At 37.5% G+C, this 144,179-nt stretch overlaps 1 protein-coding gene, 1 long non-coding RNA gene and 1 pseudogene across 2 annotated transcripts in view; all 3 read right to left on the bottom strand.

Moving 5' to 3' along the window:
- The window catches only part of LOC117195428 (uncharacterized), a 5,635-nt gene extending 613 nt beyond the window's left edge, over window positions 1-5,022 (bottom strand). Inside the window, exons 1-3 of the long non-coding RNA XR_007478138.1 lie at window positions 4,788-5,022; window positions 3,854-3,929; window positions 2,750-2,880 (exon numbers count right to left, since the gene is read on the bottom strand). This is a non-coding gene — a long non-coding RNA (uncharacterized LOC117195428). The remainder of the gene's footprint in view (window positions 1-2,749; window positions 2,881-3,853; window positions 3,930-4,787) is intronic.
- A 12,635-nt stretch (window positions 5,023-17,657) lies between these two features.
- Window positions 17,658-18,453, bottom strand: LOC117195427 (mitochondrial import receptor subunit TOM20 homolog; annotated as a pseudogene).
- Window positions 18,454-34,426: 15,973 nt separating this feature from the next.
- On the bottom strand, window positions 34,427-116,059 carry MFSD14B (major facilitator superfamily domain containing 14B). Its single transcript, XM_004276824.4, has 12 exons — window positions 115,683-116,059; window positions 84,091-84,186; window positions 68,599-68,661; window positions 54,610-54,737; window positions 52,511-52,625; window positions 46,889-47,107; window positions 45,146-45,259; window positions 41,924-41,995; window positions 40,385-40,497; window positions 38,794-38,891; window positions 36,897-37,039; window positions 34,427-36,180 (listed from the first exon to the last, which is right to left on the bottom strand). Exons 1-12 carry the CDS (start codon window positions 115,788-115,790, stop codon window positions 35,929-35,931), a joined length of 1,521 nt encoding a protein of 506 aa, XP_004276872.1. The 5' UTR covers window positions 115,791-116,059; the 3' UTR covers window positions 34,427-35,928.
- Window positions 116,060-144,179: the final 28,120 nt, after the last annotated feature.

The raw sequence follows: 144,179 nt of genomic DNA, 5'->3' as shown, positions 1-144,179 counted from the left end.
AAATGATATAAACAGTTCTACCTACACTTATGTTCTATCTTACATTTCAAGGGCCATAAAGCGGCTGTGATTTAAGGAGAGTAGTAGAATAGAGTCAGAAGAACTTGGATTCGAATTAGGAAATAGAGGCAATTTCAGGCATTGTTGAGAACTGGTATTCTTGAGGTGGGAGAAAGTAGACTATCAATAGAAGACAGAAAAGGATAAGTGAAAATTCTCTAGTTCTGAATTTAAATGGAAAGTAGCAGCAGGAACCTATGACATATTTTAAAAATATTAAAAACAAACATACATATTTCCTAGCTCTGACCACTGAAAAAGTCTAGAAACAATTGATGTCATGTCAAAAGGACTCAGGAGTCACCGAGAAGCTCCAACTGGCCAAAGACAGGGCCTCAGTTAGAATAATAACTGTAACGGAGTCCACGGTGATAGGAATAAATAAAATTTTACAAAACTGCTCACCACTGGAGGATATTTGTGAATCAACTCATTATTCTGAAAACTGTTAAATAAAAGAAGAGAATCATGCCTCTACAACTGGGCAACCAAACAGTTGATGAGGGGAATCTTCTCCTCGTACAAATATACCCAGCTAATAAGTGAAAAAAAGAACAACAGAATTCACCATTCTTTGAAGCCTCAACTGAATTAATGGATGTAGCTATGAATCATCAGTGACTGCTAATACCACAGAAAGACACAATTATATATGTCTCCATGGAAGAACACATCATCACCTATGAAACTGTCTCGCCAAAACAAAACATGCAAGCTTCATTCGGATCAACTACCAATTTACAGGAAATAAAAGGACTGAAGACTATGTTACCAACACATGGAATGTAATCATCGACATCTAGATGGGAAAAATTACCTGGTTTCTTTAAAAACAAAATTCAAGGAGGAAAAAAAAAGTGAGAGAGACATGGAGGGAGAACCTATAGATTAAACAAGACTTCAGAGACCTAACAATCCACGGCAAAGTGTGGACCTTATTGGGATCTAATTCAAAATTCTTATAAACAATTTTTTATGACATTTAGGAGACAACTGCAAATTTGAGCACTCCCTGGGTATTTAATATTAAAAAATGATATTAAGGAATAAAAGTCCTATATTTTAAATACACGTACCAAAAACGTACAGGTGTAATTACATGCTGTCTCGGAGCTGCTTCAAGATAATATGGAATGGGGTGAAACAGGTGGGGGTACAGATAAAACATGACAGCCATCAGTTGGTAAATAAGAAAGCTGGATGAGTTCATGGGTATACAAGGAACATTCACAGTATTTTTATACTTTTGTATATGCTTAAAATTTGTGATAATTGTTTAAAAACAAGACGACACTGTAGAAAACACTTTGGCACTTTCTCAAAGGTTAAGTGTAGAGCTACCGTATGATCCAACAACTCTGCTACTACCTACGCTGCTACTATTCTACGCTGCACATCTAACAGAACTGAAAGCAGGGATTTGCACAAATATCTGTACACCAATGATCATAGCAGCATGATTCACAATACCTACAAGGCGGAAAACAACCAAGTGTCAATCAACCGTTGAATAACAAACTATGGTCTATATACACACAATGCGATTTTCTAAGCCAAAAAAGAAACGGCATTTCATTACGTGCTATAACATGGATAAACCTTGAAAACATGATGTCTAGTGCAATAAGCCAGACACAGAAGGACAAATACTGCAGATTCCACTTACACGAGGTACCTAGAATAGGCCAATTCACAGAGACAGAAAGTAGAATAGAGGTTACCAAGGGTTGGTGGGAGGGAAAATGGGGTTGTTACTGTTTGATGGTTACAGAGTTTTTGTCGAGGATGATGACAAAGTTTTGGTTATAGACAGCGGTGATGGTTACACAACACTGTAACTGTACTTAATGCCACTGAACTGCATATTTATAAATGGTTAAAATAAATATGATTTCTCTATATTTTACCACAATAAAAGAAAGGAATAACAGAGCTGAAATTTCAATTCTTCCTTTTCCGAGAGTCAGTTTCATCGTCTGTAAAATTAGTAATTGTAGTTGTCTATCCTCTGAGCTTAGTGCAGGGTAAGCACTCAGTAGGAGATAGCAGTACTACTTCCACTTCAAGAGCAAAGGATTGCTGTGAAGATTAACTAAGTCAATGGATATGAAAGAACTTTCTAAATGGCAAACTGCTCTATAAATACTAAAAGACATTAGGTGTTACTGTCTCCCAAGGCCATGGAACAGGTCAGAAGAAGGATAATTCTTTTGCACTGGAATGTCCTACGTGGGCCAAGAGAATCTATGGGTTTCTGTACTATATCAGAAGGCATGTGGAAAAGGAAGCATAAAACTTAGAGAACAATTGTCTTTTACAGTGATGCTTAAACACGCTCAGGCAACTGCTTAAAATAAGTGCTAAAGACATAATGGACATACCTTTCTTTCTTTTTAGGATACTACTGTAACTACTAAAAGTTTACTTCATTTTCAAAATATAGAACATGGAAGCTTATAGAATTTCTTAAGCATATCTAGAGCCTACTGCCAAATACTATAGTTCAATTCATATCTTTAATCTCATTTTGAAACAGCAATTACAAACGTGTATTTAAGGAAACCACTAGCTTCCCTTTTTGAACCCACGAGAGAAGGATTCACCTTAGCATAAGATGATAACTACTGAACTACTATGAATTATTACAGTATCAGAAAGAAGGTCATTTTCAATTACGGCTTCCATTTACCTCTGGCTTGTAATAGCGGCGAGTATTTGTTAAGTCAATAATCAGCCCAAGTTCTTCATTCTGTCCTTGGATTTTGTTAAGAGATCCAAGGGGGAGAAACGTTCTTCTGGAGCAAGATTCTTTTCAAAACTCTGTCAGAAAGAATAAAATAAGGAAGAACATATGTTTAAAATCCTGTACTACATTATCCATTTATTCAAACCCTGTGATGCTAACATATGAGATTCAAAGTAAAGTTTCCTCCTCTGGAGTTTACAAGCGATATTACAATCCTTTCTTCCAGAGAGATTAGACGGAAGAAAATAAGCTCACTTCTATATAGTTATTTCTGTGTTTGTTTATTTCATGTTGGTCTCCTAACCTGACTCTGAACTCCCAGAAGGCAGGGACCACATCCATTTTGCCTACCACTGTATTGCCAGCTCCAAGCAGAGTGCCTGAAAATAGACACAGAAATAAATACTTCTTGAATATCTACCTATATGAAGGATGGCTAAATATTCTTTTATGTATTTGGTTTATTTATGTACTCTGTTCGATTGATCTGTTTGGTTATTCAAGTGCCAGCAACACAATTTTCTTTTTAAATTAGTAGACTAGTTTTAGAGCAGTTTGAGTTTCACAGCAAAACTGAGCAATATGTACACAGTTCCCAGTTATACTCTCTCTCCTTCATCCCACACAGCCTTCCCCATTATCAACATGCCATACCAGTGTGCTTCATTTGTTAGAATTCATGAACCAACACTGGCACATCATTATCAATCAAAGTCCATAGTTTACTGCATTCATGGTACAAGTAACTGACTATTTATTTCTAGTATAGTCATCCCCAAACATTTACATACTGAGATACATATTACTTTCTTATAAATTACTTTATTCTTTATTTATAGTTAGCGCATTCCATTGTTGTATTTTTTAAATTTTATTAAGTACAAAAGTAGGTTGTATTTATCTATGAATTCCATTTCTGGATAGTAAAAGAGGTATTAAAAAGTATTTGCTATAAAAAGGGAAAATGGAGTACGATGGGGTTGAGAGCCAGGGCTCTATATGGAGAATTCAGATTTCTGAAAGAATACGGTATTAACTTTTGCTTACCTTTTTTTAAGGAACTTTGAAAGCAATGAAACGAGTCCCAGGCATCCGCTGTTCAACTGGGAGATAGTCTTTCCACCTGTTAATATATTTTTTGTTAGGCAAATTTTATGTTAGGCTGTCTCCCTGCATAGGATGAATGCGCCTTGAAAATGGAAATCATATCCCTCTAGGGTAGGTCCCTCTTCTTTCTGCTTTGCATTTTGCTGCTCTACTTATTCAACCCCACCTAGTAATAACCTATACTTCCCTTGTTCCTGTTTTCCCATCTTGAAAACAGATAAAAGGCAACAAAACAATGCAAAGGTCTCAACAAATAAGGGATATCTAAAACCAGAGATGGCCAGAACTTCTGTATCCCTGATAAAACCTAGCCCGCTGTTGACTACTAAGGTATCATTAATACATGCGTGTTGACTGAAATAGTTTAAACTCAATTCTTCCACTTCACAATTTACTTTTAGTCCTTAAAGAAAACCTGATAATAAAATTCCTTAATGCTAGGAAACACAGTGAAGAATAATATCTGAACTGACTTTCGTAAGATTAGTTCGAAAATTCGGCGGTACCGGTGAGTTTTTTCACTCAAACTTAGTTCCAGTAACAATTACTCACATTTTCTGTGCCTAAACAACACAGCTTGAGGAACTGAAGGGGATTCCATTCTGGTAATTAAGGAGGGTCCCCAACACTGACAGTCCCATCTTAAAAAGCAGTCCCTCTGCATTTTACCCGAGGAGCAATGGCCAGAGCCTCCGTTTTAAAACGATGGGGAGAAATCAGAACATCACACACTGTCCCTTTCAGCTACTGTGAACTGAGCCTCGAGACGACCAATACCCCCTAGCACAGCGCGGACGGGCCAGCGCGCGGAGGCAACAGTCACAGGAGACAGCACAAGATACGAAGCCCAAGCCCAGGGGCCAAGCCGTATTACCTTTCCGAGATGTGCTTTCCGCCCTTCCTCCTGGCCGACGAACGTCCGTCCGGAAAAGCCGCGACGCTGACCCCAGCGCCCACGGGCATGATGCCACTGGCTCATGCGACCCCCAAGATGCCGCCCACCCAATGCCAAGAGTGCAAAAGTCGCCAACCCGGCGCCCCCGGTGCCAGCACAGGGCCCCGAACCACAAGCGCCCAGTCACAAACCCATGCAGCTCGCGGGCCTCCTTCTACTGCGCATGCGCCACCGCGCGTCGAGATGACGTCATTACGCCGGCCGACTGAGACGCTTCCTTAGTAAAGAGGAGTCTGACGCCTGCAATTCCCTCCCTTGCCGTAAGATGGTAGCAGAGGTCCATTAGTTCGTGTGTTTACCCTTCAGAATTCCAATCATGGGACATGGAAATTTGTCCCACTCTCCCAGTATCTTGTGTGGTTCTTTCAGATATTTCCCAAGTGTTTACATTCACACTTGTTGTATCTTGTATGTAAGTATTTCTACGTAGTGGAGCTCCTGTATTTTATACAAGAGCAGCATAATATACATAGTCTACAATCTGTCTTGGATAGTGATCTTCCCAGTCAATTTTTGCATACATACATTCCATTCTCTTTAATAGCTGCGTCACATTACATAATTTACATGGCCAGTCCAATATTGATGGACTTTTAGTTGTTTTCAGTTTGGGGGTATTTTGTTTCTGTCCTCTGTTACAGATAGGCTGCAATGTGAACCTCTTTATACATGTGTATAGCTATATATAAATTTCTAGAACTAGAATTTCTGGAAAGAAAGAGATGCAAACTTAAAATATTGATTTTCAATCAATCTAATCTTCCTAATCAACCTTCAAAAATATTCTATCAACTTATACTCCACTCACAGTGAAACATTTATTGGGTTTCTATTATGTGCCTGGTATCATGCTGGAGGTTGACAGTATGTATTTACATTTTAGACAATACCAAAAAATGCCTGAGAGAGATAAGAGTGGAGCTCAAGTATAACACTTACTCACAGTATCAGGCATAGGGATCTGTACCTGTTAGAAAAAATGAATCCTGCCACAAGTGGAACAGCAAAGAACAGCATGTCCTACAGTAGGTCTGAAGGTATAATAGCATACTAAATTCCATTGTTATTTATAATAACAAATATTTTTTGTTAGTTTTACTTTTCAGTTTCTAATTTCTGAAAGTATCTTACATACATTGGTAGTAATCTTCACAACCAGGTTTAAAGGGAGGGTGCTAGGAAGAAATTCAATCATTGTTTCTAGTTTTAGATTTTATCTATAAGGAAGAGCTATTATTCACCAATTTGATCTCTGTAGTTACTCTCTAATACAGTTATTAATTAATAGGTATAAAAGCTTAATAATTCCCTTAACATTTCTTGGGAATAATTTTAGATTCATAGAAAAGTTGCATAGATAGTACAGAGTATTCCCTTTACCCAGTTACCCCTAGTGTTAACATCTTTCATAACTATGGTACATTTTTCAAAACTATGAAATTAACATTGTTGCAATATTGTTAAGTAAAGTATAGATTTTATTCAGATTTCACACTTTTCCCACTAATGTCCTTTTTCTGTTCCAGGATCCTATCCAGTACACCACGTTGTATTTAGTCATCATATTTCTTTAATCTCCTCTGATCTGTAACAGTTTTCCAGTCTTTCCTTTTTTTCTCATGATCTTTAGACTCCACTTTAAAGAGTACTAATGAAGTATTTTGTAGAATGTCCCTAAATTTGGATTTGTATGGTACTTTATTATAATTATACTTAAGTTATGGGCTTTGGGGAAGAATTCCACAGAATTATAGTCCCCTTTTAATCACATATGAGAAATACATGATAACAACATGACATTGCTGGTGATGTTAACCTTGATCATTTTGTTAAGCTTTCTCCAACCAAGTTTCTCCACTGTAAAGTTGCTATTTTCCTCTTTCCATACTCTCTGGAAGTGAGTTACTAAGTCTAGCCTACACATAAGGGGAAGGGAATTAAATTCCGTCTCCTAGAGGAAGGAATATCCACCCATTATTTGGAATTCTTTTTTAAGGAAAATGTGTCCCTTCTCACACATTGAGCTCTAACCATCTTATTGTGACATATGTACAATTAGGCTTAGGGCTAGCCTTAGGCTTAGAGTTAGGTTTGTGGTTGAAGTTAAAGCTATGATTGTGGTTAAGATTAGATCTGAGGCTAAAGCTAAGGCTAGGATTAATGCCAATGTTAGAGTCAAGGTTAATATTAGGGTTATTGCTAGGGCTAGGACAAGGGATAGACCTAGGGTTAGCTGAACCTCAAGTTTTGAGGTTCAAGATCTGGATCTAAGAGTAGGTCCCTTTTCAAATTCTAGTTCCAATGTCCAGGTCAGGTCTAAATCCATATCCAAGATCCTGCGTCCAAAGAAAAGTTCTAAGTTAAGTTTAGAATCCTGGTGTAGGTCCAAAATGATATGATCATAGAATTTTTCTTCTATAGCCAGCTGATGTGACGGTTTCATGAATTTATTTTTGCATGTTGAAACAACATTACGTGTATGGTATAAATCCCATTTGGTCACGTGTATATTTTTAAAATACATTGTTGTATTTGATATGCTATTATTTTTTTGATATGCTATTATTTTGTTGAGAAATATTGCATCTATGTTCATAAAAGATATTAGTGTTTAGTTTTCCTTTCTTGTAATGTCTTAGTCTGGTTTTGGTATTGGGGTAATGCTGGCCTCATAGAATGAGTTAGGAAGTATTCCCTTTGCTTCTATCTTCTGAAAAGGATTGTAGAGAATTGGTACAATTTCTTCTTTAAATGTTTGTTAGAATACACCAGTTAAGTCTGGTGGTTTTTTTGGAATGTTATTATTTATTCAATTTCTTTAATAGATATAGGCCTAATCAGATTGTTTATTTCTTCTTGTGTGAGATTTGGAAGGCTGTGTCTTTCAAGGAATTGGTACATAGTTGTTCATAATGTTCTTTTAATGTCCTTGGGATCTGTAGTAATGTCCCCTTTTTCATTCCTGATATTAGTAATTCGTATCTTCTCTCTCTCTTTTTTTCCCTTAGCCTGGCTAGAGGTTTATTGATTTTATTGATCTTTCCAAAGAACCAGCTTTTGGTTTCATTGATTTTCTCTACTGGGACTTGTTTTTTTAATTTCATTGACTTCTGTTCTGTTCATTATTTCTTTTCTTGTCTTTACTTTAGATTTCATTTGCTCTTCTTTTTCTATTTCCTAAACTGATAAGTTATTGATTTTAGAGCTTTCTTTTTTTCTAGTTCTTTAATTTTGTACTTATATGATAGATGTTCACTAAACTTGGAATAATCACTTCATGATGTATAAAAATCAAATCATTATGCTGTATACCTTAAATTTATACATTGTTGTATGTCAATATATCTCAATAAAAGAAGAAAAAAATGAATAAAATAAAAATTGCTTTCTACATATTTTTTCTTTTCTGTTCTATGCATTCAATGCTATAAATTTCCTTTTAAGCACGACTTTCACTGCATTCCACACATTTTGATGAGCTCTGTTTTCATTTTTATTTAGTTCCAATTATTTAAATTTTTTTTCTTTAGATTTCTTCCTTGACTCGTGTATTTAGAACTGTGTTGTTTAATCTCCATGTATTTGGTGATTTTCCAGTTATATTTCTATTATTTACTTCTAGTTTAATCCATTGTGTTCTGAGAGCAGACACTGTATGATTTCTATTCTTTTAAATTTTTTAAGGTGTACTTTATGGCCCAGAATGTGGTTATATTGGTGAATGTTCCACATGAATTTGAGAAGAGTGTGAATTCTGCTGTTGAAGTAGTTTACAAGTGTCAACTAGTTGATTCATGGTACTGTTGAGTTCAGCAATGTCCTTACTGATTTTCTGCCTGCTGGATCAGTCCATTTCTGTAAGAGGACTGTTGAAGTCTCCAACTATGATAGTAGATTCATCTATTTCTCCTTGCAGTTCTATCAATTTCTGCCTCATGTACTTTAAGGCTCTGTTGTTAGGTACATACACATTAAAAGTTGCATGTCTTCTTGGAGAATGGATCCCTTTATCATTACGAAATGATTTTTTAAAATTCCTGTTAACTTTCCTTGCTCTGAGATTCATATAGCTATTCCTGCTTTCTTTTGATTACTCTTTCTTTTGTTATCATTTTCTCCATCTATTTACTTTTAATCTACATGTGTCTTTACATTTAAAGTAGGTTTCTTTAAATAGACACCATATAGTTAGGTCTTATTTTTTGATTCACTCTGACAATCTCTGTATTTTAATTGGTGCATTTAGACCATTGACATTTAAAGTGATTATTGATATAGTCAGATTAATATATACCATATTTGTTACTGTTTTTTGTCACCCTCATTCTTTGTATTTTTGTCTTACACTATTCTTCTTCCATTCACAGTTTATTTCATATGATTCTATTTTCTCTCTTTAGTACGTGAGTTACACTTTTTAAAGAATTGCTTTTTTGCTTGTTTGTTTACTGGTTGCCCTGGAATTTGCAGTATACATTTACAATTAATCAAGGTCCACTTTCAAATAACACTACACCACTTCACATGTACCTTGTAATAAAAGCAATAATCCTAATTCTTCCTTCATGTCCCTTTTGTCATTGCTGCCATTCGTTTCATTTATATATAAGCATATATACATGAGCATTATGTATGTTTATACATTACATAAGATATATAATCATACATAATCAAATACATTGTGTTGATATTATTATTTTGAACAAACTTTTGTCTATCAGATCAATTAAGAATAAGAAAAATGAAAAACTTAATTTTACCTTCACATTTCTTCTTCAACACTTTCTGTTTTGTGTAGATCTGAGCTTCTGACTTAATTTCATTATCTCTAGAGAACTTCTTTTAATATTTCTTGCAAGGTAGGTCTACTGGCAACAAATTTTCTCAATTTTTGTTTGTCTGAGAAAGTCTTTATTTCTCCTTCACTTTTGAAGGATAACTTCAGAGTACAGAATTCTGGGTTGGTTCAACACTGTAAATATTTCACTCCACTCCCTTCTTTCATGATATGTAATTCTTATCTTTGCTCTTCTATAGGGGTGTGTTTTATTTCCTCTGGCTTCTTCAGGATTTTTTCTTTATCTCTGATTTTCTAGTTTGAAGATATGTCTGGGTGTAATGATTTCAGAATTTATCCTGGTGTTCTCTGAACTTCCTGGATCTGTAATTTTGTGCCTGACATTAATTTGGGGAAATACTTAGTCATTATTTTTTCAAATATTTCTTCTTCTTCCTTCCTTCCTCCCTACCTCCCTCCTTCTTTCTTTCTTTCTTTCTTTCCTTCTTTCTTTCTTTCTTTCCTTCTTTCTTTCTTTCTTTCTTTCTTTCTTTCTTTCTTTCTTTCTTTCTTTCTTTCTTTCTTTCTTTCTTTCTTTCTTTCTTTCTTTCTTTCTTTCTTTCTCTTCCTTCCTTTCTTTCTTTCTTTTTTTCTTTCTTCTTTCTTCTCCTTCTAGTATTTCCACCACATGTATGTTGCAACTTCTTTTTTTGTCCCATTTTCCTTGGATATTTTTTCTCCCCCCTTCAGTCTTTATTCTCTTCGATTTTTGTTTTATATGTTTCTGATTGAGATATTCTCAAGCTCAGAGATTCTTTTCCAGCCATGTCCAGTCTACTAATAAGCCTATCAAAGGCATTCTTTGTTGCTGTTACAGTGTTTTTGGTCTTTTATCATTTCTTTCTAGTTCTTCCATCTCTTTGCTTACATTACCCATCTGTTCTTGCATGTTGTCTACTTTATGCACTACAGTCCTTGCCATATTAATCATATTGATTTTAAATTCTTGGTTTGATAGTTCCAACATCTTGCCATGTCTGGTTTAATGCTTGCTCTTTCTGTTCAAATTTTAATTTTTGCCTTTTAATATGCCCTTTAATATTTTTTCTTGATAGCTGGATGTGAAATGGTGGGTAAAAGGAACTGTTGTAAATAGGCCTTTAGTAATGTAGTTGTAAGGTGTAGGGGGAAGTTCTATAGTCTTATGATGAGGTCTCAGTCTTTTTCTGAGCCTATGCTTCTGCTATGAAGTTCACAAGTGTTTCTCAGGTCTTTTTCTCCTCCTTAGCTAGGACAGGATAAATAGAGTGAGTTGGAATAGGGTTATTTCCCTTCCCCCTGGATCAGTCAGGCTGTTAATACCCCAGAAGGTTAGGCTATGGTTAACTAGTTTATTCTAAGGGCAGGTCTTGTTAAGAAGAGAATGTTCTGGTGTATTTTGAAATGGTTCCTCCTCCACCCCTCCCCCCACTCTCTGGGCTAGAAACATAAGATTTCCCCCCAGTATTTACCATGAGAACCTGGTCAAGCTCCTGGTGGTAAATCTCATGAAACTGTGGGGACCCTCCTAAGACTGGGTCTTCCTGCAGTTTTTAACTCTCAAAGTTGTTCACACTGAGCCTCCAGCAATTCATCAATTATGATTCAGTGTTTCCTACCCCAGCACTGGTTCCTAAGGTAGTTTCTGTTCATGAGTCTCTGCTCCCATAAGCTGTGACTTCATATATTCATCTGTCTGTGTCTCCAATCTTGAGGGCAGCAATTTGTTCTCCCATCTCTTATGGACACAAGAATAGCTTTTGAGTTTTCAGTCTCCAGCTTTTTACTTGTTATTAGGATGGAGCTCCTTATATGCAGAACTAGAAACTGGAATTTTTGTTTGTTCCCTTTACTTATGACTAGTGCTTCTGATATAGAGTTTAACAATTCACTAATTGAAGAACATTTAGATTGATTCCAGGTTTGGCTCTTACAAATAAAACTGCTATGAACATTCATGTACAGGGGTTTGTGTGAACATAAGTTCTCATTTCTCTGGGATAAATGTCCCAGAGTGCAGTTGCTGCGTCATATGGTAATTGCATGTTCAATTTTATAAGAAAGTGTCAACTGTTTTCCAGAGTGACTGTAATCTTTAATATGTATGTGTGTGTGTGTGTGTGTGTGTTTACTGTGAAATGATCAGCTACTTAACATCCATCACCACGCAGTAATTTTTTTCTTGTGATGAGAACTTTTAAGACTTACTCTCAGCAACTTTCAAATAGACAACAAAGTATTATTAACAATAGTCACCATGCTGTACATTGCATCCCCATGATTTATTTATTTTATAACTGGTGTTTGTACCTTTGACCACCCTCACCCAGTTTTGCCACCCCCACCTCTGAAAACCACCAATCTTTCTCTCTGTTCTCTTATTTATGAGTTTGATTTTTCTTTTTTAGCTTTTTAGATTCCACATATAAGTGAGATCATACAGTATTTGTTTTTCTGTCTGATTTATTGACTTAGCATAAATGTGCTTCAGTCATGTTGTTACAAATGGCAAGATTACCTTTTTTAATGGCTGAATAACATTCTTTTGTGTGTGTGTGTGTGTGTGTGTGTGTGTGTGTATACACACATATATCTGGCTGTTCAGTTTTCCCACTTATTGAAGAATGGTCCATTTCCAATTGTATATTCTTGGCTCCTTTGTTGTAAATTAATTGTGTGAGTTTATTTCTGGGCTCTTTATTCTGTTCCATTGTTCTGTGTGTCTGTTTTAATGCCAATATCATACTATTTTGATTATAATATCTTTGTATATAGTTTGAAATCAGGGAATGTGATGCCCTAGCTTTGTCCTTTCTCAAGATTGCTTTGGCTGCTCAGGGTCTTCTGTGGTTCCATACAAATTTTAAGATTGTTCTATTATTGTGGAAAATGCCATTGGAACATTGATCAGGATTGCATTGAATCTATAGGTTGCTTTGTGTAGTATGGACATTTTGGCAATATTAATTCTTCCAATCCATGAACATGGAATATCTTTCCATATATTTGTGTCTTTTTCAGTTTCTTTCATCAATGGCTTATAGTTTTCAGTGTACAGGTCTTTCACCTCTTTGGTTAAATTTATTCCTAGATATTTTATTCTTTTTGATGCAATTGTAAATGGGATTGTTTCTTTAATTTATCTTTCTGATAGTTTGTTATTGATGTACAGAAATGCAACTGATTTTTGTACAATTATCCCTTGGTATCCTCAGGCATCTGGTTCCAGGACCCCTGTAAATACCCAAATCCACGGATGCTGAAGTCCCTTATATAAAATGGCACAGTATTTGCATATAACCTACACACTTTCTCCTATATACTTTAAATAATTTCTAGATTACTTATAATACTTAATACAATGTAAATGTTATGTAAATAGTTGCTGGCATGCAGCACATTTGCATTTTGCTTTTTGAAAATTTCTGGAATTTTTTAATGAACGGTTTCAGTCTGCAGTTGGTTGAGTCCACAGATGCAGAACCCAAGGATATGGACAGAGGGTCAACTGTTCAATGATTTTGTGTTCTGGAACTTTACTGAATTTGTTTATTAGTTCCAATAGTTTTTTGTGGAATCTTTAGGGTTTTCTATATGTAATATCATGTCATCTGCAAATAGTGACAGTTTTACTTCTTTCTTTCTGATTAGGATGCCTTCCCCCCACCACCACAATTGCTCTGGCTAGGACTTTCAATGTTATTTTGAATAAAACTGGTGAGAGTGGGCATCCTTGTCTTATTCCTGATCTTAGAGAAAAAGCTCTAAGCTTTTCACCACTGAGTATGATGTAAGCTGTAGGTTTGTTATATATGGGCTTTATCATGTTGAGGTACATTCCCTCTATACCAAGTGTGTTGAGAGATTTTATCATAAATCGATGTTGAAAAATTTCAAATGCTTTTTCTGCATCTATTGAGATAATCATATCATTTTTTATTCTTCATTTTGTTAATGTGATGAATCACACTGATTGACTGGCAGATGTTGAACCATGCTGCATCCTTGGAATAAATCCCACTTGATGATCATATATGATCCTTTTAATGTATTGCTAAATTCAGTTTGCTAATATTTTGTTGAGGATTTTTGCATCTATGTTCATCAACAGGGCTATTGGCTTGTAATTTTGTTTTCTTGTGGCATTCTTTTCTGGTTTTGGTAACAGGGTAATGTTGGTCTTGTAAAATGTGTATGGAAATGTTCCCTCCTCTTCTATTTTTTTGGAAGAGTTTGAGAAGGATTGGTATTCTTTAAATGTTTTGTAGAATTCACCAGCGAAGTCATCTTGTCCTGGGTTTTTGTTTGTTGTGTAATCTCTATATTTGGAGTGTTTAATACATTCACACTTCATGTAACTGATATGGTGGAAGTTATGTTTTCCACTTTGCTATTTATTTTCTATATGCCTCATGTCTCTTTTATTCTTCTTTCTTTACTATTTTTCAAAATAAAATTCTATACTGTACCATTTTAATTCAAGTGTTGATTTTTAAACAATTTTTGTTATTTTCTTAGTGGCTGGTTGCTCTGTGGATTACAATATGCATCTTAATTTATACCACAATCCACTTCATGTTAATTCTAACTTAATTTCAATAAAATGTAGAAACTTTATTCCATCCTAACTTCATTTCTGTCCTCCTCCTTTGTGCTATTGTCAGTATATTACATTCATATATGTTATAAGCCAAATGGTAGTGTTACAGTTATTGTTTTATATCCCATAGATTTTAGCTCTTAAATATTTCCTGAATCCATTCACACCTCTGTATCCATTCACATCTCCACTACTACCATTTCTTTCTCTCAACTGGTCTCACCACATCTATTCTCATTCCAGCCAGGTGGATCTAATTAAAATGCAAATCTGGTTAAAGTGTTCCCATCTTAAAACCTTCTCATTACCACCCATGGTGGTTTTCAAACCCAGTTGCAAATTTTTTGATACATCTCTCATGACCCCTCCCTTGAATCTAGGTGGGCTTGTAACTACTTCAAACAATATATATGGCAGAAGTAATGCCTTGTGTTTTAAAGGCTAGGTCTTAAAAGGCCATTGGCCTTTTTCCTGGGAACACTCTTTCTTAAGTCTTGAGCAGCCATATAAGCTGACTATGCTGGAAAAGACATTGGTAGTCACCCTGGCTGACAGTCTCACATGACATTATTAGTTTCAAATATCTGAAGCAGAAGACATTAAAGTATACTGAAGATAGAGTTTTAAAATACTTTAAAAATTCTATTCCAGGGCTTCCCTGGTGGCGCAGTGGTTAAGAATCCGCCTGCCAATGCAGGGGACAGGGGTTCGATCCCTGGTCTGGGAAGATCCCCCATGCCACGGAGCAACTAATCCCGTGCGCCACAACTACTGAGCCTGTGCTCTAGAGCCTGCGAGCCACAACTACTGAAGCCCGCGTGCCTAGAGCCTGTGCTCCACAACAAGAGAAGCCACCGCAATGAGAAGCCCGTGCACTGCAATGAGATGTGGCCCCACTCTCCGCAACCAGAGAAAAGCCCGCGCGCAGCAACGAAGACCCAACGCAGCCAAAAAAAAAAAAATTCTATTCCAATGGATGAGCAAAACTAAGACCTTAGGTCAGAAAGATCAATCAAAACATTAAAATAGTCCTTTCTATAAGAGAAAAACACCTCTTAGAGAAGATCAAGTGTCTTTGCCTGAGGCCTCTGGAAAAATCTATTAAAGAGCAAGTGGATATCACTCTATTCAGCCTTGCTCTACTGAACAAATATCTTTTTTGACATTTATTTTTCCCAGCTTTATTGACATATAATTGACATATAACATTGTATAAGTTTAACATATAACATTGTATAATTGACATATAACATTGTATAACATGATGACTTGATATATATAAATATTGTGGTATTATTACCATGCTAAAGTCAGTTAACACATCCATCACCTCACATAGTTAATTTATGTGCGTGGTGAGAACTTTTAAGATCTACTCTCTTAGCAACTTTCAATCACACAATAAAGTATTGTTAAGTATAATCACCATGCTATAAATTAGATCCCCAGAATTTATTCATCTTATAATGGAAAGTTTGCACCCTCTTACTATCTTCACATATTCCATCTCCCTTCCCCAAACCCCTCCAATCCTGGTAACCACAATCTGCTTTTTAGTTTTTTGGGGGTTTTTTAGATTTTTTTTTTTTTTTAGATTCCACATATAAATGCTGTCATACAGTATTTGTCTTTCTGTGTGACTTACTTCACTAAGCATAATGCCCTCAAGGTCCATCCATATTGTCTTTTTAAAAATATTTATTTATTTATTTTTGGCTGTGTTAGGTCTTTGTTGCTGCGCGTGGGCTTTCTCTAGTTGCGGCTAGCAGGGGCTACTCTTTATTGTGGTGCACAGGTTATTCATTGTGGTGGCTTCTCTTGTTGTGGAGCATGGGCTCTAGGTGTAGGGGATTCAGTAGTTGTTGCTTACTGGTTCTAGAGGGCAGGCTCAGTAGTTGTGGTGCAAGGGCTTAGTTGCTCCATGGCATGTGGTATCTTCCTGGCCCAGGGCTTGAACCCATGTCCCCTGTATTGGCAGGTGGATTCTTAACCACTGTGCCACCAGGGAAGCCCCATGTTGTCTTAAATGGTAGAATTTCCTTCTTTTTTATGGCTGAATTGTACAATTCTATTGTACATATATACCACAACTTCTTTATCCATTTATCTGTTGACAGACACTTAGGTTAGTGCTGCAATGAACATGAGGATGCAGCTATCTCTTCAAGATAGTGATCTCATTTCCTTCAGATATATACCTCAAAGGGAGATTGCTGGATCATATGGTAGCTCTATTTTTTATTTATTTATTTTTTTTGCAGTATGCGGGCCTGTCACTGCCGCGGCCTCTCCCGTTGCAGAGCACAGGCTCCGGATGCGCAGGCTCAGCGGCCACGGCTCACGGGCCCAGCCGCTCCGCGGCATGCGGGATCCTCCCGGACCCAGGGCACGAACCCGCGTCCCCTGCATCGGCAGGCGGACTCCCAACAACTGCACCACCAGGGAAGCCCTATTTTTAATTTTTAAAGGAAGCTTCATGTGGTTTTCCATAGTGGCTGTACCAATTTACATTCCCAGCAACAGTGTACAAGAGTTCTCTTTTCTCCACATCCTTGTCAACATTTGTAATCTCTTGTCTTTTTGATTATAGACATTCTAACAGGTGTGGGGTGATATCTCATGGTTTTTTTGTTTTGTTTTGTTTTTAACTTGAAGGTTAAGTTTCAGATTAATTTAAAGAAGTAGTGATAGAACCATAATTTCAGTGAAAATCAACACAATTTATATCTTAAAAAAACAGTTCAGAAATACCAAGTCAGGCAAGCATGTAAAATTCAGAATATTAAAAAATGCAAGTGTGGTTGCCCAAACAGATATATCCCTCAGAAGAAGGTGGATTTGAAGATGCTGAACAGAACCAAAGAAATTAGAAGCTGAAAGGGAGGCTTCTCTGAATAAGCAGACCAATTCTCTCATTTTATAAATGAGGTAAGTGGGCAGACATTAACTGCTGAAGCTCATTCATCTAGATTAGGGATGCACATAGATCTAATTTCCAGTGCTATTTGCAACTACATATATCTAAATGAGTTAGATAGTTATTAAGGAGATAACTATCCAGAACACATTAAGCCCACTGATTTAACCAAAACATGTCAAGATTAATATACATAGTGGAGGGTGAAATTGTTACTACAGTACAGCAGCACATCTCACATGTATAAAAGATTAAACGGGGCTTCCCTGGTGGCGCAGTGGTTGAGAGTCTGCCTGCCGATGCAGGGGACGTGGGTTAGTGCCCCGGTCCGAGAGGAAAAAGATTAAACGGAAAGAATCAAAGATTTTAATGTTCACCTTTGATAAACACAATCAAGTTTCCATCCAGTTTTCTGATGTAAAGCAAAATGTACTTGCTTAAAAAAAATGTGCATTCTTCAGCTTTCTTCTACACTTTTTTGGCCATCTTTCAAAACTGAGCACTGAGTATTTGTAATGTAAACAATGTGATATGTATATTTTAATTGCATGTTTTAGGAATAAACAAAATCTAAATTTCAGTAACACACAGTGTATTTATAAAATGAAAATCTCTCTCAAAATATGCTTTTTACTGGGAAAAATAAATAAAACAGACAAATGGCTCTACACAAAGTAAAAATTAACTTTGGTAGATTTCAGTGTAGGACAGTCAAAAACAAGCATATTTGCCCTTATGTCCCCCACCCCACCCCCAGAGCTGCTCATCTTCTGAGTTAAGATTTTTAAAATATTTTAAATTGAGATAATTATGTTGACATTTTTTCTCATTCCACATCACCTTCAGTCAAGCTCTGAGCATTTATAATTAATTCTCTAATTGTTGGAAGCTTAGTCAAAAGCATCTGGAACACTGGTTGTTGAATTGTTAGCCCTAACACTTGCAATAACTGCTATGACTGTCCACACACAGCAACTGCATTTGTCAGGTGGTCTATACCCTTCTCATATTCACCCTGGGCTAGTAACTCTTCACCAAGCCATAGTTATTGGAAAAAGAAATTCTGAATAGCTTCAGCATCTTTAAGGTCAGGTAACTTGGAAAGCCAACTCTCTCTTTGTCAAGCTTTTGTTTCTTTCTTCATTCTCACAGCCTGTTCTTGAATTTGGGGTCACTCTGTCTCGAGGTCAAAGTAAATGTAGTACCTGATGAAAAGTGTTCCACCCAAGATGGTGCTGTTCTGGCCCACCATCTTCTCTCCACGGAGGAGTGGGGTGGGTGGCAGTGGGGCCCCAAAAAAGCAATTGGCCCAGAACCTTCAGCAGATAGCTCCCCTCAGATCTGCTGCCCACTGTGAGGGACATGGAGAAAAACCTTATCGTGGTTTTGATTTGCATTTCCCTGATGATTAGTGATGTCAACCACATTTTCATGTACTTTCTGGCCAAGATATCTGTGTGTCTTCTTTGGAAAAAATGTCTATTCAGATCCTCTGCCCGTTTTTAAATCAGATTTAGGTTTTTTTAGTTTGATGTAGACCCACTTGTTGATTTTTGCTTTTGTTGTCATACCCAAAACATTCATTCCCAAGACTAATAACAAGGAGCTTTCCCATTTCCTTCTAGGGGTTTTATGGTTTCATGTTTTGTATTTAAATCTTTAATGTAATATTTTATGAGTGGTGTAAGGGAAGGGTCTGGTTTCATTCTTTTGCGTGTGAATATCCAGTTTTCCCAACACCATTTATTGAAGAGACTATCATTTCCCCATTGTATATTCCTGGCTCCTTTATTTCTGGGCTCTTGAATCTGTTCCATTGGTCTATGTGTCATCTTTTATGCTAATATCATACTGCTTTTTTTAAATTACAATAGCTTTGTAGTATAGTTTGAAATCAGTAATTATAGTGCCTCCAGCTTTGTTCTTTCTCAAGATTACTTTGGCTATTTGTTCTTTCTCAAGATTACTTTGGCTACATACAAATTTTAGGATTGTTTGTCCTACCATTGTGAAAAATGGCTTAGAATTTTGATGGAGATTGCATCAAATTTGTAGATTGCTTTAGGTAGTATGGAGATATTAACAATATTAATTCTTCTGATCCATGAGTATGGGATAGCTTTCCATTTGTTTTTGTTTTCTTCAGTTTCTTTCATCTAAGTCTTATAGTTTTCATTGTGCAGATGTCAATTCATTTGTAAAATTTGTTCCTAACTACTTTATTGTTTTTGATGCTATTGTGAATGGGACTTTTTTTCAGATAGTATGTTGCTATTGTATAGAAATACAACTAAATTTATGCATTGATTTTATATCCTGCAACTTTACTGAATTTGTTGTTAGTTTTTTTTGGGGGGTGGAGTCTTTGGGGTTTTCTATATTAAGATCATGTCATTTGCAAAGACAGTTTTACTTCTTCCTTTCCAATATGGATGTCTGTTCTTTTTTTGTCTTTTCTGATTGCTCTAGCTAGGACTTTCAGTACAGTGTTCAATAGGAGTGGTGAGAGTGGGCACACTTGTGCTCTTTCTGACCTTAGAAGAAAAGCTGTCAACCTTTTATCATTGGATAACGTTTGCTGTGGGTTTGGGCTTGTCATATATGGCTTTTGCTGTCTTGAGGTTCATTCTTCCTATACCCAATTTTTTGAGCTTTTAAAAAAAATTTTATGAAAAGATGTTGAATTTTCTCAAGCTCTTTTTCTGTGCCTATTGAAATGATCATATGACTTTATCTTTTATTCTATTTATATATCACATTGATTTGTATATGTTGAAACATCCTTTCGTCACAGGGATAAATCCCACTTGATCATGGTGAATGATCCTTTTAATGTGCTGCTGAATTTGGTTTGCTGGTATCTTGTTGAAATTTTTTGCATCTATATTTATCAGGGATATTGACCTCTAGTTTTCTTTTCTAGTAGTATCCTTATTTGGCTTTGGTATCAGGATGTTGGCCTTGTAAAATAAGGAAGTGTTGGAAGTGTTCTCTCCTCTTTGATATTTTGGTAGAGTTTGTGAAGCATTGGTGTTAATTCTTTAAGTGTTTGATAAAATTCACCAGTTATCTGGTCCTGGGCTTTTCTTCATTGGTAGAGTTTTGATTTCTGATTCAATATCCTTCTAGTACTTGGCCTATTCAGACTTTCTATTTCTTTCTGATTCAGTCTTGGTAAGTTGTATATTTCTAAGAATATTTCCGTTTTTTTCTAGGTTGCCCGGTTTGTTGACAAATAATTTTTCAGAGTAGACTCTTATGATTTTTTGTATTTCTGTGGTATCAGTTGTAATGTCTCCTTTTTCATTTATATCTGATTTGGGTCTCCTCTCTTTTTTCCTTGGTTAGTCTAGCTAGGCGTTTGTCAGTTTTGTTTATCTTTTCAAAGAAAAAACTATGGTTAATATTTTCTATTGTTTTTCTGTTCTCTATTTCATTTACTTATACTCTAATCTTTATTATTTCCTCTCTTCTGCTAACCTTGAGCTTAATTTCTTATTTTTTTTTCCAGTTCTTTGAGATGTTTTGTTGTTTTCTTGAGATTTTTTTCTCCCCTTGATGTGTATGTTTATAGCTATAAACTTTCCTCTAGAAGCGCTTTTGCTGTAACCCATAAGTTTTGGTAGTGTTTCCATTTTATTTATCTCAAGATGTTTTTTGATTTCTCTTTTGATTTCTTCTTTAATCCACTGGCTGTTCAGGAGCGTGTTGGAACAAATATATTTCAGCTTTGTTTGCTCCAACACTTTCACAGAACTTCTGTGAAGATTAAGTGAAATAATGACTAAATGTACAAAATGCCAAATGGGAACTTTTGTAATCATCATCATCACTCACTATACCCATCAAAATTAAACTAAGCTTGGGTCAGTTCAATGACAGGTATTTCAGAAGATATTGGAACAGTCAGGAGTGATGCACAGAGACAGAACATCTGGAAGTTTTGTTGTTGTTGTTTCCTATTAGGGTCCCTGTCCTAGTCATCCTGTGTCCGTATTCTTTACAGCAATGCGTAATACATACTGAACCCTCAATAACAGTGTCAAATGAGTAAACAACTGAATGAGTTCCCTGGGAAGGATTGAATCACTCTAGCATTCTGGGTAGTTTCTTGGGAGCCCACTTACTTTGATGAGAGTTAAGTAGTCTGGGGCTTCCCTGGTGGCGCAGTGGTTGAGAGTCCGCCTGCCGATGCAGGAGACATGGGTTCATGCCCCGGTCCGGAAAGATCCCACATGCCGCGGAGCAGCTAGTCCCGTGAGCCATGGCAGCTGAGCCTGCGTGTACGGAGCCTGTGCTCCGCAACGGGAGGGGCCACAACAGTGACAGTCCCGCGTAACGCAAAAAAAAAAAAAAAAAAGAGTTAAGGAGTCTGGTGGAGATTTATGTTTGCAGGGCTATTCAGTTGGTTTTGCAACCTGTTGGCCTCCGTGGAATGATTATGAAAGTGTTTGTCTTTCTGGGATTGGGGAATTGACTTTTTTCTCCTCCAAAGATTATATATATATATATATATATATATATATATATATATATATATATATATTTCCCCCCTGGGGTCCCCATACTTCCTAGGCAATGCAATGGGTTGAAGTCAGTTTCTCCCTAGTCCCCTGCTTTAGTATGGGAATAATCTAATTTTTCCTTGAATAGCTGTTGTTGTTCACTTTCTGCCACAAAATTATGAGAGCTTCTCAGTGCTACACCAAGAATAAGGGTCATAACACTCATTGAGAACACTGGACCCACATCCAACTGAAAGATGAAGTATATTCATTCATTCAGTATTCAAGGAAATGGCATCTGAGAACCTAATTGAAACTAATTTTAAAAAAAATTATAATAAATTAGCTGAATTTTGGTCACTTGAAAACTCTGAGGGAAAGAATATTTCTTTTCTTAACTGCAGGAAAGTAGATTCTAAATCTATTTAGACAAAAGGTTTTTTTATTCTTATATAATTACAAAGCAATAGGCATACAACAGAAAATCCACAAGAAATTTTGGTATGTAATTATCTTTGCTGATATCCTAAACTCACAGTTTTGAAACCAGCAATTGGCCAGACTTAGAACTCCCCTAAGTAGACTTTTCACAGCTTGCCACACTGGTAGAAAATCCAGATGAGAAAATGGAAGATTCAAGTACTCTTACATGACAGAAGAGGACAATGGTTTCTTCTAGAATCACTATGGTCAGAAAAAAAAATAGATGAGCATACTTTATATGTTATTACCACTCTTCCTTTTAATACTCTTTTTATGTACTATATACATTTAATATGAAATCATGACTGGTGCCAAACACAGGTAAGAACAATGAAAATTTAGAAGTACAACTTTGTAGTGTCTTGATATTACTGCTCAAGAATTTTGGTATGCAGATATTTAAAAATGTCCATTTTCACAAAATTCCATTTATTTATTTATTTATTTATTTATTTTAGTAAAGGTTCTAACAGAACCTAGCAATGCTCTGCATTGGGCCTAACCTTGAAAATCACTGTCTAGCTTCTGTCATCTAGTGGTCAGTGTACTTTAGAACACAATGACTCTAATGATCATTATGCTCTTTCTAAGACAAGTAATAGCTTCAAAAAAGAAAATGGTCATGACTGTTAAAGCAACTTTAAATGTATAACCCATAAACAAAACCAAAATAGCTAATATACCAAAGTACTTTAATACATCTAATGCATGTTAATATTTTGTAATACGTTTATCTTTACACATTCACATTCTTGAGCATTCTAAATGACTCAATTTAGTGAAGTTAATCTCACGCAGAGTTGAAAAGAAACAATTCATACTTAAGTACGAAGGGTCTAATAACCTTCACATCACTCATCCCGGTCCCCCAAATATCATGGGGTTTTTCATAACATTTTTTTCAAGTTATGTTCCTTTAATGTAAGCCTTTTTATTCTTCTTACCCCAAATGACCAAAATATAAAATCAAGTTATTGGAACTAAAATGGTAACAATCAGTATTAGATATCCATGTATTTCAGTATTCCAAAGACCTAAATGTGCAATGATTCCCAGCTGGCACATGAGGCCATGTGAGAGTCATTGCAGAGAAGGTCATAGCTCAGGCCACAGCAGTGGAGCTGCACTGCTAATCGGAGGAATTGTGAGATAGATTTCTGGGCCCAACATCAAGGAAGATCAGGCAAACACATAAAAATTAAAAATAAAAAGAAAGGAGGAAAAAGAAGCTTTCAAACACAAGCAAGCCAGAAAGAGACAAGGAGATCTAGTCAAGAGGCTCACTCCCTCTGCCTTAAAGAACTGAGAAAGAAAAAAAAAGCATAAAAAGAATAAAATCCAAACTCCATAGTTTTGTATGAGAAACAATATAGGGTATTGTCTCTCAGAGCCAGAATACAAGGATTTAGGTAGGACTCAAGGGAGGAAGTGGGTTGGCTCCTCTTACCATCACACGTACCAACATTAACCCATCTTTGCAACTCTGAGAGCTGCCAGGGGGAGATAAGTGGATAATGCTGCCACAAGGTGACACAACTATGATTCCATTGCACTGGTGAAAGTGGGGTGTTAAAGTCCCCTACTATGAATGTGTTACTGTTGATTTCCCCTTTTATGGCTGTTAGTATTTGCCTTATATATTGAGGTGCTCCTGTGTTGGGTGCATAAATATTTACAATTGTTATAGCTTCTTCTTTGATCAATCCCTTGATCATTATGTAGTGTCCTTCTTTGTCTTTTGTAATAGTCTTTATTTTAAAGTCTATTTTGTCTGACCTGAGAATTGCAACGCCAGGTTTCTTTTGGTTTCCATTTGCATGGAATATTTTTTCCATCCCCTCACTTTCAGTCTGTATCTGTCTCTAGTTCTGAAGTGGGTCTCTTGTAGACAGCATATATATGGGTCTTGTTTTTGTATCCATTCAGCCACTCTGTCTTTTGGTGGGAGCATTTAATCCATTTACTTTTAAGGTAATTATCGATATGTATGTTCCTATTCCCATTTTCTTAATTGTTTTGGGTTTGTTATTGTAGGTCTTTTCCTTCTCTTGTGTTTCTTGCCTAGAGAAGTTCCTTTAGCATTTGTTGTAAAGCTGGTTTGGTGGTGCTGGACTCTCTCAGCTTTTGCTTGTCTGTAAAGGTTTTAATTTCTCCATCAAATCTGAATGATATCCTTGCTGGGTAGAGTAATCTTGGTTGTAGGTTTTTCTCCTTCATCACTTTAAATATGTCCTGCCAGTCCCTTCTGGCTTGCAGAGTTTCTGCTGAAAGATCAGCTGTTAACCTGATGGGGATTCCCTTGTCTGTTGTTTGTTATTTTTCCCTTGCTGCTTTTAATATGTTTTCTTTGTATTTAATTTTTGATAGTTTGTTTAATATGTGTCTTGGCGTATTTCTCCTTGTACTTATCCTGTATGGGACTCTCTGTGCTTCCTGAACTTCATTAACTATTTCCTTTCCCATATTAGGGAAGTTTTCAACTATAATCTCTTCAAATATTTTCTCAGTCCCTTTCTTTTTCTCTTCTTCTTCTGGAACCCCTATAATTCGAATGTTGGTGCGTTTAATGTTGTCCCAGAGGTCTCTGAGACTATCCTCAGTTCTTTTCATTCTTTTTTCTTTATTCTGCTCTGCAGTAGTTACTTCCACTATTTTATCTTCCAGGTCACTTATCCATTCTTCTGCCTCAGTTATTCTGCTATTGATCCCATCTAGAGTATTTTAAATTTCATTTATTGTGTTGTTCATCGTTGCTTGTTTCCTCTTTAGTTCTTCTAGGTCCTTGTTAAATGTTTCTTGCATTTTCTCTATTCTATTTCCAAGATTTTGGATCATCTTTACTATCATTATTCGGAATTCTTTTTCAGGTAGACTGCCTATTTCCTCTTCATTTTTTAAGTCTGGTCCGTCTTTATCTTGCTCCTTCATCTGCTGTGTGTTTTTCTGTCTTCTCATTTTGCTTATCTTACTGTGTTTGGAGTCTCCTTTTTGCACGCTGCAGGTTCGTAGTTCCAATTGTTTTTGGTGTCTGTCCCCAGTGGCTAAAGTTGGTTCAGTGTGTTGTGTAGGCTTCCTGTTGGAGGGGACTAGTGCCTGTGTTCTGGTGGATGAGGCTGGATCTTGTCTTTCTGGTGGGCAGGTCCACGTCTGGTGGTGTGTTTTGGGGTGTCTGTGGACTTATTATGATTTTAGACAGCCTCTCTGCTAATGGGTGGGGTTTTGTTCCTGTCTTCCTAGTTGTTTGGCGTAGGGTGTCCAGCACTATAGCTTGCTGGTCGTTGAGTGAAGCTGGGTGTGTTGGTGTTGAGATGGAGAGCTCTGGGAGATTTTTGCCATCTGATATTACGTGGAGCTGGGAGGTCTCTTGTGGACCAGTGTCCTTAAGTTGGCTCTCACACCTCAGAGGCACAGCACTAACTCCTGCCTGCAGCACCAAGAGCCTTTCATCCACACGACTCAGAATAAAAGGGAGAGAAATTAGAAAGGAAGAAAGAAAGAGAATAAAATAAAGTAAGGTAAAATAAAGTTATTAATATGGAAAAATAATTATTAAGAAAAAAATTTTAAGTAATAAAAACAAAAACAATGGACGGATAGAACCCTAGGACAAATGGTGAAAGCAAAGCTATACAGACAAAATCTCACACAGAAGCATACACATACTCACAAAAAGAGGAAAAGGGGAAAAAAATCATAAACCTTGCTCTCAAAGTCCACCTCCTCAATTTGGGATGATTTGTTGTCTATTCAGGTATTCCACAGATGCAGGGTACATCAAGTTGATTGTGGAGATTTAATCTGCTGCTCCTGAGGCTGCTGGGAGAGATTTCCCTTTCTTTTCTTTGTTCGCACAGCTCCTGGGACTCAGCTTTGGATTTGGCCCTGCCTCTGCATGTAGGTCACCAGAGGGCGTCTGTTCTTCGCTCAGACAGGACGGGGTTAAAGGAGCCACTGATTAGGGGGCTCTGGCTCACTCAGGCTTGGGGGAGGGAGGGGTACAGAGTGCGGGGCGAGCCTGCCGTGGCAGAGGCCAGCATGACGTTGCACCAGCCTGAGGTGCGCCGTGCGTTCTCCCAGGGAAGTTGTTCCTGGATCCCGGGACCCTAGCAGTGGTGGGCTGCACAGGATCCCTGGAAGGGAGGTGTGGAGAGTGACTTGTGCTGCAAGTGGCACAGCAGCCTTAGCGTCTCATGCCCGTCTCTGGGGTCCGTTAGCCGCGGTTCGCACGGGTCTCTGGAGCTCCTTTAAGCAGCGCTCTTAATCCCCTCTCCTTGCACACCAGGAAACAAAGAGGGAAGTAAAAGTCTCTTGCCTCTTCGGCAGGTCCAGACTTTTTCCCGGACTCCCTCCCGGCTAGCCGTGGTGCACTAACCCCTTCAGGCTCTGTTCATGCCGCCATTCCTCTCCTGCACTCGGACCTACGCCTGAGCCTCAGCTCCCAGTCCTGCCTGCCCCGGGGGATGAGCAGAGAAGCCTTTCGGGCTGGTGAGTGCTGGTCGGCACCGATCCTCTGTGCGGAAATCTCTCCATTTTGCCCTCTGCACCCCTGTTGCTGCGCTCTCCTCCGCGGCTCTGAAGCTCCCCCCCTCTCCGCCACCTGCAGTCTACACGCTTGAAGGGGCTTCCTAGTGTGTGGAAACATTTCCTCCTTCACGGCTCCCTCCCACTGGTGCAGGTCCCGTCCCTATTCTTTCATCTGTTTATTCTTTTTTCTTTTGCCCTACCCAGGTACATGGGGAGTTTCTTGCCTTTGGGGAGGTCTGAGGTCTTCTGCCAGCGTTCAGTACGTGTTCTGTAGGAGTTGTTCCACGTGTAGTTGTATTTCTGATGTATCTGTGGGGAGGAAGGTGATCTCCGCGTCTTACCCTTCCGCCATCTTCCCCCTCTCCCCTCTATTGCACTGGAAGATGAGACTGCCACTTGGCTTCCTCATGTCACTGAGGCAGGAGACAAATGGGTTGTACTGACAATGGGGAAAGGAGAGCTATGTCTGGAACCCAGGGGATTCTCTGAGGTGTCTCATAGTACTCCATGCTTAGTAGAAAGGTTAGTACAAAATTACAGCTACCAAGAAAAATGGCACGACTGCTGAGGGTACAGATCCTTCCGTGATGAAGATCTTGGTCACCGGTCAGGTAGAAAACCCCAACGAGATGAAGTGCTAGTGAAGGCCAAAGAAATATGGAATGGGTAAAAGCAGAAGTTATAAATACTAGCTAAGGCCATGTGACCAGTCACAGAAAAGAGGACAGAGCAGCTAAATATATCATCTCCTTCCTTTTGCTGGTATGTGTTTATATATAGAGAGTAAGCATTTTCTTTTCTTTCCTCCTTATTTTATACAAGTTTTATTGGAGGTTAATTATACCTTTTTGTAAGAGAATTTTCAAATGGTACTATGATTGATTTGGGGGGAGTAATCTACATAGTCCAGTGACAGATAACTGACTGCTAAGACTTTGTGTCTCTGATTTTGTGGAGAGGGTGGGTGCATCAATTGCAAATAAGATAGTTACACGCCATTAAATAGAAAAATGGAGTTGGTTGGTGGCCACATGGGAGCTCACACAGGTGTAGCAGGTATGTTGATGGTGCCAGTGGTTCAATTATTGTCTCTCAGTTCCAACTTGTCCTTTAGCTGGCATACCCATTCTGCTTTTGCCAGCTGGCTGTTAGCTCTGCCAATAAAGGATGCTAGAAGGAAACTGCAAACTGAAGAGGAAGAGTGAGTGACTGACTACTCCTTCTTATGTTCTCATTTCTCACACCCACATTCCAACAATTTCTTTACCCTGACAGTGGTGGTTCCTTCCCATAGCAGCAGCTAAACCCAGTTTGCAGTTTTCCCAACACAAGCTGAACCCCAGGTACACTGTGCCAGCTCCATACACCACCCCCACAGACCTTACCTCCAGGCCTAGAAACACCACCATTGACCATTTGGCAATCCCTGTTCAGAAATCTGAGATCAAACCACACAGGGACCCTTCCCTAAGATTCTATGTTTTAATAATTCAAACTTGTACTCTTTGTTCCCTCAGCCTGGGGAAACTACAGTTGTTACCCTCATGATACTTGAAACAGCAGTTCTCAAACTGTGGTGCCAGGATCAGCAACATCAGCATCTCCTGGGAACTGGTTAGAAATGCAGATTCCCATGCACCACCCAACCTACTGAGTCAGTGGCTCAGATGGTGTGAGCAGGAATCTGTTTAGCACTCCAGCTGACCCTGATGCATGCTGAAATTTGGGAATCACTTCCCACTGCCTCAGAGTTCTCATTTCACTCTTTTGGTTGCCTAGTTAACAGTATAGTTAACTATTCGTTATATTAAACTCTCTGTTTAAATAACTGGTGTGTGATACCCTAATACCGTAGCATTCTAACAAATGTTTAAAGTAGTTATCAACACTAATCCTTCTTAAACTCTTCCAAAAAATAGAAGAAAAGGGAACATTTCCCAACTCATTTATATGAGGCCACCATTACCAAAGCCAGCCAGAGACGTCACAAGACCTATATTTCTTATGAATATAGATGCAAAAATCCTTAAAAAGAAAAAAATTTCATTGAATCCAGCAACATATTAAAGGGTTTGTGTAACATGACCAAGTGGGAATTATCCCAGTAATGCAAGGGTAGATCAACATGTGAAAATCAACCAATGCAATACACTACAAAATAGAATGAGGGAAACCACCCCCACAATCATCTCAATGCAGAAAAAGCATGTGACAGAATCCAACATCGTTTTATTATAAAACAAACAACAAAAACAACACTCAACAAACTAGGAATAGAGGGGAACTTCCCACAACATGGGAAGAAATGGACAAATTCTTAGAAAAGCACAACTTCCCGAGACTGAACCAGGAAGAGATAGAAAATATAAACAGACGAATCATAAGCAGTGAAATTGAAACTGTGATTAAAAATCTTCCAACAAACAAAAGCCCAGGACCAGATGGCTTCACAGGCAAATTCTATCAAACATTTAGAGAAGAGCTAACACCTATCCTTCTCAAATTCATCCAAAATATAGCAGTGGGAGGAACACTCCCAAACTCATTCGACAAGGCCACCATCACCCTGATACCAAAACCAGACAAAGATGTCACAAAGAAAGAAAACTACAGGCCAGTATCACTGATGAACACAGATGCAAAATTCCTCAACAAAATACTAGCAAACAGAATCTAGCAGCACATTTAAAGGACCATACACCATGATTCAGTGGGGTTTATCCTAAGAATGCAAGGATTCTTCAATATACGCAAATTAATCAATGTGATAAACCATTTTAACAAATTGAGACAGAAAAACCATACGATCATCTCAATAGATGCAGAAAAAACTTTCAACAAAATTCAACACCTATTTATGATAAAAACCCTCCAGAAAGTAGGCATAGAGGGAACTTACCTCAACATAATAAAGGCCATACATTACAAACCAACAGCCAACATCGTTCTCAATGGTGCGATATTGAAACCATTTCCTCTAAGATCAGGAACAAGACAAGGTTGTCCACTCTCACCACTCTAATTCAAAATAGTTTTGGAAGTTTTAGCCACAGCAATCAGAAGAAAAAGAAATAAAAGGAATACAAATCAGAAAAGGAGAAGTAAAGTTGTGGTTGTTTGCAGATGACATGATACCATACATAGAGAGTCCTAAAGATGCTACCAGAAATCTACTAGAGGTAATCAATGAATTTGGTAAAGTAGCAGGATACAAAATTAATGCACAGAAATCTCCTGCATTCCTATACACTAATGATGGAAAATCTGAAAGAGAAATTAAGGAAACACTCCCATTTACCAATGCAACAAAAAGAATAAAATACCTAGGAATAAACCTACCTAAAGAGACAAAAGACCTGTATGCAGAAAACTATATGACACTGATGAAAGAAATTAAAGATGATACAAATAGATGGAGAGATATACCACGTTTCTTGGATCGGAAGAATCAACATTGTGAAAATGACTCTACTACCCAAAGCAATCCACAGATTGAATGCAACCCCTATCAAACTACCAATGGTATTTTTCATAGAACTAGAAGAAAAAAGTTCACAATTTGTATGGAAACACAAAAGACCCCGAATAGTCAAAGCAGTAATGAGGGAAAAAAATGGAACTGGAGGAATCAGACTCCCTGACTTCAGACTATACTACAAAGCTACAGTAATCAAGACAATGTGGTACTGGCACAAAAACAGAAATATAGATCAATGGAACAGGATAGAAAGCCCAGAGAGAAACCCACGTACCTCTGTTCAACTAATCTATGACAAAGGAGGCAAGGATATACAGTGGAGAAAATAAAGTCTCTTCAATAAGTGGTGCTGGGAAAACTGGCCAGGTATATGTAAAAGAATGAAATTAGAACACTCCCTAACACCATATACAAAAATAAACTCAAAATGGATTAGAGACCTAAGTGTAAGACCAGACACTATAAACCTCTTAGAGGAAAACATAAGAAGAACATTCTGACATAATCACAGCAAGATCTTGTTTGATCCACTTTCTAGAGTAATGGAAATAAAATAAAAAATAAACAAATGGGACCTAATGAAACTTGAAATCTTTTGCAAAGCAAAGGAAACTACAAACAAGACGAAAAGACAATCCTCAGACTGGGAGAAAATATTTACTAACGAATCAACTGACAAAGGATTAATCTCCAAAATTTTCAAGCAGCTCATACAGCTCAATATCAAAAAAAACAAACAACACAATCCAAAAATGGGCAGACCTAAATACACATTTCTCCGAAGAAGACATACAGATGGCCAAGAAGCACATGAAAAGCTGCTCAATATCATTAATCATTAGAGAAATGCAAATCAAAACTACAATGAGGTATCACCTCCTCACACTTAGTTAGAATGGGCATCATCAGAAAATCTACAAACAACGAATGCTGGAGAGGGTGTGGAGAAAAGGGAACCCTCCTGCACTGTTGGTGGGAATGTAAATTGATACAGCCACTATGGAGAACAGTATGGAGGTTCCTTGAAAAACAAAAAATAGAATTACTATATGAGCCAGCAATCCCACTACTGGGCATAAACCCAGAGAAAACCATAATTCAAAAAGACATATGCACCCCAATATTCATTGTAGCACTATTTACAATAGCCAGGTCATGGCAGTGACCTAAGTTTCCATCGACAGACGATGTGGCACATATATACAATGGAATATTACTCGGCTATAAAAAGAAACGAAATTGAGTGAGGTGGATGGACCTAGTCTGTCATACAGAGTGAAGTAAGTCAGAAAGAGAAAAACAAATACCGTATGCTAACAGATATATATGGAATCTAAAAAAAAAAAAGTTCTTAAGAACCTAGGGGCAGGACAGGAATAAAGACGCAGACGTAGAGAATGGACTTGAGGACACAGGGAGGGGTAAGGGTAAGTTGGGACGAAGTGAGAGAGTGGCATGGACTTATATATACTACCAAATGTAAAATAGCTAGTGGGAAGCAGCTACATAGCACAGGGAGATCAGCTCGGTGCTCTGTGTCCACCTAAAGGGGTGGGATAGGGAGGGTGGGATAAGGAGGGTGGGAGGGAGGGAGACGCAAGAGGGAGGAGATATGGGGATATATGTATATGTATAGCTGATTCACTTTGTTATAAAGCAGAAACTAACACACCATTGTAAAGCAATTATACTCCAATAAAGATGTTTTTTTTAAAAAAAGACAACCACAAATGGTACAGGGCACTGGATAACTACATGAAAAAGGATAAATTAGGACTTCTATCTCACACCATATACAAAAAATTTACCCAAATGGATTAAAGACCTAAATGTAAGAGATACAACTATATAACACTTAGAAGGGAAAAATAGTTGTAAACCTTCATGACCTTGGATTAGTCAATGGTTTCTCAAATATGCCACCAAAAGCAAAACTGACAAAAGAAAAAAATAAATAAACTGGACTTTACCAAATCTGTGCATGAGAGGACACTATCAAGAAAGTAAAAAGAAAAACCACAGAATGAGAGAAAGTATTTATAAACAGTATATCTGATAAGAGTCTACATCCAGAATATATAAAGATCACTTACAAGCCAACAACAAAAGATAATCCATTTTAAAAATGGGCAAAGGATTTGAATACACATTTCTGCAAAGAGAATATTCAAATGGCCAGCAAGCACACAAAAAGATTTTGGAGTTAGATAGTACAGATGGCTAAACGATATTATGACTATACTAAAAAACACTGAATTGTACTTTTAAAGTGGTTAAAATGGTAACTTTTAAGATGTGTGAAAAAAGAAAACAAATGGATAAATTCATTACTTTGGATTTGATAACAGATTCTTAGATATGACACCATACAAAACACCAAAAAGAAAAAAAGCTGATAAATTGGACCTAATTAACACAAACTTTTGTGCATCAAAGGACACCATAAAGAAACAGAAAAGCCAACCCACAGAATGGGAGAAAATATTTGCAAATCATACATCTGGTAAGAGTCTGGTGTCCAGAATATATAAAGAACTCTTACAACTCAACGAGAACAAACATCTTGATTCAAAAATAGGCAAAGGACTTGAATAGACATTTCTCCAAAGAAAAGATATAAATGGCAAATAAGCACAAAAAGATGCTCAACATCATCATCATAAGGGAAATGCAAATCAAAACCACAGTGAGATACCACTCTAAACTCACTAGGATGTCTATAAACAACAACAAAACAGAAAATAATAAATGTTGGCAAGGATACAGAGAAATTGAAGCCCTCTTACATTACTGATGGGAATGTAAAATGTGCAGCTCTATGTCAGTTGCTCAGATGGCTAATCATAGTTACTACATGACCTAGCAACTCTACTCCCTGACATACACCTAGGAGGACATGTTCACACAAAAACTTAGACAAGAATGTTTATAGCAGCATTATTCATAATAACCTAAAAGTGAAAACAATCCAAATGCCAACTGACATTTGATTGATACATTATCAATTAACTAAATAAAGAAAATGTGGTATATGCCACACAATGGAATATTCAGCCTTAAAAAGGAATAAAAATTGACACATGCTACAACATAGATGAACCTTGAAAACATGCTATGTGAAAGAAGCCAGACACAAAAGGTCACATACTGTATGATTCCATTTATATGAAATGTCCAAAATAGGCAAATCTATAGACATAAAGTATATTACTGGTTTCCAGGGGATGGGGATAGGGGGAATTGGTAGTGATTGCTAATGGGTATGGGGTTTCTCTTTTGGGATGATGGAAATGTTCTGGAATTAGATAGTGCTAATAGCTGTACAACCTTGTGAATAAACTAAAAACCACTGAATTGTACACTTTGGAATGGTTAAAATGGTTAATTTTATCTCAATTTTAAAAATCTACCTAATTTTAAAAAATGACATTTGTTATACTGGGTAAAGAAACTACAATTAAAAAAAAGAAACGAAACTACAATTTTGATAAGCAGTGGTAAAGAACAAAGACTCCATGAGAGCATCTTTTAAAAATTGTGGCAAAATATACCTAACATAAAATGGATCATTTAAACCATTTTTAAGTAGTTCAGTGGCATTAAGTACATTTACATTGTTGTGCAACCATCCTCACCATCCATCTCCAGAACTTTACCTGCAAAACTGAAACTCTACCCATTAAATAATAACTTCTCACTTCCCTTTCCCCTTAGTCCTGCAACCACTATTCTACTTTCTGTATGAATTTGACTAGATATTTCATATAAATTGAACCATATAGTATTTGTCATCTTGTGACTGCCTTATTTCACTTAGCATAATATCTTCAAGGTTCATCCACATTGTAGTGTATGTCAGAATTTCGTTCCTTTTAAAGGCCAAATAATATTCCATTTATGTATAATATATACCATATTTTCTTTATCCATTCATCCAACAATGGACACTTGGGTTGCTTCCACCTTTTGGTTGCTGTGAATGATGCTGCTAATAAATATGGGTGTACAAGTATGTTTGTATCCCTGCTTTTTAAAAAAAAAAAAAAAGTTGTGATCTCTTTTTGAAGATCACAACTTTTTGAAGGGAGATTTTGAAATGAAACTTATTTTGAAAATACACACATCTTCTTCATTAGCTTAAGGACTAAAAACTTATTTCAGTTGAAAGTCACCCAAAGGAGAACGCAAAGATCAATGGTACTGTTCGCTGTAAAGAAACACAAAAGACATAAAAGTATCCATTGCAAATTTATTATGCATTAGGAAGCTTAACTTAAAAACCAACAGCATAGTAAAAAGATATGTTATCTTTGTTCGCAGCAGAACAGGTTTCAAAATATATTTTCTTTTAAATGTATTCAGTCAGTACACAATCCTTTATAAAAGTTGTATATATTTTTTTCTGTCAATACCTTCATTACATTTATAAATACAAGATTTACATAGCACCCCATCAAAAAAAATTAAAACTCCTTATGAATATCTACATATATTTCATACCTATAAAACTTTCAAAGGAGTGCTGTGTTAAAGATGGGCCCTAGTTAATGGTCCACCTACTGGTGCAGGAAAACACATATAATCTAAAGTTTTCTTTGTCCATAAAACATCTCGAAAAATTAGCAAGACACTTATTTTGAAACTGAGCTTCTTAAACCATCATATTTTAGAAAGGAATTTACTGTGCATATTCCCATGGGATTCAAGTGGCAGATACATAGATGAAAATAAAGACTGACTGAAAACAAATGCCTACATAGAGCAGTTAAGGCAGGGGTGTGATGAATGAAAAACACTGAAAAGTAAGACACAGGAGATGTAGGTGGGAGCAAATATAGTAAGAATGCATTACATGAGTCTAAACTTGGATATAAACTCCACTGGTATCCAGTTACTAACTCTCATTCTCACCTAGGAATGTTTACATTGTTGAAAACTTTCTTACAAGCACCCTCCAATTTCTATGTTGCCAGAATGGCTGATGTATGTTTTTCTTCTGTAAAATCACCTTGGATCTAACCAAAACATTAGGCCCAGGAATCTGAATTGCTAGTTCTTCATGATTTAAATTTATTTAAAAAATTTCCTTCATCTGGTAAAGGTTATCACTAATCAATATTATTACTGTCCAGATGTGTATATGCTGAATTTCATTCTAGCCAAGAATAGGAAGTAGAGATAAGGAAAGGAGAGTAAGACTAGTTATTTGCTTGACCTTTGAACAAAGGCAATAGATCCCCGATACTGAGCAGCCACTCATAAACACCTATGGGCTAAACGGGCACAGTTCAGAGAAACAGGAGGGAAGAAAATATGGGATTCTTTATCTCAAATTTTGCCAGAGAAGGCAGTTGTACTATAATCCTGCACCTTCTACTGAAAAGGACATGGTCACTCTTACTCTGGAGTTATTAAAGGAAAGTCATCCTTTCTACCAGAGATGACTTTTTCTGAGTTTCAAAGTGTGGACTCCAGATAACTTTGAGAGTTGCATATTATTTGCAGAAAAGTATTTCAAACCTTAACTTGTTCTAACATATAAACAGAAAGAAAGAGAATGGTAGAAAAGGAACAGGAGGAGGAAGGGGCGGGAGACGAGGGATGGAGGTGGTTACTTCTCAAACTCAGCCCTGAAGCATGCCACTAGTTTCCCCTCCAGCACCATGAAGTCTCCAGTGTGGTGTGGCTCCTCCATGGCTCTCAGAGATGGAGTCTACAGAATTCTAGTTTCTGCAGTTTATAGTTCAGTGCACTGATTCCCAGGCTCCTCGAAGGAAGAGAGCTCCCAGATGCTGCTGTCCTGCAGTAGTGGCTCAATGTCTTCATCACTGCCTCGTTCTATTGTGTTGGTCAGGCTGCCGCTGATGCTGTTGTTATGTTTTTTAATTCCACTGCCTTTACTGTATTCAGGGATGAATAAGGCAACCAGAAAAGACATAAGAACTATACATGCCCCAAATAAAAACGGTGGGCCTGGGATGACAGCTCCCTGATGGGTGTGGGAAACAAATGAAGAATCTGGTTAGTCTTTCCAATCAAAATTAGTCCTGGACGACCCCAAAAAAGCACACCACTGAGAAGTGAGTTATTTTCTCATAAGCAAATGTTCATTAAGTGTCATAGCAAATTCTAACAGAGCCTGGTGTCTGGAATATGATGGAGGGCAACTAATCACTGCTTTGTGCACCACTTTCCAACAGCTTAACCAAACTTTCCAACAGCTTAACCAAACATGTAAACAACAGTTATTTATCTCTAATCCTGCCCTGTGACCTGAGATCATTAACTATGTACATGAACAGTAATTCCAATTTTGTATAGAAATCTATATTAAATATAGCTTGGAAGGAGGGAAGTAATAGAAAATAAATAGTAGAAAAAGCACTCTAGCTCAAATTCTAGCTGGAATTTTAGGTCATTTCATCTTTTATTTGGCCTGAGCTTCACCAGAGGACAGCATTCTGATCAGAGTAATTATATAGGTGAAAACAGAATCTGAACAAAGTTAAGACAAATCTTTTATATAAGATATTAAATCACTGAAATGATCCCTCCCTAGTCCCAGGAAGCAATGAACATAGCACTTACTACTGTCAAATACAATAGTATTATAAAAATAAGAACACTTTCCAAATTTAAGGTCAGAAGATTTTGCTATAATCAGACACAACTGCTATTGTAAACCTAGACTTATTACCAAATTACCTGCAGGGCAGCATTGTTAGAATTCAATTCCAGTTCCAACTCAGTCAGTTCCACGTGGAACATGTAGAATATGAAGCCATACAGGGCTGGCCCCAGGCCATTACACAGTCCTCTTATTCCAGTTATGATACCTTGGGCAACTCCTAAGTCAGAAAAAAGAGAAGGGAGCCAGTCTTCTCAGATAAGCATCTCAAGACTGGAGACTTAACAGTACTTTCTTACTAATATGAAATACTGCTTCTGCTGGACTGAGTAGTCTGGGCTGTGGAAAGGATATTTTAGGGACTTTACCCATCATATTTTCATTCATTGCACAAATGTTTCCTTGGTTTTCTATGTCCTTTTAATGTTGTCCTCACTCAATGTCCTAAGATCTATAGGGTATGAAATGACAGTGATGTTTCTAAAATCCTTTTGAGGCTGAATTCCCTAACAGCAGATCTTCCTATAATCAGGGAATAATAAAAAAGTTTTAATATTCTCCATTTATAGGCAATTTACACTTTTCTGTGGCTTGAGATTTTCCTTTTCTACTCACTTAATGGCACTTTTACAATAAAAATCTGCCCTTTGCCTCTTGTATCCCTGCCCATGTGTGAGTCCACAGAGGTCCTGATGCTGTGTGCTCCCAGCACCTTCAGACAGATTCTGTTCCTCACAGTGACCTCCATATTCCAGGTCCATCTCCCTGTACACCTCTACTGAAAAATCCAAGTGCTAATTTCTAGATATCTCTGGTATCTAATGTGGCAGGTCAAAAATTAGCTTGAATCATGAGATGAATATTTCTGTAAATCAAAAATGGTCAAATATAATTCACCCTAATACAGTGTGTTCTAATAAGTTTATATGCTGACATTTAGAAACATCTGTATTAATACATGTAAGCATAAAAAAAGCCAAAGAAAATTCATGCCCTGAGAGATAGGATAGTGTCTCTTAGATGCCAAGGCAATGCCCATCCTTCACAGATAGCTCATGCCTTTACTTTAAGCACAACACCTCCCCAAGGATGCAGTCAGCTAAGTTAACATAACCAGGGTAACACACAGAATTTGTGGTCTCCAAATGATACTGCTATGTTTAAAATAGATAACCAACAAGGACCTACTGTTAAAAAAAAAAAAAACATTAAAAAAAAGTAGATATGAATAAGATGGCTAATTTCTGATGCGGAAAAATAGTTCCAATGAATAAACTAGCTTTTCCAATCTAGTTTTTAATTGAAACTTTAGAAATATCTCTAAGGCATTAAAATTTTTTTCTTCTAAAATTCACTACTTCCTGACTACAGTCAGGTAAGCCATTAAGTGATGGTGAAAGAAAAGGACTAATTTTGGCAGTAGGAACTGCTTGATAGGGAAGCCAGAGGCACAAGAAGGATGAAGAGTCTAGACAGAGTGCTACTCTACACAGTCATCTTAATTTTGTCTCTCACTCTGCATCCAATTATCAAGAACTACTCAGATTTATTTTTCTTTGTCCACTCAAAGAATCATTTCCTAAATTGAGTAATGGACTTTTGAGTGATTCCAAATTAAAGAAATTTCAGTGATTAAATAAAGAACTCATTGTTTTACTAACTAGTCTGTTAAAATATGATTAAAGTCTAGTAAATTCTAACAGTGACAAATAAAAGAGGAGTCAAAACTGAAAAGAGAAAATGGATAACTATCTTAGTATTCTGACCTGCTGAGTCCAGATTTCAAAAATATGATCAAAGATCAAAGTAGGAAGGAAAACAGAATTTTCCTATTTGCCAAAGTAAATAGGTATGATTGTTGAGCAGGGACCACATGGCTGTAACCTCCTGCTTTGTTGATGTGAAGAGAGATTCAGAGTTGCTCATGCTTATGGCAGGTACGTCTCCGTTGAAGGAGGAAAACAGTGACCTCACCTTGCTGATCTGACTCTGCATTCCGAGAGACGAGGGCACTGACTGCTGGAAATGTGATGCTGGACATGGCGGCCACGGTCCCTGCTGCCCACATCATCCTGCAATGACAGGACAGGCTGCGGTCAGGGAGCAGGCCAGCCCCAATGAGCTTGCTGTTCAGAGTACAATCAATGGCAAAAGCACTAAATGCTTTCTGTTTTCTTGTGTTAAGTTGCATTTATTTTTTTCCTCTTTAAAAATGGATTTTTTTTTTTAACCTAGAAGGTTATGCATCTGTTTATACTGATCACTTCACGGGCTGGGAAAGTTTCATTTCTTTATTTTACCTCTGTCGAATCTGTTCTTCTTCCTAGTTTCCCTATTACCGTATTTAGATGCAAGCTCAATGAAATGCAGAAGGGTTTCTTGTTCCTATAAATACCACATTTTCACTACCAATTTTCCACTTTTTTCTTTGTACTTCTCAAAGGCTCACCTCCATACTGTCTTTGAGCTGCTCAGTTTTCTACCCCTCAATAAAGTGTTGTGTGTCACCTACAGAAAAAGTTGGTGGCACATAACACTTCAGAGACCTGAAGTTCAGGATGACATCCTGCAGACTTCCAAGTGTGCTTCCTTTAGACCTTTGTTTTTTTCTCAATGAAAGGGACCTACATGTGTGTCAGTATTAGGCGTTGAGTGTGAGCAAAGTGAGGCCCCAACTGGGCTTAAAACCTGCTTGGCCAGACTCTCTTGGGGATGACATGCACGTCCTTACTTAAAAGGAAAAACCCTTAAGTTGACAGAATCTTTCTAAGGTAGCATGAGTTTGACTGAATCAGCTACTGAACCGAAGTTCATGGGATGAAATTAAGATTTCCAAGAACAAAAAGAATCAACCACTGACCACCTAAAGCATTTCGAGTTCTTCTAAATTGTGTCATCCATTTATGACTGCAAAATGGGGACCAATTCAAATATCTAAAACGGAGATATGGACTCTAGTATTTGGTAGCCAGGCATATAGGGAAACTTGCCACACAACAAAATAGCACTCAAAATTCTTTTTATTTCTTCTTATTCCACAGGGCTTAATTTGACCTTCCTTCCTCTTAATGGGAATCTAATACATTAGGAGTAATAACTGATCAGGATATACAAGATTCTGGAGGAGATCTCAGTGTTCATCTAACTCATATGCTTTGTATTATAAAGGTTATGTCACTGTCCAAAGTCACTCAGCTAATGATAGTAATAAATCCCACCATAATCAGTCATTTTTCCTTGTCTTCTTGTTTTGTTTTTGCCTATAATGTGTTGTCTCCAAAAACTGACAAATGTGTTTAAAAATTAGGCATAAAACTTTTTTTTGGAGGGTCGGAGGAAGTAACAACTCACTGAAAGCCTGCTGAGGTGAAGGCAATCTATCCAAATAATCCTAAATTACCAGCTCTACCCTTTCCCAAATTAAGTCTAAACAGTTTTTGAAATGTTGAATACACTATGCCAGTAAAATAACTCCTGCTTCCTTCACATCACACTCAACTAATTCGAGCTCCTCTAAAAGATACATCTGTCTATTAGTTCATAAGAATCTATGGGAGAGGCTTACCATGCCTGAGATCCAAAACCGTACCAGGCTAACTGGAACATCTGAAAACCCAAACCAAGGAGAACGGTGTTCTTATTCCCCAATGACCTCATCAAGATGGTAAGAAAGACCGTCTGCAAAGCAAAGGGGATAATCCTGAGTAATCATATGAATACAAGCACAAGATCTGATGCAAGTTCTGTGGGGAAGCCCATTAATGGTGACCAAGAATCTCAAAATAGCAGACCACCTGACCTAAGACCTTGGAGGCCATGCAGTACTGATGTAGCTCAAAAGGGGTGAAACTTCGGGGCCTTCCCAGACTAACCTGGGCTCAGGGCCTTCGGCCTCCTCCCCAGAAACCTGTTTATCTGGTGCTTATCACTTCCCAAAAGGTCATCACAGCTGTTCAACAGTTACTGTGATTGAGAAGAAAATGCCTCTGTCTCTTTGGAGAAATGCCAATAATTTAACTACCAGTGAATAGCAAACCCCTGATGAACATTTACAGAGTATGTGGGATTTTGGTGGGGGTTAACAGTTTCACAAAGTTGGACTGATACAAATGTGATTTTAACAAATATATACTCTACTAAAAACTTAGGTGATATAGCCTGAAAAGGCATAGGATAAAAGGTGAATCTGGGCTAACTGACTAACCAGAGTTAATATAAAAAACAAGCCAAAACCATAAGCAACTTGAAAGTTTAACATAATTTACATTTGCTGATACAGTTAAAAAAAATAAAAGGCCCTTGGTTTGATGCATTCCTATAAGCCTTGTCAATTCTAATATTTGGGCAAAGCAGTTTTGCAGGCTTCTCATTTCTCTTTGAAAGAGTTATCACAGAAGAATGCTCCACCTGGCCTACCATGCTTTAAAGCAGCATATAACGGTTCCAGGAAAATAGCCTCATAATAGTCCCATATGATATAGTGAATGCACCTAAGCATATCAATGAATTAATTTAAAGCACATATGCCCTGCCTTTTGTGGTCCTATAGTAGATGGGGAAACGTTTAATAAATACTCTTTACTCATTACATATATCCTAACATACTGACTTACCACCATTTCTTCAGTCCTGGGGATAGCAAGGATTGTAATAGTTACAAAATTTCATTTCTGCTTTTCACCTTCATTACTTTTCAATATTAAAATAACATTGAAACATTTTTCTGGTTAATTTTGCAATACTGGAGTTAGATTGTGGCTGGTCGTTGTAAAAGCAAATTTTTATTTGCTGAATTGATCCATTAGAGGTAACAACACATGCTCTACAAAGTATTGAAAAGTTGTGTTAAATTCCTCCTAAATCATAACCTTAAGATTCTATTAAAAATGGAATAACTCTATGGTCTGTATCCATTGTCAGTTTACTGGGTTTGATATTGTACCACAGGACACAAGATGTTACCATGGCAGAGGAGGAGGGGAACTGAGGTAGTGATGCAGGAGATCTCCATGAATATTTCTTTGCAGCTTCCTATGAATCTACAGTTACTTCAGATTAAAAACACTAAAAAAAAAAAAAAAAGGATGGGTAAAATAACACTCACCTGAGCCACAATAGAAAGAATTCCTACCATAGCTATGAATGCTGCAATTTTAACAGATCCAAAACCTATGACCTGTGGAAATGAAAACACTTTGTAATACAGATATTATAAAAATAAGGAATGTTATGTTCCATTAAAGCCATAAAATAAAATAGTTGAGGAAAGTTCATAAAACCTTGACAATGGCAAATTAGGCAGTGCTCAAAGTTGAACCTATTTAACCAATAATTTATATCTAAATCTGTCATAAGAAATCATTATAAGTGGCACAACTTAATTTAACAAATATTAAATATTAAGATAATATTTTCTATTGTAGGCCTACCTATTTTTTTCATATCCATCCCCATCTGCAACCCACCAAGAGACAAACATAACATTATCAAGCGTTGGAGAGAACATGAAGAAAATGATTCGATTTTTGATGCTGCCAACACAGAGTATGCTCACTGGCAAAGTCAGTGGCTCTCAACTTTGGCTGCACATTAAAATCATGTGGGCAACAGAGAAGGGGAGAAGAGAAGAAGGGAGAGAGGAGAAATGAGATGCTGGAATCCACTTGAGACCAATTAAATCAGACTCTCTGGGCCCAGACACAGGTATGTTTTAAAAAGCTTCCATGGTGATTCTAATTCTAATAGGCAGCCAAAGTTAGCTGGTAATGATTTCTAAGCCTCTTAATCTTAACAGCAGCTCCGAAATGCCTACTAAAACTTTTAAGTTTTAAATATCAAGTTTTTATTTGCCCTATCTATTGAAACTTTATAAAATTCCAAAAAAAGCTTTAAAAATTATTGTATACAATCTTCACATTTCATAAATGACCGTGTTGCTTCAAGTTACACAACTAGCTAATAAAAAGAGTTAGAGTTAGAACCTCTGGTTCCCAAACCAGTGCTGCTGACATTAATAATATCCTATTACTCTCTAATCAAATGCAATTTTTAAAAATTGGAATCTATTTCTCAGTCTAATTTGTAAATATATATATATTTTTAATTGAAGTATTGTTGATTTAAAATGCATCAGTTTCTGCTGTACAGCAAAGTGACTCAGTTATGCATAATATACATTCTCTTTTATATTCTTTTCCATTACGGTTTATCCCAGGACACTGAATATATAGTTTTTTGTGCTATACAGTAGGACCCTGTTGTCCATCCATTCTATATGTAATAGTTTGCATCTACTAACCCCAAACTCCCAGTCCATCTCTCCCCACACCCCCCGTAAGTATACTTTTTAAAACAGCTTTATTGAGACAGAATTAAAATACCATACAATTCACCCATTACAAGTGTACAATTCAATGGTTTTAGTTTTATATTCACAGAGTTGGGAAATTATCACCATGATCAATTTTAAAAGCTCTCATCACTCCTCAAAGAAACATCGTACCCCATTAGGATTCCCATTCCCCCAGCCTACTCTACCACCTAGCCAGTAATCTACTTTCTATCTCTATGGATTTATTTATTCTGAGCATTTCATACAAATGGAATCATACTATATATGGTCTGGCTTCTTTCACTTATAATGTTTTCAAAGTTCACCCATGTTGTAGCGTGTATCAGTGCTTCATTGCTTTTTACTGCCAAATAATAACATTCCATTGTATAGATATTTCACATTTGTTGATCCATTTCATCAGTTAATAGGCATATGGGTTGTTTCTACTTTTTGGCTACTATGAATAATAATTTGTGTAAGAGTTTTTGTATAGGTATGTGTTTTCAATTCTCTTGGCTATATACCTAGAAATAGATTTGCTGGGAACTCTATGTTGAACACTTTGAAAAGGAGACATGTTTTTTCACTTTCTTCCTTGGACTTTCCCATTTTTCCTACATTATTTTCTATATTAAATGCAAATTTAATATATGCATATATAATTTTCTACATTAACCACACTATCTCACCACTCTTCCGTCCGAATCTCCAGCATCCACCCACCATAATGAGCAAAAGCAAAAATAAAACTGCTTGAAAAAAGTTTTACTTAAACGTGCCACCATATAAAATATTATAGTCTCATACTCTCAGGAAAACTATGAGAACAGAGAATTTAACAAATTTTATTTAAAAATATCTCTAAAAATAGAGGAATTTATCTTAGGAGGAGGCTTGCTCTGACAAAGTGAAGTAAACCATTAGCAGGAGGACTTCTAGTGAAATCAGTAAAAGACCAAGACAGGATTGCAATGGAAGGCAACTCAGGTCTTAGCAATCCCAGAGACCTAAAACAACAGTTGGAAAAGGGAACTTTTTTTTTTTAATTGCTGTAAGTCAATTGCCTTTTGGGGAGGACAAAGTGTAATTTTTTTGTGTGCGGTACGCGGGCCTCTCACTGTTGTGGCCTGTCCCGTTGCGGAGCACAGGCTCCGAACACGCAGGCTCAGCGGCCATGGCTCACGGGCCCAGCCGCTCCGCGGCATGTGGGATCTTCCCAGACCGGGGCAGGAACCCGCGTACCCTGCATCGGCAGGCGGACTCTCAACCAGTGCGCCACCAGGGAAGCCCAAAGTGTAAATTTTTTTTTTTTTTTTTTTTTTTTTTTTTTGCGGTACGCGGGCCTCTCACTGTTGTGGCCTCTCCCGTTGCGGAGCACAGGCTCAGGACGCGCAGGCTCAGCAGCCATGGCTCACGGGCCCAGCTGCTCCGCAGCATGTGGGATCTTCCCGGACTGGGGCACGAACCCGTGTCCCCTGCATCGGCAGGCGGACTCTCAACCACTGCGCCACCAGGGAAGCCCCAAAGTGTAAATTTTTAAAGAGAAAAATCAGAAGGGAGAAAAGATTATTTTGGTTATTGTTTGTGAGCCACCTTGAAGTCTACAGTGGTGTTGAGCTATGGCCTACTACAGATGGCTAAGCAAGCTGGCTGTGATCAGACCCAGGGGTCAGGGCACTTCTGAAATAAACTTTACCTCTCTGTGAAATTTAATGGGTATTATTAAAGATTTAATAAATTCTGTTTCTACTAATTCTCTTTCTGTATAACTCTCAAAGAAATTTTTTCCACAGTAAACATTTTATTGTGTTTTTAAAATTATTGCACTAAAGGTCTCCTGACTACTAATTATATGTCAGCACCTACATTTATAACTAGAAGCAAGTTAACACATTTTTTTTCTCTACAGTGTTTTCCCACAAAACACCTCTAGCCAGATCCCAATCTCTGGTTTTCCTCATGTTCAAAAGCTACTAGGCACTCACTACTCACCTGCCTGAGATAGAGGAAAAAACTTGAATACTGTCCAGCCTCAGGAAGGTATGAAAGAAAAACGGTGATGCAGATTAGTAAGACAGTAGAATCTTTTCCAACTTTCTTCAGTGACTAGGAATAAGCAGAAACAGAAACATATTAAAAGCAAATAGATACTGATGTCACTGATATTCTGGGATATTGGCTGCACTGTTTTGATCTATTAAGGTGGATAACAAAAGATGAATGGATTATAAAAGGAATTGAGCCTTAACATTAAATCTATCACCATCTCTTTAAGGAGGTTACAAGTCCTAATTTCAGAGGTATGTTTCAAATATTACAGCTTTCTCTCTTTGTTAACAATACTGGTTCACATCCTGAAACAGACCCTGAACGTCCTATGAACAGACCCTGAAAAAACATTGCTCCAGAACCTTTTAAGAAAATCTCCTCTCTCTCTTTCATTCATAATACAACTCCTTTAAAGCCATAAACAGTACAGTGTTTTCATTACACATAAACTGACTCTATTTTTTTAAATGTTAGCATTAAATTTGCCTTTAAAATTGGTAGACAAAAAAGTATGCTCCAGCCATGGGGTCAGTGACGACAAGATTCTCTGACCAGTAACAACTTTTTGAATGTTACAACCTTGTCCAAAATCCTATACTCCTCTCTACACAGGATGTTTGAGTAGACCAAAAGGTGCACCAAAAGTTGTCTACAGAGTGTAGAATTCTGCAGTGCATTCTAGGTGATCATAACTGTAACCTTCACATAATTAAAAGCAAAAGTAGCTAATGTCTATTGGGACCCTGCTATATACCAGACACTAGACTGGTTAATTTATATACATTCACTGCAATCCTCGTAACAGCCCTGAAAAGTAAGCCACAATAGTTCCACTTCACAGAGGAATTTCTCTGTGTAGCTTGACAAGGTGGGAGGTCTGACTGGCTCCACTCCTGGTTTCCTTTTCTCCACACCTACTTCTTGATATCTGACATTACAGCACAAACAGAATGAGCAGGGTCCCCAGGTCATATAATGAGGGAGCTTTTTAGAAAAGAATTTCTCATGAGTTAGTTTTTTTATATGTATTTTTCCTAAAAGGTAAACTTAAGGGAAAAATGCAAATATCAAATCTCTGGTTATATTTTTCCGCACATATTTTCTTCAAGAACAATTTCAAACCAGAGAAGGTGGGGAGAGAAGATTCTTCTTCTCAGTACTTTTTCTAGTTGTTAATGGGATTCCCCCATGACAAAAGAGAAAACAAAGACTCTACTCAATCTGCAAAAGACAAGTTCAAAGCCTCTGTTCAACGTGGGTGTATGTTAACAACTTAGATAATAACTACTTTAGTCGGTCCAAATGTATTTAACCTTTTTGAATTTAAGTGAATCGAAACAACCTCTTCAAATGGCCACTTTCATTTATTTTGTTAAAAGAAGGATGAAAACAACTATGCAAAAAGAAAAAACCTTCCTTCCCAAGTCTTCATCAGGGATAAACTGGACATTTCTTGTCTCTTCCCACAGGATAACCACGTTTGACTTAAGAAGTAGCAATTCTATATATTCCTTGGTATACAGTCTACCTCATTCCCTTACTTGCAAATACATTTTTTCTATTTTTACTGGAAAAAAAAAAATAGATCAACAACTGCTAGGATGCTTGAGGCTGCAGGAATGTTCTTTTATTTGCATGGCTTAGAAAGATATTTAGGAAAGTAAATGTTTTCATGTTTTTATTTACCGCAAAAGGGTCTGCTTGTTTCCAAGAAATCTGAGCTCCCCAGGAAAGAGGTCTCATTTTCTCTGGCAAAGATTCTGGAACAGCCAATAAGATGAAGCAGATGTCCAGAAGAGCCACCACTGTGGCCACCAGCACAACAAGGCTGTCTCCATAACTGGCGGACAGGTATGCTCCAATGGCTGGGCTGCTGACCAGACTGGCTGCAAATGTGGCTGAGACCTATGGAAAAAGCACACTCTCACCCAGGGTCCCATCTGCTGCAGGTGCACAGCTATACTCCTGTTCTCATCCAGGTTCCCACAGGTACATACCTAAAGTCATCCATCCCTGGCTTTAAAAAGACAAAAGGATTGTGCTGCACACAACTTTTAAGAATGAAAAAGAATGAAAGTAATTTTGTTTTAAGGACTTGTTCATAAGCTATTAACTAATTGGAGTTATTCTAGAAAGCTACAAGAATACAAAATAATGATTTGTTAGAAATAAAAATTGTAAAACCTTCCCCATAAATAAAATATACATGTTTTAATCTTCTTTATTTGGGGAATGGGGATGTAGAGAGAAAGGTATGAAAAAAATTTCTGCAGGGTTGATGATAAAATCTACAAATTACTCAGAGACTAGGCTTGATTTCATCTTCCAAAAACATGTACTGTTTCACCATTTCATTAGCACTGAGAGGGGGAAAATCTCTGGTAATCTTAGAAAAAGCTATAACAACAACAAAAAATCCGAAAAGATTTGTTGAGGGAGATGTCAAAGCTTTTTAAATGGAGAAATCCCCAGGCTAGGGACTTTTGTCATGCTGTCATCCCCGACCTCCCCCTAATACCAGAGACCACTGACTCAACTGATCACCCTTGCAACTTGAATCCATGTGAAGCTTCTTCACACTGCTTTCCTACAAGCACGTAGAAAGCTCCCTTTATTCTGAAATGTAATCTGAATGTTCAGAAGCTTAAATGGGCAGTCTCCAAATTATAACCAGACTGAGTGTCAAAAGCACATTTATAATAAGTTGGTTATTTAAACTTCTAATGGATTTTAACAGAAACTACAGAAATCATTATCTATGATTGAAATTATGACTCCTGGGTAGCCAATAACATTTTTTCTTCATCCATCACCCCCCAACTGAATGTGATAATACAACGTATTGGAAATTAGTATTATACTAAAAATATTATAAAAGCCAAAAGTAAAAAAATTTCTGGAGAAAAAAAGGGAGTATAGAGAATTCTAATTTGGGGAACAGGAATTCCCTGGTTCAATATTTATTGAGCATCTACTATGTGCCAGATAAATAAGAAGACAGAGCTCCTGCCCTTCAGGGTTTTTCATTTTATTTAAGAAGATCAAGGCAATCATGTAACTTTATATTATAAATTGCAATGACATGCAAACAGCTATGGGAGCACTCCTGCAGCATCCTCACGTGCTACGGAAGCACTGCTGCAGGGTCCTCAGGTGCTAATACTAACAACATCATACCTGCACAAAATGGGTCATTCATTCATTTATTCATAACAGTTTTCCACTACTTAATCCTTATCAAATTACTGTATGTAAATTGAGAAGATATTCTACAACTCAATGTACAAATAAAGAAACAATATATGTCTTAAGTTCACATAGATGAGCAAGAACTGGAAGCCATTTTCCAATTTCTCAAATTAATCTTTCTCACTAAAATGCACAGACTTAGACCTAAATTTCAGCTAAAACTGCTTCTATAATTCCACAGCATTCCAAGTGTAAAGAATCTAAAGATCATGGAGTATACAGAAGAAAACACTCAATCATTTATTTCGTTATTTGTCAAAGACATTTCTAATTCTACTATCATAATTCTATTCTAGCCAATTGGACATTTTCTAAGATAAAGACTGTTCAATAACTCAAGATTTGGTCATTAAGAACAATGGAATTGGGCTTCCCTTGTGGTGCAGTGGTTGAGAGTCCACCTGCCGATGCAGGGGACATGGGTTTGTGCCCCGGTCCGGGAGGATCCCACATGCCGCAGAGCGGCTGGGCCCATGAGCCATGGCCATTGAGCCTGCGCGTCCGGAGCCTGTGCTCCGCAACGGGAGAGACCACAACAGTGAGAGGCCCACATACCGCAAAAAAAAAAGAACAATGGAATTAAATTATTATCTATATAACAATAATTTAATATATAAGAATACACGATACATCAGTTTTGAATAGAAAATGACTGCCTTCTTTACTAAGCTCCCCCACAAATTTGAAGGGGATACAGTAACTACTTCAGATATAAACAAGAGGGATAAATAATGATTGATTATGAGATTAATGCTCATTATCAATAAATGATGCACTCCAAACCACGGTAAACTTTTAAATTCATCTTTCCCATCCATGTGATGTATCCTGCAACACTGCTCTAAGGGAGAAGTGCTCTATTTTCTGGTATTTCCATAATTCAAACATTTGTACACTGCCATGGAGAAATTACCAAAGGCAGAAATCTTAATGAGAATCTTTAAGTCTTGCAAACCACGAAAAAGACATGAGCATTATTATTTACAAGTCTATGTATCTGAAGACTTGAAAGCTTCATAACTTGACTTAGATGGTACCGCAAGGCAAATTCTCTCAGACACAGAGGGGCAGGCCTATCCCCTCCTCCTAACACAGCCCAATTTGTTTAGGTCCTACAGTGCTCAGGATTTCCTCCTCCCATCTCTCTGTCTACTAATGCCCACCTATAATACCCTAATCTTCCTCCCTCCATTCCCTTAGCCGTCCACTGAAGCAGGTATAACACTTAAAGATCAGTTTAATTTCTTCAAGTATGCAAAAAGTAAAACATAATTATTATATACATGTAGTAATAGTGAGAAACAATAGGAATTTAGTGGGAAAAATCTGTTATTAAAATATTTAATAATGAATACTCTGAGAGCCAATTTAATCATGTGGAATATGGAAATGAAAATAAAAAGGTTAGTCACCAAATTTCAAATATCAGAAGGGGACAGGGAGCAGCAGTGGTTTCCTAATTGTTTTATTTGATTAGTTACATTGCTCAATAAATATTTGTTGAATGAGTTTCTGAGAATCTATGGCCCCATGAAATTCTATGTAAAATGTTGCATCTTTCTTAAAACTTAAAGCAGCCTACTTGCTTAGTTTGTGTATTTATCTAAAATCCCTCTTTAACACTCAATACGACACGAGTGAATAAATCTAAAGGATGACTTCACCACAACAGTCTCTCAATGAGCATTAACTTAAATTCATTATTGCAGCCATTGAAAGAAATTACCACTTTTCTTTGTTTACTGGAGGAGTTTCAGTAAGGAATATATACATATATATTCTTTAACAGATCTCAAAATGCTTCTTAGAATTTCAGCTAGACTTGATTGACAATCCTATAATTAACTGGCAATAAATCCTCCTATATCTGTAAGGTAGCCTGCAAGCTTTTTTTCTTTTACTTTTTTCAGGTTTGTCATCTCAACATCTGACATGTAGAGGTAAATGTAAAGGTTAGCCACTGGCCAAATCCTGGGTCCTGTGACCAAGTCCAGGAAGCCTTACATGCTGGCTGAGGGCACACTTCAGTAGGGCGCTCCTCTCACTAACTTCTCTCAACATACCTACGAACAGCCATTATTATAATTGCCATTTTACAGATGAAGAACTGAGCTGGAGACAGGGGAACTAAGTCATGATCACTTTGGTTCCAGAACTCTCTCTCTCTCTGAAATCTTTCCTAAGTACGACTGCTTAGCACAACAGCTTCATGAGGGGTTTTTCTGGTGGAAGCAAGGAACAAAAATCGAACAAAATTGGAGGGAAATGAGTGTTTTCTGTGATGTTGAGAAAAGCTGCACAAGTGTGATAAATGAGGCTTCTGGCACCCCTCAAATCTGCTGACCGACCCTGAGAGCCCACCTTGAACACCCTGCCTTCTTTGAAGCCTTCCTATCTGCTTCTCCCTCTATCCTCCTCCGCAGCACTCTGGAGATGCCCCTGTTTTAGGACATGACATGAGAAACGTTCAGGGAAGGAGGGAAGAAGGAAAGGAGAGAGCAAGTAATAGCTACAGGGTAAGTGGGGTCGAAGGAGAAGTTTTTAAACTACTGATGTCTAAAGTCAACAAAGTAAAAATTGCTGTTGTGTTCTGTGGAACAGCAGTGACTGACTTATATGTCCATCATTGTTCCATACAATTATTCATTCAGTCAACACTGAATGACTACTTACTGTCTTCTAGGAAGTGGGATTTAAAAGAAAAAGTAAGACTCAGGAGAGAAGTAACCTGAGTTTCTGGCATTCAATCCCCCTCCAAACATTCAACAACCCAGCCAGATCATCTTTCTTCTTCCATCTTCTTACTATAAACGTTTCAAACACAGGAAAGTGGAGAGAAGTGCACACTGCACACTGAAGGGGAGCAGAATAAGCCACCCCAAAATGTGCCACTTTGGCATGTAGATTGTTTTTAGCTGAAGGCAATTAAGACCCAGGAGACTCAGGAAAAGCTTTTTACCTTTCCCTTAACAGCCTAAAAGAATTTAGACAGGAGGCCTATGCCAGGAAGAGAGCAAATAGTAAAGATAACTTTTTATATCAGACTTATCTGCATGGAATGGCAAACATTTGTTTACCAGATATTTGCTCTCATCTTCCTGTGAATTGTCTTCCTTCCCTTTGAAGCCCCAGACCCCTACCCTCTTTCTCCTTAGCTCAGGATGGTATATAAGCCTCAATTGCCTGACTTTCCTTGAGTATCTCACATCTTTGTGGGACTCCCATACAAATGAAATTAAATTTGTTTTTCTCCTGTTAATCTGTCTTACGTCAATTTAATTATTATGCTGGCCAAAGAACCTAAAACGGAAGAAGGGAAAATTTTTCCTGTCCACACCCAATTACCCCAAGAGGTTCACACACTGAACACATACCCACAAATGCTCGCCTGTCATCTTTTCCCCTTGAACCACTTAAGTAATTTTCAGAGTTGTGACACTCTGACCTAAATGGCTTCAGCCTGCCATCTTCTACAGGTCTTTCTTCCCCTATGTAACCACAGTGCCATTACCTTGCCTAAGAAAATTAGAAATGATTGTCAATTACCCAAAAAAGTTCTCCTATAACTTTTGTTTTACACTCAGCAATTATTTGCTGAATGAATGTAGTCCTTTTTCTGTAGTACCATGTCCCAAATAAGTGCCCGAGTCACACAACTAGCAATACAGTAACAATGGATTAACATGGCTGAGGTTTTATCACCTCTCCAATTCTTATTAGGTACACAGAGACCTATGATCGTAGCACTTGTTTACTGTTATGTTTCCTCAAGAGATTAGCTAACAAGAAACAAATCAAACCAACTTTAGAAAAACTTTGCAACTGACAACTCAACACATCCTGCCAATCTTACAACACTAAAACCAGAAAATAAATTACTAGGAATTTCTATCTTGCTATTTTTAACTTCTCATAAGTCTCCTTTTTCATTTCAATTGCTTTGGATTTTCTTTTACATAAGTCAATATTTAACACTATTTTAATAAAATCTCACTTTCCAGTGAATTTTTAGTAGAATGTTCATTATTTCTCTGATTAAAAAACAATCTATTATCTTACCCATCCATAAGCAGTACTTCGCTCATGCTCCTGAGTAACATCAGCTACATAGGCAAATATCACAGAGAACGTGACTGAGAAGACTCCAGACATGGAAATCATTGCAAAATACCACCTATAAAAAGATTATTTTAAACACCCATGAGAGAGGTAGTGTATACACACTTTTATAACCAAAGCCAAAGATACCATGTAAAGACTATAAACCAACAAATAAATTTAAAAAATACATGTATATTTAAAGATATAGAGGACAACTAATAAAATTATAATCAAGATGGAGAGGAAGGAGAAACATACTAATTTTGTCATTGTTCAAGGGGTTTCAGTAAATGCAGTTTAAAAAAATGAAAGAGTAAGGGTATGCAGTAAAGTTATACTTTTAAAGGTAGCCAGAACAGAAATTAAAACTTTCTAAACTTCCTAGCTTTAGCTAAGAATAATACATATACACAAAAGCAGGAAGCATTTTAAAAATTAATGTAATTAAGACAAAAAATTTCTATCATATGCATAGATGCTTAAAAAATCTAGTTAAAATATTAGCAAACAGAATCTCACAGAAAAGTAGGGTTTAATCCTAGGAGGTAAGGATGTTTCAATATTAGAAATCTATTAATATGCTTCATCATGCTGGTAGATCTAAGAAGAAAATTCAAATGATCTCAACTGATGCAAAAGGCATCAAATAAAATTTGACATTCAACCTTGATTTTAAAAAAGAAAATCTCTAAATAAAATAGGAACAAGTATTTTTAAACCCAAAAGGCATTTTAATACTCAATGATGAAACATTGTATTTCCTTCATATATATGAGGTAGATAGGTCCTAGATAGGTCCATAATCATTACTTTTATTTAACATTATTCATTAGTCTACACAAGTAGCAGAAGCAGCAGCATGAAAACTGGAAGAGGGCTTCCCTGGTGGCGCAGTGGTTGAGAGTCTGCCTGCCGATGCAGGGGACACGGGTTCGTGCCCCGGTCCGGGAGGATCCCACATGCTGTGGAGCAGCTGGGCCCATGAGCTGTGGCCGCTGGGGCTGCGCGTCCAGGGCCTGTGCTCCACGGTGGGAGGGGCCAAAGCAGTGAGAGGCCCGCATACCGCAAAAAAACAAAAACAAAAAAAAAACCAACAAAAACTGGAAGAGAAGAGGTAAAATCATTTAAAGATCTGAAGAAAATAATTTTAAGGTATTGAGAGGACATTAAAAAAAAACCCTAATTCATCAGAAAAGCATGACTTGTTCTTGGACAGAAAGACTCAATACCAAAAAGTATTTTATAAAAATTTATCTGGTAGGAAATAAAATGATTCATTATAGATAGCCAACACATTTGGAACATGACAAATGTTGACCTAAAATTTCTATCAAATGAGAGTATTTTCACATGAGCACCCCCCTCCGAAACTATTAATTGAATTTAAAAAAAAAACCCAAAAAACTGAAACACAAAAACCCTCCATTCTAAAGTATGTTCTTCACATAGGAATAGCATCTCAGCAACAGGAATTTTGGCCAAAATACCATCCTCTGTACTCCAGAAAAACTAAGTTACTGCTCAGGTGCAAATTCCAACCCATTTTTATTAACTAAATAGCCTTGGTTACATGCTAACTATTCTCTCCTTATTTATCATGAAAAAATGAGATCAAATTAAAATTCACATTATGATTTAGAATAGGTTATTGGTCTTAATACAGTACACACAAAAGTGACTCCTGCCTTTTGATATAAACTATGTTCATGTCAGTGCCCTAGAGCAATGAGCTGACAAAAACAACACATTTTCAAAGTCAAATGAGCCACAATTGAGTGAGTACAGGGATTGTCTGCCCCCTCCCAGGACCCAATCTTGTAACTTACCTCATGGCAACAATAGCTGCCCTTAGAGACATCTTTTCTTTCTATTTCTTCACCTAAGTGAAGAACTTAGGTGGGCATGATGGCAACTGCCTACTAGCTTTCAGTATTACCGAAGAGTTCAAATGAAAACACAGGTACAACTGTTTTGCAAAGGTTAAAAAGCACACTGCAGGTGTACTGTCCACATGTGACCCAAAACAGACAGTCATGATGGAGGACCTAGCCACTCACCATGGACTAATCCTCATCAGTGGAATTGGGAAGCAGGTGAAGAAGACGGTGCCGAGGAGAAAGGGCTTCCTTCCCCACACATCAGACAGCGCACCTATGAGTGGGGCGCTCAGAAAAGAGAGCAGGCCCTGGAGAAGAAAGCAGAAGCAAAGGTCAGATTTATAATGTGATCCCCCAACTACTTGTAATTCTTATTTTCTAAATGTATTTCTAAATGCTCCAATTCATTTCAGTGGCTCCAAAACAGAGTAATTTGAAACATTAAATATAACCTGTCATTCAAAAAAAAAAACTAACAAAATTTTTAAGCGTGCTGTTTGAGAGGGAAGAAAGGGATAAGAGCTCGTTTTCTGGGAGAAACTGGAAAAGAGAGGTGATGTAAAATATATACACCCACAGTTGGCCCATAACGTGAACACACACCAAGTGTATGGAAAGAAGCCAGACACTTAATTCATTTTAATAAATATGTATACCATACCTATCACGTGCAAAGCTCTGAATTAACCGAAGTGAAGACACTCAAATGAATACACACCTTCTGCTCTCAAAGGGATAAACTAATAGGGATAGCAGGATAAGTATGCATATACTAAATGTCCATAAGAAAAGCAAATTTTCTTGGCATCAAATTTAAAGTTCCATTTGCCTGGTGAACTTAGGACAGAGATAATGCAAGTTGCATAAGATTTGAAAAAAGAGTTGAGGCTAAGGGGAAGCAAGAACACCACACATAAGCAAAGGAAGAAACTCACATTTACCACTTCCTCACAATTTGCCAGTCACTCTGCTGGCTGGCCACTTCCGTATCTATTTCCTTTTTGAAATCAGGGCCCTTTGAGGTGGCCACAGGCTTGCCTCTCAGACCCTGTTGGTGTTATCATCCTCCCTTTACATGCTCTGTCTGCACACATGGCCACCACCACCTACATTATGAACAGCTTTGCAATATCTCTTCTGAGCTCTCTGCCTACAGCCAAATGGACTTCCCTATTTCGACATTTAACATGCACACTGTTCCCTATAAACCTGACCAAACACCCACACTTCCCATCTTTGCTAAGAAGCTGTCCAAAGCTTTCCCATCATCCCTCCACTCCCCAAGGCGATTTTTCAGACCATTCTCTTGTAATGATTTCTCTTTATCCATCCCCTGCTGTGTGACACTGTTCAGCATTTCTTGCCTGGATTTAAATAAAACTGCTTTCTAACTGCTTCCCGCCCCTGGTCCTAGTTCCCTCCAATCTGTCCTCCACATACCCCCAAGAGAACCTTGATGAGCTGCAGACTTCTGTTCTTTGATCCTTTGTTTAAAACTCTCCACTGTGCAGAGTTGAAATTCTTTAGCAGGTATTTAATAGGTGAAATAATGAGTGTCTGAACTTTGCTTTTAAATACTACAAATAGAAACTAGGTGATAAGTACATGGGCGTTTATTACATTATTCTCTCCTTTTGTGTATTTGAATTTCATAATACATTAAAAAAATTCCTCAGCATAGCATACAGGTAGAACACTCCAACATCTATCACCTAACACACATCCTCTATGTTTTGTCTATATGCAATACTTCTTAGTTTTCTGAACATATACAATATTGTGTTCCTTTGTGCCAAAAGGCATTGCAAAGGCCCTTGTTGTGCCTGTATGCTTCCCACACTTGGACCTGGTAAACTACTAGTCATTCTTCTCAACTCCGAGCAAGAAGCACCTCTTCCTCTATTTTCTTAGCTACTCAAACAGAATTAATCACACTGGTTTTTGAGGGGTGCAAAACAAACAACCCTCCCCCCCAACCTGGTACATATTGCTTCTATTATAACTGTAACACTCTATTACAATTACTTGTTATTTGTCTATCTTCTCTATTGGATTAGAAATTGAGATTAAGGTCAGAGGAATGGTTTCTTTCCTTCTCTGTACCCTTGATGCCTATCACAGGGTCTGGTAATAAGGGCTTTCAAAGAGGTTTGGTAAACTGAATAGAACTTTTAAGAGCAAATCAACTCACAGTAGTTTCCAAGGTCACATGGCTGAGAAGAAGAATAGGATTCTAATCCCTTATCAGTCACCAGTAAACTGATGTAAGGGGAGGTGAGAGAAGACTCAATGGAGGGCAGGCAAGTTGAGGAGAAAAGCATTTTGGCTCCTCTGAAATAAAATATTAACCCTACCCAGGCATCAAACCTTGTAATTTATAAGCCACAGTGGATTTCCAGGGCATTTGGTCTGTTCTTGCATCAAGACAGTTAAATGATCTCCTTTTTAACTAAGAGCTAAACGACTGCAGAAGCAGGGCTTAAATTCACGACTTGCAACTATCAGTTTCATAAATTTTAGAAACAAAAATCTTTTACGTTGCTTTAAAATTCTCTAAAAATATCAGGGCTTCCCTGGTGGCGCAGTGGTTGAGAATCTGCCTGCCAATGCAGGGGACACGGGTTCGAGCCCTGGTCTGGGAAGATCCCACATGCCGCGGAGCAACTAGGCCCGTGAGCCAAAATTACTGAGCCTGTGCGTCTGGAGCCTGCGTTCCGCAACAAGAGAGGCCACGAGAGTGAGAGGCCCGTGCACTGCGATGAAGAGTGGCTCCCATTTGCCGCAAATAGAGAAAGCCCTCGCACAGAAACGAAGACCTAACACAGCCATAAATAAATAAATAAATAAATAAATAAATAAATAAATAAATAAAATTTAAAAATATCAAATGCCTGAGTTCTTGGCATATCAAATACCAGTTCAGTATAGAACTGGTCAAGAAAAATACGTAAAGAAATTTAAGAGGACAAGGCAGTTGAAGTAACAACCATCACAAAAACAGTAATAAAAACTCTAAACACAAAGAACCCTGGAAAACTTTTTGGACAGTTCTGATTTTAGATTTCATACAATGCTTTAAGCTATAGAATGCATGCCATTAAAACAAAGGATATGAGAAGGCCAAGCACTGAAGTTTTATTTAAAATAATGTAGTTTTTACAGATAAAAGATACTGCTATCTAGATTCTGGATTTAAGTTGTAATTTAATCTATTCATTAAATAATTATTATTTAAATAAAATTCTCAGTGACAACAGATGTTGAAAATACCCTCTGGGAGAACCTACATTTTTATTAAGATGCTAAAATTCAATCTAATAAATACTTGCCTCTTTGGAAAACTTGTATTTCTTAAAAATCAAAGACTTTTTTCTGTCCCAGAGTTATTTCTTCACTACCTAATCTAGCCCTAGATCCTATCAGACCACATTATTACAACAGTAGATTAAGAAGGATATCTGTACCTTGATTAGGCAAGTACTTCATCAGTCCTAAAGATGCAGAGCATAATTTGCAAATGAGAACAAAATGTTTAAAAATTAAAACGAGACTGACATCAAGGCCCTAGCCTTTAACACAAATACAGTTGATTCTCATTATTCACAGAATTAGAGAACATGGAACCATTGTTGATAGAGGAAACACAAGGTTGGGTTCTTGCAAGCCTCTGGTCACATAGTTTCATTAACTGATCAATACATAACATTGATTAATGTGTGTTTCTGTTTAAAGATGCCTTATTTAATATGTATATTGTTGATTTATTAACAATGAAGTTTCAGCTGACAGCCCTATGACTCATGTCTGAATGAGGCTTATCTAACACAGTATTTTCTCCATAAGGTACATCAAGGCCCTCCTGCATTTAGAAATACTTGACAACACTTTGGCACTACACTTGGGGCCATTTTAAACAGAGAAATTGTCAACAAAAGGAACAAAAATGCAAAATATATGGCATTACATGGACTGCAAAAAGAACATGTTTATAGTATGAGACCTGAAACAAGAAGAGAGAATGTCCCCTTGTTCAACCTCAGCTGGAAACTCGCAGTTGGGCAACTCAAATTCCCTCCTTATGCCATACATAAATGAACATGGAAGCACTGTATTGATTTGGGGGTTACAAATAAATTTAGCGAGTAGGCAGATCTGCAAATATGAAATCCGGGAAAAATGAGGAGTGAATGTACTAAGCCATGCTATCGTGGCCCAACGAATACTGGATAAAACATGGTGTGTAGGAGCCTAGGTGTGGATGGCAAAATTAACCAACAGTTAATACGTCACTTTTGTAAATTAGCTTCCCAGTCCAACAGGTTTTTAAGGTGGCATAATTAATTGGCCAGTAATTCTGACATGGCCTTACAGGCTCTAATTTGACAAAACAGCAATTAAAGCTTATTGTTCAATTAAATACAATTATCCAATAAACTTTTTAGAGCATACAAAGAATAGCAAATACAACTCATCTGAAGCAAAAGTACATGAATTTTATACTTTATATAGCCAACATAAAAGTTTTAAGCGTAAGTTTTCCTTAACATATGCAGTTGGCAAACATTTGACTAAAATAATTAGGTCAAAACACTTAACAAGTTTTAAAACTAAAATTTTTTTTCCTTCAAATATTTTAATTAACTTTACAACTGAGTTTGAGGGGGAAATGGTACCACCAATGAAGAATAAAGTACAGTTATTTAACTACTTCTGAAAATTTTCATTTTTCCATGAAAAAGTTCGCATCTTATAACAAGTATCCTTTTATAAGTATCCTTTATAAGCCGCAAGGAACCTGCAACATATAGACATAGTTTACCCCAAAATTATATTCATTCACTTTGATTTTTCATGCAGTATTTTACTAATAATGACTTTTATTTCTTTCACTTCTTAAAAGGACATCAAAGAGAAAATTTCACACTAATGGAATTGTGGTTTTTATTTACATAACTGACAAATGCAAATCCTTTCACATAAAATAACTGTACTAAAACAGGGGTCACCTTTCAGACCTAGGACCCAGTAAGACCCTGTACAGTACACAGCTTCCCTTCCCAGGGTGCATAACAATCAGTTTAACAGGGCAAATGAGAAATATGATCCACAAAATGACTTTAGTTCAACTGAAGTCCGGGAAAGGGAATTTGTGAAGCATGAAGGTCTAAGAACAGCTGGTAATCCTGAGACTTCAAGGAAAGAACAATATGGGCAAGAGGGCTGGAGTGTTTTCTTTTGATAAGGGGAGAAAAGGGGATGGATGTAGGGAAGATCCACTGAAAGCAGAAAGAAAAGCATATGAAAGTGCAATTAAATTTAATTAAAATATAAAGAAACAGACTGTCACAGGCTTTCCCTTAATCTTAGAAGTAGTAGGGCCATTACTTCAAATTGATTACAAGAAAGAATAACAGCTTGCATTCCTATATGCCAAACTGTTCTATGCCTTTCACACAAATGTCTTACCTTCTGAGATGGGTACTATTAGGGTAAGTAGCCTAAGGCTCATGGCTCATAAGCAGTAGAAGAGGGATTCAGCTCAGGTGTGAGGTGGCTCTAGGACCTGAGACTAACCCATAAGCCCATAATTCAAACCAATTATTACACTTTTTTTTTTTACTGACATTTTAGTGGCTCTATCCTGAAGCATATAAAGTACTAGACTTATCTACTTGTGAATTCTCTTAAACATGTTTTAATAAATGGATAAATTAGCAGCTTGTTATAAAAAACTATTTAAAATTTATGAAGTCATCTCTCTCAAGTAGGTTGTTTTAACAATTTTATTTACAGATAATTAAAAGGATATTAAAAGGACAAGTTCCTGTCCAAATTAAGAAAGCAAGAATTACTGTGTGTGTGTGTGTGTGTGTGTGCAAAGCACTTCGGTACTTAGTAATCCTAAAGAGTAGCTATAAGAGGACTTTAAAGGTATCTTGTTTTTTATTTTTAATTCTTAGAAACATCAGCCAACAGTTTCTCTGTGTGCTTATGCTATGCGCTGCTTCATAATTTAATTCATTAAATAGCAGGATGAGACAGCTCAGCAGCAATTCCCAGGATTAGAGAAACTCTTGACATATTAAATGTCCCCGGATGAGTGTCCTGGTAGATCTACATGGCCATCTCCTTGATCAGACTTGACCGTCAAGTCTAGACTAAGAAGCAATGCATGTGAACTTCTGTGGCCAAGCCCTGGGATGGACTGCTGGGTCTTCTACTTTTTTGCCTTTCCCACCCCTTGCTGTGAAGTCAAAGCTAGACAAGATTAAAGCTGCATGCTACAGAGGCATCTTCTTCATATCAATTGATCCAGGTGTAAATCAACCCTGGGCATCTGGCCCACTTAGTTTTAGTTTGGGACACTGATGAAGATATCTAGTTTTGTATTAAATATAAAACATGCTAAAGAAGGAAGCTTCAAGAAGTTTCAAGGTAGACATTGGGCAATCAGACCAGCTGGTCTTCATGAAAAAATGATTACAGTCACTCTATCTGCTCATGTTAACCAGCAGTAATACCTAGACTTCATCTACTAAGTCAAACCACAGCATCTCAGTCTGGTTATACTTCCAATGAAGTGTAGCCAAAACTATAATACTTTAGTGGTTAATTTTATGTGTCAGTTTGGCTAGGCTATAGTACCGAGTTATTTAATCAAATACTAGTGTGGGTGTTGCTGTGACAGTATTTTGTAGATGTGGTCTAACATCTACAATCAGTTGGCTTTAAAGTAAAGGGTATTACCCTCAATAATATGAAAGTCTTGTTTAATCAGCTGAAGGGCTTAAGAGCAAAATCTGAGGTTTCCAGTAGAAGAAAGAATTCTGCCTCAGGACTGTAGCATTAACTCCTGCTTGAGTTTCCAGCCTGCCAACCTGCCGTACATATATCAGACTTGCCAGCCTCACAATCATGTGAGCCAATTCCTTAAAATAACCCTCTTTATATATATTCTATTGGTCTTATTTCTCTGGAGAACGCTAACAAAACTTCTTATTGCTAGTCACATAACAATGTCTACCATATGTTTCAATTCCATAAAAATAAAAACTGCTATTGAAAAATGTTTGGAGAATAGGACTTTCAAAATCTGAGAAGAGGGATCAAGTGTGAGTTTTTCCCTTTATAATTGTTAAGATGAACAGGTACTTAAACTAATAATCATTAAAATGAGGGGATTATCATAAAATGAAGTACATCATTTAAAAATAAAGAACTGAACAATCCTCATTAGAAAAATAAACAATAAACAAAGAACTTGAAGGCACTTCATAAAAGTAGCCAGCAAATAATGTAAAAATACCCAACCTCACTTGAAATCAAAGAAATAAAATTACATTGAGACATCATTTTCAAGCTTATCAGATTAGTGAAGATCTGAAAAGTAATACTTGTATTAGAGCATGGTGAAACAGATACACACACTGTTGATGGACGTGTGAAATGGCACAACTGCTCTAGGAGATAATGTGGTACTATATATTCAAGATCTTTTAAAATGCCCAAACTTTTCTACTCACTAGTTATACCTTTACAACTCTAATTTTTTGGGAAACAATAAAAAATGTAAAGATTTATTTTAAAAAATTTGTTACAGGGGCTTCCCTGGTGGCGCAGTGGTTGAGAGTCCGCCTGCCGATGCAGGGGACACGGGTTCGTGCCCCGGTCCGGGAAGATCCCACATGCCGCGGAGCAGCTGGGCCCGTGAGCCATGGCCGCAGAGTCTGCGTGTCCAGAGCCTGTGCTCCACAACGGGAGAGGCTATAACAGTGAGAGGCCCACATACCGCAAAAAAATAAAAATAAAAAATAATTTGTTACAGAATTATCTTCAGTAGTTTGAAATTAGAAACCACTTATACAAGGAAATGGATAAATTATAGCATATTCATACAATAGAATAGTATACGTATAACCACTTCAAATACAGGCAGTTTTTGCTTTGCATGGTAGTACAGGACTGAAAAAAAATGTGCAAGCTGAAACCATGTAAAGTGATTTTAATCAATGGGAAAAACTGATTTATTCTACGACATTTAGAAATTTTTTTCAGAACACTGAAAACTTTTACTATCAGTTATACATATTTAGTGAAATGAAAAAAATAGTAAAACTATCAATAGTATGTATTTAGTACACTGTAATTTAAAGAATTAAAGTGTTTTATTTCTTTGTAAAAAACTTATCAAGAGTCATTTGAACAGTGCTTGTCTTCTTTGTAAGGCATATAATGTATGATGCACAGTATCTTCTTTGCTTTGGAAAACTGTCACACGCCTTTTTAAGTTTGGATCAGCTTCCAACATTTATCCTTTGTGCTTTCAGTGTCATGCAATATCATCTCTGAGAGCTCTTTTATTTTTTTAAACATCTTTATTGGAGTATAATTGCTTTACAATAGTGTGTTAGCTTCTGCTTTATAACAAAGTGAATCAGTTATACATATACATATGGCCCCATATCTCTTCCCTCCCGCGTCTCCCTCCCTCCCACCCTCCCTATCCCACCCCTCCAGGTGGTCACAAAGCACCAAGCTGATCTCCCTGTGCTATGTGGCTGCTTCCCACTAGCTAGCTATTTTACGTTTGGTAGTGTATATAAGTCCAAGCTTTTTGCTGGCATCACTTCCTCTGGGACATCTTTATCCTTTTCATCACAACCATTTTCCTCATTTATGCTGATAAATTTATCTTCACTAAGTTCCTTTGGCTACACATCTAGAGTCTCTCCAACCAGCTGGTTCTTCTATAATTCCTCTGAGGTTCTATATGAATCCCACTTCCAGCATTATCATTATTTATTTCTTTATTGCATTCTCATCCTTGTTGGCCAATTCCTTCTTTCAATGATCCATTTTTGTAAACTGTCATGTGGGTTTCTCACTGGATCAAGGAGGCAACACAATGGCATGTTTTGCTGTACGTGCATGAACTAAGATGCACAGTGACTGGTCACCAACACTTTGAAATGCGTGACTGGTTATGATGTGCATCTGTTATTTATGTAGTGTTTTGTGGACTGAGGAGTTAGCAGCAGTTTGTATTTCATGCAGCTTCTCAGTTAATACACCAGGTAACGGAATTCTGCATCGTGCTGAATTGGGAGACTCATGTTATATAACCGAACTGTGGTAACTGAAATTTGTGCATATTGGAACATGCAAGAGGGGGCTGCCTGTATTTTATGTAGTTTTAATGTTATGGGGAAATTACTATGATATAATTAGTTACCGCTGATACAAGAAAAAAAAGATACACAGTTAAAGTCTCTGAGTAAGCTGGATCTTGACTATATAAAAATGCATAGAAAAAGACTGGAAAGAAATGTTATTTCAACAGTATTTACTTAGTGCCTACCATGTGCCAAGAACTGTTCTAGGTGCTGGGGACAGCAATGAGCAAAGTGGACAAAAATTCATGTCTTTAAGAAACTTCCAGTCTAAAAGAGGAGGGGTGATGAGAACACATAATAACAAGATAAGATAAAGCAAAATATACAGCATGTCAGAGGTAAGATAATGCTTTGAAGAAAAAGCAAAGAAGGGGGATTGGGAGTGATGAGAACTGGACACATTATTCAAGATGGTAGTCATTGAAGGCTTCACTGAAAAATGACATCTGGGTGAAGAGCTGAGGGGTTAAGGAGTGAAGCCTGCCAAAATCTGGGAAAAGCAAGCAGAAAAAACAGTACCTGCAAAGCCCTCAGGCAAGCACTGGCTGAGGAAGCTGTGGCTGCGCAAGGTCAGCAGGAAGTGGAGGAAAGAACAGGGATGACACCAAAGGAGAAAACAGGCTGTGGGTGGGGTTGATTAAGAAGAGTGCCACAAACTGGCTTATATTTTATCATGATCTCTACTGAAAGGAGACCAGGTACTGTTTTGATTATAGTTCTATTTTGAAGGTAGAATCACAGAACTTGCTGATGGATTGGGTTTGGGATATGGAAGAGAAAGAAGACTGATTCCAGGAATTTTGGCGTGAGCAAGAATGGCATGACCAGTAACTGATATGAGGAAGACTTGTGGGTTGGTCAGGCTGGAGGGGAAGACCAGGATCTTAGTTTTGGAGCTGTTAACTTTGAGATACTTATTAGGCAAGGAAATAGAGATGTCAATTAGGCAACTGGATAGACAAGTCTGAAGTTCTGGCCCAAGGTCGAGGAAGATATTTATTTGAGAGTTGAAAGTGAGTAAGTCTGACGATACCACCAAGGGAGTAAGTGTAGAGATAAAAGAAATTGTTGTCCATGGCTTCAGCCACCCATCTGTCAGAAGTCTAGGAGATGAGGAACATATATTACTTGCCAGAAACAGGGTTAAGAAAGAAGTTAATTTAAAAACATAATTTAAAAAAAACTCAAGTTACCATATAACCCAGCATTTCTACTCCTAAGCATGTACCTAGGATGAAGTGAAAACATATGTCCACATGAAAACCTGTACACAAATGTTCACAGCAGCATTAGTCACAATAATCAAAAACTAGAAACAGGACTTCCCTGGTGGCGCAGTGGTTGAGAGTCCGCCTGCCGATGCAGGGGACACAGGTTCGTGCCCCGGTCTGGGAAGATCCCACATGCCACGGAGTGGCTGGGCCCGTAAGCCATGGCCGCTGAGCCTGCGCGTCCGGAGCCTGTGCTCCGCAACGGGAGAGGCCACAGCAGTGAGAGGCCCGCATACCGCAAAAACAAACAAACAAACAAAAAACTAGAAACAACCCCAAATGTCTATCAACTGATAAATGGATAAACTGTGGTATATCCATACAGTAAAATATTATTTGGCCATAAAAAGAATGAAGTACTACTATGTGCTACAACACAGGTGAACCTTGAAAACATTATAAGTGAGGGAAGCCAGTCATAAAAGAACATACTGTATGACTCTATTTACATGAAATGTTCAGAAGAGACAAATCTATAGAGACAGAAGGTAGATTTGTGCTTGCTTAACACTGAAGAGGTTAGGGGGAAATGAGAAATGACTACTAATCAGTACAGGATTTCTTTCAGGGGCAATGAAAATGTTCTAAAATTGTGTGCTGATGGCTGCACAACTTTGTGAATATATTAAAAACCACTGAATGTACATTTTAAGTGGGTGACTTGCATGATAGGTGAATTATATCTCAATAAAGCTGCTGCAATAACCAAAAACAAAAACAAACAAACAACTCCAAAACTAAAACTGGAGAATTCACAAAACAGAACTGGTTACTCTTGCATCCTTAATTGATGCTCACCCCAAATCTAAACCTTCTCTTCCATGCATTATGACAGTAAACTTAAAAAGTAAAAGTTAACTGTAGAAAATCTACAAAGATAAACAAAATACATAAAGAAGAAAATTAAAAATCATCCATAAATCCACATACTTTCAAATTTCAGGTTTGAAATCATTTTTTCCCCCTGCTTATTTACATTTATTTTGGTCAAAACACACTTGAAACCATACTGTATAGTTGTATATCCTTTTTGTTTCACACATTACATGGTGTTCTTCAAAAACATGTTCTTTATATGCCTGTATTACATTATATGGCTATACCACAACTTTTTTTTTGTTTTTGTTTTTGTGGTACGTGGGCCTCTCACTGTTGTGGCCTCTCCCATTGCGGAGCACAGGCTCCGGACGCGCAGGCTCAGCAGCCATGGATCATGGGCCCAGCCGCTCTGCGGCATGTGGGATCTTCCCGGACCGGGGCACAAACCCGTGTCCCCTGCATCGGCAGGCGGACTCTCAACCACTGCACCACCAGGGAAGCCCCCACAACATATTTATTCTTTTAATTTTAAGGCATTTAAAAAGTTTCTATGTTTACTATTACAAATAGCCCTTTACCCGAACCTCTGAATAACTCTATTTGATAAGAACAACTTTCTAGAAATGGAATTACTTTGTTAAAATATGTGAATATTTTTAACTCTTAAAATACTGCCTTACAGAAGAGCTATATTTATCCTGTCATCAGCAGTGCACGGGGACCCAATTTACCACAAACTGAAGTAGTTCTTGTCAGTTTAAAATTTCTTCCAGTATGTAAAAATATTATCTCATTTAATTTGGGACTTACTGCTTATTAGTGATAAATTTATTTTCACACTGACATCTTTTGTAAACTGCCAAGTTACACCCTTCTTTGCCCTTCTGGGACATCAGTCATTTTCCTATGGTTTTACTTTGTGAGTGCTTTTATGTATTCCTCCTTCTATTACCAATAACATTTTGTCATTTGTATTTTCAGTTTGGTGATGGTGGCTTTGACTTACTAAAGTTAAAATATTGATGTAAATGACTCAATTTTTTCCTTTATGAATTCTTTTTCTAAAAAAAGAAAATCTTTCCCCAAACTGGTAAGAAAAATGGTCACCAAGATTTCCTTCTAATAGTTTTTGCTTTTTATGTACTCTTCTTTGCAAAATTTACTGAGTATTTAGCACATGAATGAATGTACTATGCTAATAGCTTTACATCTACTAGCTCATTTAATCCTCATAATCACCCTACTAGAGGTTTTTTTTGTTTTTCTCATTACTTCATAATGAAGGGGAGATTAAATTATATGACTAAGGTAACAGTTAATAAGATGTAGACAGAGATTTAATGTTAAAGCAATCCAAAGCCATATTCATGCCACTGTGCGCATATCCATATTAGGATATCTTAATAGAGCTGTGCTTTGCTGTTGGGTTCTCTTATTATATCCCCACCCCAGAAACAATAGCCAATTATTAAAGTATATAACTCCTTACTTAAGTTCAATAAATTGAAGTTCAATAGTTATTGAAGGTTAAATAAATTCTTGTCCACACCCTTGAATCAAATACTTTTTGTTCTATGGTTTTTTAGAATAATATTGTGGATGTCTCTAAGTGAAAGTGTAATAAGCATGCCACTTGACTTTAGGGTGCAGACCTAACTAGTTTTATTTAGCAGAACCAGACTAAAACACATTTTATTAGCTCCACAAGACAAAAGAAAAAGATTCATGGTAACTTCCACAAGAATCTACTGTAAGGATAAGCTTATGTTGTATTTTTAATCAATGCCCTCTCTCATTTATTTAGTTTTTCTTTTTATCATGTAGTTAAAAACTGCTCACAAACTGGTGCTTAAATGAACACACATCAGATTCTTGATAATATTCCTCCGCTCAATGAATATTAAAAAGTTCTTGTTTTACTTTGTTTAAATTGCCCTGGTTTACTTATGTGATTATTGTAAGCATTCTCAAAATGCTTGTTGAAAATAGGCAGAGAATAAATAGTATTAATGACAATTAATGGTGCTCAAAGCTATGAATTCAGCAAATTACTAGGGTATAATTTTAAGTGTGCTGTTCAGCACAAAGTAAAATTAAGTAGGTTGATACTATCTAAGTTGAAAAGGACAAATTACATGCTATACCCATATACTTTACTACAAATTGCGACCGGAACATAACATCATATTTTAACCCTTATTTATAAGCTTTTCTGACAAATATCACATTAAATTTAAACAATGAATTAAGCCTAATTAAGTCAAGTAGTTGAGAGCTCAGAAAGTTATGGCTAGAACACCAGCCTTGCCGAAAGACTATATATACAACTAAATCCTGATTGCTCCTCTTCTTCAATCTCAAAGTCTATCTCAAAAGAAGATATTAATACTTGCCCATTTTATTCTGTTGATACAGCAATTAAAAGTTCACATAGGGCTTCCCTGATGGCGCAGTGGTTGAGAGTCCGCCTGCTGATGCAGGGGACACGGGTTCGTGCCCCGGTCCGGGAAGATCCCACATGCCATGGAGCAGCTGGGCCCGTGAGCCATGGCCGCTGAGCCTGCGCGTCCGGAGCCTGTGCTCCACAACGGGAGAGGCCACAGCAGTGAGAGGCCCGCGTACCGCAAAAACAAAAACAAAAACAAACAAACAAACAAAAAAGTTCACATAATTATACCCTTCATATACTGCTCTGTACATGCTAATAAAAATAAAGTACTGTTCTTACCAGTGTCTTATGGATTTGGGTTATATTTTATTTTGACTTTGATAATCCAGCTAAAATTTTGATTTATAGAATTTACTAATGGTAACCATTTCCCTATGTTCCGTTTAAACTTCCAGAGTTAAACTACTAAGGGTTCCTGGCTTTGGTTCACTGTGAACCACACAGAAATTGTTCTTACCTTTACACCTTGAATGAGACCATTCATGAGGAATGTGTGTTGAGGAAATGTTTCATGCAGAACCTACAAAAAGCAAACAAACATCAAGAAAAATTCAAAAGCAAATTAAAGGAAATGATTTCTGCCTCTGTTAATGGCAGACTAGGTAAACAAAATAAACCCTGGAATGAAAAAAATTTAGGTAACAATGACTTATGAAAAGGTAACAAGATAGTGAGGCAGAAATCTAAATAAAGCAGTAACCTAAAAAGGTTATGCCCAACATTCAGCTGCTTTTGCTACAAAAGCATTTGTAGCAAAAATAAACTGTTAAATTGGCTACCCCCTCAACCACCTACAATTTTAAGTATGTACTACAAGCAGCTATACAAACTCAGGTATGAACCTGCAGCCCAGCTTCATGTCACCTACGAAGTCCAGGAAACCTCAAACCTTTAAATTTGGATTACAGTGATCCAGACTGGTAGCACCTCCAGATGTCTAGGAAGAAAAATATCTAAAATCATTTCTGAAAAGGTCATCACCTCGGCTTCAAATCAACCGTATGTGTATTTTTCAAATATAATGACAAGCACATAATCAAAGGTAATCAGATACAAAAGTAAATAAGACATCATGAACAGCAACAAGCAAACAAAACTACAAAACAGAAACAGACTCTCAAAGACCTCACATTTGGGGATTACTCAACAGACTTTAAAATTAGCATGTTTATTACTTTGTTGCAAGATATATAAAACAAGCTTGAAACTTTGTAGCAGATTAAAAGAACAAAAAGAAATCCTAGAAGAGAAAAAATGCATTAACTTTAAATTAGAAACTCAATGGATATGTTTAACAAGATTAGACACAGCTTAAAGAGAATAACTGAACCGAAAAGTTGGTCAAAAGAAGTCATCCAGAATGCAGCATAGAGAGACAAAAAGACAGAATATAAGAGAAAAAGTAAGAAACACAGAGGGTCCAGTAAGAAAGTCTGACAATTAAACTTGTCCAGTAATGAGAATGAGGCAGAGACAATATTTCAGGAGCCAATGGCTGAGAATGTACTAGAACCAATGACAGACATCAATGCAGAGATTAAAGCAGCCTAACAACTTTTAAGCAGTATAAAAAGAAATCCACATTCACAATTAAAATTATAGAGAACCAAAGAAAAATACCTATAAACAGCCAGAGAAATACAGATTGCTTTCAAAAGAACAACAGTTAGACTGTTTCATAATTGTAACAACTGAACCCAGACAAGGAGCATGCTATTCTATCATCAATATAATGAGAAAAACAAAACAAATGCCAATCTAAAATTCTATACCCAGTTAAAATGTCCTTTGAGGACAAAGGCAAATATAACATTTTTGACCTAGCAAAAACTAGGTTACTAACTTACAGTAATGAGTTTACTAACTTATAGACCCCAATTAATAAAATATAAAAAATATACTTCCAGGAGAAGGAAAATAATCCAGATGTAATTAAGGTTCAAGATGCAAAACAGAATAAAGAGCAAAGAAAATGGTAAATATAAATGAACAGGGATGCTACAAAACAAAAATAATGGGTCTTATAGGTTTTATTTTCAATTATACAGAATTAAAATAATAATATTAGCATAAATGAGGTAAATGACTATAAAGCGTTAAATTCATTTACCTCATTTATGCTAATATTATCCTAGATGAGAGTAAAGATATTATTAGACTTTGATAAGTTTGCATGTAATGCCATGGTAACCAAAAATGACAGGAATAGAGTAGAATACTTCTAATATAATAGGAGAAAAATTAGCCTAACTATTCAATGCAAAAGAAGGCAAAAAGGAATAAAATGACAACTGAGAACTGTGGTACACAGAACAAAATAATGAGGTAACTGAATTCACGTAGACTTAATACACCAGTTAAAAGGCAAAAAGTATACCACTCTAAAACCAAATTTTAGACAGAAACTGAACCACAGCATTTGGAACCACAGGATCTCTTATACATTGCTGGTAGAAATCTAAATTAGTATAATCACTTTGCAAAACAATTTAGCAAAATCTGGTTAAACTGAACTTTTGAATACCTATGATCCAGCAGTGTTTAACCACCAAAGAAAATCAAGCATGTGAACGCCAGGACATGTACAAGAATGTTTATAGCAGCACTGTATAGACAATGGAACAACTGGAAACAAATGTTCACTACCAGGAGAACAGAAAAATAACTTGTGTTAAAAGTACATAATAGAAAAAAAAGCTTGAAGTCCCAGAAGACAACAGAACATTATACATGTTATATACTCTTTTTTAGAAGTTCAAAAATAGTCAGAATTAAATAACATAGATATATCTTTGTGTGTGTATACATATAATAATGTGAGTTAGAACTAGAAAATAATCAAGTAAATGATAAATAAATAAATTCAGAATTGTGGTTGTCTTTGTGGGGGGAGGCAGGGAAAGAGTAGGCAAAGAGGACACAGATAGAAATAAATTGTTGTTGGGTTAAGCATGGGTTCACAGGTGTTCCAAACATCCTTAAAAAATATGTTATAGAAATAAATTTTAAAAACAAAGAAGGATAAAACATAAAATAAGGGGGGATGAATGTTTCATTCCATGAGTGAAACAATGAAATCTATGTATCATGAAAAAAGAGTTATGATTAATCTAATTCTATGCACCTGAAGTCCTATGAATTATAAAAAAGGGGGGCAGGATAGAGCAACTGTATTCTAACTTTAGACAGTTTATCTCCACAGGTTCTTCAAAAAATGAAATTAAAATGTATCCATAGAAAAATTACTTCCAATCTATCTCCTAACACATAATTTTTAAGGTTTAGAAAAAATGTGTCATCTAAGCTAGTGGCATTTGAACTCTACTTCCTGTACTGAAAAAACAGAAAAGTAAATGAAGGACACCAAATATCTCAAGCAGAAAATCATCAAAGTTTTCAGAAAAATCTTCCTTAAATAACAAATTTCACAGGATACAGAGATACAGAAATTTTCTTTAAAGAAAAAGGAATACAAATCAATATTAGAACTGTTTAATAATTTGTCATATGCACCACCGAAATATGGTACAATAGCAAAACACCAGAGTCAGTATATTTTAAATAAAGTTTCTCTGATCCTGGGTGTGCCAGTTATTTATCCATTGTCTTAGCCCCACTTTTTCCCTATTATACTCTGTCAGACCAAGGCTGAGAGCTTACAGATATTTTTCTAACTCCCCTTTGCCCATGGATTTCTTCACAGTTTTTGCCAGTGGGAAACAATAGGGTTGGGGTAGTGCTGGTGAACACTACACCAATAACTTCAGAGCTGTCTTCATTCTGTCAAAGGGGCAGCAATGCTTCTCCTCTGCTGCCCCCTGCTTCGTCCTCACCCTCCAGACCTCTGACCTCCCCTAAAACAATTCTACACTCAACATGACCCAAACATGCATTCACTTATGCAGGTGATGCAATCTAGGAATAAGAGATAACCTCTTTAATTTGGCAAAACCATATCCATGTATGAATGACAGAACTTGGATTTACTGAACTGCACATTAAAATAAAGATCTAATGGAATTTCTGGCAGTACGAGAGACTGTTTCTGGGTAATAGAGCCATGATGCAGGAAGTTCCTCTAAAAATTTTCAATCTGTGCTTTTTAAAACTTTCCTACTTTTTCCTATTTAAAAAAAAAGAAATAGTAAAGTTTTATTAAACAAGTACGTAAAACAAAACAAGTCAATAAATTTTTTTTTACAAAGCTAAGGACTAAACCTTCACAAAATAAAGCAGCTGAAAACAGCAACGTTCCAAACTTATGATAAATTCAAAAAATTAAAATAAAGTATATAATTTTACTACAAAAGACAATAACTGTTACCATAATAAAGTAAACCTAATGATAAAAAGTATATTAAATATCTCAGATAAGATCAAAGCTTTCATTTTAAATATCTTTCTATACTAAAAACTTCAAGAAAGATATTATCTTTTTTCTTGAGAAGGAATACAGTAAACATAAAATACAATGGCATTTGCTTATCACTTAAAAAAGAAATTTAGAAACTTCAGAGAACTGAATTGACTTCCAGTACAATGAAGCTAATAAATATCTGTGTGTGTATATATATTACATTCAAACATACACACATATACAGCTGTTCTTCTCCACTTCTACCTAAAGTATCACTGATATGACAGAAAAAATATGAAATCAATTTATAGCATTCACTATTTACTTGGAAGAATAGTGAAACACTTCTGGATGATACAGAGCAGATAGGAAAACGCTGAAAATGAACCCTAAACGAGTTGAAGAAAATAGTCACATGTTAAGGTGAAAAAGATCTTTGAAGTAAATTTTTCAGAATCCAAGGAAAAAACAAAAAAACAGAACTGGAGGAGGAGGAAGAACATCCATAACTCAATAGGTCATTAAAAGGTTACAAAATAAGCCCCTGCTATCTTGCTCTCAAAGCTGCTGACCTCTATATTTGTCCCCAAGATAACAATCACAAGCATAGTTCTCTGAAGTGGGGCTTGTAAGTGGGATACGTGCAGAACTGAATGGGGGTGGGATTCAAAACTTAGTTTCCCAGGTCACTTATGGCTGCCAAGAGTGCCACAAAGCCTTACAATCACTTGAGAAACTACTTCAGCACTACAGAGGAAATCCCAGAGCACCCAGACTTCCAGAACTCCTACAAGCAGTGCTTGTATTCGGTACTACAGAACAGGGATTTCCACCTGGGCTGGAGAATGACACTCTATAAGCTACCTGAGGTGTCTAGAACATGGGTGGCAAATTGGTAAAATGATATGCTTTCTGACTCATATTTTCCAAAGTGAGCTGGCTGTCATGTGTAGATTTCAGGAAATTTCACCAAACTCCATATGGTTTTCTAGTATTTCATAGGAAGTCAGAAGATTTCAAAACATGGGGCCTGAACTGCCATGTCATCGACTGGCTAAGTAGATAGTGGCTGCTGCAGTAGAAAGAGCATGTATTCCACCGATAACACCAACCCATTCTTACCCCCACTTCTCACGTTTACTACACTTGCATAGCCCCAGAAGACATTTGTTTTCACAATCCCTGACCTACCCCCTCATCTGTAAATATAAAAATATGTATAAAATTCAACAAAAGAAGTTGAAAAAAAACACTGGAAGGCACAAAAAAGAACATAGAAAGGAAAAGATAATCTACCTCACTGCCAAATAACCAAATCATGGTAGGAAACAGAAGAAAGCTTTAAAATAAGTATAAGTGTCCTCCAAAAGTTTCAAGAGGATGCCACATGCATTAAAAACAATGTGTTACACAAGGACCAGCACCAAACAAAGCAAAACAAGTAAGGAAAGTCTTCAAGAATTGATTAGAAGATAATATAGAAAGATGAAGAAGAGCACCAGAATGGAAATATAATAGGGTAAATCTAACTGAATACTGACTGTATAAAATATAACAATGTATTATATTGTTTAAAAAATATATAATTTAGCTGCACAACAATAATGGAGGTAGAAGAGAAACACATCTCTCTCAACATATGGCAGAACAGGTAGACAAAAACTTCAGTGATTATATAAAAGGCATCAAACATAATTAACTCAAAATAGTTAACACTTAAAACACTATTCCAACCACAAAATACTTGCTCTCTTTAGATCACATGGAACATTTATCAGAATTAACCATATACTAGAATATAAAGCAAACTTCAACAAATTTCAAAGAACCGAAACAATTCATCACAATATGTTCTCTAATAACGCAAGCTAGAAAAATCCCAAATGTTTAGAAATTAGAAAATACACTTCCAATAATCCGTGATTCAAAGAAGTTATAAGAAATATTAGAAAAAAGAATGAACAAAATGATAATAAAGATATAATAAATTAAACCATGAGTTATATGTATATCAATATTAATGCTTGAAAGGAATTTAGTTTTAAATACATGTAACTGAAAACCAAAAAAGGGCTGAAATCAATGTTCTAAGCTTCTTTATGAAGAAGCTAGGAAAAGAACAGCAAATCCAACCCAAAGAAATAAGGAAATGAGGTAATGTTTTAAAAAAGAGAAATCAGGGGCTTCCCTGGTGGCGCAGTGGTTGAGAGTCCACCTGCCGATGCAGGGGACATGGGTTCGTGCCCCGGTCCAAGAAGATCCCACATGCCGTGGAGCGGCTGGGCCCGTAAGCCATGGCCGCTGAGCCTGCGCGTCCAGCGCCTGTGCTCCGCAACGGGAGAGGCCACAACAGTGAGAGGCCCGTGTACTGCCAAAAAACATAAATAAATAAATAAAATAAAAAAGAGAAATCGATGAAATAAAATCCAAACATTCAATAATGGAAATCAACAAAGCCAAAAATAACTTCTTTGAAAGCTTAGTAAAAGTGATAAACTATCAATAAGATTAACCAAGGGAAAAAACACAAATTACTAATAACAAGAATGAAGATTACGTACAGCAAAGGAAACCATCAACAAAATGAAAAGGCAACCTACTAACTAGGAGAAAATATGTGCAAATCATGTACCTATAATAGGTTAATATCCAAAATATATAAATAACTCATACAACTCAATAGCAAAAAACAGAACAGTGTGACTAAAAAATGGGCAGAAGATCTGAACATTTTTCCAAAGAAGACATACTGATGGCCAACAGGTACATGAAAGATGCTTAATATCACTAATCACCAGGGAAATGCAAATCAAAACCACAATGAGATATATCATCTAACACCTGTTAGAATGGCTATTATCAAAAAGACAAGAAATAACAAGTGCTGGCGAGGATGTGGGAAAGGGGGAACCCTTGTGCACTGTTGGTGAGAATGTAAATTGGTGCAGCAACTACTGGAGGACAGTATGGAGGTTCCTCAAAAAATTGGACTACCATATGATCCAGGAGTTCCACTTCTGGGTATTTAGCTGAAGAAAACAAAAACACTAATTTGAAAAGATTTATGCACCTCTGTGTTCATCACGTCATTATTTACAGTAGGCAAGATATGGAAGCAACTGAAATGGTCATCAATGGATGAAGAAGATATGCTGTGTATGTATGTGTGTATATATACACACATATATATGAACATTAATTAGTCGGCTATAAGAAAAGAATGGAGGGCTTCCCTGGTGGCGCAGTGGTTGAGAGTCTGCCTGCTGATGCAGGGGACACGGGTTCGTGCCCCAGTCCAGGAAGATCCCACATGCCGCGGAGCGGCTAGGCCCGTGAGCCATGGCCGCTGAGCCTGCGCGTCTGGAGCCTATGCTCCGCAACGGGAGAGGCCACAACAGTGAGAGGCCCGCGTACCGCCAAAAAAAAAAAAAAAAAAAAAGAATGGAATCTTGGTGACAACATGGAAGGAACTTGAGGGCATTATGCTAAGTGAAATAAGTCAGACAGAGAAAGACAAATACTGTATAATTTCACCTATATGTAGAATCTAAAAAAACAAAAGCAAAAAACCAAGCTCATAGATTTGTGGCTGCCAGAGGCAAGGGGGCAGGGAGTAGGCAAATTAATGAAGGGGGTCAAAAGGTACAAACTTCCAATTATAAAACACATAAGTCATGGACCTAGAGACCGTCATACAGAGTAAAGTAAGTCGGAAAGAGAAAGACAAATATCGTATGATATTGCTTATATGTGGAATCTAGATAAATGGCACAGATGGACCTAATTGAAAAGCAGAAACAGATGTAGAGAACAAATGTATGGATACCAAGGGGGGAGGGGGGATGAACTGGGAGCTTGGGATTGACATATATACACTCCTATGTATAAAATGGATAACTAGTGAGAACCTACTGTATAGCACAGGGAACTCTACTCCGTGCTCTGTGGTGACCTAAATGGGAAGGAAATCCAAAAAAGAAGGGATATATGTATACATTGAGCTGATTCACTTTGCTGTGCAGCAGAAACTAATGCAACATTGTAAATCAACTATACTCGGATAAAAATTAATAATAAAAAAGACAAAAAAACCCCTAAACAAATAAGTCATAGAGATGTAGTGTACAGCATGCTGATTTTAGTTAATAATACTGTATTGCATATTTGAAAAGTGCTAAGCAGGTATATCTTAAAATTAAGTTCTCATCACACACAAAATTTATAACTATGTATGGTGATGGAAGTTGACTAGATTTACTGTGGTGATCATTCTGCAATATATACAAACATCAAATCATTATGTTGTAAACCTGAAACTAATGTTATACATCAATTAGACCTCAATTTTAAAAAAAAGTAGGGGCTTCCCTGGTGACGCAGTGGTTGAGTCCACCTGCCGATGCAGGGGACACGGGTTCGTGCCCTGGTCTGGGAAGATCCCACATGCCGCGGAGCGGCTGGGTCCGTGAGCCATGACCGCTGAGCCTGAGCGTCTGAAGCCTGTGCTCCGCAACGGGAGAGGCCACAACGGTGAGAAGCCCGCGTACCGCAAAAAAAAAAAAAAAAAAAAAAAAGGAAAGAAGATATTATGAACTTTTTGCTAATAAACTAGACTCTTATACGTTTAGTGAAAAAATTCTTTGAAAAACAGAACTTACCAAAACAGACACTAGAAAATATACATAATCTGAATAGTCACATCTCATTAAAAAAATGAAATGTTATTAAAAATCTTTGCTAAAATAAACAAAAGAACAAAAAACTTCAGCCTCACCAAATTCTTCCAAACATTTAAAGAAGAAATATCAGCAATCTCACTCAAACTTTCCCAGAGAATGAGGAGACCCTTTCCAAATTAATTTTTATAAGGCCAACAAAACCTTAATACTAAAACATGATGAGGACATTACAAGAAAAGAAAATTACACTCCAATCTCTATTGTGCCCATAATTACAAAGACATGAACAAAATACTAGTAAATCATATCCAGTGATGGTTTTTAAAATTATATATTTCTCATAACTGAGTGGAATTTACTACAAGAATACAAGGGTGGCTTAATATTCAAAAATCAATATAACTGACCACATTACCAGAATAAAGAGGAAAATCTAATTGTCTGGTTATATGCAGAAACTTCATCTGATAAAAGTTAACACCCATTCATTATAATAAGCAAAACAGAAACAGAAGGGAACTTCCTTTCTCTGATAACGAGTGTCTATAAAAACAATCTACAGCAAACATCATACTTAGTGGTGAATTTTAGAATATCAAATCATTTATGAGATAAGGACACCCGCTATGACTGCTTCTATTCAACCTTACACTGGATGTCATAATCAATACAACAAAGAAAGAAAAAGAAATAAAAAGGATTGGAATGAGTTAAAAACTGTCATTATTTACAAAAGATATGAATGTGTATAAAACCTACAGATAAACTATAAGGATTAATAAGTGAATCTAGAAAAATTACTAAACACAAGGTCAGGACACAAAAACAAATTGTTTTATGTACCATCAACAATTAGAAAATTAACCTTTAAAACTACATTATTTACTATAGCATCAAAACCCAAATACCTAGGAATAAATCTCGTGAAAAATTCATGCACTGAGAAATGTAAAACATTATTCAGAGAAAGTTTTAAAGACTGGATAAAAGGAGAATATACCATGTAGATTAGAAGACTCAATAGTGTAAAGATGTCAGTTCTCCCTCAATTAATCTGTAGTAATGCAATCACAATCAAAATTCCCAGCAAGGTATTTTGTGAATATTGAAGAGCTGACTACAAAATGTATATGGATATAGAAAAGACCTACAATAGCCAAGGCAATCTTGAGAAAGAAGAACCAAGTTATGAAAGTTATATAAGATATCAAGATATTGCTATGGAAATCAACACAGCATAGTATCGACACAGGATACATACACAAATAGAATACAAAACCTAGAAACAAATCCACATGAATATGGCTGCCTGCTTTATGACAAAGTTGACACATACAGTGGGGAAAGAAAGATTTTTTAAATAAATGATGCTGGTTCAACTATATATGAACCAAAATGAATCTTGACCACTATAAAATACAGTAATTTTTTTCTAGATGTATGGTAGATCTGTGTGTGTAAAATAAACCAATAAAGCTCTGGGGAAGAAGAAAGTTTCTTTAGCAAGATTTTAAGAAAGCAACCAAACATAAGAAAAACATCAGTTAACTGAACTATGTAAAGATTATGAACTACTGTTCATAAAAAGACATTATTAAGAGAGTGAAAAGGCAATCCAAGGAGGGAAAAGAAATATGATCAGATATTCACATGGCAAATAAATATACATAAAGGGGGTTAACTTCATTGATCATTAGGAAGATGCAAATTAAGGCCACACTGTACCCATCAGAATGACTAAAATGAAATACCAACTGTGAGTGAAGATGTAGAGCCTGGCTTGTTGGAGGGTAAATTGATTCAACCACTCTGGAAAACTTTTGGCAGTATATACCTAAATTGAACAAAACCCTCCAATTTTTCTCCTAAGTATGTATTATAAGAAACAAGAAAAAATGTTTACACCTTAACTGATAAGACATATACAAGAAATATCACAAAAGCAGTATTTGTAATAGGCAAACACAGTAAACCCAAATGTCCATCAACGATAGAACGGATTTCAGAGATTTGCTAAAAGGATTCACAGGACTCAGAAACTGTTATACTCACAGTTACAATTATAGCAAAAGGATATAGCTCAGAACTGCAAACTCACTATTCTTGCCTGAAGTTCAGTAGCTTAATAAATAAATGCTTCTCAGTTTGTTGTGTGCCTTTGAATCCCAGAGCACTGAAATGGTTGTTTTTGACTGTTTTGTCCAGCTTTATTAGGACAGAATTTGTTGACCTCCTGTAATATCAAAAGTCAAAAGTCTGACAGTAATTTTTGAGGGAAAAAAAAAGATGAACTTTGCTTCCAAGACCTGTGAAACATTATGAAGTATAATGAGAGTCCCAAAAGAGAAGGAGAGAAAGGGGAGCAAAAATATTAAAAAATATAATGGCCAAAAACTTCCCAAATTTGATTAAAAATGTTAATCTACAGACCCCGGAAGCCAAACAATCCCCAAGTAAAAGTAACACAAAAAGGGAATTCCCTAGCAGTCCAGTGGTTAGGACTCAGCATTCATTGCCGAGGGGGCAAGTTCAATCCCTGGTCAGGGAAATAAGATCCCACAAACTGCAGGGCATGGCCAAAAAAAATGTAACACAGAAAGATCCACACCTAGACACATTATAGCATAGTCAAACTGTTGAAAGACAAAGAGAAAATCTCTAAAGCGGCAAGAAAAAGGGAATGAATTACCGTTTACATCAGGGACTGACAGACTTATTCCATAAAGGAACATACAGTACATAGTAAATATTTCAGGTAAGGTTGTCTGTGGTGCAACTACTCAACTCTGCCATTGTAGAACAAAAGCTGTCACATTCAATGGGCATTGTCATGGTCCAACAGAATTTTACATTTGAATTTCATATAATTTTCATGTGTCACCAAATACCTTCTTTTGATATTTTCCAACCTTTTAAAAATGTAAAAAACATTCTTAGTATACAGACCACATAAAAACACGCAGTAGGCCAGATTAGGCCTGTGGGCCATAGTTTGCAGACCCCCTGACATCAAGAGAACAATAATACTTATTAACAGCTGACTTCCTGTCAGATACAATGGATGCCAGACAATATAATGACATATTAAAATGCTGAAAAATCTATGAAAAAAACAGAATGCACACTGAATATTTTATATACCAAATTTTAAGCCGAAGAGACCCACCAACAGTTTCCTTGTATTTCCATGTCAACTCTTCTTATAACTGTATTAATTAGGTAAGTTGGAAATCAGCATTGTTTTTTTTAAGCATTCACAAGTTTATAGATATAAAAGCATGCTACAGATTACAACATACAACACACAAAAATAGGTCAGAAATAAATGCCAAACAAAGGTCACTGTGTCTAATTAATACTCATGATATCATAACGGTCAGCTTGGCAAAAGAAGGCAAAGATTTAACACACTGTCATCATATATTATGGATACCTTTAGTGAATGCTACTTATTTTAATAATTATATGACACACAAGAGGGTAGGTTCTGGGTACTTTGGTCAAAACACTATTAGGAACCTGTCAAAACCATAAAAATGAGCCTGGAAAATCTTACGAATCCAGAAAGCAAACAGTGTCCATGTGACTACAGTTAGAACTTACTTCCTTTTCATGTGCAGAGCAAATCATGCCTCAAAGTGCCTGTGTATTATGCCCAAAATGCCTGACAAACAGCTCTATCCATTCCATCCACCTCAACTCCCAAGAGGAAACACTGATTAAAGCAAAGGAAGCAGAAGCGCTGGACTGTGGAACAAATAAGGGGCTGATGAGATAGAATATATGTTTGTTAAATGAAAACATATTTTGAGAGTAAGTAAGAAGGGATAGGAAAACTGAATGCAGCAGGGAAGTGTTTAAAGAGAATTCTTTGGATTATTAGATCACCATACAGACAGAAGATGGTATAGTAAGGAATATTGAGTCCTTGAATCTCTATCAGGATTCCGGGAAGGTGAGCTTATAAAAGAAAATCTGCAAATTGCAAAACTAAAATTCTTCACTCACAAGAATATTAAGTATATCTTTATTGAAATAAGTGTTCTATTTAAATATACCTAAAGACTTTTAAATAAATTTAATCAGATTACTTTATTTATATTAAAATGAGATCAGGCCCTCTAAAAGGATGCACATTTTGAGTAGAGGGTAGAATGTCAGGCAGGGATGTAAGACAAGAGAAAGGTCATTTTTATGTACGAAGAACTAATAGTACTACTAGAAGGTTAAGGTCACTGTGTAAGGCCAACTTTGTGGTTTTGCTTCAGTGTATTAGGGGTGGAGACCTTTCTGATGGTGCTTAATTAGCAAACTAAAGTTGTAATCTATGACATGGCCACATGAGACAGGCAACAAATCTCAGAGAAAATGACTAAGAAGAAGAAATTGTTCTACACTACTTCAAACAGAGGGTCCTAATGAATGCTAGGATGCAGAGATAGTCAGATTGGACAATATATGAATATGTATGTACTGTTTTATATTTCCAAATCCTCATCTCAAGACTGTATTTTCTTGCTTTGGAAACAGGACAGAGTGCTGCCCACTAGCTACAGCAAGGGGGGAAAAAAAGAGATCTTTCTTTTCAAAAGGAGGAGTGAACCAGTCCCCCCATGTCAAAAAAGAAAGAGAGTTAAACTGTGGTGTAAAATCTGGGGGAGATAGGAAAGTAAAGGACATTTAGCTTAATTTAGCAACACCAAGAGCTTAGAGAAAGAGAATAAGCACATCTATTAACTCAACAACACTTCTTCTATGACACTGTAGAGTGACGCTAGTAACTCTGTATTCCTCACATAAATGTTCTTTTTAACCAAATCTTTGCAAGAAGCAAAATTGCTCAGAAACTGCAAAGAGGCAGTAAAGCAGCACTTAAGCTGGTTTCTAAGACTGCACTGCAGGGTCTAACAGGGACACAGTAACCCTAAGAAAATTATCTGCTTTGGGCAGTAAGAAGGAAGAAGGTACATTAATTAGTCCATTAACTTATTAATTAAATTTAAAAGGGATCTGATAATCTGGTCTAGGGTCAAAAAGGCCCAAGAATTTTAACCATCTGGAAGGAGGTTTTAGAATTTCTCACATGGTATCAAAAACACTACAACATTCTTCATTTCAATTTGAATTCTTACCAAATGAAGAATGATTACAGAATTACTTCTACATTTAGCAATTATAGGCAACGGGTTGCATCAGAAAAATACTAGTTTGAAACTCTTAACTTTGTAAGCTAAAGAAACTGTGGGGAAAAATTCAGAGAACTAGGGCCAAAAATTAAAAATTAATGAAAAATTATTTTTATATGGGCTTCCCTGGTGGCGCAGTGGTTGAGAGTCCGCCTGCCGATGCAGGGGACACAGGTTCGTGCCCCGGTCCGGGAAGATCGCACATGCTGCGGAGCGGCTGGGCCCGTGAGCCGTGGCTGCTGAGCCTACGCGTCCGGAGCCTGTGCTCCGCAATGGGAGAGGCCACAACAGTGAGAGGCCCGCGTACCGGGGGAAAAAAAAAAAAAAAATTATTATAACAGTTTATTAAAATGAGCAGCATGGTGTGTCTATATTTACACTAAAAATATGTCTTGGAGAAGCAATAACTTGACAACACATTATGTGTGTGCCCACAACACATACATTTGTTCAAAGAAAATACACGTTGAGCATCAACTGTGTTCCAGGCAGCCCTAGGCACTAGAGACTGTGATTCACACAGCACGCAGGATTTCGTGAAACTTAAAATGGAGACCACTTATCCCCCATTAACTAATAACCAGTTACCTCCTGCAGTAAAGCATTATGAAGAAAAAGGAAATGCAATGAAAAAGAATAAAATAGAGGATAAAAACACAGGCAGTTTTTTAACCTGTTCCATCCAAAATGTAATTTTAACTGTGCCAAAAGAATTAAAAACTTTAAAAAGGGTATAGCAAAGTCATATGTAAGGCTAATAGTCATCCTCTAAAGTTCTCTATTTTCTAAACCTAACTTGGGAACAAAGTTTATCTGAACCCAAAGGGATTCTCTGGTAAGGCTGGTGATTGGGAAGGGTTAACCAAAGATTTTTTTTTTTGCAGTACGCAGGCCCCTCACTGTTGTGGCCTCTCCCGTTGCGGAGCACAGGCTCCGGACGTGCAGGCTCAGCGGCCACGGCTCACGGGCCCAGCTGCTCCATGGCATGTGGGATCTTCCCAGACCGGGGCACGAACCCGTGTCCCCTGCATCGGCAAGCGGACTCTCAACCACAGTGCCACCAGGGAAGCCCTAACCAACGATTTTTAAAAAACAATTTAAGTCAACTGAACTGTAAGGCCAATTAAAAAATACCTTTACTAAAACTAAGTGTTAAGTAGTTACTAGGCACCTAAAATCTGCACCCCAATCTTTTCTTCAGCATCTCCCTTCCCTCTAACCACACTATATATCAAACATCCAAGTTCTTACTAAGAAATTCAATGGCTTCTACAAAGAAATGGCTGTAGGTCAGCTATCAAAAACGGAAATCGGGGCATTCTTACATTCATCACTGTCATTGTTAAACGGTACTTACTAATCTCCTGTTACTATGTTCTTAAGTCAAAGGTCATTACACCCATACAAAGGAAGTTACAAACTTCAACAAAGCTTTGCAATAATTTCTTAAAGACTTCTTAAAGATTTTCCTAGATATACAGACTGTAGTTCATTCACAGCACTCCCGAGATTCTGGGAGTGGCCCTGCTACCCAGGAATATTTAATAAGCAGGTATTTAGTTGCAGGTGGTTCACAGTCTACACAGTGGAAACAACCCAATGGTAAACAGTCTTAAATTATTGTCAAGAGCTACTCTCAAATACATACCTAGACATATAGCTCTGGGGACATATGCTTAACAATGTCTCTGCTCTCATAAACAAGGACCTAGTTCAGCAATACTTACAGTTAACATTGGAGTTGTCAATAGGCCCCATGCAAAGAATTCAAGGAAGATGACAAGAGCAGCATGGTGTACACTTGGTCGGCCAAAGCCTTGTAGCTAAAAAAGGAAGGAAATTATTATGAAAAATAGTAAACAGCTATAAGAAACTCATTATCCTAAAATGGTATCTAACATACACACACACACACACACAAACTGTATAAAATAAACTTAGGACCTACCTATATTATTTAAGATAAAACTTAATTCTGTGGTATCTCTGATTTCTTCATCTTCCCTAATCATGGAAGGTGCCATTGATGAGACTTTCTACTTGTCCCATCAATGCAAATCACTGGAACTTTGGTAGGAAATCAACTGCTTCTTCAAGAGACTGGAGTTCCAGGACCTGAATATTCTGTCTGAACACATTAATTATGTGTTCCTTAGGAATTTGGCCTAAGCCTGAAGTTTCCCTTGCTACACAAGAGTGGTAGGCAGGGGATATGCTCAAAAGCTTCAGGGGCAGCACAGATGACGTAAAATTATAGGAGGTAGGGAAGAACAATAAGGACTAGGTCAAATCTGAAAACACACTTTGATACCTCAAGGTGTCAAAATCCAGCTTTCTGTTTCTGTTTTGTTTGAAAAACTGTGCCTATTCTGCTAGTTTTCTGCAGTTTATGACTTCTGGAGATAAAACCTAAAAGTCCACTCAATTTAATGTTCTTTGACTCTGTGCCAATGGTTTTTACAAAATCAAGTGCTGTACTAGCATTTTGTAATAACTGGAAGTGATACTTACAAAAGACTTTGCAAAATCCCCATTATTCCTAAGCTTATATTTTTAAGACTTCAAAAGGTAAAAGCACATCTGCATGGTTTAATTAGAATCTAATCATGAGGAAATGATCAAATTCAGATTGTGAGACATTCTACAAGACAACTGGCCTGGTCTCCTTAAAAATGTCAATGTCGGGGCTTCCCTGGTGGCGCAGTGGTTGAGAGTCCGCCTGCCGATGCAGGGGACATGGGTTTGTGCCCTGGTCCGGGAAGATCCCACATGCCGCGGAGTGGCTGGACCCGTGAGCCATGGCCACTGAGCCTGCGCGTTCGGAGCCTGTGCTCCGCAACGCGAGAGGCCACAACAGTGAGAGGCCCACGTACCACACACACACACACAAAAGTCAATGTCATAAAAGACCAAAGTAAAGGTAGGAGACTTGTACAAATTAAAGGAAACAAGAGTCATAGAAAACAAATGGGGGATACTGAACTGGATCCTGGATAAAAAGGAGACAAGAGGAAAAAATTTCAATATGTACTATATATTAGATAATCATTTGGCATTGAGACAGGAAGGGGGCAGGGCACAACCTTTAAAAGAATGACATGGCCTGAGGACACGATAAACTGGTTAGAACCAACTAGGTTCAAGATGGCGCACAAGTCGACTTCCACTAGACCTTGAGCCTCAGTATATGCTCACTGTAACACATCAGCACACTAAATGACACACCCACAGGTGCCATAACAGTTCCAAGGCTGACCATAAAAGGTCAACAAGTGGGAAATGGCCCAATTCCTGGAAATCCCCATCCCTTCCCCAAAATAGCTGGAATACTCCTCCCACTCATTAGGCTATGAAATTACCTACCCCTATAAAAACTGACAACCCCGTACCCTGGTGCCTCTCTCACCTTCTGAGATGGTCCACTCTGTATATGGAGTGTGTTTCTACCTGAATAAACTTTCTTTCACTTTACTATGGCTTGCTCTTGAATTCTTTCCTGTGCAAAGCCAAGAACCCACACTTGGTGGCTGTCCCAGGGACTCGCCTGAGATAGGAGGTGACCATCCTCTCACTCCCGCTATCTTTCCTGCAACAGCCTTAATGTTACTGCAACTTGTTGTCAAATGATTTGGCAAAAAAAAAAAAAAAAGGAACATATATACTTTCTAAAGCAAATGTCACAAAATTTAATTTTGTTAAATTGTTGAATTTAGATGAAGGGAATGACTATTCATTTTACTATTCTTTTAATTTTTGTAGTTTTGAAAATTTTCAAAACGGGCCAAGAACAATTGTTATTAAAAATCCAAACTTGTAAATTTCTAGATTTTTGCAATGTCTAATAATAAGTAGTTTTAAATGTCACTAAATAAGACATTTGAAAAACAGAAAGCATTTTACAAAATTTAAAAGAAAAAGAAGCAATTAAGCATCAAACAACTAAAAAAAAAGATCTTTAATATAACCCAGCCTTCAAACCATGTTTTGAAACAAGGAGGGAAGGGGGTAGAGCACAACCTTTAAAAGAATGACATAGCCTTGGATACAGCATAAACTAGTTAGAACCAACTAGGTCCAAGATGGTGGTAGATTCGACTTCCACTAGACCTTGAATCTCAGTATACACTCATTGTAATACATGAGCATGCTAAATGACATACCCACAGGCGCCATGACAGTTCCGAGGCCAATCACAAAAGGCCAAAAAGTGGGTCGTGGCCCAATTCCTGGAAATCCCCATCATTTTCCCGAAATAGTTGGAATAATCCTCCCACTCGTTAGCCTATGAAATTACCCAGCCCTTAACAACTAGCCACCCCATATTTCAGGGCCTCTTGCCTTCTTAGATGGCCCACACTCTGTCTGTGCAGTGTTTCTCCCTAGGCCGCTCTGACTTTCCAAGACAACTGCATTCTGTCTATGGAATGTGTTATCTCTCTAAATAAATCTACTTACCTATCACTTTGTCTCTCACTGAATTCTTTCTGTGACAAGACATAAAGAACCTGAGCATCATTAAATCCTGAGACCAGGTGTGTGACCTCAATTAAAAGACAGTGGGTTCAAGTCTAGGTTCGAATCCCAGCCTGTGGGTTCAAATCCCATCTGAGCTGTGAGGTTTCAGCTTCATCAGTTCTTTATCAATAGAATAGTGAATGGAAATGGTAGCAACTCATCAGCCTCTGCCTGTGAGGAGACCTTCTGCATCAGTTGTTCCAGCCCCTGGAGTCAGAAACTCTGCCATTGTAATTGTGCCAATAACAGAGTAGCTTTCCATCCTAGCTCCTTCACCCTCTGCAGGGCAGCCAGAGCAACCATTTAAATGTAAATCAGATGTTACTCCTCTGCTCCACCCTCCCTAGCTCCTACTGCACTTGGCCACACATCTAACACATCCAACTGGTCCTACACATCCCTATTCCCTTGTTATGCTCTATTGTTTTCTAGAAGATGTCTAACAAACTTCATTCTGTTTATTGTCTACCTCCCCTGGAATGGGAATGTAAATGCCATGAAGGAAAAGGATTTTTTGTCTGTTTTGTTCAGAGATGTATCCCAAATAGCTCTTCTCTCTATATAACAAGCACTCGACAAAATACACATGATATAGAAGAAGGAGCTCTTCTGAGACTGATGTCTTTTCTCTGGTCTTTTAAACAGCAAACCCCAGAATGTAGAAAAAAATGACCCATATTCCTCAAAGAAACAGTATGGGGTGGGGGGGAGGAACCATATACTACATCAGTATATAGATTAAAACAAATTTAAGAAATATTAACCAAAAGCAATATGTGCACTTTGGGTTTTGACTCAAACTAACTGGAAAAAAACTGAGTCAACTGTGAAATAAAATTCGTATTTTATGCCAAGACAAGAAAAATTTAAACATAAAAAATTTTCTCTGCCATTTGGCACCCCCTCTCTCCCCACTGTGGATTGTGTATCTGCATTATGCATCAACCAAACCTTCCCCATCAGCAGAAATTTCCCCTCAACCATGAAGAACAACATTCTCCTAAGTCAACTCCTTAAAGATAACATTCTTTTCTTGATAAGGTGTCACATGGCACTCAGATCTGGATTGTGTGAACTGTCAATAATATGTCATTTGATGGACAACGCTCTGTCTCAAAAAAGCTTAATATAACTGTGTCTTGACTTCTGATGGGCCAAACAGTTCTCAGAGTTTTCTGAGATGCTCTTCCCAGTTATAATCCTCAAATTTGGCTCAAAATTTTCCATTTCTTTCTTAGATCGACTGATTAATTTTTCATCAACACAGTCATGGAAATTTGAAAATGGAATATTAAATGATACTCAAGACTTATACTCATTGTAATAATGGTACTGAAGTAAGATTTTTTAAAATATCCTCACACCTTAGAGCCACATGCTAATGTATTAAATTTTGAAATAAGAAGATATCTGTAATCTGTTTTAAAATCCACAGCATGAAAACAAAAGCAGAAGTGGTGGCAAAAATAACTTTTAAAAAAGTAAATGGGTTATATGCATTTACTAATAATTTCCAAATTATTTGGGTGGAAATTCTGATAGTTACCCACCCCACACTGCAAAAAAACTACTCTCAAACTGCGAGTGAATATGTCAACAAATAGCCTAACTATTCCTTTTAAATCATTTTGTTTATCAAGCATCATGCACACAAGAATTAAAAACAAAACAAAACAAAAAAACCCTCTGAAAACCACCCACAGTAGAAAGCATAGGCGGGCCACCCTATTTCTCATTTGCAATTTCTGTGATTTAGTGCTTCTTTCCCAGGCAAGCTCTATTTATGGAGACCACTGGAAAAGAGATCCATGTGGCTGCAATGCTGATTAAATATAAAAACAGGTACACACTTTTGTCTGTGTGCACATATCATTATATAATTATGCTATTTTTAACACCTTGCAAAAAATAGACAACCCACCTTTTGTTCAAACATTAAAAGCTTACATCTGTCAGTGAGAAATTGTTTAAATTAACAAACACCTCTTCTAAAATGCAAACACTTTCTTTCACCTCTACATAAACTACTTTAATTGAATTATCATTCATCCCTAGCAAATACCAATGTGGCATGACAGCCGGGCCCTGGTATGGTGGGAACTTTGTGTGGGCAACTGGATATGAAATGGTGACAAAAATAAATCTGCTTTCCTTCCAATTCTTCCTAAGCTCTTGGTGGCTAGTATGCTAATGAAAAAAGTGACACAGGCTTCTCCTTTAAATTATGAGCTAATTAGAAAGTATTTATCAAAGCTTAACTGATTATTTCTTGTTGAACATTATCTAGTGCAGCCTCTCTGGATCAGTTCAATGTCTCCCCTCTCCATTTTGCCTCTTTATAAATCAGTATGGAACATCTTGAGATGTTTAGAAGCAGAGGATGAAAAGTGTGTGATGATGTTTTTACACACTCACATTACCGTCTCTCCCACAGATGATCCTGCCTTGACTCCTCTTCACTGCCCCCTCCAAATCTTTCTTGACACTACACTCAGAGTGATCATTCTAAAATACAAATCTTATTCTATTACTCCTGTAGAAGACTGCAAAAAATGAGCTATAGGTTCCTCCCATTCCTGTACACAAAACCTTTCTACAACATGACTGTGCTGTCAGTTCCATCAAAAGGTACAGTCTATTTCTCCACTTCCCTAGATCTGGGGTGGTTTAATAACTTGATCTAACCAACAGATAGGTAAAGTAACAACACGGACTTCTGACATAGGCCTCCAGAGGCCTTCTAGACCACATGAAGAAATACCATCTAGGCATAGGAGAATGAGAGCATATGAGGCCCTCCAGACCAACCAGTGAATAGCCATTGCCAACTGCCTGATACAGGGGCAAGGCCAGTTGAGATCATCCAACTCCAATCAAGCCTGCAGATGACTAAAGAAGTATGAGTAACTCCAAAAAAATCCAGTGAAGAACCCCACACTGAGCCTAGCCCAAACTGCTAACCCAAAGAATATTTGTTTTAAGCCACTAAATTTTGGGGTAGTTTCTTATGTAGCAAATAGTAACTGATACAACTCCCCACCCCGTTGCCCTCATGATTAATTTTAAACTCTTAAGATTATTTTTGAGTCTCTTTTGTAACTCTCCAATATCATCCTTAGTCCAAACATAACTCAATGAAAAATGTGTGAGATTACCCTTCATCACAAACATCATTTTTTACTATTTTATTTAAAAGAGTAGATTGTGTAGTCACTATATGTTATAGACATTTGTGATTAGAAAGAGCAAACACAAATGTCTGAGAAATCATTTTTTGAACGCTAGACTACAAAAAAAAACACAACACTTCACAGTATCAGTGGTGTTCGGAAGCAGGGGAACGTGGGTGACAAATGACTTAAAATATAAGCATGTGAAACATGTTACAACATGAATGAACCTTGAGGACACTATGCTAAGTGAAATAAACCAATCACAAAAAAAAAACAAGTACTTTTTGATTCCACTAATATGTGGTATCTAAAGTAGAAGAACACATAGAAACAAAAGGTATGAGACTTCCCTGGTGGCGCAGTGGTTAAGAAACCACCTGTCAATGCAGGGGACACGGGTTCAAGCCCTTGTCCAGGAAGATCCCACATGCTGCGGAGCAACTAAGCCCGTGAGCCACCACTACTGAAGCCCACGTGCCTAGAGCCCGTGCTCCGCAATAAGTGAAGCCACCGCAATGAAGCCCGCTCACTGCAACAAAGAGTAGCCCCTGCTTGCTGCAACTAGAGAAAGCCCGTGTGCAGCAGTGAAGACCCAACGCAGCCAAAAAATAAATAATTTTTTTTAAAAAAACAAAAACAAAAGGTAGAATGATGGATGCCAAAGCCACAGGCCAGGGTAGGAGGAAAGAGGAAATTGTTGTTTAATGGGTATAAGTTTGGTTTGCAAGATGAAAATGTTCTGTCGATTAACAATGCAAATATAGTTAATACTACTGAACTGTACACTTAAAATTTACCATTTTATCCATTTTTATATTATGTGTATTTTACCACAATTAAAGAAAAATGTATATATACATACATTTACATATATAAGCATGTGGAATATTCGAAATCATGTAAGGGACCCCAAAAGGGCATTCTTCAATAGAAGGAAAGGAAGCCTGTGTGATTAATGATGAGGCATCCATATGGATTAAGACCTATTTCTTTCAAACATAAACTTCAAATAGAAAAAGCCAAGAGCAGTTATAGGTCTAGACTTGTCTTTGAGCTTCCTCTCACATGTAGGGTACTCTAGGGTGCTAAATGCAGGAAGTTTTTAACTCAGTGATGATTTTCCTAGCATATTGAAAGTTAGCTTATAGGTAAATAAAAGGCATTGTCCATAGCATTCTGTTTAAAAGACTGTATACTACCCGTCATAGGAAACAGTAAGCACTGATTTTATTTTTTTAATATAAGGAATTAACATTGTATTGCTTAAGAAGGAAAACAACTTCTAGTCTCAGCTCTCTTTTGTGTGTGTGTGTGTGTGTGTGTGTGTGTGTGTGTACGCGGGCCTCTCACTGTTGTGGCCTCTCCCGTTGCGGAGCACAGGCGCTGGACGCGCAGGCTCAGTGGCCATGGCTCACGGGCCCAGCCGCTCCGCGGCATGTGGGATCTTCCCAGACCAGGGCACGAACCCGTGTCCCCTGCATCGGCAGGTGGACTCTCAACCACTGCGCCACCAGGGAAGCCCCTAGTCTCAGCTCTCTTAAGCCTACTGTGATTCTCTCCTAAGGAGACATGAAAAGGGGTTTAACATCACTCTGGCTATAGTATAGAAGCTTGTAACTAGTCATCAAAACAAGACATGGTGCAAAACAAGTACTCCATGGATTTCATTCAAAGTAGGACACAGCAACAAACCAATGAATCACTGCACATATACTCCTAAAAGTTAGCTGATGAGCTTTAACACAAAGAACCAAAATATCAAATACATGAAAGGCAGTATTAAGGGAACTACATACTTGGACTTAGCACTTCTCTTCCACCTAATGTTTTATATAACAGTAGAGACTAATGAGTTTATTATCTTTCTGCATTCCTTTTTATGGAATATATACACTTAAAAATATTACAACTGTTACATGAACAAATGAAAGTCATAAAACCTTAAAGTAAGGGAATATACATGTTCTACTCTCCATAGGCAATCACAATGCTAGAAATCTGTCATATATTTTTATGAATGTACATTCACAGGTAAAAACATCCTTTTATATAAATGGTAACAGAATATACATATTACCTTTTTTTTTTTACCTTATTCTATATCTTTCCATGTCACTGTATACAAATAGCTACATGGTATTCCACTGTATGAATATAGCATTATTTTAACCATTCCATATTGATCGTTATCAATGGAGTTTCCACTTTTTCAATGTTGTTGCAATTAATAATTTTCGTTTTAAAACTTTCTGAGATAATTTTAAACTTATAGAAAGCTGTAAAACCAGTAGAGTCCTTGTATACCCCTTACCAGCTTCCCCAAATGTTAACATCTTAAATAACTATGGTACAATTATTCAAACCTGGAAACTAACATTACTACACTACTTTAGCTAATCTACAAATCTTATTTGAATTCACTATTTTCCCCACTAATTTTTTCTTTTTCCTAGTTTAGGACCTAATCCAGGATTTCACACTGCATTTAGGTCTCATGTTTCCTTAAGCTTTTCCAATCTGAGATGATTCCTAAGATTTTTATTTTTTATTTTTCATGATCTTGACACTTTTGAGGAGTTCTGGTATATACTTCACCAGTTATTTTGTAGAATGCCCTTCAGTTTGAATATGTCTAATGTTCTCTCATGATTAGGTTGGAGATACTCATTAAAATTTTTTTATTGGGATATAATTCATATCCCATGAAATTCACCATTTTCAAATATACAATTCAGTGGTTTTTCATATATTCACAAAGTTCTAAAACCATCACCTAAAAAGAAATCTCATATCCATTAGCACTCACTCCCCATTTTCTCCTCACCCCATCCCCTGGTAACTGCTAATCTACCTTCTGTCTCTGTGGATTTGCCTATTCTAGAATCATATATAAATAGAATTCACAAACGTAATCATAAAACGTGTGGCTTATTGTGTCTTGCTGCTTCCATTCGGCACAATATTTTCAAAGTTCATCCATGTTCATTTTTCAGTTCTATGGCCAAACAATATTCCATTGTATAGATATACTGCATTTTGTGTATTCATTCATCAGTTTAATTGACACTTGAGTTTTTTCTACCTTTGGCTATTATGAATAGTGCTGCTATAAACACTGATGTACAAGTTTTTGTAGAAACATAGATTTCCAATTCCCTTGGCTATAACCAAGGAATGGAATTGTTGGGACAATTAATATCCTTTCATATATACAAATGTACAGCATTCTAGGATAAATTCCTGGAAGTAGAATTGCGCCAAAGGTTATATACACACTTTAAATTATAATAAGAACCAATTATAATCAAAAAGCTGTACAAACTGTGGGTAAAAAAAAATACACTTCAACTTACATCAGCTAATTAACTAATATCTCTAACATATAAAATTCTTCTAAAAAATCAAGAAGAAAAAGACTAACAACGCAACAGTAAGATGGGCAAAAGGTAAGCACAAACAGTTCATAGAATAAGATATCAAATAGCACTTCAACAACTTCATTCATAATAAGAAAAATGCAAAATTGAGGTTTACTCAGATAATTTCTCACTATCAGAATAGCAAAACTTCCAAAGTTTCACAATATTCTCTTACACTGCTAATGGGATGAAAAATGGTACAATGTGGCAACATCTAGCAAAATTACTTACATATTTATCCTCCAAAGAAACAATCCCACTTTAGGGATTTGTCCCAAAGACAAAACGGCCAAAATATGAGGTGTCATACACACAAGGCTTTGGGAACACTCTGATAGTGCTTCTGCCTTCACAAGGGACTCGGTTCATTCAGTAAAGTACTGACAGAGTAGACTATAGTAAATCCACACACTGGAGTATTATACAGTAATAAAAGGAGATGTCTACATATTGCTTTGGAGCAATGATCAGAATATGTTGTTAAGTAAAAAAAAGCAAGGCACACAATACTGTGCAATGTACAGTACTTTTTAATCTAAGAGATGATCAAATAATATGAATACCTATGCACACACATATATTTGCTTATATTAAAAAACAAAACACAGGTGGAAAGAAAAATAAGCAACCAAAGAAAAGCAGTTACATACAGAAGGAAGGAGGGAGAGAAATGGAGGCCACAGAGATGGTAGCAAGATTTCATACCTTGTTTTATATATTTGACTTTGGAACCATGTAAATGCGTTACCTAATTCTAAAACAAAATTAAATCCAAATGAAATAAATCAACCTGTGTATCAAGATGTTGTTTAGTTGCTTTAAAACACAGAATTTGAACGCACATCCTTAGAGGCTACATTCTAAGGGTCAAAAAAATCTTGAACTGTTTTAAAGTAATCATGTTGGTACTAATAACATTGTTTTTATTTCCTGAAACTTTCAAATGTAACTAGTAGAACAGAGTAAATAAGGTACTATGCTATTGTCTCTAGGAACCAAGATTTTCTTTGTAAGAGAAAAAGATACAAATATAAAATCAAAGAAGTAAATACTTGAAATCCTAAATCTGGTTTAAAAATATCAGTATAGATTATGATACACATTACCTTAAAGGAAAATAGTTACAATTTCCTAATTCTATTCACTGAAAAGACCTAGAAAAAAATGAGCAAACCCAACAGAAGCGAAGATCTCCTAGAGCCCAGAATGTGGTCTTGAAATATCATTTCCCACTAAAAGAAAATTGAACTTTTTAGACAATGAGCTGATTCCAGGTTTGGGGCAAAATATGTACATGATCCTCAAACATATCTTTCCAAAAGCAAAGATGCTATCACAGACTACAGTCATATCAAAAGGATTCAGGAGCCAACCTGAAGGAAACGGCACTGGGCAAAGACTGAGTAAAAAGAGTAATGTCTGCCACAGATTGAAACATATATATATTCAAATTTGTAAGTCCATCAATCTTTGGTGGATGTTAGAAAACTAAGCCATTATTCTGAAAATTGGTAAATGTGGAGTAAAAAAAAAAAGAGAGAGAAAGAGAAGCATTTATTCTGCTTTTCCATATCTCAGGGTAACCCAGTACTGATTAGCTAAAGTTCTCCTTTTTAAGAATTTCAATAATGAATGAAGAAGGAATGATTAACATATAATCCTCACACTTTGTAATAAGCTCACTTAAATAGTAAATCTAGGCAATAACTATTAATGGCCGTGAAAGTCATTAGGTAAAAGTGAACAAGGTACTTCATGAAGGAATAATCAGACTAACACCTGAAACCTGATCATTCATAACATCACTAAGAGAGTCAAAGATTATTTCTTGCATCATGTGCTACAACAAGAAATAACACCACTTATAACTTATTCTTGCCAAAATAAAATAAAACAAACAAAAGCTTGGATTCAACTCAGTTGATACTTAAGGACCAGTTTACACAAAATGCAGATGAAATAAGACTGTGTTTCAACTGGTGGAGTAGGGGGATGAATATATGAGTGTATTCATAACTGAATATAAATAAAAAACAAAAAAAACTTTTTAAAAGTTACCAAAAATTTTAAAAAGAACCGGTCTCATTAACAGTGTTTGAAAATACCTGTTTCCCCATATTCTAAGACTACAAATAATTTTAAAATCTGTTAGATTTTTAAAATGATTATCATTTTATTTTGCATTTCTCTGATTACAAGTGAAGTTGAGCTTCTTTCCTATGATTATTAGGAATTTATATTTATTTTTCTATGAATTGTCTGTTCATTCTTTGCACACTTTTTTTCATAAAGAGTATAATCTTTCATATTCATTTATAGGACCTGTTTACAATCAATATCAAAGATATTTATATTGTGCAACATTAAATCATTCTCTCTCATCCACTAGCACCCATACCCTTTAAAAATAAAAGATACACCCTCTTTTATCTTTAGTAGAAGATGGTATTTAAGGTGAGAGTTTCAGCCATTTTGACCAGCCAGAATAACCTAGAAGGGTAGAGGGCAATTTCTTCCTACCAAACAGCTGGGATGAGAATGGGATGCAACTTTAGTGGCTGGATACTACTTGCCCCAAAGCTGTTGCAGTAAGAGATGCTGGGACACCGGACAGAAGCCAGAAGAAGGTGAGAATTCCTACCACATCATTCAGTCTCCTGGATCTCTGCCTGCAGGGTGTGTTGGAAACAAGAGTACAGTGTAGTTGAGAGGTCCTGGTGCTCCGGCCACGTGTCAGGCCTGAGCCTCCAAGGTGGCAGGTCAAGACCAGGACATTGGACCACCAGCGACCTCCTGGCCTCACATAATGTCAGTTGGTGAGAGCTCACCTAGAGACCTCTGTCTCAATACTAAGACCCAGCTCCACCCAATGGACAGCAAGCCCCAGTTCTTGATGCCCCATGCCAAACAACTAGCAAGACAGGAACACAACCCCACCCATAAGCAGAGAGGCTGCCTAAAATTGTAAGAAGTTCACAGACACCCCAAAACAGACCACCAGACACAGCCCTGCCCACCAGAAAGACAATATCCAGTCCCACCCACCAGAACACAGGTACCAGTTCCCTCCACCAGGAAGCCTACACAAGCCACGGAACCAAACTCACCCACTGGGGGCAGACACAAAAAACAGCGGTAACTATGAACCTGCAGCCTGCAAAAAGGAGACCCCAACCCCAAACACAGTAAGTTAAACAAAATGAGAAGACAGAGAAGTATGCAGCAGGTGAAGAAGCAAGGTAAAAAAGCCAGCAGACCAAACAAATGAAGAGAAAATAGGCAGTCTACCTGAATAAGAATTCAGAGTAATGACAGTAAAGATGATCCAGGGGCTTCCCAGGTGGTGCAGTGGTTGAGAGTCCGCCTGCCGATGCAGGGGACACGTGTTCGTGCCCCGGTCTGGGAATATCCCACATGCCGTGGAGTGGCTGGGCCCGTGAGCCATGGCCGCTGAGCCTGTGCATCCGGAGCCTGTGCTCCGCAATGGGAGAGGCCACAACAGTGAGAGGCCCGCAAAAAAAAAAAAAATTAAGTACAAAGAGAAAATATTAAAAGCAGCAAGGGAAAAGCAAAAAACTACATACAAGGGAATCTCCATAAGGTTAACAGGTGATCTTTCAGCAGGAACTCTGCAAGCCAGAGGGAGTGGCAGGACATATTTAAAGTAATGAAAGGGAAAAACCTACAACCAAGATTACTGTACCCAGCAAGGGTCTCATTCAGATTCTACAGAGAAATTAAAACTTTTACAGACAAGCAAAAGCTAAAAGAATTCAGCACCACCAAACCAGCTTTACAACAAATGTTAAAGGAACTTCTCTAGGCAGGAAACACGAAGGAAAAGAACTACAAAAACAAACCCAAAACAATTAAGAAAATGGTAATAGGAACACACATATCGATAATTACCTTAGAAGTAAATGGATTAAATGCTCCAACCAAAAGACACAGACTAGCAGAATGGATACAAAAACAAGACCTGTACATATGCTGTCTACAAGAGATCCACTTCAGACCTAGGGACACATAAAGACTAAAAGTGAGGGGATGGAAAAAGATATTCCATGCAAATGGAAATCAAAGAAAGTTGGAGTAGCAATTCTCATATCAGACAAAATAGACTTTAAAATAAAGATTATTTCAAGAGACAGAAAAGGGCACTACATGATAATCAAGGGGTCAATCCAATAGGGAGATATAACGATTGTAAATATTTATGCACCCAACACAGGAGCACCACAATACATAAGTCAAATGCTAACAGCCATTAAAGGGGAAATTGACAGCAACACAATAATAGTAGGGTACTTTAACACCCCACTTTCACCAATGGACAGATCATCCAAAACAAAATAAAAAAGGGAACACAGACTTTAAATGACACATTATACAAGATGAACTTAATTGATATTTATGGGATATTCCATCCAAAAACAACAAAATACACTTTCTTCTCAAGTGCTCATGGAACATTCTCCAGAATAGATCATATCTTGGGTCACAAATCAAGCCTTGGTAAACTTAAGAAAATTGAAATCGTATCAAGTATATTTTCCGACCAGAAAACTATGAGACTAGATATCAATTACAGGAAAAAAATTGTAAAAAATACAAACACATGGGGGCTAAACAATTCGTACTAAGTAACCAAGAGATCACCGAAAAAAATCAAAGAAGAAATCAAAAGATACCTAGAAACAAATGACAATGAAAACACGATGACCCAAAACCTATGGGATGCAGCAAAAGCAGTTCTAAGAGAGAAGTTGATAGCTATACAAGCCTACCTCAAGAAACAAGAAAAATCTCAAATAAACAACCTGACCTTACACCTAAAGCAATTTGAGAAAGAAGAACAAACAAAACTCAAATTTAGCAGAAGGAAAGAAATCATAAATATCAGATCAGAAATGAAGGAAAGGATACCAAAGATCAATAAAACTAAAAGCTGGTTCTTTGAGAAGATATGCAAAATTGTTAAACCATTAGCCAGACTCATCAAGAAAAGCAGGGAGAAGACTCAAATCAACAGAATTAGAAATGAAAAGGAGAAGTAACAACTGACACTGCAGAAATACAAAGGATCATGAGAGATTACTACAAGCAACTATATGCCAATAAAATGGACAAAAATCGACAACTTCTTAGAAAAGCACAACCTTCCAAGACAGAACCAGGAAGAAATAGAAAGTATAAACAGAACAAGCACTGAAATTGAAACTGATTAAAAATCTTCCAACAAACAAAAGCCCAGGATCAGATGGCTTCACAGGCAAATTCTATTAAACATTTAGAGAAAAGCTAACACCAAACCCTCTCAAACTCTTCCAAAATACTGCAGAGGGAGAAGCACTCCCAAACTTATTCTACAAGGCCACCATCACCCTGATACCAAAACCAGACAAAGATGTCACAAAGAAAGAAAACTACAGGCCAATATCACTGATGAACACAGATGCAAAAATCCTCAACAAAATACTAGCAAACAGAATCCAGCAGCACATTAAAAGGATCATACACCATGATCAAGCGAGTTTTATCCCAGGAATGCAAGGATTCTTCAATATACACAAATCATTCAATGTAATAAACCATATTAACAAATTCAAAGAGAAAAACCATATGATCATCTCAATAGATTCAGAAAAAGCTTTTGACAAAATTCAATACCTATTTATGATAAAAACCCTCCAGAAAGTAGGCACAGAGGGAACCTACCTCAACATAATAAAGGCCATATATGACAAACCCAGAGCCAACATCATTCTCCATGGTGAAAAACTGAAACCATTTCCTCTAAGATCAGGAACAAGACAAGGTTGCCCAGTCTCACCACTATTATTCAACATTGTTTTGGAAGTTTTAGCCACAGCAATCAGAGAAGAAAAAGAAATAAAAAGAATCCAAATTGGAAAAGAAGAAGTAAAACTGTCACTGTTACAGATGACATGACACTATACATAGAGAATCCTAAAGATGCTACAAGAAAACTACTAGAGCTAATCAGTGAATTTGGTAGAGTAGCAAAATACAATATTAATGCACAGAAATCTCTTGCATTCCTATACACTAACGACGAAAAATCTGAAAGAGAAATTAAGGAAACACTCCCATTACCACTGCAACAAAAAGAATAAAATACCTAGGAATAAACCTACCTAAGCAGACAAAAGACCTGTATGCAGAGAACTATAAGACACTGATGAAAGAAATTAAAGATGATACAAACAGATGGAGAGATACACCATGTTTTTAAATTGGAAGAATCAACACTGTGAAAATGACTATACTACCCAAAGCAAACTACAGATTCAATGCAATCCCTATCAAACTAAAAATGGCATTTTTCACAGAACTAGAACAAAAAATTTCACAATTTGTATGGAAACAGAAAAGACCCCAAAGAGCTAATGTAATCTTAAGAAAAACAGAGCTGGAGGAATCAGCCTCCCTGACTTCAAGTTATGCTACAGAACTACAGTAATCAAGACAGTATGGTACTGGTACAGAGAAATATAGATCAATGGAACAGGATAGAATGCCCAGAGATAAACCCATGCACACATGGTCACCTTAGCTTTGACAAAGTAGGCAAGAATATGCGATGGAGAAAAGACAGTCTCTTCAATAAATCGTGCTGGGAAAACTGGACAACTACATGGAAAAGAATGCAATTTGAACACTTCCTAACACCATACACAAAAATAAACTCAAAACGGATCAAAGACCTAAATATAAGGCCAGATGCTATAAAACTCTTAGAGGAAAACACAGGCAGAACACTCTATGACATAAATCACAGCAAGATCCTTTTTGACCCACCTCCTAGAGTAATGGAAATAAAAACAAAAATAAACAAGTGGGACCTAAGAAAACTTAAAAGCCTTTGCACAGCAAAGGAAACCATAAACAAGATGAAAAGACAACCCTCAGAATGGGAGAAAATATTTGCAAATGAAGCAACTGACAAAGGATTAATCTCCAAAATGTACAAGCAGTTCATGCAGCTCAATATCTAAAAAACAAACAACGCAATCCAAAAATGGGCAGAACACCTAAACAGACATTTCTTCAAAGATATACAGATTGCCAACAAACACATGAACGGATGCTCAACATCATTAATCATTAGAGAAATGCAAATCAAAACCACAATGAGGTGGGGCTTCCCTGGTGGCACAGTGGTTGAGAGTCCGCCTGCCGATGCAGGGGACACAGGCTCGTGCCCTGGTCCAGGAAGATCCCACAGGCCGCGGAGTGGCTGGGCCCGTGAGCCATGGCCACTGAGCCTGCTCGTCCGGGGCCTGTGTTCCGCAATGGAAGAGGCCACAACAGTGAGAGGCCCGCGTACCGCAAAAAAAAAAAAAAAAAAAAAGAAAAAAGAATTAAAAATCACACTATGTTCTTGAACACAATGCAGCTAGGAATCAGTAACATAAGAAAATTTGGAAAATTCATAAATATGAACATTATTCAACATACTCCTAAATAGCCATGTGTCAAAAAAGAAATCACACAGAAAGTTACAAAACTTTCAGATGAAGGAAAAGGAAAACACAGCATATCAAAGCTTGTTAAATGCAGCTAAAGCAGTGCTTAGAGAGAAACTTACAGCTGTAAATGCCTGATTATTACAGAAGATCTGACATCAACAATCTAACTTTTCCCTGTAAGAAACTAGAAAAGAGAAAACTAAACACAAAGCAAGAAAAAGGAAACAGTAGATTAAAGCAGAAATAAATGCAATACAGAAAAGCAACACAGAAAATCAACAAAATGAAGTTGATATTTATGAAAATATGAAAAAATTGACAAATCTTTGGAAAACCAAAAAAAACTAGAGGAAGACTTAAATTGCTAAAATCAGAAATGAAAGAAAGGTTATAAGGCAGTACTTGGACATGTGTAAGCCAATAAGTTGGATTAACTGGATGAAAGAGACAAATTCCTAGAAATCTACTAAGGCTGAATCATAAAGAAGCAGAACATATGAACAGACCTAGAACTAATAAAGAGATTGAATCAGTGATCAAAAACCTCCTGACAAAGAAAAGCCCTGAACCTGATGGCTTCACTTTAAAGCAAACATTTCTCACAACTGACCACATTTTATCAACATTCTCTATGAAAACAGCATTACCTGTATAAAGCCAGACAAAGACCCTACCAGAAAAGACAACTAGAGACTAATTTTCCTTATGCTGTTGATGCAACAGTTCTTAACAATACGCCAGCAAACCAAATGCAGCAGTATATGAAAAGGGTTATACACCATGACCAAGTGAGATTTATTCATGGAATGTTAAGAATAGTTCACATATAAAAATCAACCAATGGAATACACCACATTAAAATGAAGGGGGGTAAAAACCCACATGCTCCATCTCAACTGATGCAGAAAAAGCATTTGAGAAAATTAACACCCTTTTATGATAAAAAAAAAAGTTCCAAAAAACTAGCATTGAAGGAAATTATCTTATCTCAACATAAAGGCCACATATGAAAAATCCACACCTAATGTCAAAATAGTCAATGGCTGAAAAAACTTTTCCTCTAAGACCAGGAAGAAGAAAAAGATGCCCGCTTTCAGTTTCTATTCAACACAGTAGTGGAAGTTCTAGCCAGACTAATTAGGGAAAAAAAGAAATAAAAGACATCCAAACTGGAAAGGAAGAAGTAAAATTATTTGTTTGAGGATATCATGATCTTACATGGAATCTCAAGGAATCCTGAATAGCCAAAACAATCTTGAAAAAGAACAAAACTGTAGTTCTCACACTTCCTGATTTCAAAACATAGTACAAAGCTAATCAAAACAGTGTGGTACTGGCATAAAGACAGACATATAGACCTAAGGAGTATAATAGAATCCAGAAATGAACACTTGCATAATGGTCAAATCATTTGCAACAAGGGTGCTAAGGCCATTTAATGAAGAAAGGACAGTCTCTTCAACAAACGTGCTGGGGAAGTTGGATATTCACATGTAGACCTTTTCTACCTTACATCATGCACAAAAAATTAACTCAGAATGGATTAAAGCCCTGAACATAAGAGCTAAAACTATAAAACTCTTAGATGACAACATAGGGGAAAAGCTTCATGACACTGGACTTGGCAACGATTTCTTGGATATAACACCAAAAGAAAAAGCAACAAAATAAAAAAATAGATAAATTGGACTTGATCAAAATAGAAAGCTTTTGTGCATTAAAGGACATTACCAACAGAGTAAAAAGACAACGCATAGAAGAAAACATTTGCAAATCACATATCTGATAAGAAATTAACATACAGAGTATATTTTTTAAAAGTCCTACAACTCAAGGACAAAAAAAAAATTGGGCAAAGAACAAATAAATACATGAAAAGACACTGAACATCACTAAGCATTAGGGGAATGAAAATCAAAAGCAAAATGAGATATTACCTGTGCTCATTAGGATGGCCATGACTAAAAAAAAAATTAAAATCAGAAAAAACAAGTGTTAACAAAGATTTAGAGAAACCGGAACCCTGGTGCACCGTTAATGGGAATGTAATATGCTACAACCACTGTGAAAAACAGTATGGGGTTCCTAAAAAAAAATTAAAAATAGAATTACCTAGAGGTCCAGCAATTCTGCTTTTGGGTATATACCCAAAAGAATTGAATGCAGGGTCTCCAAGAGGTATCTACACCCACGTTCACAGCAGCATTATTCACAACAGCCAAAAGGTAGAAGCCACCCAAGTGTCCATTGGTGGAGAATGTATGAACAAAATATGGTATATGCATGCAAGGGAATAGTTTTCAGCAGTACAAAAGACAGGACATTCTGACATGTTACAACACGGATAAACCTTGAAGACAATATGCTAAGTGAAATAAGCCAGTCATAAAAGGACAGTTGCTGTATAATTCAATTTATACGAGGTACCTAGAGTAGTCAGACTCATAGAGATAGATTGTAGATGGTGGTTGCCAGGGGCTGGGAGGAGAGGGAATTGGGGAGTTATAGTTTAATGGGTACCGAATTCAGTTTGGGATAATGAATAAGTTCTGGAGATGGACAATGGTAATGGTTGCACAACAACTTTAATATACTTAAATGCCACTGAACTATGAACTTAAAAATGTCTAAGATGATAAATTTTATGTTATGTATATATTGCTACACTAAAAAACAAGCAACTCAAAACAGATCACAGACCCCAAAATTAGGTCCCTTAGTTTCATGATGAGTTTGTATACACAACACTATTGTCACCATCCATGCAAGAAAAAGTTATGTTGGACTCTATTACAGTTAAAAACTCGTGTTTAACAAAGAGTTAAACTTTTGTGCATATATAATACATATAACAAGCAAATATAAAGAAGAACCAAACAGAGACAAAGAATACAATAAGTGAAATGAAAAATACACTAGAAGGAATCAACAACAAACTGAATGATACAAGGGAATGGATCAGCAAGCTGGAAGACAGAGTAGAAATCACTGTAGCAGAACAGACAAAAGGAAAAGAAAGAAAGGAGGACAGCCTAAGAGACCTTTAGAACAACATCAAGCATACTACATTTGCATTATAGGGGTCCCAGAAGGAGAAGAGAGAGAAAACATATTTTAAGACATAATAGCTGAAAATTTCCTTAACTGGGGAAAGGAAACACAGACCTCCAGGTCCAGGAATCACAGACATCCCAAACAGGATCAACCCAAAGAGAACCACACCAAGATAAACAGTAATTAAAATGGCAAAAATAAAAGATAAAGAGAGAATAAAAGCAACAAGTTACATTCAAGGGAATTCCCATGAATATCAGCTGACTTTTCAGCATAAACTCAGCAGACCAGAAGGAAGGGACATGATATTTAAAGTGATGAAAGGGGAAAACCTACAACAAAGAATTTCATTCAGATTTGATGGAGAGATCAAAAGTTTCACAGACAAGCAAGCTAAGAGTTCAGCACCATCAAACCAACTTTACAAGAAATGTTAAAAGGAACTTTTCTAAGAGGAAAAAAAAAGAAAAGGGCCACAACTAGAAACATGAAAATTATAAAAGGAAAAATCTCATTGGTAAAGGCAAATATACAGTAAAGGTAATAAATCAGCCATGTATAAAGCTAGTAGGGAAAGTGTAAAGAAAGAAGTAGCAAAATCATCTATATCTGCAATAAGCAGTTAAGGGATACACAAAACAAAAAGATGTAAAATAGAATGTCAAAAACAGTAAATGTGGGGTGGCAGGACTAAAAATGCAGGGTTGTTAAAATGCACTTGAACTTAAGAGACCACAAGGGATCAATCCTAAAGACCAAAAGCCAACATATTGAGAAGAGTGAAGCTTATGAATGTAATGAGCCCACCAGGTCCTTGGTGATATTAAACTGCTAAGCACAGCACACTATTCCTGGATTTCTTATGTACAATAATAAATCTCTTTATCAAATACATTATTATGTCATGCACAACGTTAAAATGAAATATTTGAGTTTGATATTTTAAGGAACCAAGTCTATAACTATGTAAACTGTTGGCTCCATCATACTTCTGGACAGAAAAAAAATTATTTTAAAATACATTCTAATTGAAAATTGGTACTCCATAGTTGGAAAGTACTGCCACAAGATTCAGTCAGTCATCTCTGCTTTACTATAAAAGACATGTAGGAAAAGTATGTTTCACTATTAGCCCTCAATATTTTAATAATTCATACTTATGGTACTTTCTGCTTATATCATATATACCTGGTTAGTAAAATGCTCCATCAAAAATAAATTTTTTACTAGAAAGCTTTTAAATATAAACACGAGGAGAACACAAATGGTTTTAAAAAGCAAATAAATGACTATACCTAAAGGCTTTGCTTTTCTTCCTCTTACCTAATAATATTGGAATGCAAGTCAGAAAAACAATTTTACTGCTTATTTCTCCAGATGAAATGACTTTTTCGCAAAACTTTAAAAAAAATTGTCAGTCTCGGGCTTTCCTGGTGGCGCAGTGGTTGAGAGTTCACCTGCCGTTGCAGGGGACACAGGTTCGTGCTCCGGTCCGGGAGGATCCCACATACCGCGGAGCGGCTGGACCCGTGAGCCATGGCCGCTAAGCCTGCGCGTCTGGAGCCTGTGCTCCACAACGGGAGAGGCCACAACAGTGAGAGGCCCGCGTACCGCAAAAAAAAAAAAAAAAAAATTTGTCAGTCTCACATTAAATAGCTGAATAAATGACATGGCTATCATGTAGGACAGACCAAGCATTCATTAAATATTTGTAAAAGAACTGCTTTTCCCTCACTCAAGTTTTCAAACTTAATTTATCAACTACCAACCAACTTAAAGCAAACTAAGATCCCAAGAACTGTCTTTGTAAATATTCCTATTTCTATCAACATTCTTTAACAATAAAAATACTCAACTCCAGGGCGTTCCCTGGTGGTCCTGTGGTTAGGACTTGGCGCTTTCACTGCTGTGGCCCGGGTTCAATCCCTGGTCTGGGAATTAGGATCCCGCAAGCTATGTGGCGCAGCCCAAAAAAAAAAAAAAAAAATTAAACTCCAAGGGATCAATTCATTCAACACATATTTGTTGAGCTCTACCATATGTCAGCTAGATGCTGGGAACCATGGCAGCAATAGAAGAAACCATCCCGGCTCCCACTTCATGAAATGTAAAATTTAATATGGAAATAAACACTCTGAAGGACAAGGACACAGGTGAGGGACAGTCTATTACAAAGGATTCTGAGATACACACAGGCAAAAATTATCCTTTTACAGCAGCAGCAATAGACACCATGCCAAGCCCTGATCAAAGCACATTACTATCATTTTATCCTCACTACAATCTTTTGACACAGGAACTATTATTATCCCCACTTTATAGATGACAAAACTCAGATGCACAGAGCTTAAGTACTTGCCTGATTCAAGTGATTAGTAAGTGGCAAAGCTGGTATTACATCCAGGGAGTCACATACCTCCAGAGTATGTGCTACTAACCACTTGTATTACTTACAATGCCTTTCTTAGAGAGCCCGAATTTCTCCACAAATAGAATCAGCACATACATATGGTAGGTAGCCTGGACTGCAGCAACCTGAGTTAAGTGGTAATAGGAGTCTCAGGCAAAGTAAAGCACAGACCTTTACTTACCCACCTATCCCTTACCCACACTAAGAAGTCTGGCCTGGATAGTGTGTATCTAGGCAAAGGACAATCTTCACCAACCCCTTCACCTGCTTTCTCAACATGACCTGAAAAGTCCAGATGAACTAGGACATCTGGCTTTTGTCAATCAGGTCATCTGCTGCCAACTGGAAAAAGATAAGGTTGAAAGCTACTCCCTTTGTCCCCCACATAACCCCCAACTCAAGGATCACAGTACACAGTAAACACCAGTGACTTGTCGACATAGAAGCAAGAGAGAGTCTATCATATATACCAACTGAATAAAACTGAAAGCCCACAAAGAAATCCATATATCTATGTCCAACTGATTTTTGCCAACAGTGCCAAACCCATTCAATCAATGAGCAAACAACAGTCTCTCCAACAAATGATGCTAAGACAACTCAATTTCCACATATAAAGAATGAAGGTGGAACTCTACCTCACACCACACACAAAAATTAACTCAAAACAGATGAATGAACTAAGCTAAAAGCCATAAAACTCCTAGAAGAAAACACAGAGATAAACCTTAGATTTAGTAATGGATTCTTAGACATGACTCCAAAATGACAAGCAACAAAAGAAACAACATATATCGAGCTTCAACAAAATTACAAACTTTTAAAATAAACCAAAGACCTATGGGGAGGGATAAATTAGGAGTTTGGGATTAGCGGGGAAAAAAATAGACCTAAACATAAGACCTAAAACTCTAAAACTCTTAGATGACAACATAGGGGAAAAGCTTCACAACATTAGATTTGACAATGATTTCTTGGCAATGACACCAAAACACACAGGCAACAAAAGTAAAAATAGATAAACTGGACTTTATAAAAATTTAAAACTTGTGCATCAACGGACAGAATCAACAGAGTGAAAAGGCAACCTATGGAGAAAATATCTGCAAAACATGTATCTGATAGGGAGTTAATCCAAATAATCCTATTCAAAATCTAATGAAAATATACAAATGGCCAAACAAGCATATGAGAAGATGTTCAACATGCTAATCATTAGGAAAATGCAAAATCAAAATGAGATATCACTTCATACACATCAGGATGGCTACTATCCACAACAAAAACAAAACAGAAAATGACAAGTGTTGGGCTTCCCTGGTGGCACAGTGGTTAAGAATTCTCCTGCCAATGCAGGGGACACGGGTTCGAGCTCTGGTCCAGGAAGATCCCACATGCCGTGGAGCAACTAAGCCCATGCACCACAACTACTGAAGCCCACGTGCCTAGAGCCCGTGCTCCGCAACAGGAGAGGCCACCGCAGTGAGAGGCCCACACACTGCAATGAAGAGTAGCCCCTGCTCGCCACAAGTGGAGGAGGCCCATGTGCAGCAACGAAGACCCAATGCAGTAAAAAATAAATAAATAAATTTATTAAAAAAATAAAAGTTAACTGTATTCTGTATTGTAAAAAAAAAGAAAGAAAGAAAATGACAAGTGTTGATGAGGAGTTTCTCCACCTGAGAAACTAGAACCCTTGTGCACTGTTGGTGGGAATGTAAAATGGTGCAGCCACTATGGGAAACAGTATAATGGTTCCTTAAAAAATTAAAAATAGGGCTTCCCTGGTGGCGCAGTGGTTGAGAGTCCGCCTGCCGATGCAGGGGACACGGGTTCATGCCCCAGCTCGGGAGGATCCCGCATGCTGCGGAGCGGCTGGGCCCGTGAGCCATGGCCGCTGAGCCTGCGCGTCCGGAGCCTGTGCTCCACAACGGGAGAGGCCACAACAGTGAGAGGCCCGTGTACTGCCAAAAAAAAATAAATAAATAAAAATAGAATTATCCAATGATCTAGCAATTCCACTTCTGGGTAGATATGCAAAAGAACTGAAAGTTGGATCTCAAAGAAATATTGGGTTGGCAAAAAAGTTTGTTCGGGTTTTTCCATAATATGTTAACAATTTGGTCAACCCAATATTTGTACATTCATGTTCAGTGGCATTATTCACAATAGCCAAAAGATAGAAACAACCTAAGTGCTCATCAAAAGATAAATAGAGAAAATGTGGCACATACAGAAAATGGAATATTATTCAGCCTTAAAGGAAGGAAAGGCCTTCCCTGGTGGCACAGTGGTTAAGAATCCACCTGCCAACACAGGGGACATGGGTTCGAGCCCTGGTCCAAGAAGATCCCACATGCCGCGGAGCAACTAAGCCCATGCACCACAACTACTGAGTCTGCACTCTAGAGCTTGTGTGCCACAACTACTGAATACCGCGTGCCTAGAGCCCGTGCTCTGCAACAAGAGAAGTCACAGTAATGAGAAGCCATGCGCCGCAAAGAAGAGTAGCCCCCACTTGCCTCAACTAAAGAAAGCCCGTGAGCAGAAATGAGGACCCAACGCAGCCAAAAGCACGGAGCAACAAGGACCCGACGCAGCCAAAAATAAATAAATAAATAATTTATTTTTTTTAAAAAATGGAAATCCTGACACATGCCATACATGCCTTCAACAATCTTGAAGACAACATGTCTTGAGGACATTATGCTAAGTGAAATAAGCCAGTCAGAAAATGACAAATTATGTATATGACTCCACTTATATGAGGTATCTAGAGTAGTCAATACTCAGAAACTGAACGCAGAATGGTGGTTACCAGGAGCTGGAGTAAATGGGAAGTTGCTCTTTAATGGATATAGAGTTTCAGTTTTAGAAGATGAAAAAGTTCTGGAGATTGGTTGCACAACAATGTGAATATACTTAACACTACTGAACTATACACATAAAAATAATTAAATTGTAAATTTTGTTACAATTTACAATTTTGTATATTATATCACAATTAAAATTTTTTCTTAAATCAACTGTATTTCTATATATTGGCAACAAACAGTTGTGAATTTAAAATTTCTTAATAATTTACATTTATATTACATTTACATGTTCAATAGCACCTAAAACATGTGATATAGGGAAAATGTGACAAATGACACAAAAGACCTGTTGAAACTGATAAAGCACAGTTGAAAGAAATTAAAGATCTAAAATAAATGGAGAAATACCTCATTTATGGATCAGAAGACTATACTGTTTTCAATTCTTCCTAAACTGATCTTCTGGATCAACAAAAGCCCAATGAAAATATCAGCAGGCTTTTTTGTAGAAATTGACAAGCTGATTCTATAATTCTAAAATGCAAAGGACCCAGAATAGCCAAAACAGTTTTAAAAGAGAAGAACAAGGTTGTAGGACAAACTCTATTCGTTCCAAATCTTACTATGAATCTCCAGTAATAGCGATTGAATGGTACTGATGTAAAGATAAACAAACAGATCAATGAAACAAAATAAAGAATCCAGAATAGACTGACACATACATGGATAACTGAATTTTGACAAAGGTGCAAAGGCAATTCAGTGAATAAGTCTTTTCAACAGAAGAGGCAACAATTCACGTTACCATATGCAAAAAAAGAACTGCCACTAATACTGTACACCATATAAAAAATTAATTCAAAATGGGTCATAAACCTAATTGTAAAATTTAAAAACATTCTAAAAATATAAAAGGAAATTATTGTGATACTGAGTTAGGATTTCTTGGATATGAAACCAAAAACACAATCCCTAAAGAGCATATTGATAAAATTAAATTTCATTAAAGCTTCTGCTGAGAAGAAAATATTTGCAAACATATATCTGATAAAAGACTTACAACCCCAATATATAAAGAACTCTTAAAACTCAATTATAAGATAATAAACGACCCAACAACAACAAATAAATAGGCAAAAGATGTGAACAGACACTTCACCAAGAGGATATACAAATGGCAAGTAAGTTTACGGAAAGATGTTGAACATAATTAGCCATAGGGAGATGCAAAATAAAAGCATGGTAAGATACCACTACAGACCTACTTCTAGTAGGTAGGGCTAAAATTGACTGACCAAGTGTTGATGAGGATGTAGATGAACTCTCATAGTGCTAGTGCCAATGCAAAATTAAAATTTAAAAATTTTCAAAACAGCTGGGCAGTTTCTTAAAAAGTTAAACAGTACACCTACCATATGATCCAGCCATTCCACTTATTTACTTAAAAGAAAATAAAGTATACTCCATACAAAGACTGGTTCATGAATGCTCATCGCCGCTTTATTTGTAACCGCCAAAAACTGGTAATAAACCAAATGTTCACCAAGGGATGAATGGATAAACAAACTGATACATCCATACAACTGAACACTACTCAGCAACAAAAAGGAATGCACTACTGATTTATACAACAACATGAATAAATCTCAAAATAATTTATCTGAGTTGAAAAAAGCCAGACCAAAAAGAATATATTCTGTATGAGCCCATTTATATAAAACTTAAAATAATTAAAACTAATATATAGTAACAGAAAGTAGATAAATGCTTGCCTGGGAAGGTGGAGGTGGATAGAGGATGTACAAATGGGCACAAGGAAACTTTTAGGGGTGATGGATATGTTCACTATGTTGATTGCAGTAACGATTTCACAAGTGTCAAAACACAAATCTGTACACTGTAAACATATATAGTTTTTATAATTACATTTCAATAAAGCTGTTTTTAAAAGACAAGCAAATACAAAGCTACATATAAAAAAGTCAGGCATCTAGATAGGAAATTGACCAAACTTCACAAATATGATGTTTTTTGCAGGGTTAAAAACTCTTATTTTTTATAATTGATTACAGATACTAAGGACAAATTTCTCTTCCAATTTTCATATAACAATGCCCTTGCTACGCCACAACCTCTTTCCCCAGGGCACATCTCAGATTTCATAAACCACTTGTGAAGGTTCTATGAGACACTACACTAGAAGGAGGGAGAGAGGGAAGGAAGGAAAGAGAAAGAAGGGGGAAAGGAGAGAGAAAACACCAGCAAGAAGGAGAATGAGGAATAAAAAGACGCTTCCATAGTGTAATAAAGCATGTTTATCTCACCTGTATAGGTAACATCATCCTTGACAGTGGAAAAAGTATATATTCCTGGTATGCAGAGAAGGCTGTGCACTTTTACAATTACTACTGAACATTTTCCTGGATATAGTTCATATAATACAGAAATAAGACATGAAATTAATGCCACTTGAAAAATTCATGAATATTTATCCAGAAGACCCTAAAGAATATTTTTTAAAGATAAGGTAAAAATTACCAACGTCAGCAATAAAAAAAAAATAGACTAAAGATCCTACAGTAATTAAAAAGAGCCTAAGAGGCTGTTAGGAACAACTTTATGCCAATTAATTTGAAATTTTAGATGAAGTGGACAAATTCCTAGGAAAATACAACTTACTAAAATTGACAGAAAGAAACAGAAAATCAAACGGAAAATCTACATTGTTCTAGAACTACATTAGCCAAAAAAACTGAAGAACCACAAAGTTCTACAACTGTATTACCATCTTACACAAACTCTTCAGAGAATAAAACAGACTCTCCAATCTGTTTTATAAGTCCAACCAAAACTTATATAAAAGCAACAAGCTAATTTCATTGATAAGCATAATTACTGGTTTAAACTAGACTAATTTACTTCTCTAACACACATTCATTTTAGACTATTTTAGATTAAAGGACTATTTTAGATTAAAATATACACAGCTGTAGTTCCTGTCTTCAAAGACTTAATCTAGTAAGAAAACCAGTGGGAAAGGATGCTCAGATATCCTAAGAAGCAAGTTTTACAAAATCCTGCCTATACTAGGCCTAAGAACAACATAACAGCAGCAACAACGTCTGTGTTCTGATAAAGGCTTGAAAGTTGACTAGAGATCTGCATAATTCTTAATATGAAATATAAATGTTTCTGCTATGAAAGCACAATGCATTTACTTTTATGAATTGCGATAGATCAACCGCTCACAAATGCTTTTCATTTCTTTTATCTGCTATAATTTACTTAACAGAGTTTGGTTGTGCTAATGTCCCAGTACTATTTTATTACTAAAATGATCATACTGATTCCTAACAGTGTTAAGAATTGAAAGCTAATTAAAAAAAAAATTCCCCTAAAATGTCCCTAGGTCCGCTCTCACTTTTTTTTTTTTTTTGGCCGTGCCACCCATGGGATGTGGGATCTTAGTTCCCTGACCAGGGATGGAACCCGTGCCCTGCTGCAGTGGAAGCGTGGAGTCTTAACCACTGGACCGCCAGGGAAGTCCCCTCTTTCACCTCTTTACAAACAAAACATATCTAGTCATTTTAGCCTTTTTTTGGGGGTAACAAACTGCCCTTGAGTACTATTTCCATTTTGCCTATAAAGTATATAATATTCTTGTCTTTATAAATCAAAATTAGTCTTTACAGGAGCCCCTCTGAAACGGTCTGAGGAAAATCAACTAAAAACACATCAAATGTCACCAGAATGGCATTGATCCTGAGAGGCCCTACATCAGAGATCTTAACTGGTATCTAAGTACTGGCTTTTTGGAGTCAATGAACATTCTGAAATACACAGTATGCTAAACTCAGTTGTGTTTTCTTTGCAGAAAATCCTTAATTCTCTTCAGATGCTCACAGGTAAATGATTCCAAAAGGATATGCATTCAATGATAATGCAAATAATTCTGACACAACATTTCAAGGTGTATGTACATGCACAATTAGGAAGGGATAGGGCAAAGAAAGGACAATAAAACAAGAACTTATTTACTATACAAAACTCCCTTTTCTAGATTGCAATCGTCTCTTAGAATAAATATGTGATTCCCTTCTATTATTCAGGTCAATACATCTCTTTGCCAAACAAGGTAGAAAAGTTTCAGCTGATTTCCTGTATGTGGGCAGTCTTGCTTGTGCTTCTGGCATCGAAACTGAAACCATGAATACACTAGAATCAAGCTATAAGGAAATTCCAACACATTAAAATGAAGTCAAGTCTTGGAGGCCAAAGAATGTAGCACCTGGAAGCAATACTAGAAAGAAACTGCAAACAGGAAAGATGTATAATTTGGGGGTACTGGCATATGACACGAACATATATGATTAAAGACATTCACTGCTTTCCCAGGCAACACACATTACAAAAAGCACCAGTGGCTGAACCCTGCTACCTACCCATGCTATAGTCATCTAAGTAGAGCAAGCACCAAAACTCACTGTCAGAATTCACTGCAATTTATCAATACTGACTAGACACACCCTAAGAGGTAAGGAAAGACTGGACAGGAATCTGTTTGTGCCTAAATTAGCATCAACTCACAGGGAAAGCAATCAGGGAATAAACTGTCTCAGTTTCTTTGAGTACACATTCCTCAAAAACTCCTGTTCTAAGCATATAAAATCAGCAACTTTAACTTTTAGGTTGGGGTCTAGTTCCTCTATAGATTAGTAAATGGGAGAGAAATGAATGCTTTTTATCAGACAAGGATCACCATACATTCTGACCAATCATTCATGCTTAAAATATTGAGAAATAATAACAATAAAAGCTAATATTTATTGAGGACTTACCAGGTGCCAGGTTGTAGTAACCCTCACAATTCTCTGAGGTAAACACTATCATTAATGTGGAGAGGTTATATAACTTGCCCAAAGTTATACAGGTAATAAAAAGTGGGAACTGGGATTCCAAGCATGCTCACCTAATCACTATGCTTTAATGCTTCAACCTGCCAGGTTATTTTTTTTATCCTATAAGCCAAAGAGAGCCAATGAAAATATTTAAGGACAGCAGTAATGATCATATTTACACGTTAGATTACACTAATCAATACTATGGAGAGCAGCATGATGATGAAGTAAGCAAGGGTCTCAAGAGATAGTCAAAATCTAGGTCAAAAATGCTAAGGAACTGAACCACAGGAATGCAGAAAGGATAAAAAACCTAAAATCTTTACCCGGTAAACTTAGCTAGACTTACTAACTTATTGGATGAAGGGATGGGAAAGGATGGAGTCTACCTCTCAGGTTACTAGCTTGGCCACTGGTAATTATGGTCTATCAATTCAAAGACAGGAGGAGGAGCTGGCAGTTTCATTTCCCTTAGTCGGCAGGAAGATAAGTCTACATTTTATGTAATCAAAGACAAAACGAGAAAAACCAATTCTATAGAATTTCCCTCCTCCTACCAAAAACACTTTCCCACTTTCCAGAAATCTTATCTTCGAAATGAAGAACTCCTAATTTTTTTTCTCAAAAATAAGAAGACACTTGGGCAGGAAGGGGCCTTCAACATCATTTAGCATTCTTTAAAAGCAAATTAAATCTGAAGCCGACTGCATATAATTTAATTTCCCTAAAATTTCTATTTTCTTTGGGAAAAGTCTCCTTGGCATTAGTTTCTATTCATTGTACTGTTTCTATATTTCTTGTCCTAAATAGAAAAAAATATATCTTTGAGAAATGACACTCTATGCTTAGAGTTCCAACGTCAGACACTTAAGCGCCACTGACAGCCTGTTCTGCTGAATCCAGGCCAATTAAACCAGTGCTTCGGAAGCCATCTGAATCTCATGTGAAACTGTTAAAAGAGATTAGCCTGAATACGCTCCTCAGTTGGGCCCTGGGATAGGCAGCTTCCTCTGAAATCCTGCTCACCAACCGCTTCTGCGACCGCCTAGAGAACCATGAAGGAACAGGAAGGCGCTGCCCAGCCTCCACCGCCAGCTTCCCGGTCCAGGGCCCAATGCCGGTTCTAAAGGTTCTCCATACATCTTCTAAGTAGGCTCAAGCCAGAAAGTGCACCATGAAAATAGTATCCACTGTCACGTGTATGGAGAACTCTGAAAGAACCAAATTACTTATATTCACGGTCCCACGTCGGGTGTCTTTTGAATCAATAACCAAGTCGCCTACATTTTTGTCTAGCGATGAGCAGTGCTAGGAAAGCCTAGCAGTGATGAATTCGGCTGGCTGACACGGAAAAGGACAGGCTTTCCGACAGCCAGAGCCCCTCGAGCCGACGCGGAGAATCAGTATATCCTCATCCCCAGGCGACCCAGGCCCCAGCCCCGCATCAGGCGTCCCCGGACTCCGGCCGCGACGCCGCCCAACCTCCCCTGGCTTGGGGCTTCGGGCTGAGTAAAGCGTCCGAACTCCGAGCCCGCGCTCACCGAGCTGCCACTCGCGGCCCGCGCGCTCGCGCGCTTCTCCACCATGGCTCCCGCCTCGGGCTCCGACGCCGCCTTCTCCTCCCTCTCCAGTGGAGATTCCGCGTTCATGCCGCTGCCATGCCCGCGCCGGCTAGGGGTGTTCCGGGACTACAGCTACGCCGCAAATGCGGCGGCGGGGCCCGCGCTCTCATGGGCTCCGCGGCCCAAAGCGGCCTGCGGTTCAGGCGGCGGCGCCAGTGGCGACTCCGAGGGCTGTGAGCGCTGCCGAGGCCGGAGCAGCAAGAGAAACGAGGCGAGAAGAGCAGCTAAAAGCGGGCACAAGCCACAGCCACGAACAGAACTCAACTCAGAGAGCTGCCAACAGCGTCTCCAGCGGCCGAGGTAGCCCCGCTCCGCTTCCCCACAAGCCGGCGAGGGGCAGGAAGCCCCGCCCCGGATCTCAGCTCCCGCCACAAGTTCGTCGCCTGCGCCCAAAGCCTCAGCAGCGCCCGCCCACCTCAGGCCCCGCCTCCACGTTTCCGGGCCTCCTTGGCGTCAGGACACCGCAGCACGCCGGAAATGCGTCATCTCCCAAGGCCCCCAAGAGTAGTTTCTTTTTCCTGAGACAGAACCGGACCTGGCGAGCTGAGGGTGTCAGGTGCAGGGGGTTTTGTTAGTGACTGCACTTCTGGTCTTGGTTTGGTGCCGCCAACAAGTATATGGATGGGCACGTTCAGACACGGATACAGAGCCCCGGGATCTGGAATCCCGAACCGGGGAAGTGCCGTATGCTATAACTACGATATTCTGTTCCTCTTCAAAGTCTATAAAGAAGCTGACAGAGAGCTTACCTGGGCTGTGGGATTCATGGGAAGGACAGTCTTAGGAAACATACAGATTCCTGTTCCAATCCAGAGCTACTTGATGGTACCAACATGGTGTATATGAACTGATTACTCAAAGTCTCAGTTCATGTTTGGGTAAAGTGCTGATGTACAGAAATCAGCTAACACTAATTGTGGCTCTATAAATGTTATGATTACTGGCTGGAAAGGACCTTGTGAGATATTCCTACTTTGCAGATGCCAACCTAAGCTCCAAAAGTAAAGTGGCTTGGCTAGTTAAAGAGTTAATGTGATAGATAGGACCTGCTCCACGAATTTGGGGAACAAATATAGTCAGAATATTTTTTATTAGGTGTTTGAGAATTCGATGCCTATTTGAAAGAAGACAAACACTGAAACTCTGAAGAACTTATGTCTTCCTCCTTATTAAAGAGACCCAGGTGGACTTAACTGAAGAATGGAGTAAGTCCAGTCATTTCACTATTGATTTGCATCTTGTATTATTGTTGTTGTTTTAAATGGGTCTTGTACAATCCTAAAGATTTTTGTTTGATTTGCTATTGTGTATCCATTGGCTTAGGTCCCTTCCAGGGCTTGAGTCCATAGCACTTGGTGTAGCTTCATTTACACTCACTGATCAGACATTGCTTCCCAAAGCATATTGATGTCCAAAATCAGTTTTTCCTGAAAGAACATAGAAATTCTTGTATTGAGCTCAGGTCATCTACCTAGACTGCCCCTTCTATCAGGGACTTTACTGCTACTTATCCTTGACTGAAGGCTTTTTAGTCGGCACTAGGAAACTGACAGGATTTTAGAAGCCACCAGCCTTGAATTGTGAGTAGGAAATTCCCCCAACGATACCTCAGACCAGTTGTCCCCTATCCTATTCTTAAATATAGCCAGAAAAGAGGATATGTTAAATAGGCCCAATCCATTTATGGATAGCTATCATATTTTGGAATTATGTCCTTTTTATTAAGCCAAAAACTATTTCATCCATACTTTGATTCTGGTTCTGCCTTCTATATCTGTACAAACATGTCTAATTCCATTTGTTTGAAATGCCAAAATGAACTTGTCATCTTTCTTGATTATATTCTAAATACATACCAGTTTGTGAAAATCCCAATTAAAATGCATTGCCAGAAATGTAACACTGGAAGTAATATTTGATGATGGCACTGTGAGGTCTGGTCCCTTGATTTGCAGAGTCATAAAAGTAAATTTTAGGAGATGAATTATTTATTGCATTGTGTTGATAGTTATACCATAGGAATTAAATAGACCCTTATTCTTACCTTCTAATTAATTCTGCACTAATCAATGTCAAAGACCTGGGATTCCACATAATTTAATTCAACATCCTAGGCTCTAGGAAAATAATGGCACTCACTGAAGGATACGTGTGTTATGGTATTTGGAAAATTGGATATCCATATGCAATCCATGAACTTGGACCCTTGTTTTACACCATACATCACTCAAAGTGGATGAAATTCTCAAACATAAGACCTGAAACTCTAAAACTACTGAAGGAAAACAGGGAAAAAATCTGACTGGACAAATATTTTTTTGATATGACACCAAAAGCACAGGCTACAAAGCAAAATTAGACAAGTGAGATTGCATATAAAGCTTTTGTACAGCAAAGGAAATAATCAACAAAATGAAAAAGCAACCTACTGAATGGGAGAAAATATTTTCAAATTATATATCCAATAAGGGGTTAATATCTAAAATATATATGGAACTCATGCAACTTAATAGCAAATAGATAAATAAATAGCCTGATTAAAACATGGGCAAGGGCTTCCCTGGTGGCACAGTGGTTGAGAGTCCGCCTGCCGATGCAGGGGACACGGGTTCGTGCCCAGGTCCGGGAAGATCCCACGTCGCGCGGAGTGGCTGGGTCCGTGAGCCATGGCCACTGAGCCTGCGCGTCCGGAACCTGTGCTCCGCAAAGGGAGAGGCCACAACAGTGAGAGGCCCGCGTACCGCAAAAAAACCCAAAAAAACCCCCCAAAAAAACCACATGGACAAAAGACCTAAATAGACATTTCTCAAAAGAAGACGTACAAATGACCAACAGGTATATGAAAAGATGCTCAACTTCACTAATCATCAAGGAAATGCAAATCAAAACCACGGTGAGATACCACCTCAAATCTGTTAGAATGGCTGTTATAAAAAAGACAAAAAATAACAAGTGTTGCAAGAATTTTGATAAAAGTGAACATGTGTACACTGCTGGTGGGAATGTAAATTGGTACAGACAATGTGGAAAACAGTATAGAGCTTCTCCCCAAATGTAAAAAAACAAAATTACCGTATGATCCAGTGATCCCACTTCTGGGTATATATCCAGAAGAAATAAAATCAGAATCTCAAAGAGATATCTGCACTCCCATGTTTATTGCAGCATTATTCACAGTTGGCAAGATATGGAAACAACATAAATATTTATCTTCAGATGATTGTTTAAAGAAAATGTGATATATATATATGTATATTGCAATATTATATAATTCATCATTTTAAACGATGTAAATATGGCCATTTGTGACAACATGGATGAGCCTGGAGGACATTATGCTAAATGAAATAAGCCAAATACAGAAAGACAAGTATTGCATGATGTCACTTACATGTGGAATCTAAAATAGCCAAACTCCTAGAAGCAGTGGAGTAGAATGGTGGTTTCCAGGGGTTTGAGGAAGAGAGAAATGGGAGATGTTTGTCAATGAGTATATAATTTCAGTTATGCAAAATAAGTTCTGAAGACCTAATGTACAGCAGTGTGACTGTCATTATCAGTACTGTATTGTGTTCTTGAAATTTGCTAAGAGGGTTGATCCTAAGTGTTCTCATTACAAAAAGAAAAACGAAAGAAAATGGCAACTGTGAAGTGATAGATATGTTAATAGCTTGGTTGGAGTGACTATTTCATAGTCTATATGAATATCAAAACATCAACTGAACACCATAAATTTTTTCAGTTTTTATTGATTATACCTCAATAAAGCTGGAGCAATAATTAATAAAAAATAATTTAATAAACATTTTAATTAAGAAAAGGAAAACTGTTAAACTCATGGTATGGTTTATTACAGTGAAAGGATGCAGATTGAAATCAGAAAAGTTAAAGGGCACATAGGGCAGAGTCCAGGAGAGACCATGCAACAAGTTTCCAGTTGTCTTCTCTGAGTGGAGGCTATGGATATCGTTTAATTACCCCAGCAATGATGTGTGACAATATGCATGAAGCCCAGGAAGCTTACCTAAGCCTTGGTATCCAAGGTGTTTATTGGGGGTCAGTCACATAGCATGGAGCACCAAGTGACTGACCTTAGGTACTCAGTCCTCAGCCCCTCCAGAGATGATATTGATACCAAGTGGCCCAAAGACCCCATCATAAATCACATTGTTAGCATAAGCTTCCTAGCATACTCCAAGGCCCCAGGTAAACAAAGCCATTATTATCAGGCTTATAGGGAAATTCCAAGGGCTTAGAGGTTATCTCCCAGAAGACAGTCACGGGCCAAACCTTTGTTTCTTGGGGTGTTTTTTTTCATCTATATTGGAGTATAATTGCTTTACAAGGGTGTGTTAGTTTCTGCCTTATAACAAAGTGAATCAGCTATGCATATAAATATATCCCCATATCTCTTCCCTCTTGCATCTCCCTTGCCCCACCATCCCACCCCTCTAGGTGGTCGCAAAGCACCCAGCTGAACTCCCTGTGCTATGCGGCTGCGTCCCACTAGCTATTGGTTTTACATATGGTAGTGTATCTATGTCCATGCCACTCTCTCACTTTGTCTCAGCTTAACCTTCCCCCTCCCCATGTCCTCAAGTCCATTCTCTAGTAGGTTTGTGTCTTTATTTCCATCCTTCCCCTAGATTCTTCATGACCTTTTTTTCTAGATTCCATATAAATGTGTTAGCGTACGGTATTTGTTTTTCTCTTTCTGACTTACTTCACTCTGTATAACAAATTCTAGGTCCATCCACATCACTACAAATAACTCAATTTCGTTTCTTTTTATGGCTGAGTAATACTCCATTGTAACAAGATGTGCCACATCTTGATCCATTCATCTGCCAATGGACACTTAGGTTGCTACCATGTCCTGGCTATTGTAAATAGAGCTACAATGAACATTGTGGTACATGACTCTTTTTGAATTATGGTTTTCTCAGGGTATATGCCCAGTAGTGGGATTGCCGGGTCGTATGGTAGTTCTATTTTTAGGTTTTCAAGGAACCTCCATACTGTCCTGCACAGTGGCTATATCAATGTACATTCCCACCAACAGTGCAAGAGGGTTCCATTTTCTCCAAACCCTCTCCAGCATTTTTGATGATGGCCATTCTGACTGGTGTGAGATGATATCTCATTGTAGTTTTGATTTGCATTTCTCTAATGATTAATGATGTTGAGCATTCTTTCATGTGTTTGTTGGCAATCTGTATATCTTCTTTGGAGAAATGTCTATTTAGGTATTCTGCCCATTTTTCAATTGGGTTGTTTGTTTTTTTGATACTGAGCTGCATGAGCTGCTTGTATGTTTTGGAGATTAATCCTTTGTCAGTAGCTTCATTTGCAAATATTTTCTCCCATGCTGAGGGTTGTCTTTTTGTATTCTTTATTGTTTCCTTTGCTGTGCAAAGCTTTTAAGTTTCATTAGGTCCCATTTGTTTATTTTTGTTTTTATTTCCATTACTCTAGGAGGTGGGTCAAAAAGGATCTTGCTGTGATTTATGTCATAGAGTGTTCTGTCTCTGTTTTCCTCTAAGAATTTTATAATGTCTGGCCTTACATTTAGGTCTTTAATCCATTTTGACTTTATTTTGTGTATGGTGTTAGGGAGTGTTCTAATTTCATTCTTTTAGATGTAGCTGTCCAGTTTTCCCAGCACCACTTATTGAAGAGGCTCTCTTTTCTCCACTGTATATTCTTGCCTTCTTTATCAATGATAAGTTGGCCATATGGGCATGGGTTTATCTCTGGGCTTTCATTCCTGTTCCATTGATCTATATTTCTGTTTTTGTGCCAGTACCATGCTGTCTTGATTACTGTAGCATTGTAGTATAGTTGGAAGTCAGGGAGGCTGATTCCTCCAGCTCCTTCTCAAGATTGCTTTGGCTATTCGGGGTCTTTTGTGTTTCCATACAAATTGTGAACTATTTTGTTCTACTTCTATGAAAAATGCCAGTGGTAGTTTGATAGGTATTGCATTTAATCTGCAGATTGTCTTGGGTAGTATAGTCATTTTCACAATGTTGATTCTCCCAATCCAAGAACATGGTATATCTCTCCATCTATTTGTATCATCTTTAATTTCTTTCATCAGTGTCTTATAGTTTTCTGCATACAAGTCTTTTGTCTCCTTAGTAGGTTTATTCCTAGGTATTTTATTCTTTTTGTTGCAAAGGTAAATGCAAGTCTTTCCTTAATTTCACTTTCAGATTTTTCATCATTAGTGTATAGGAATACTAGAGATTTCTGTGCATTAATTTTCTATCCTACTACTTTACCAAATTCATTGATTAGCTCTAGTAGTTTTCTGGTAGCATCTTTAGGATTCTCTATGTAGAGTATCATGTCATCTGCAAACAGTGACAGTTTTACTTCTTCTTTTCCAATTTGGATTCCTTTTATTTCTTTTTCTTCTCTGATTGCTGTGGCTAAAACTTCCAAAACAATGTAAATAATAGCGGTTAGAGTGGGCAACATTGTCTTGTTCCTGATCTTAGTGGAAATGGTTTTAGTTTTTCACCATTGAGGACAATGTTGATTGTGGGTTTGTCATATGTGGCCTTTATTATGTTGAGGTAGGTTCCCTCTAATGCCTACTGTCTGGAGGGTTTTTTTTTTTTTTGTCATAAATGCATGTTGAATTTTTTTCTTTTTTTTGTGGTACACGGGCCTCTCACAATTTCAGTTTTGTTAAATTTACCAAGGCTTGATTTGTGACCCAAGATATGATCTATCCTAGAGGATGTTACATGAGCACCTGAGAAGAATGTGTACTCTGTTGTTTTTTGATGCAATGTCCTGTAAATGGCAATTAAGTCCATCTTGTTTAATGTATCATTTAAAGCTTGTGTTTCCTTATTTATTTTCATTTATTTTCATTTTGGATGGTCTGTCCATTTGTGAAAGTGTGGTGTTAAAGTCCCCTACTGTGATTGTGTTACTGTCGTTACACCTTTTATGGGTGTTACTATTTGCCTTATGTATTGAGGTGCTCCTATCTTGGGTGCATAAATATTTACAATTGTTATATCTTTTTCTTGGATTGATCCCTTAATCATTGTGTAGTGTCCTTCTTTGTTTCTTGTAATAGTCTTTGTTTTAAAGTACATTGTGTCTGATATGAGAATTGCTACTCCAGCTTTCTTTTGATTTCCATTTGCATGGAATATTTTTTTACATCCCCTCACTTTCAGTCTTTATGTGTCCCTAGGTCTGAAGTGGGTCACCTGTAGACAGCGTATATACGGCTCTTGTTTTTGTATCCATTCAGCCAGTCTATGTCTTTCGGTTGGAACATTTAATCCATTTACATTTAAGGTAATTATTGATATGTATGTTCCTATTGCCATTTTCTTAATTGTTTTGTGTTTGTTATTGTAGGTCTTTTCCTTCTCTTGTTTTTCCTGCCTAGAGCAGTTCCCTTAGCATTTGTTGTTAAGTTGGATTCGTGGTGCTGAATTGTCTTAGCTTTTGCTTGTGTGTAAAGGTTTTCATTTCTCTGTCAAATCTGAATGAGATCCTTGCTGGGTAGAGTAATCTTGGTTTTAGGTTTTTCTCCTTCATCACTTTAAATATGTCCTGCCATTCCCTTCTGCCTTACAGAGTTTCTGCTGAAAGATCACCTGTTAACCTTATGGGGATTCCTGGGTGTGTTATTTATTTATTTTTCCCTTGCTGCTTTTAATATTTTTTCTTTGTATTTAATTTTTGATACTTTGATTAATATGTGTCTTGGCATGTTTCTCCTTGGATTTATCCTGTATGGGGCTCTCTGTGCTTCCTGGACTTCGTTAACTATTTCCCTTCCCACATTAGGAAGTTTTCAACTATGATCTCTTCAAATATTTTCTCAGTCCCTTTCTTTTTCTCTTCTTCTTCTGGGACCCCTATAATGCGAATGTTGGTGCATTTAATGTTGTCCCAGAGATATCTAAGACTGTCCTCAATTCTTTTCATTCTTTTTTCTTTATTCTGCTCTGCAGTAGTTATTTCCACTATTTTATCTTCCAGGTCACTTACCCGTTCTGCCTCAGTTATTCTGATATTGATCCCTTCTAGAGAATTTTTAGTTTCATTTATTGTGTTGTTCATCACTGTTTCTTTGCACTTTAGTTCTTCTAGTTCCTTGTTAAATGTTTCTTGTATTTTGTCCATTCTATTTCCAAGATTTTGGATCATCTTTACTATCATTATTCTGAATTCTTTTTCAGGTAGACTGCCTATTCCCTCTTCATTTGTTAGATCTGGTCAGTTTTTTCCTTGCTCCTTCATCCACTGTGTGTTTCTCTGTCATCTCAGTTTGCTTAACTTACTGCATGTGGGGTCTGCTTTTCACAGGCTGCAGGTTCGTAGTTCCCATTGTTTTTGGTGTCTGTCCCCAGTGGCTAAGGTTGGTTCAGTGAGTTGTGCTGGGTTCCTGGTAGAGGGGACTAGTGCCTGTGTTCTGGTGGATGAGGCTGGATCTTGCCTTTCCAGTGGACAGGTCCACTTCTTGTGGTAGCTTTTGGGGTGTCTGTGTCCTTATTATGATTTTAGGCAGCCTCTGTGCTAATGGATTGGGTTGTGTTCCTGTCTTGCTAGTTGTTTGTCATAGGGTGTCCAGTACTGTAGCTTGCTGGTCGTTGAGTGGAGCTGAGTCTTGGCATTGAGATGGAGATATCTGGAAGATTTTCACCGTTTGATATTATGTGGAGCTGGGAGGTCTCTTGTGGACCAGTGTCTTGAATTTGGCTCTCCCACCTCAGAGGCTCAGCCCTGACACCTGGCTGGAGTACAAAGAGCCTGTCATCCACACGGCTCACAATAAAGGAAGAAAAGAAAGAACGAACGAAGATAAAATAAGGTAAAGTAAAATAAAATGAAACAAAGTTATTAAAATAAAAAATAATTATTAAAAAAATTTTCAAGTAATTAAAAAAAGAAAAAATGAAAGAAAGAAGAGAACAACCAAACCAAAAAACAAATCCACCAATGATAACAAGTGCTAAAAATTATAATAGGAAAATAAAAAATAAAATGGATAGACAGAACCCTGGGACAAATGGTGAAAGCAAAGCTATCTCAGACAAAATCTCACACAGAAGCATACACATACACACTCACAAAAAGAGGAAAAGGGGGAAAAATAATAAATCTTGCTCTCAAAGTCCACCTCCTCAATTTGAGATGATTCGTTGTCTATTCAGGTATTCCACAGATGCAGTGTACATCAAGTTGTCTGTGGAGATTTAATCCGCTGCTGCTGGGGCTGCTGCAAGAAATTTCCCTTTCTCTTCTTTGTTCGCACAGCTCCTGGGGTTCAGCTTTGGATTTGGCCCCGCCTCTGCATGTAGGTTGCCAGAGGACGTCTGTTCTTCACTCAGACAGGAAGAGGTTAAAAGAGCCGCTGATTCGGGGGCTCTGGCTCACTCTGGCTGGGGGGAGGGAGGGATACGGAGTTCAGGATGAGTCTGCAGCGGCAGAGGCTGGCATGACCTTGCACCAGCCTGAGGCGCACCGTGTGTTCTCCCAGGGAAGTTGTCCCTGGATCACAGCACCCTGGCAGTGGCAGGCTGCACAGGCTCCCGGGAGTGGAAGTGTGGATAGTGACCTGTGCTTGCACACAGGCTTCTTGGTCGCTGCAGCAGCAGCCTTAGTGTCTCATGCCCGTCTCTGGGGTCCGCGCTGATAGCCGTGGCTCACGCCCGTCTCTGGAGCTCCTTTGAGTGGTGTTCTTATTCCTCTCTCCTCACGCATCAGGAAACAAAGAGGCAAGAAAAAGTCTCTTGTCTCATCGGCAGCTCCAGACCTTTTCCCGGACTCCCTCCCGGCTAGCTGTGGCACACTAGCCCCCTTCAGGCCATGTTCATGCAGCCAACCCCAGTCCTCTCCCTGGGATCTGACCTCCGAAGCCCGAACCTCAGCTCCCAGCCACCGCCCACCCCAGTGGGTGAGCAGACAAGTCTCTCAAGCTGGTGAGTGCTGGTCCGCACCAATCCTCTGTGCGGGAATCTCTCCGCTTTGCCCTCCGCACCCCTGTTGCTATGCTGTCCTCCATGGCTCTGAAGTTTCCTCCCTCCGCCACCCACAGCTACCTAGTGTGTGGAAACTTTTCCTCCTTCACAGCTCCCTCCCACTGGTGCAGGTCCCGTCCCTATTCTTTTGTCTCTGTTTTTTCTTTTTCTTTTGCCCTACCCAGGTATGTGGGGAGCTTCTTGCCTTTTGAGAGGTCTGAGTTCTTCTGCCAACATTCAGTAGGTGTTTTATAGGGGTTGTTCCACATGTAGATGTATTTCTGATGTATTTGTGGAGATGAAGGTGATCTCCATGTCTTACTCTTCTGCCATCTTGAAGCTCCTCCAGGCCAAACCTTTGTTTGGAATATGTAGGCTTTAGGTGAGCCAGGCCTGCTGAGTTAGTCCTTCACTGAACACAATCTAATAAAATAAACAACTTAAATGTGATTTCTCCAAAGCAAAATGTTTTATAATGTGTGCTAGAGCCTAGACTCTTGCTACTCAATTTGTGACTTCTAGAAGTAAATTGTCAGGTTAATAAGGATACCCCCATCACAATTTGTAACTCAGAGAATTTGGAATGGGGGAAGAGAGACAGGCAGAAATAGCTGAAGACTTATGCATGCTATCAAAGAGCGGACAGTCTAACAGAAGAGACGTGATAATAACACTGGCTACCATTTAGTGAGTGATTGGTGATAAGTGATTTATATATTACCTTTCATCTTCATCTTAACTTTATAAGGTAGGCATTTTAATCTTCATTTACATATGGATAAAACCAAATGAGATATATTTAGAAATTTACCTTTGCTTTGCTGCCAGTAAATGGTTAAACAAGATACAAGTCTTGGTAGTCTACTGCTGGTGGGAATTTAGGCTGGTAAGGCCTTTCTGGAAAGAAATCAGGTAATTCTTATTGATGTTAATATGCATTGCTCAGCAACCAAACAAACCATACTTGTGTATCTCAGAGAAATTCTCACATCAACACATAAAAGGATAGTGGCAGGAATTTTTATTGTACCATTATTTGTGGGATGAGGGTGTTGGAGAAAATCTAGGCCTCCATGGCTGGATAAATTTAATGTGACAGATGCATACTATAGAACACTATGCAACAGAGAGAAGTAAGAGACTATATGCATACAAAAATTTTTGAGAGACTCTTCTATATTAAAAAGAAACTAAAGGTACCTAACAACCAAATATAAACAACCTTTATTGGATCCTTAGTTTAAAAAATAATAAATAAAGGCAGCAATAAAATATATTTGGGGGAGAAAATATGTAACATAGAGGGCAGTGAAAAGGTTAGTATCTGTATTTTACTAAGAGTTCTATATATCAATTTTAAAAAGACACATAATCTTCTCTTCCCCCCAAATGAGCAAAGAATCATGAACAGGGCAATTTCAAAATAAGAAATACAAACTGTTAAAAAACATAAAAAGATATATTCATTCTGATTAGTAACCAAAGAAATGTAAATTAGAATAATGAAACATCACTTTCCATTTTAAGAACAGCAAAGATTAAACAGAATAATAATATTCAAAGTTGGTGAATGTGTAAATACTGGTGAAGTGTAAATTAGTTCAACTTTTTGGAGGTAATGAATTAGACAATATGAGCAAATTTTTACATAAATATTCCTTTGACCTACCTATTCTACAAGTTTAACAATTTGTAGAGTCTGCCCAAAGTCAATAATTAAACAAATGGATAAAAAATCTTTTGGTAGCTTTGTAGGCAAAAACAGAAGGAAGAGAACCAGGTACAGGGCTACTTCAATAGTCCAGGTAATATATGGTGGTGACTTGAATAGGGTGATGGCAATGGGGATGGAGAGAAAAGGATGGATTGGAAACAGGACCAAAAGGCCTTGCTTATGGACTGGATGTGGGAGCAGTTAATAAAGTGCACTTAAAACAGTCAGATTGCTCAGCTCTCTATGTAGAAGTGGAACACCTAGAATGGTGAAATTTTCACTGAGGCTAAAGTCTGTGAACTGTTTACTAAAAACACTGGTGCTCCTGGTAGATTCATGGGGCTTGAAAGAGAAATAGAGAAACTGTTGAAGTTCTGTGAGTGAAGTGCCATGGCAGACACTAAGAAAACAAAAAGTAAAAGGAACTGTACTTTGAAGTGCAGGAGTGAAACATACTAGGATTCCACTACCAGTGTAAGCCTTACTTACTTTGATATCCCAGCATTCCTTCCCACTCCCCATTACATTCCCCTTAACACACACATAAATATACATATGTCCAAAAGAACTTCTTCAACCACATACACAGACCTGCAGTATTCCTTCTAGGCAGCTCCTAGAAGAGCTATTCAAAGACAAGGATCCTGGTAAAACACCAGTGGTAAAGAAATTTGTCATATCTACCACATCTCTTCTAAGAAGAATTATAGAATCAGCCATCCAAGTTACACAAAGAAATCCTGCTTTGGTTTTTTTTTTTTTTAGAGGTACAAAGGATTATTATTGAATATAGATCTATTCTCATACAGAATTAACATTCCTCAAACTTCAAACATTGGTTGGTTTGCAAGTAGCAGTAACATTTTATTTTTTTGTGGCTTAATAGCTCTCTTTTTATTTGAATTTTATTTTATTTATTTTTTATACTGCAGGTTCTTAGTTATCTATTTTATACATATTAGTGTATGTATGTCAATCCCAATCTCCCAGTTCATCCCACCAACCCCCCCCCACTTCCCCTCCTTGGTGTCCATACATTTGGTCTCTACATCTGTGTCTATTTCTGCCTTGCAAACCAGTTCATCTGTACCATTTTTCTAGATTCCACGTATATTAGTTAATATATGATATTTGTTTTTCTCCTTCTGACTTACTTCACTCTGTATGACAGTCTCTAAGTCCATCCATGTCTCTACAAATGATCCAATTTCCTTCCCTTTTATGGCTGAGTAATATTCCACTGTATGTATGTACCATATCTTCTTTATCCATTTGTCTGTCAGTGGACATTTAGGTTGAGTCCATGACCTGGCTATTGTAAATAGTGTTGCAATGAACATTGGGGTGCATGTGTCTTTTTGAATTATGGTTTTCTCTGGATATATGCCCAGTAGTGGGATTGCTGGGTCATATGATAATTCTTAGTTTTTTTAAGGAACTTCCATACTGTTCTCCATAGTGGCTGTATCAGTTTACATTCTCACCAACAGTGCAAGAGGGGTCCCGTTTCTCCACACCCTCTCCAGCATTTGTTGTTTGTAGAATTTCTGATGATGCCCATTCTAACTGGTGTGAGATGATACTTCATTGTAGTTTTGATTTGCATTTCTCTAATAATTAGTGTTGTTGAGCAGCTTTTCATGTGCCTCTTGGCCATCTGTATGTCTTCTTTGGAGAAATGTCTATTGCAGTGTTCTGTCCATTTTTGGATTGCATTGTTTGTTTTTGTGATATTGAGCTGCATGAGCTGCTTGTATATTGTGGAGATTAATCCTTTGTCCGTTGATTCATTTGCAAATATTTTCTCCCATTCTGAGGGTTGTCTTTTTGTCTTGTTTATGGTTTCCTTGGCTGTGCAAAAGCTTTGACGTTTCATTAGGTCCCATTTGTTTATTTCTGTTTTTATTTCCATTTCTCTAGGAGGTGGGTCAAAAAAGATCTTGCTGTGATTTATGTCAAATTATGTTTTCCTCTAAGAGTTTTATAGTGTCTGATCTTACATTTAGGTCTTTGATCCATTTTGAGTTTGTTTTTGTGTATGGTGTTAGAGAGTGTTCTAATTTCATTCTTTTACATGTAGCTGTTCAGTTTTCCTAGCACCACTTATTGAAGAGACTGTCTTTTCTCCATTCTATGTCCTTGCCTCCTTTGTCATAGATTAGTTAACCATAGATCCGTGGGCTTATCTCTGGGTTTCTATCCTGTTCCATTGATCTATATTTCTGTTTTTGTGCCAGTACCATAGCTTTGATTACTGTAGCTTTGTAGTATAGTTTGAAGTCTATATTTGAGTCTGATTCCTCCAGCTCCATTTTTTTTCCCTCAAGATTGCTTTGGCTATTTGTGTCTTTTGTGTCTCCATACAAATTTTAAGATTTTTTGTTCTAGTTCTGTAAAATATACCATTGGTAATTTGATAGGGATGCTGGTGTGGTTTTTAATGGAGTTAGTAATATAATACAATATCTAAGTTAAAAAGTACACTGTATGGGATTAATGACAGTTTAGACCTGGCAGAAAAGATTAGTGAACTTGAAAACAGCAATAGAAGCTATGCAAAATGAAATACCATGTGAAAAAAAGATTGGAAATAAATAAAGAGTGCCTCACTGTGTGACAACTTCACACACACTGGTCTAATTTATAGTTTGAGTCCCCAAAGGAGAATAGGGAGGGGCATAGAAAGTATTTGAAAAAATAATGACCAAAATTGTATAAATTTAATGAACCTATAAACCCATAGATCCAAGAAGCTCAATAATACATAAGCACAAGTAACATGAAGAAAACACCAAAGTATGTCATAATCAAATTGTTTAAAATAAATTGTAAACAGAAAATCTTAAAATCAGGCCAAGTAAAGAAACACATTATGTACAATTATGTACAGAGGAACAAAGTTAAGAAAGAGACCATATTTTTCACTGGGAACAATGCAAGGTAGAAGACAGTGGAGCAACATCTGTAGAGTACTGAAAGAAGAAAAAAAGTCAACCTCACCCTAGAATTCTATCATTATTTATTTTGTTGTTCAAATTGTTCCATCTTTGGCCATTGGGAGCTCTTTCAGTTTTTCTCCTGTGTCCTTTTGAGAATTTTTTTTTTTCTTTAGAACTTTGTTACTTTCTGACACTACAGGATGCTCCAGGTTCATTTAGTATTTTCTCAGCCCAGCCTTAGGATCAGCCATTTCTGGTTTCTTTTATTACAGAATGATTCTTAGAAACCAAGATTTGGGTGGTGGGTGTGCTCATTGTCACTGAGGTGTCAATCCTTTTAGGTCATTTAATTTATACACAAATCTATATTTTTATATTTGTTTGAAAGGATTCACTTTAGTTGGCTTTTTTTCTCATGGAGGACTATACTTACTTAATCTTTTCAATTCCTTACATTCCATCCAGCAAAGCATTCTATTTGACAAATTTGGCTAAAAGGCAAATGTGACTTACCTTCTGAAAAAAAAAAAGTTATACTGTTATGCATACTGAGATGATTCAGAATCAGATCAATTAAGCAAACATTCCATAAGGAGGGATGGAATTTTGAGTAATCCAGGCAGAAAAAGAGTTTATTCTACAATGTATATGAACTATGCAAAAAGTTAGAAATTTAAAGCCTTTTCCCCTTGCCCTACTTCTATATGTTTCACATGCTAGATATTTGTGTTCCTGCCACCTGATACAATTCTATGCCTCAAGCAGTAATTATTGCTGATATGGATATGTCAGGATATGTCAGCTCCTCCTGCTCCTTGGCACCCCCTCATAATCAATTATCAAATGTTACTTATACTTATGCATTTTCTCACCTCCTATCTCTCTTTCCCCATCCCACATTGAAGCAACGATCGTGTCCTATTTATTCTGTACCTGCTCATTCCTACTGACACTGCCATAGTTCATAACCTTCTCATCTCTCAGTAGTTTAGTGTCTTTATCTTTGGGTTTATTTCCACCTATGCATGCTCTCCTCGAACAGAATTGGTCTTTATAATACAAATCCATCTTATGTCACTTTGTTGCTAAAAATTATTCAAGGTCTCCTGTTTTTATGCAAGACAAGTCTCCAACACATTAGCATGATATGCATGGCCCAGGATAACTTTTTCCCACCTCTCAGCCTCTAGTACATCCTACAACCATGCCACTGTGCTCCCAAACCTGAGGCTCTTCCTGTGTAGAAGAGCCTCCTTTTCTCCCTCAACTCAGGTATCATCTCTACCAGGTCTTCCTCATATGTCTTCTTCTGTATCACATACACTTTCCTTGCAACTTGTTTGTAGTTTGTGTATACTTTTTCTGTCAACATGTAATTCTCTAAATGTTAAAACATAATTCTCATGCCAATGTTTCATTATCTCATTATTAAGGGAACCCATAAAATGAGTTCAAAGAGAATTTGAAAAACTGATTGTTACAATGAATGAGAACAAAAAGGAATAATGAATTAAGACTGCTAAATTAGATGCAGCCCTACTTTATGTCCTATAGGGTAATTAAATGTAACATTTGGGCTTATTTTCCCACCATTATAAAGAAAATCATCTCATCAGTTTCTTATGGGATAACTTCTAACTTTTCAGGGCTGTAAAACATCTGGGCTTAGTCAATAATACATAGTTAAAAATAAATAATCAAACTTCCCTAAAGAGTCAGATGACCCTTAGATGGACTTTTTCAACAATTGTCTTCTAGCATGATGTATTGATATGGCATCTCTTTGCTTTATTTCCAAGATTGGAGTAATTTTTATTAGTACTGTTATTGACTACCTTGATAGTGTACTTTTTAGTTCATTCAATCCTGGCACACACTGAACTTGAGGGAACTTAGATTATTGTTATTCAGACTAGGATATGTGTACCCCTTGGGATATGAGAAGACTTTCCAGGGGTTATATGGCCATTGATAGTTTTAAATACCTAATTTCCAGATTCTCACCTTAGGCAGGTACTCTTTACTACAGATACCTTGCTCCAAAAAGTGTCACTGCTTTGCATATTCTTCTTTCCCACATCCCCTTCCATAGTCATCCTTCACCCACTTCACTAAAGCCTCTCCACCCATTCCAAATCTGATCACAGACCCTGGTTTTAAATACTTCCAAGGGCCAAACAAGGGGACAGTTTGAGAAAGCTTCATCCCTGAGAGTGACATTTCATTTAAGCAACAGGCTCTTGTCAAGTCTCCAGTCACAGAGACTCCTAACACCATGTTTATTTGGATTAAACAATAAAATGAGAACATTTCTGTCAGAATGTGAGTTGGATTTGGCTGACTTATTTGACAATGATGATTAGTTTTGGCAAATAAGTCAAAGGGTGTTTATTTTCCATAAAGTGAAAAAGCCAAATTGACCCCAAGAATTTTACAAAAAATTTTAAAATCCTGTCTGCAATATCCTGGAAAATATATCCTTTGTATCCGTAAACTAATGATAAAGCAATTGAAATGTCAACCTAAAAATGTATGTGAGGTTGAATAGGTTTTATTTGTTTGTTTGTTTAATATTGCTTTAAGAGGCAACAAGCAAAAAAATGAAGACAACTGCCTAGGAAGAAAATTCTGGACATCTGAACTCCAGTTGAAGCCACAGTCAACACCCTCATCTTTTTGTTGTTGACTTGCTGAGCATTGTGGTGCCTCACTAGTTTTGTGTTGCCTCTCCCTTCAGCCTGGTCAGCTGATCTTTTTTCCACTGATTTGATTTTAGCACTCTGAAAGTTCGCTCAAAACTCACATATCTGTCCCCATTACTTAACGCCTCTAGTTGAATGGGTGGAAAGGTCCTAAAACCTGATCTCATCCTGGCTTCCTGTGGTATGTGTTTGGGAAGTGCAGGTCAACCAAGGTAGCTTGGATTATATTACTATTGACATAAAATTTAGATTTCCTGGCCAATTTCCCTGTGTCTGCTACCTTTTTCCTTGTGCACACTTCTTTTTTATTATCCTTATTACAATTATTTTTGTACCAAACAGCCTCTCTTTCTTTGTAGACTTTTATATTTTTGAAAAAAATACTTTGTGTTGAGAGGGGGAAGATGGCGGAAGAATAAGACGTGGAGATCACTTTCCTCCCCACAGATACATCAGAAATGCATCTACACGTGGAACAACTCCTACAGAACACCTACTGAACGCTGGCAGAAGACCTCAGACCTCCCGAAAGGCAAGAAACTCCCCACGTACCTGGGTAGCGCAAAAGAATAAACAGAGACAAAAGAATAGGGATGGGACCTGCACCAGTGGGAGGGAGCCATGAAGGAGGAAATGTTTCCACACACTAGAAGCCCCTTCACGGGAGGAGACTGCGGGTGGCAAAGTGGGGGAGCTTCGCAGCCGTGGAGGTGAGTGCAGCCACAGTGGTGCCGACGGCAAAGCGGAGAGATTCCTGCACAGAGAATCGGTGCTGACCAGCACTCACCAGCCCAAGAGGCTTGTCTGCTCATCCGCCGGGTCGGGTGGGGCTGGGAGTTGAGGCTCAGAGCCCAGGGAGACAACTGGCAGTGTAAACACAGCCTGAAGGGGTGGGTGCACCAGGGCTAGCTGGAAGGGGGTCCAGGAAAAAGTCTGGACCTGCCAAAGAGGCAAGAGACTTTTTCTTCCCTCTTTGTATCCTGGTGCACAACGAGACGGAATTAAGAGCACTGCTTAAAGGAGTTCCAGAGACAGGCACAAGCCGCAGCTAAAAACGCGGACCCCAGAGATGGGCATGAGACGCTAAGGCTGCTGCTGCTGCCACCAAGAAGCCTGTGTGCGAGCACAGGGCGCTATCCACACATCCCCTCCCGGGAGTCTGTGCAGCCCGCCACTGCTACGGTCCCAGGATCCAGGGACAACTTCCTCAGGAGAAGGCAAGGCATGCCTCAGGCTGGTGCAACGTCATGCTGACCTCTGCCGCTGCAGGCTCGCCCCGCATTCCATACCCCTCCCTCCCCCCAGCCAGAGTGAGCCAGAGCCCCCGAATCAGCGGCTCCTTTAACCCCATCCTGTCTGAGCAAAAAACAGACGCCCTCCGGTGACCTACAGGCAGAGGCAGGGCCACATCCAAAGCTGAACCCCGGGAGCTGTGGGAACAAAGAAGAGAAAGGGAAATCTCTCACAGCAGCCTCAGGAGCAGTGGATTAAATCTCCACAATCAACTTGATGTACCCTGCATCTGTGGAAAACCTGCATAGACAACGAATCATCCCAAATTTAGGAGGTGGACTTTGAGAGCAAGATTTATCATTTTTTCCCCTTTTCCTCTTTTTGTGAGTGTGTATGTGTATGCTTCTGTGTGAGATTTTGTCTGTATAGCTCTGCTTTCACCATTTGTCCTAGGGTTCTATCCATCTGTTATTTTTTTTTTTAACTTTAAAAAAATTTTTTTTCTTAATTATTTTTTATTTTACTAACTTTATTATATTTTACCTTACTTTATTTAGTTTCTTTATCCTTTCTTTCTTCCGTTTTTTCTTTCTTTCTTTCTTTTTACTTTTTCCTCACTTTTATTCTGAACTGTGTGGATGAAAGGCTCATAGTGCTGCAGCCAGGAGTCAGTGCTCTGCCTCTGAGGTGGGAGAGCCAACTTCAGGACACTGGTCCACAAGAGACATCACAGCTCCACATAATATAAAATGGTGAAAATCTCCCAGAGATCTCCATCTCAACACCAACACCCAGCTTCACTCAACAACCAGTAAGCTACAGTGCTGGACACCCTATGCCAAACAACTAGCATGACAGCAACACAACCCCACCCATTAGCAGAGAGGCTGCCTAAAATCAAAGTAAGTCCACAGACACCCCAAAACATACCACCAGACATGGACCTGCCCACCAGAAAGACAAGATCCAGCCTCATCCACCAGAACACAGGCACTAGTCCCCTCCAACAGGAAGCCTACACAACACACTGAACAGACCTTAGCCACTGGGGACAGACACCAAAAACAAAGGGAACTACGAAACTGCAGACTGCAAAAAGGAGACCCCAAACACAGTAAGATAAGCAAAATGAGAAGACAGAAAAAAACACAGCAGATGAAGGAGCAAGATAAAAACCCACCAGACCTAACAAATGAAGAGAAAATAGGCAATCTACCTGAAAAAGAATTCAGAATAATGATAGTAAAGATGATCCAAAATCTTGGAAATAGAATAGAGAAAGTGCAAGAAACATTTAACAAGAACCTAGAAGAACTAATGATGAAACAAACAATGATGAACAACACAATAAATGAAATTAAAATTCTCTAGATGGGATCAATAGCAGAATAACTGAGGCAGAAGAACGGATAAGTGACCTGGAAGATAAAATAGTGGAAATAACTACTGCAGAGCAGAATAAAGAAAAAAGAATGAAAAGAACTGAGGACAGTCTCAGAGACCTCTGGGACAACATTAAACACACCAATATTCGAATTATAGGGATTCCAGAAGAAGAAGAGAAAAAGAAAGGGACTGAGAAAATATTTGAGCAGATTACAGTTGAAAACTTCCCTAATATGGGAAAGGAAATAGTCAAGTCCAGGAAGCACAGAGAGTCCCATACAGAATAAATCCAAGGAGAAACATGCCAAGACACGTATTAATCAAACTGTCAAAAATTAAATACAAAGTAAACATATTAAAAGCAGCAAGGGAAAAACAACAAATAACACACAAGGGAATCCCCATAAGGTTAACAGCTGACCTTCCAGCAGACACTCTGCAAGCCAGAAGGGACTGGTAGGACATATTTAAAGTGATGAAGGAGAAAAACCTACAACCAAGATTACTCTATCCAGCAAGGATCTCTTTCCAATTTGATGGAGAAATTAAAACATTTACAGACAAGCAAAAGCAGAGAGAGTTCAACACCACCAAACCAGCTTTACAACAAATGCTAAAGGAACTTTTCTAGGCAAGAAACACAAGAGAAGGAAAAGACCTACAATAACGAACCCAAAACAATTAAGAAAAGGGGAATAGGAACATACATATCGATAATTACCTTAAATGTAAATGGACTAAATGCTCCCACCAAAAGACACAGATTGGCTGAATGGATACAAAAACAAAACCCATATATATGCTGTCTACAAGAGACCCACTTCAGACCTAGAGACACATACACACAGAAAGTGAGGGGATGGAAAAAGATATTCCATGCAAATGGAAACCAAAAGAAAGCTGGAGTTGCAATTCTCAGGTCAGACAAAATAGACTTTAAAATAAAGACTATTACAAAACACCAAGAAGAACACTACATAATGATCAAGGGATCGATCCAAGAAGAAGATATAACAATTGTAAATATTTATGCACCCAACATAGGAGCACCACAATACATAAGGCAAGTAGTAACACCCATAAAAGGGGAAATCGACAGTAACACATTCCTAGTAGGGGACATTAACACCCCACTTTCATGAATGGACAAATCATCTAAAATGAAAATAAATAAGGAAACACAAGCTTTAAATGATACATTAAACAAGATGGACTTAATTGATATTTATAGGACATTCCATCCAAAAACAACAGAATACACAATTTTCTCAAATGCTCATGGAACATTGTCCAGGATATATCATATCTTGGGTCACAAATCAAGTCTTGGTAAATTTAAGAAAATTGAAATTGTATCAAGTATCTTTTCCGACCAAAACACTATGAGACTAGATATCCATTACAGGAAAATATCTGTAAAAAAAATACAAACACATGGAGGCTAAACAATACACTACTTAATAACGAAGTGATCACTGAAGAAATCAAAGAGGAAATAAAAGATACCTAGAAACAAATGACAATGAAAACACGACGATCCAAAACCTATGGGTTACAGCAAAAGCAGTTCTTAGAGGGAAGTTTATAGCAATACAATCCTACCTTAAGAAACAGGAAACATTTTGAATAAACAACCTAACCTTGCACCTAAAGCAATAAGAGAAAGAAGAACAAAAAACCCCAAGTTAGCAGAAGGAAAGAAATTTAAAGATCAGATCAGAAATAAATGAAAATGAAATGAAGGAAATAATAGCAAAGATCAATAAAACTAAAAGCTGGTTCTTTGAGAAGATAAACAAAATAGATAAACCATTAGCCAGACTCATCAAGAAAAAAAGGAAGAAGTCTCAAATCAATAGAATTAGAAATGAAAAAGGAGAAGTAAAAACTGACACTGCAGAAATACAAAAGATCATGAGAGATTACTACAAGCAACTCTATGCCAACAAAATGGACAACCTGGAAGAAATGGACAAGTTCTTAGAAATGCACAACCTGCCAAGACTGAATCAGGAAGAAATAGAAAATATGAACAGACCAATCACAAGCACTGAAATTGAAACTGTGATTAAAAATCTTCCAACAAAACAAAAGTCCAGGATCAGATGGCTTCACAGGTGAATTCTATCAAACATTTAGAGAAGAGCTAACACCTATCCTTCTCAAACTCTTCCAAAATATAGCAGAGCGAGGAACACTCCCAAATTCATTCTACGAGGCCACCATCACCTTGATACCAAAACCAGACAAGGATGTCACAAAGAAAGAAAACTACAGGCCAATATCACTGATGAACATAGATGCAAAAATCCTCAACAAAATACTAGCAAACAGAATCCAACAGCATATTGAAAGGATCATACACCATGATCAAGTGGGGTTTATTCCAGGAATGCAAGGATTCTTCAATATATGCAAATCAATCAATGTGATACACCATATTAACAAATTGAAGGAGAAAAACCATATGATCATCTCAGTAGATGCAGAGAAAGCTTTTTACAAAATTCAACACCCATTTATGATAAAAACCCTGCAGAAAGTAGGCATAGAGGGAACTTTCCTCAACATAATAAAGGCCATATATGACAAACACACAGCCAACATCATCCTCAATGGTGAAAAACTGAAAGCATTTCCACTAAGCTCAGGAACAAGACAAGGTTGCCCACTCTCACCACTCTTATTCAATATAATTTTGGAAGTTTTAGCCACAGCAATCAGAGAAGAAAAGGAAATTAAAGGAATCCAAATCAGAAAAGAAGAAGTAAACCTGTCACTGTTTGCAGATGACATGATACTATACATAGAGTATCCTAAAGATGCTACCAGAAAACTACTAGAGCTAATCAATGAATTTGGCAAAGTTGCAGGATACAAAATTAATGCACAGAAATCTCTTGCATTCCTATACACTAATGATGAAAAATCTGAAAGTGAAATCAAGAAAACACTCCCATTTACCATTGCAACAAAAAGAATAAAATATCTAGGAATAAACCCACCTAAAGAGACCAAAGACCTGTATGCAGAAAATTATAAGACACTGATGAAAGAAATTAAAGATGATACAAATAGATGGTGAGATATACCATGTTCTTGGATTGGAAGAATCAACATTGTGAAAATGGCTCTACTACCCAAAGCTATCTACAGATTGAATGCAATCCCTATCAAATTACCACTGGCATTTTTCACAGAATTAGAACAAAAAATTTCACAATTTGTATGGAAACACAAAAGACCCTGAATAGCCAAAGCGATCTTGAGAATGAAAAACGCAGCTGGAGGAAGCAGGCTCCCTGACTTCAGACTATACTACAAAGCTGCAGTAATCAAGACAGTATGGTACTGGCACAAAAACAGAAAGATAGCTCAATGGAACAGGATAGAAAGCTCAGAGATAAACCCACGCACATATGGTCACCTTATCTTTGATAAAGGAGTTAGGAATGCACAATGGAGAAAGGACAGCCTCTTCAATAAGTGGTGCTGGGAAAACTGGACAGCTACATGTAAAAGTATGGGAGTAGATCACTCCCCGACACCATACAAAAAAATAAGCTCAAAATGGATTAAAGACCTAAATGTAAGGCCAGAAACTATCAAACTCTTAGAGGAAAACATAGGCAGAACACTCTATGACATAAATCACAGCAAGATCCTTTTTGACCCACCTCCTAGAGTAATGGAAATAAAAACAAAAAAAAAACCCCAAATGGGACCAAATGAAACTTCAAAGCTTTGCACAGCAAAGGAAGCCATAAATGAGACCAAAAACAACCTCAGAATGGAGAAAATATTTGCAAATGAAGCAACTGACAAAAGATTAATTTTCAAAATTTACAAGCAGCTCATGCAGCTCAATAACAAAAAATCAAACAACCCAATCCAAAAATGGGCAGAAGATCTAAATAGACATTTCTCCAAAGAAGATATATAGAGTGTGAACAAACACATGAAAGAATGCTCAACATCATTAATCATTAGAGAAATGCAAATCAAAACTACAATGAGATATCATCTCACACCGGTCAGAATGGCCACCATAAAAAAAATCTAGAAACAATAAATGCTGGAGAGGGTGTGGAGAAAAGGGAACACTCTTGCACTACTGGTGGGAATGTGAATTGGTACAGCCACTATGGAGAACAATATGGAGGTTCCTTAAAAAACTACAAATAGAACTACCATATGACCCAGCAATCCCACTACTGGGCATATACCCTGAGAAAACCATAATTCATAAAGAGTCATGTACCAAAATGTTCATCGCAGCTCTATTTACGATAGCCCGGAGATGGAGACAACCTACGTGCCCATCATCAGATGAATGGATAAAGAAGATGTGGCACATATATACAATGGAATATTACTCAGCCATAAAAGGAAACGAAATTGAGCTCTTTGTAATGAGATGGTTGGACCTAGAGTCTGTCATACAGAGTGAAGTAAGTCAGAAAGAGAAAGACAAATACCGTATGTTAACACATATATATGGAATTTAAGAAAATAAAATGTAATGAAGAACCTAGGGGTAAGACAGGAATAAAAACACAGACCTACTGGAGAACGGACTTGAGGATATGGGGAGGGGGAAGGGTGAGCTGTGACAAGGCAAGAGAGAGGCATGGACATATATACACTACCAAAAGTAAGGTAGATAGCTAGTGGGAAGCAGCCGCATAGCACAGGGGTATCAGCTCGGCGCTTTGTGACCACCTGGAGAGGTGGGATAGGGAGGGTGGGAGGGAGGGAGATGCAAGAGGGAAGAGATATGGGAACATATGTATAACTGATTCACTTTGTTATAAAGCAGAAACTAACACACCATTGTAAAGCAATTATACCCCAATAAAGATGTTAAAAAACAAACAAACAAAAATAAACAAACGGGACCTAATGAAACTTCAAAGCTTTTGCACAGCAAAGGAAACCATAAACAAGACCTAAAGACAACCCTCAGAATGGGAAAAAATATTTGCAAATGAAGCAACTGACAAAGGATTAATCTCCAAAATTTATAAGCAGCTCATGCAGCTCAATAACAAAAAAATAAACAATCCAGTCCAAAAATGGAAGAAGACCTAAATAGACATTTCTCCACAGAAGATATACAGACTGCCAACAAACACGTGAAAGAATGCTCAACATCATTAATCATTAGAGAAATGCAAATCAAAACTACAATGAGATATCATCTCACACCGGTCAGAATGGCCATCATCAAAAAATCTAGAAAAAATAAATGCTGGAGAGGGTGTGGAGTAAAGGGAACACTCTTGCACTGCTGGTGGGAATGTGAATTGGTACAGCCACTATGGAGAACAGTATGGAGGTTCCTTAAAGAACTACAAATAGAACTACCATATGACCCAGCAATCCCACTACTGAGCATATACCCTGAGAAAACCATAATTCGTAAAGAATCAGGTACCAAAATGTTCATTGCAGGTCTATTTACAATAGCCCAGAGATGGAAACAACCTAAGGGTCCATCATTGGATGAATGGATAAAGAAGATGTGGCACATATATACAATGGAATATTACTCAGCCATAGAAAGAAACGAAATTGAGCTATTTGTAATGAGGTAGATTGACCTAGTCTGTCATACAGAGTGAAGTAAGTCAGAAAGAGAAAGACAAATACCATATGCTAACACATATATATGGAATATAAGGAAAAAAATGTCTTGAAGAACCTAGGGATAAGACAGGAATAAAGACACAGACCTACTAGAGAATGGACTTGAGGATATAGGGAGGGGGAAGGGTAAGCTGTGACAAAGTGAGAGAGTGTCATGGACATATATACACTACCAAACATAAGGTAGATAGCTAGTGGGAATCAGCCGCATAGCGCAGGGAGATCAGCTTGGTGCTTTGTGACCACCTGGAGAGGTGTAATAGGGAGGGTGGGAGGGAGGGAGATGCAAGAGGGAAGAGATATGAGAACATATGTATATGTATAACTGATTCACGTTGTTATAAAGCAGAAACTAACACACCATTGTAAAGCAATTATACTCCAATAAAGATGTATAAAAAAAAACCTCATTGTAGTAGACCCCTTGAATAAAGTCTTCCCTACTATCTTTAACAAGTGTCATAAATATTTTTTTCTTTAATAACACACACACACGCACACACGCAAACTCACACATGCTCAGTTTTATGCATGTGAAAAACATTTTTCACTATGTGTGCATTCTTATAATGGACATTTTTCTTTTTATTTTACAGTCCTTTTCACCCCTTATCTCTCCTGCCCACTCTGTGCTCAGGGAGACCAATTTGATCACTTTGGTGTGTTATCTTTTTTTCTTCCTCCGTGTATTGATTCCCTATTGTGAGCTGGGTATTGTTCTAATCATAAGCCAGAGTCCTGCCTATATTGTGCCAAAAAGATAGGGAATAAACATTTTAACAAACAAATAAGATCATTAAGGATATTGATAATTACCATGGAAAAGATAAAGTAGAGAATTTATGAGCGTGGTTTTGCCTGATGTTTGAGGTATCCTCTCTGAAAAGCAGACATTTTAGTTAAGATCTGAATGATGATGAGGAAGCAGCAATGGGGAGATCTGAGAGGCAAGCAGTCAGAACAGGAGAAACAGCCTGTGTAAAAGGCCCAGAAATGAAATGAGTTTATGGTGGTTGAGAGACAAAGGCCAGTGTGACTGGAGCATCATAACTAAGAGCAATAGAGAGAAAGATGAAGCCAAGAGGTGTAGCCTCCATGAGGCAATGTCAATGTCCAAATGTGCTGGAGGCCATCAAATGTTTCAAGAGCGACACAATGATTTTTGTTTTGCAATGATTTCTCCAATTCTAGTATAATGAATAGAGTGTAGGGGCCAGAGTGGACACACTGAGACCACTTAGGAGGCTGTTGCCAGAGTCCAGATGAGAAGTGGTAATGGGGATTGTGAGTGGCTGAATTCTGAAGTGTTGTGGAAGAAAAGTTTAATGGATGGGATATAAGGCTGAGACAGAACAAAGCAGAGTACATGAACAGAGCATGTGGATATGGGTTGTATGAGGATACTGGGATCCTGTGATATGACAAAGGTGAGCAGGACATGAGGGACAGTCTGGAGGTCAGAGCAGGATGGTCTCAGCAAGGAAGCAAGCACCAAGTCATCTGAAAGCCTGGTGAAGCCATTACACTTTCAACAGCAAGCCTTGGGCAGCCAACATGGCCCCAACCCATTCTTGGGAGCCTCCACATATCTCATAGTCTGCATAAATCATGACTGACTCATCTTTCTCCTGTGGGTAGGCATTAACTTATTTTCAATTTGTTTTTCATTTTTATTTTTGTTTCTTTTTTGTGGAGGGGGAAGGACATAATCAGTAAGGCTGCACATACATTTTTAGAGTGCCTGAAATGGATGGCTGAGTATAAGGTTATGTTATCAGTTATAATTAATTAACAGTGTCAAGTTACCTTCCAAAAATGTAGTCATGGAAATCTTATGGACTTACCAATATTCTATGTACAATGTTTAATAATAAAAATATAGATATTTTGGCTGAGAAGGGAGCAGAGGATGTTTTGGAGCAGAGTATGACACAGAATCCCATATCTTTGGATACTAGAAGCTGACACACCACACTGCCTGGTGCATGAGTTTCACCTTTGACATCAAAGAGGACTTAGCTCCTTCATACTATTTAAAGGAATTTCTCAACCTCCTTGAAGATCCCCTTCATGTGAAAATTAGGGCTAATCCTATGGGGTTGTACTATGCTCATAGCACTTGGTACCTACTGAGAACATTCTGTCACACTTTCGCCTTCATGGTGTGTGGCCAGTCAATCCCACAGCTGGAATTTATCCAACATTTAAAGTAAACTGTTTTTGCACCTTGTGGAGTATACTAGAAACTGCTAGAAGGGGACACACAAAGTAAAACTCCTTAAGCCATATTTTTCTGATTCCTATATTTTTTGTGTGAGAGGAATTTTTATAGACTTAAATGACAAACTGAATCTGAATTTTGAGAGATTTCTATCTTAAAACAGAGGTATTACATACAAAGCAATCCAAAACAACTTAAGTGAAGGGACTGCAGTGATGATCCCCATTTTGTGTTGAGATGGAGTTGGGTTCTTTCTGACTTAGGAGCTTTCTTTTTAGTGTTTCTACACAGGAGGTTTTTTTTTTTTTTTAAATGAGGTCTTTTAGTTTCTAGCTGGGATCAATTCCTCTTCCCTACCTCTCACTCATTCAGGTACATACAATTATTTTTTTCAGCTACTATGTGCCAGATAGTGTTCTCAGCACTAGGAACACTGCCATGAACAAAGCCAATGACCTATCCACATGGGGTCTGCATTTCATGTGCCTCCCCAACTGTGCTTTGGAGTCATCATCAGAAGTCCTGGACATGTTGTCAAACCCAAGATTGTGTGCCCCACGTGGAGTGATACCAA

Source organism: Orcinus orca, chromosome 6, assembly GCF_937001465.1.
Source record: "Orcinus orca chromosome 6, mOrcOrc1.1, whole genome shotgun sequence".
NCBI classification, from domain to species: domain Eukaryota; kingdom Metazoa; phylum Chordata; class Mammalia; order Artiodactyla; family Delphinidae; genus Orcinus; species Orcinus orca.
The sequence above is the reverse complement of the archived record's forward strand: the minus strand, read 5'-3'. Positions and strand labels throughout refer to the sequence as shown.

What these genes read in the sequence shown, in the direction of transcription:
- MFSD14B (XM_004276824.4), bottom strand. Translation starts at nt 115,790, where the DNA reads ATGAACGCGGAATCTCCACTGGAGAGGGAGGAGAAGGCGGCGTCGGAG. An exon ending in TGACAACTCCAATGTTAACT is followed by an intron (nt 68,662 to 84,090) that starts GTAAGTATTGCT and finishes TGCTTTTTGTAG; the next exon opens with GTTCTGCATGAAACATTTCC. An exon ending in GTCTCATTCAAGGTGTAAAG is followed by an intron (nt 54,738 to 68,598) that starts GTAAGAACAATT and finishes TTTCTTCTCCAG; the next exon opens with GGCCTGCTCTCTTTTCTGAG.